The sequence below is a fragment of the Podarcis liolepis genome (assembly GCF_965112155.1).
Source record: "Podarcis liolepis genome assembly, chromosome: 1".
NCBI lineage: Eukaryota > Metazoa > Chordata > Lepidosauria > Squamata > Lacertidae > Podarcis > Podarcis liolepis.
Genome location: NC_139554.1, coordinates 85,226,341 through 85,344,537, shown reverse-complemented (window position 1 = coordinate 85,344,537; position 118,197 = coordinate 85,226,341). Strand labels below are relative to the sequence as shown.

General features: G+C 47.4%; 7 protein-coding genes across 17 annotated transcripts; 3 read left to right on the top strand and 4 right to left on the bottom strand.

Annotated features, from left to right (window-relative positions):
* The first annotated feature begins 3,007 nt into the window (after positions 1–3,007).
* LOC310705924 (uncharacterized protein) lies at positions 3,008–15,409 on the top strand. Its single transcript, XM_083500917.1, has 7 exons — positions 3,008–3,572; positions 7,159–7,365; positions 8,330–8,500; positions 9,490–9,621; positions 11,049–11,221; positions 13,153–13,419; positions 14,638–15,409. Exons 1-7 carry the CDS (start codon positions 3,086–3,088, stop codon positions 14,833–14,835), a joined length of 1,635 nt encoding a protein of 544 aa, XP_083357043.1. The 5' UTR covers positions 3,008–3,085; the 3' UTR covers positions 14,836–15,409.
* Positions 15,410–16,136: 727 nt separating this feature from the next.
* ABCB6 (ATP binding cassette subfamily B member 6 (LAN blood group)) lies at positions 16,137–45,381 on the bottom strand. 2 transcript variants are annotated; one of them, XM_083499026.1, is made up of 20 exons: positions 44,896–45,381; positions 41,496–42,027; positions 39,616–39,753; positions 37,171–37,360; positions 31,651–31,743; positions 30,828–31,020; positions 30,544–30,665; positions 29,344–29,453; positions 29,015–29,080; positions 28,617–28,742; positions 26,414–26,490; positions 23,685–23,748; positions 23,096–23,181; positions 22,847–22,904; positions 22,570–22,674; positions 19,900–20,074; positions 18,743–18,855; positions 17,665–17,759; positions 17,337–17,405; positions 16,137–17,041 (listed from the first exon to the last, which is right to left on the bottom strand). In XM_083499026.1, the coding sequence occupies exons 2-20, from the start codon at positions 42,009–42,011 to the stop codon at positions 16,753–16,755; spliced, it is 2,685 nt and encodes an 894-aa protein (XP_083355152.1). In that variant the 5' UTR covers positions 42,012–42,027; positions 44,896–45,381; the 3' UTR covers positions 16,137–16,752. The 2 variants fall into 2 exon arrangements, with proteins under 2 accessions (XP_083355152.1, XP_083355153.1); XM_083499027.1 differs by lacking the exon at positions 44,896–45,381 and adding an exon at positions 44,182–44,204.
* Positions 45,382–47,025: 1,644 nt separating this feature from the next.
* Positions 47,026–65,403, bottom strand: ATG9A (autophagy related 9A). 4 transcript variants are annotated; one of them, XM_083499226.1, is made up of 16 exons: positions 65,123–65,403; positions 64,157–64,263; positions 60,922–61,064; positions 60,399–60,440; positions 59,888–59,959; positions 59,411–59,572; positions 58,711–58,852; positions 56,504–57,252; positions 55,222–55,375; positions 54,762–54,941; positions 54,299–54,544; positions 53,084–53,298; positions 52,422–52,539; positions 51,721–51,946; positions 50,677–50,819; positions 47,026–49,759 (listed from the first exon to the last, which is right to left on the bottom strand). In XM_083499226.1, the coding sequence occupies exons 5-16, from the start codon at positions 59,914–59,916 to the stop codon at positions 49,754–49,756; spliced, it is 2,370 nt and encodes a 789-aa protein (XP_083355352.1). In that variant the 5' UTR covers positions 59,917–59,959; positions 60,399–60,440; positions 60,922–61,064; positions 64,157–64,263; positions 65,123–65,403; the 3' UTR covers positions 47,026–49,753. The 4 variants fall into 4 exon arrangements, with proteins under 4 accessions (XP_083355352.1, XP_083355350.1, XP_083355353.1 ...); XM_083499224.1 differs by having other exon boundaries at positions 59,888–59,952; positions 60,397–60,440; positions 65,123–65,246; XM_083499227.1 differs by lacking the exon at positions 65,123–65,403 and adding an exon at positions 64,822–65,115.
* Positions 65,385–80,326, top strand: ANKZF1 (ankyrin repeat and zinc finger peptidyl tRNA hydrolase 1). Of its 2 annotated transcripts, none has more exons than XM_083499636.1 (16): positions 65,385–65,487; positions 67,418–67,535; positions 68,218–68,315; positions 70,240–70,342; positions 70,940–71,124; positions 71,859–71,974; positions 72,925–73,072; positions 73,681–73,903; positions 74,218–74,316; positions 74,716–74,877; positions 76,106–76,204; positions 76,428–76,680; positions 77,333–77,444; positions 78,108–78,275; positions 79,266–79,336; positions 79,424–80,326. In XM_083499636.1, the coding sequence occupies exons 2-16, from the start codon at positions 67,421–67,423 to the stop codon at positions 79,542–79,544; spliced, it is 2,073 nt and encodes a 690-aa protein (XP_083355762.1). In that variant the 5' UTR covers positions 65,385–65,487; positions 67,418–67,420; the 3' UTR covers positions 79,545–80,326. The 2 variants fall into 2 exon arrangements, with proteins under 2 accessions (XP_083355762.1, XP_083355761.1); XM_083499635.1 differs by having other exon boundaries at positions 76,103–76,204; positions 79,424–79,992.
* Positions 80,324–94,753, bottom strand: GLB1L (galactosidase beta 1 like). Of its 4 annotated transcripts, none has more exons than XM_083500511.1 (17): positions 94,659–94,753; positions 89,970–90,119; positions 88,881–89,053; positions 87,741–87,891; positions 87,271–87,331; positions 86,696–86,790; positions 86,020–86,200; positions 85,869–85,927; positions 85,160–85,281; positions 84,765–84,805; positions 84,536–84,654; positions 83,677–83,751; positions 83,098–83,187; positions 82,871–82,984; positions 82,543–82,674; positions 81,755–81,961; positions 80,324–80,855 (listed from the first exon to the last, which is right to left on the bottom strand). In XM_083500511.1, exons 2-17 carry the CDS (start codon positions 90,021–90,023, stop codon positions 80,637–80,639), a joined length of 1,893 nt encoding a protein of 630 aa, XP_083356637.1. In that variant the 5' UTR covers positions 90,024–90,119; positions 94,659–94,753; the 3' UTR covers positions 80,324–80,636. The 4 variants fall into 4 exon arrangements, with proteins under 4 accessions (XP_083356637.1, XP_083356635.1, XP_083356634.1 ...); XM_083500509.1 differs by having other exon boundaries at positions 93,780–94,663; XM_083500508.1 differs by lacking the exon at positions 94,659–94,753 and adding an exon at positions 92,852–92,969.
* On the top strand, positions 94,637–102,438 carry STK16 (serine/threonine kinase 16). 3 transcript variants are annotated; one of them, XM_083501921.1, is made up of 8 exons: positions 94,637–94,771; positions 96,841–96,953; positions 98,003–98,222; positions 99,439–99,572; positions 99,847–99,967; positions 101,378–101,473; positions 101,641–101,762; positions 101,839–102,438. In XM_083501921.1, the coding sequence occupies exons 2-8, from the start codon at positions 96,868–96,870 to the stop codon at positions 101,975–101,977; spliced, it is 918 nt and encodes a 305-aa protein (XP_083358047.1). In that variant the 5' UTR covers positions 94,637–94,771; positions 96,841–96,867; the 3' UTR covers positions 101,978–102,438. The 3 variants fall into 3 exon arrangements, with proteins under 3 accessions (XP_083358047.1, XP_083358048.1, XP_083358049.1); XM_083501922.1 differs by lacking the exon at positions 94,637–94,771 and adding an exon at positions 94,791–94,828; XM_083501923.1 differs by lacking the exon at positions 94,637–94,771 and adding an exon at positions 95,362–95,385.
* Positions 102,439–104,592: 2,154 nt separating this feature from the next.
* LOC310689494 (tubulin alpha-4A chain) lies at positions 104,593–112,963 on the bottom strand. Its single transcript, XM_083467279.1, has 4 exons — positions 112,761–112,963; positions 107,211–107,433; positions 106,274–106,422; positions 104,593–105,630 (listed from the first exon to the last, which is right to left on the bottom strand). The coding sequence occupies exons 1-4, from the start codon at positions 112,761–112,763 to the stop codon at positions 104,659–104,661; spliced, it is 1,347 nt and encodes a 448-aa protein (XP_083323405.1). The 5' UTR covers positions 112,764–112,963; the 3' UTR covers positions 104,593–104,658.
* Positions 112,964–118,197: the final 5,234 nt, after the last annotated feature.

Sequence of the window (118,197 nt, the reverse complement as noted above, 5' to 3'; positions counted from 1 at the left end):
TTTTTCCCAACTTCCTACCCACTTTTCCACGGTGTTTCTGTTTCTCTCCCTCTGCTGCACTGTCTTCTGTCTCTTGAACCTTAACAAAACTACTATAATCTTTAATCCCTTCTGTTGCCCGTGGTTCAAATCCTGCTTGCGTGTTCATCCTATAATAATATTTAGCCCTCCCTATGTTATTGACTACAGTTCCCACCATCCCTGACAATTGTCCACCCTGGCTCTGCTTGCTGGGACATCCAGCTCTCAGCACATTACTTCAGTACTTGTGAATGGAACATGCAGGAATTCTGTGACTGAATGCAGGGCCTCTCCTGGACTTACTGGACCGAGTCATAGGATGTTGGTGGCAACAGCAGCAGCAACCATTGTGAAAAATTGCTACTTGAACCAACAGGAAGGACAGAGATCGTCTCAATTATAGGGACTTTCAAGTTGGTTGCAGAATTGTTCTAATTTCCTAGGCCAACAACTGTCCCAGATTACTTAAATAGAGGCAGAAGGTGATAAGCTTATAAACACACACGGGTTTCTCAACATCACAAGGTGAGAATTAAAGATCAAGGGAAGACAGGGTCAACTCTGATTACTGTAACACTGGACATTTCAAATCCAATGCTTAAGTTAATGAGCAATAATTTGATTTCTGTTGTACCAGAAACAACGGCCGCTAATCTTTATTTTAAATACTGAGAAATCAGTTATCAGTGGTAATCTCTTGCTGTGAAAAGAAAGAAATGGGGGGGGGGCACACACACTTCAACTCACTTTAGAGGCTAAGTGGTTTATTGCATTTGTGGTAGGAAAGTTCATTGCACTTTGCAATAGACCAATTAACTTCAGAGGCATTGCTGCACTTGTTATTTTCTAAACAACAAAAAACCAGAGTTTGATACTTTAAAAAAATCCAGCCCTGTTGCATCCTAATTGCCCTTTGTGCTGTGATGTTCTGTCAAGCTGAAATGCTCTTGGTCTATTGATTTCTGGAGGTGACCTTCAATTTCTGAAAGCGAGGTTCTACTTTTGGTAATGCCCCCCCCCCAGCAGCCAGCAGTGCTGCAACAAAGTGTTAATGTACTCCTCACAACAGAAATAAACATTTCTCCCCCTCTCTTGCACACTGCTCTTAATTCCATGCTTTACAATGGCTACATTCCTGGATGCCCTACGCGAGAGAGTTTGATAACTCCAATTTTTTTATTAAAAAATTCACATTTTAAACTCAAATCATAGCACTATCATGACTACAAGTATAAAATAGGTGTCGCTTCTGTTTCTCAGGTGGTAAGCACATTCCTGCATGAATAAGTAGCATTTTGTTGAAGAAAGGGATAATGTGTTTTTAAAGAATAATAATAATAATGAGCCAAGCATCTGTAACCATGTGCACGCCCAGCCTGCAGTCCCTTATCTTTCTGTATGAAGAACAAAAGGATCCTGTCTTTCTTTGGCGATCACTCATAGCTGAGTAAGATTGTCTTCCATAAACATGGTTTTACCAATGAGTCCGTGACTGTGGAGGCCAATTCTGGATCCACACGTCCTTCCACAGTGGGGACATTGGTTTCCCGGCGGGAGTTGATCAGGTGTGGATTTGCCAAGCTTCTTAGCACGTTTCTCCCTTGCGTTCTGAGTTCGAGAGTATAACCAGCATGAGTCCTGTTGGGCTCCATCGTGCTCCTTTCCGTCCAAGATGCTGATGCCAGGCCTATTTGACGCTCCCCCATCTGCCACTCTTGGGATGGTCATTTGTCCTCCCTCCCCTCAAGCTTCAGAGCATTGGACTCTGGCCCCACGGCCGGCCCTATCTGCCACACTGATGTTCTTTGGGACACAGTGGGACTTACTTCCGAGTAAACACGCGTGGGTTTGCACTCGGGTCAGAAGGCGTCCAACGTGGGGCCTGCAACCGAGGGGAGGGCTCTATTGCTGCCATCGTAGGGAGTCCAGGTCGGCGCATGACGCTCTTAGGCAGCCGCAGCAGCAGCTCCCAATTAAGCCTGCAGATAACAAAAACACGAGTGCGCACGCGCACTCTGGGGCAGCCGCCTTCTTCCCGCCCCGTCGGGCCACGGGCTGCAATAACAGCGAGAGAGGGACCGGGCAATGTACGGAACAGTTCAGCGTCGGGGGATGAAGTCGGGAGAGCTCTTTCGGCAACCCAAATAATTCGGTTTTCCCCAGCACAGGGCGCGCCTCCGTCCAAGTCATGCTCACCTTCATTCATTCATGAAAGAGGCCGTTGTTGCCTTCAGAAGCGCAGTGTTCAATATATACCGGCTGTGAACGTGGATTATTTCAATTCAGGTTTAATATGAGGGAAGTTAGTAACACGGGTCTCGCCCCTCCGGGTGTGAGCTGGAGACAGTCTTCGCACTGAGCTTATGCTCAAGAGTTCTGTGCCCCTTGGAACGATGTTTCCATTAATTGGAACGGGAAACAGGAAAGCCACACTAACAGCCCAAGCCTTACCACTTCTACTCAGATATAAACCCTCGAAAATTCAACGGGCCAGGTGCGAATTGTTGCGTAAGACATCGACTCTCCTTTTTGTGTGGGGAGAGGTCGACCTGGATAACTCTCCTGGGTGTCCATCCATGTCCTACCGATGGTTAATGATGACAAACACACTCTCCACATGTTTGGAGGTCCTTTTCTTCATTGTTGCTGTACATTTTTCAGGGCTGGGCAGTTTAGAAATCTGAAAAATAACTATGCCTTTCCTCGCGTTGCCTCCTTCCTCTTGACCCGCAGGCGCCCAACTGGGGGGGGGGGTCTAAATCTGTCCTGGTGGATTCTTGTCGTTCTCCGTGTGGACAGCAGACGAGGGCGCCGGGAGAGGAACGAGCCGCCCCGTCGGAGAGAAGCAGCAGGGGCAGCAGGGTGGGGCAATAGGAGCTGCCCAGGAAGCAGCAAAAGGGGACGCGGGGCTGGGAGGGACGCAGTCCTTGGCTCCCCCCCACCCGCAGCCACCTCCGTCTCTCCTCCTCCTCCTGTCGGGGCAGGGCGGGGACTCGGAGCCCCGCTGGCCGGGCAGAGCGCGCGGAGCTGCTGCGGGGCGCACGGCGAGGGCTCCAGCCGCCCCATGGCCCCGCTGCTGTTGGCGCTGGCCGCTGCCTCCCTCGCTTGGCCGTGCGCGGCCGCCCCGTCGGGGAACCGCTTCTCCGAGGCGCGGGTGGCGCGCTGGGCGGCGGCGGCGCTTCGGCACGTGGCGGCGGCGCAGTGTCCCGAGCGCGGCGGGCTCTTGCCGCGGCCGCAGTGCCAGCGCCTGGCGCGCCTTTCCCAGGGGCCCGGGCCCGCCGTCTATGTCTCCGAGCCCGCCCGCCCGGGCCACAAGGTGCGGGCGCTGCTGCCCGACGGCTGGGGAGACAGGCCCGGCGCTCCGCCCTTCGTGGCCGGCCGCAACCAGAGCGGCAGCCCGCTGCGCCCCACCGGCGCGCCCTCCGCGCAAGACGCCATCCTCGTGCTGGACCCCACCCCGGGCGCCAACTTCGGCCACCCGCTCCTGCTCTTCTATGTCGACTTCAACGTCAGCCCGCGCCGGTGCCGGAGTCGCGACAGCCTCTACGTGGGTGAGTGAATGCCGCATCCTCAGGCCACGCGCGCCCCGTGGGCGACCACTCCCAGCAGAGAACATATTGGCTTGCGCCCATCCCACCCCAGGCTTCCTATTTCCTCCTGTTCCATGGTGCCAGGACCCAGATCAGATCTGGCATTTGTGCTCAAATCTGCCCGCATTTCAACCCTAAACTACAAGGAGCAATCTACAGAGGAGCCTGATCCTAAGCATATGCAGAACGCATATGCAGAACCGCCCCCAGCATCTGATCTGCGCTGTAAAGGCGTCCACATCAGATGATCCGGCATAAAATAAGGTGGTTTAAATAAACGTTGTACAGCGGTTAGATATCTAGTCATATCTGAGGCCCAGTGCCGCTCTGGTTTACAAAACAGGCACTTGCACCTACCCTTCCCCAAGATTCAGTATCCCAACTGCTGCACCCTGTGACCCGCCTTATCCTCGGGACATGCTTTTCTCACGAAAATTACTGACTGTGTTTATGCACCTTAATCCTCCTCCTGGTGTTCTTCCTCACGCACTGGATCACCTCTTCAGATATTTTGTAGCTTCTTTTTCAGCATCGCTTGGGGCAGAGTGCCCTTTGCCCCAGTATCTTAAAAGACAGGGAAGAGAATGTTGGGGCTGGAGATAAACTGTCCAATAAATTTTCCACTGAGGATGGGCTAATCTGGAATTAATTAAAAGCAGTTTTTATATTTGATTGATTGATTGATTGATTGATTAAAAGCATTTCTAGGCTGCTTAATATTTAAAAACCTCTAAACAGTGTACAGAAATCCACAAAATAGAAAATTAGACAGTGTCCTAAAAACAGATAGAACATTAAAAAAACAGCAACCCAGGAAAACAGTTATTATAGAATCAGGGATTCAGGAAAAGCTTGAGCCAATAGATATGTCTTTTCAAGAAAATCAGCTGATGGATGATACTTCAGGTATGGCAGAGGGAGAGACGTTACGCAATGTTTGGGGTTGCAAGATGATGTCCTCCCAGATAAGACTGAGGAGTGATTTGGGGTCTCCACCTTGTGACTTGTCTCGGTTGCTCGAGGGATCTAGTTGCCTGCTCTGCAGTAATCCTGGCTCTTCCTCTTTGCCAGACACTGATTTCCATGGTAGGAGCTAAAAGCAGGGTAGAGGGTTTGGTGTGAGATGTGAGTAGCACCTGCTTACTATGGACTGGTCTTTGGGTTCCCTCTGATCCTATGAGCCAGTGAAATCTGGAAGGAAGGCTGCCTGGCTTCTCCAGCGTCCTCCTTTCACATATGCTCCTGTTCTCATCTCCTCTGCCTTCCACACACATGCTTTTATAACTGCAATTGGCAAGTGCAGTTGGGACTGTCGGGGCCCCAACAGTGTCTGCTTTCCATCAATGAGTTGTATGTGACGCTGTCCCTAGCTCAGTGTTTGTGTCAGTCCTGTATGCAGTGGCATCCTGAGACCAGCCGGCAGGGGTTACTTGGAGAATTTGGGATAGCCAAGAGAGAGGATCTACTGCTGGAGGGGCATCTCCAGTTCCCTCCTGATCCTGGGACGCGCTGGGGAAAACTCCATCCCTACAGCCTTACACCCCTACATCAGAGGAAGAGTTTGGTACAGGAAAGTTAGAAGGTGCTGCAGTGCAAAGGGTGACAGGTGGGAGGCTCAGTTGGGTGGAATCTCTCTCGGCATGACTGTCATTGATGGGCTAATACTCAGGGTGTCTTTCAGGGCTTAGTATGAATCAGGGTTTAGCCCTTTGAACACAGGAATCCCCGAATCTGTGATATAAGATATGTGACAGGCAGAAATCAGCCAAATACTTGTGCTAGTGCAATAGGATTCCCGCCCCGCTGTGCCATCCCCAAATCTGATCCAGAGGGTTGAGGGGAACACCCAGAACAGATTTAGGGGGTGTGCAAAGGGGAGGAGAGGGAGAAAGCATTACATTGTGCAAGAATTCCTTGCTCTTTGGCGCTGAAAACCACAGTTTATCTGAGCCCAGGGAGCGTTTCCTTCACATCAGTCTTTCTTGCCGACGTTGAAAAGTAGGATTGTTGTTCTAATCCAAAACCGTCTCACCTGGGAGTAAACTCCATTGAATTCCATATGATTTGCTTCCGAGTAGACATAGTAGTTTAGTTAGACATGCTTAGTTAATTAATTGATTTGTTCTATGTAAATGAGGAAATAAAAAAATTCTGAAAGCAGGGAAAGCATCCTTAAAAAGAAATATATTTATGTGCATTATTGTATATTGCAAGTCCCATATTAGAAGATATTTTCACTCATGTGGCTGAGACAACAGAGGAGAAATGCATCTTCTTTCTTTTAAAAATAATTAACCTTCATTATTTTAAAATGATTAACTTTTTTTTAGTGTGATTAATCATGGAGTCCTTTTTTTAGCCTATCAGAAATGTGTTTTAATCCATCAGCCTTGTGAATTAATTGGCCAAGCACTGCAGCCTAACTGGCAACCGACTCCTTTCTTATCCTCTCCATTTTTGGAGGGAGTTTTATACCCCATACTTTACACCTCTAGGAGGAAATCCTCTTTTATTCTGCTTGGGGAGACAAGATTCTGACTTGGTTCTGCAGAGTTTTCAGTAGAGATGTAGTATGCACAGGTGATTATGGCTTGTTGTTTTAATATTTTTATTGAAGTTTTAGATAATATATACAAACAAGAATGCAAAAAATATTGTGAACCCCCAGCAAAACAGGAGGCAAGTGGTCATAAACAGTATATAATGAGACAAAATAAAGAAAAACAAGATGTATATTTTCTCTGGTCTTTCCACAGGGTTGAGGGTGTTGCACATGAATGCTCTATAAACTGCTCATCAATCACAACTGAAGCAAAGATTCATTCCCATCACCTGTTCCACAGAATCTACTAATTTGTTGGAACCTTTCTAAACTCTGCTTGTCCCATGGAGAAATTAAGAAAATTAAACCATGCACTAAAATAAAATAATATTAATGTATATATAACAATATATTATTCTGTGTCCAGGGTAGCTTTCTACCAGCTCCATCTGGTATGCCAGCTGAGACCCTGCCTGCCTGTGCACTGTCTCGCCAGAGTGGTACATGCTCTGGTTATCTCCCACTTGGACTACGGCAATGCACTCTGCGCAGGGCTACCTTTGAAGGTGACTGGGAAACTACAACTAATCCAGAATGCGGCTGTCAGATTAGTGACTGGGAGTGGCCACCAGGCCATTTAACACTGGTTCTGAAAGACCTCCATTGGCTCCTGGTACATTTCTGAGCACAATTCGAAGTCTTGATGCTGACCTTTAAAGCCCTAAACACCCTTGGTCCAGTATACCTGAAGGAGCGTCTCCGCCCCCATCATTCAACCCAGACACTGAGGTCCGGCTCCGAGGGCCTTCTGGCGGTTCCCTCATTGCAAGAAGTGAAGCTACAGGGAACCATGCAGAGGGCCTTCTCGGTAGTTGCACCTGCCCTGTGGAACGATGTCAAGGAAATAAACAACAATCTGACTTTTAGAAGACACCTGAAGGCAGCCCTGTATAGGGAACTTTCTCAGTAGGTTTTATTCTGGACATGTTTGTTCTTTGCCTGCAGGCGGCTACGAATGCTTGATTCCAGCCCAGAGGAGCCGCTGTGAGAACCAGCTGAAGCGCCGACCGGGCCGTGGCAAGGGAAGGAGCCAGCGGTCTGTGGGACGTATCCGCCGCGAGGAGCCCCCCGTCGGTCTCTGTGAGATCCATTTCTTGCCCATGGTAGTGGTGGCACAGGACCCCAAGCACCTGCAAAGGCTGAACTGCGTGGGTAAGTCCCTGGATTGGATGGGCAGTGGGGTGGAGGGGGGCGGGGTTACAGGATCAGGATTGTAAACCACAAAGGAGACTCCCCCACTTTCAGGATTTAGGAAGTCCAAAGCTTGGTAAGTGGGCAGTGGAGGAAGAGGGGATGCAGCAGGTAGATGACAGTCTTGTGCAGTGGTTAGATTGCGTGGTTAGGACCTGGGAGACTGAGGTTCAAATCCCCACTCAGCCTTGAAGCTCATAGGGTGACCTTGGGCCAGTCACTGTCTCTCAGCCTAACCTACCTGGTTGTGAAGACAAAATGGGAAGGGGGAGAACAATGTGACCACCTTTTTATTTATTTATTTATTTCAACAGTTTATATACCGCTTAACACCTTAGTCCATAAGCAGTGTACAGTAAGGTTAAAAAGATACACTAATCAGTTAAAACTGTAAAAAAGCAGAAAACTTTCTTAAAGTGCCTGCTGAAACAGAAAAGGTCTTCAATAGGTGTTGGAATCTCAGCTGGAAGGGAGCACCATAGAACTGGAACTTCATTGTCCCAAGTTTGCCCTTGGCCTAGGGCACCTCGACTCACCAATCATTTTCTTATTTCCTGTGTCCAGAGGTGGATCTACTTTGAAACAAATGAAGTTTGAGCTTCAGGGCCCCGAATCCTGGCAGCGCCCCAGAAGTAACTTCCGTCCCCATCGCTTAAAAAAATAATGGGTCTCTTAGACCCCATATGAGTGGATTCATTTTTTGTTGTCTATATTTCAATAATCCCAAGGTCTGAGAGTCCGTAGCTCAGATGTTGTAAAGGTGTGGTGATCTGTTGTGGAACAACCCCTTTGAAGATGATAACAGTGGTTATCCAGACCTCGTTGCGAAGGGGCCCCCATGAGAGTTCAGGTGTCTGTCTGGGTCTGTTGGACCTGAGATTCTTTCCCCTCCTGCCGTCCTACTACACTTCCTTTTCTTTCCCAGATCTCCGTGGATACAGCCCCTGCCCGGAGCCCCTGCCCCTTGCGAGCTCCAGCTCCACGGCCGCTTACTGCGAACTCAACAAGAACACGCGGCGATGCCACCGGCAGCAGCTTCCGTTGTACAAGTCTTGCCGCATGTACCAGACGTGTGACCACGCAGTGCTGATTGCAGGTGAGAAGTGGTGCCTGGGGGCTGCAGGGAGCTGCTGGTTCTGGGAATCAGAAGCCATCAGTGGTGTGAGGTGATTTTTTTCTTAGGGTAACAGTTAGGGCCAGAGGCACAAGCTTGTGAGGGCGATTGAGGGAGGGGGCGACATTGTGTGTGAGAGAGCATCGAGCCTCCCTCCCTAAGCTGTTACACAGAACAAAAGAATTTACCATGAAAATCCTTGAAACGAGAAGTAATCGACTATAGAATAACAAAAATCAAAAAATAAACTGGAATTGAACAAGAACTTAACGAGATGCCGGCTACAAAACTCGAGTTCTTGTTTAATTGAGGGATTTTCACGGTAATTTCTTGGTTCCATGACTGTCTTTTTTTTCACTGGTCCCTCCCTAAGCTGGGCTGAAGCTTCCCAGGCCAGGTGGGCTTTGGGAAGGTGGTGGAAGGACTCTTGGGCCTGGTCGGAGCATCGCGCCTCCATCCCTAAGCTGGCAGAAGCTTCCTGGGCTTTGGGAAGGAGGCACCAGGCTTTAATACTTCAATATTCTAATTTAGCGGGGACATTTAGGGGACTAGCCTAGTGCCCCAGTCCACTGACCACACACCACTGCAAGCCAGTGAATTTGGCTTGCAGTGCTTGCACTGCATTTGGCCAGCGGATGGATGAGGGTGAATCTGAGTGAAGGCTCAGCCTTGTGGTGCGTCAGCTCATTGGTCCACCTAGCTGAGTATTGGCCACTCTGATTGGCAGTGGCTCTCCAAGGCTTCAGACAGTGGACATGCCCAACCTTATCTGGAGATGCCGGGGATTGAACCCGGCTCTTTCTGTGTGCAAGTATATGCTCTGCTACTGAGCTACAGCTTTGTTCTACTGGGCATGAGCCCCTTGTCTCCTTGAGGGGCAGTGTTAGTGCTCCTATGCCCCTTGCAACCAGCTTCAGCCTCTCTTCCACCATGTTTTCCCCCCTGGATTGCTTACCGTGCTTCTCTCCCAGGTGGCTGGCAGGAGCAGGTCACCTACCCCCACCATGCGCAGAACCTGCTGCTCTTCTACCAGATGCTTCGACGGAACGGCTTCCGCCAAGAGCACATCAAGGCCTTCTTCGCGAGCGAGGGGCAGGCCTCAGGTACCAGTACAAAAGAGAGCTAGCTGTCGGCTGCAAGGGTGGGACGGGGCTCTTGGTTTCCTTAGGGGGGTGGGTGACTTTTCAGTGCCCATAGGTAGGGCTGGGCAATAATCTGGTTTTCAACATTGTGATAAAGCGCCAGCTAAATATTGTGATAGACTGATATATCATGATGTCTAAAATAAGAAGGGAGGAGGAGATAAGGAGGGGAGAAAGAAGCAGTTGATATACTTTGCCCGGCCCTACAGCTGAGCAAGTCCCCATGCCACTCCTGCTCACGTGAGCTGGAGGGACTTCCTTAAATTTCAGCATCAGCTAGCTTCACAAAACCGTGCTTTCTGCTGGCTGCTTCCAGGCGCAGGTGCGCACACACAAACACACACACACACACACACACACACACACACACACACACAGAGAGAGAGAGAGAGAGAGAGAGAGAAGAGAGGGAAGAGCATCTGCTCATTCAACTCAGGGAGACACAGAAGCACTGGGTAGTTTCCTGTTTTCCCCAAAATTGTGATTTTTGCATAATGCGCGCGCGCGCACACACACGTGATTCACGATATATTGCCGGGTCATTGATTTTGAAACATTTAGCACAATGTGGCCTAGAAACTGGTTTTGGTTGATGTATCAGTATATCCCCCCAGCCCTACTCAGGGGTGTCGGGACGCCATGAGCTGCTCTTCAGAGGCAAGACTCTGTTCCTGGCACTTCCTTCTCCCTGCCACCAAGGTTCTGCATGGGGGGGGGGTGTATTGCATTTCAGAGTGTCCCCCTACTTGTCCATCCCACTTGAGAAAATGCTGGGTGTGAATGCATCTAGCCCTGGCGAAATCTCGCCTTTGCGTTACATGTCCCTGCAAAAATTACAGGCCTGCACGGCATGGACCAAACCACCTGTGGGGCATTTTGCAGAGTGGGCTAATGAGAGAGCCTAGTAAATATTCCCATGCTGCTCCCAACTCTGGCCCCTTCCCAGATGAGCAGGATGTGGTGGCAGGGAGCAAGTGGTGGTTGGAGGAATGAGGATGCCACAGGGAAGGTGTTCCCAAACTGTGGTCAAGCTTCTTTCAGGTGGTTCGCATTAAATACTCAATTGTATTTTAATGCTTCTTCGTTTTTCTTTCCTTGCATTTTATTACATTACAGTTTGAATTGACAGAACACAATAAAATGCAACATATAAGAAGGACTCGGAATACAGCTTGAAAAATCAGGCAGCATCTAGCATGGTGTATTCCAATTGGTACAACAGGCAGAAAAAAACATTAAGTGGTGTGTCAAGACCAATGGTTTTTGGGTGGTCTGGGGGGGGGGGACTGCTGCTTTGGTGTACAAGACTAGAGTGGGTTGGAGGGAGGAGACAGGCCTTTGGGGCACGGGATTAGCAGATCCCTCTCTCCCTCTTCTTTTCCGGACAGTGACTGTGGAGATGGGCGACGTGCACCCAGCCACTGAGAAGCTGGCCATTCGCTCCCACCTGGCTCTGGTCTGCAGGAGCCTCCACTGCGCCGACTCGCTGGTGCTCTACCTCAACAGCCCAGCAGCCAGCGATGGCACCATGCTGCTGTGGGATGCCAACCGTAATGGCATTGTAAGTGGGGGGTCAGGGCTGGAAGCCAGGGAGAGGCTGTCTAGGAGGAGCAGGGCAGCACTTGCCCATGGAGCTGCCAACATTGGTTGTCCTAGTGTCTGTACTCTCTTTACGAAACATCACAAGCCATTTTTTGATTGAATGATTGATTGATTGAATTTATATACCACCCTATACCCGGAGGTCTCAGGGTGGTTCACAGAAAAGATCACAGTATATAAAATCAAAATAAGTACAATAACCTAATAACACCTCCCCCAAAAGAGCCACATTTCAAAAGGGTGTAGGAGACAAAATGAACCTGCTGCTGTTTTCTTTCTTTGAGGATTTTTTTTTAAATTGCCAAGCCAAGCTGATCTATCATCATTGTTGAGGTATGATGGGAATGGTCCAGTTTTTTTAGCCCTTTGGCCTTAGCTATGATAGGAGGAAGGTTCTATCCCATCCTCTGTCTCCACTATTGATATCAACCCTCTCCTACTGGAATTTTGCATGTGTAGCCAAAACCCTCCAGAGCTTAAGGATGGATGGGGTGTGTATTATCAGAGGATGGTGGGGTGGCATGATGGATCCAGGTATGACATCACTGTAGGAGGAGAGAAGGGTATGTGCCTCTTCCCTCTCTCCCTCCCACCCCCACCCCCTCTGGTGCACAACCTCTACATGTGAATTAATGTGTGGGGGCACAAGAAATACAGAACCGCACAAGTTACAAAGTGGTGCTGCTTATTTCACAGCCGGGATATCATCTCTTGGGGCACATCTCTTGCCAATTTATTGGGGGGAGTAACCCACCAGGTAAGTTAGGCAGAGGCAGAGAGAGATCAGAGGGAGAAATACATCGAGGAAATGGTCTAAATTAGTCCCCATGAGCAATGCTATTCAATATATTATTTTGTCAAGGAGTCTGTGGCTCTGCCCAGGAATTGTCTCCAGGTGGATTGAGACAGCCATACGCTGACCCATAGAAATCCAATAGGAAACCCGTCATGGTGTTCTTCATTGCTCCTCACTTTTAAAAAGTTAGAATTTTGAATCCGTGACAATAGCCACAGCCACAGGCCACCTACCCAGTGGTCAGCCAAGCACTGATGAATGTTGCTTGTTGGGAAAAGCTACAGGTTGGTGCAGAATGAAGCAAGCAGCAGCAGCAGCAGGTTAACTTACAAGTAAAACCGCTTGGAGGTTTTACAGCAGTCAAGCGGTATATGCACCTCGTTAAATGAATGAATCCTACTTCATCATGCTACATCCCGAAAAGGATCTTGGCTATTGATGCTAATGTAACCTGCTTAGCCGAGCAGGGAATGGGAATGCTAACGATATAAAGGAGACTTTCACTCATGCATTTATCACATGGGGGTAAGCCATGATCAATTGCTGGCAGGGAGCAGTGAAGTCGGGGTGCCAAGTGAACCCAACTGGGGCAGGGAAATGTGGGGCGGCTGCCTAAGATGCTTGTGCACACATACAAAGCGGCACCATCCCTTCTCAAAGGCCTGCATTTGGCCATTTGCCAAGTTTCCTTTGGGGTTTCCTAGGCTGGAAATGGAAAGTGAAGTGAGCCACTTTTGGCAGTTGGGTGGTGGAGGAGGAGGAGGTCATCCCACCTGTCCCAGCATGTCCTGGGAAGCCCGACTGGAGGAAGGAGAGATGTTGACAGAACTGCAGGTGGAGGCTGCAGCCCTCTCCTCTCCTCTGTTCCCTTCAAAGGGCCGTCCAGCTCTTTCATGTGTGCCTGCAGGGAGAAAACAACACCGGCCTTTGCAGTGGGTGCTCGCCCTGTCTTGCTCTTCCCCATTTAATCCGCTCCTTTTAACTCCCAGGCAGTGGAATCCCCTTGATCTCCCAACTGTGGAGCGGGGAGGGGTGTGCATGTGTGTCAGTGACCAAGGGGCAGGTGCTGATGAGCTGTCCCTTCCCTGCAACAGGCAGATCCTAAGGAGCGGTACCCCATCTCGGAGCTGCTAGCAGACTTGGAGAGCTGCAATGCTCGCCGGGTTCTCCTCTTCCTTGACCAGAGCTATCCGGGGCCACTGACGAAGAAGCTACGGGCATCACGGCGCCATCCCAATGTGGTGCTCATACGTAGCACCACCACTGCCACTGCCACCACTACCGCCAGCGGTGGGTCGGCTTTTGCCGAGTTCTGGGCCGGACTGCAGCCCGACCAGTGCCTCCTCCAGCATTTGTTGCCGGTAAGTGCCATGGAAGGAAGGTGGGCTGTGATTGTTCGGAGTCCAAGGCTTGGTGTTTGCAGAGCATAGGAACATATGGAGTCAGGCTAATTGTCCAATGTTGTCTACTCTGGCAGTGGCTCTCAGGTTTCATGTTGCCTGCTGTCAGGTCCTTTTAACTGGGGACACTGGGTTTCGAACCTGGTACCTTCTGCATGCATATGCTCTGCCATCAATTTATGGTCCCTCAAGAGATGTTAGTTCTGGACATAATACCAGGAGGCTCAAAATAGTGACTAGAAAGCCCGTCCTCAAATTGGTTTTTGGCAGGTGGCATTAGCAACAGGTGTCTCTCCAGTTCAAAGTGGCCGCTTCTAGTGGCAGCATCACTAACTGGGTGGCAGCACTCCCTGGGCTCTACTCCCAGTTCCAGGGGAGGGGAGAGGGGAGTAGGGACATTGGTGCTTGGCCAATTAACATAGATGAAAACTGGCCTGAGCTGTCCAGCAAGTTCAGGGCAGATCAAGGCTCCTGGTAAGGCCAAGTCATCTTATGCACCATCTTGCAACCAGTTTGGTTTCTCCTCTGTGTGTAGGGAAAGAGTTGGGAATCAATTGGGCAGCACGGCAGACTGAGAAATAAATGCTTAGGTGTAGAGGCAGCAATGCTGAAAACTAGAACTTGGCAAATGGCCAGAGCCAACCTTTGCTCATGTAACTGACACACAGGCCATCTGGGATGACAATTAGAGAATGACATCTGAAGTTTGTGGAAGGTAGCTTGGACTAAAGGAGTCTTTTGATGTGCAATATGGCACCTTTGGAAAGAAAAATGTGTGTTTTGTTACATCCCAATTAGTTTTACTGCTCAAAAACAGACCATTGCCATTAAAAGGAAAAAAGGTGTGTACATTCAAGGTAGTTTGAACTGATTTTTTTTAATCAAGTGCAATGGATCCAGGCTAAATTGGTTAATTCCAAGTGATGGCACAGGGTTGGATGCAACAAATAAAGGAAGTCACTGAAACTTACCATTTTTAGAGCATGTGGAAGCCAGCCAGGCAGGCTTAATTCAGTTTGCTTTCCTGGCCATCCTTACAGGCCGATTGTATAAGATACTGAGATAATGTACCTGAAACACTGATGCTTTGGAAGTGCTATATCAGCATTAATGCTGACGACGGATTGAGTTGTGGCCCAGGGCAACCTTAAGTGAAGCAATCTCTCTCGTTCCTTGCAGGTGGGTCCATGGTCTGCAGTCTTTGGCTCGGGCACCCCAGCCCAGCTGCTCAACGTCTCATTGGCAGGGGCGCCCTGCCACTCTGTGCCACCCCTGGGGGAAGAGGAGCGCCAGCGCCGCTACCAAGGCTGCCAGAACCTTCCTACCATGTTGTGGTACCAGAGTAGGCACCAGCAGCTGCAACAGGACGACGACTGAGCCTCAGCGGGGTGCTGCCTTGGGACTTTCCTCAAGACTGGAGCCCCACTGACCCTTCCCCCACCCCCCATGAGGTTCTTCTTGGCTTCGGAGGACATGGGTGGCGTTAGCGACAGCTAACAGACAGGATTGTTGCTGTGCAAACTGCCGCACAGGACCCTCAAAAGCCGCTTCCGGCAGCCAGAGCTAAAAGAAGCCAGGTACACACACACATATATAAATATATATATAGCCAAGCCTATTCTGGCATCTTCAGATATGGCCAAGCATGCGGACGGAAGCAGTAGGGTGACAATCATTGCTAGACTAGTAAGTCAGAGCACCACAGAAATATGGGAAGAGCAAGTGGGGAACAGCAGCTCCCCTAATGCAGACACTGTGCTGTACAACCCCCCCCCCCGAAATATGGCAGTTTCCTCCCCCCCCCTCTTTCACTTGGGAGCTAAAGTTGAAGAACTCTTGCATGTAAACCCTAAAGCACCCTCTGCTGAGAGAGATTGTGGGAATGGGGAATGTGCTGTAAAACAACCAGCCCCTTCAATAAAAGGGCCACTGTTCTTGGCTTCCTCCTTCAGTTGCTGTTTTAACTTGTTGTGGTGCCTTCTTGGAGTTAGAAGCAGTAAGGCAACAAACTCATGTCTGACGCTGCAAAGATAAAGCTGAAACTGATCAGAACTAGGGATTGGCTCCTTTTCCCCTCTGTGTCTGTTACTCTCTCCAGCGCTAGGCCCATGGATAGTTCTGTCTAAAGATCTAGGGGCAGAATTTCCAGAGTCTTGGCCAGGGCCACCATCACTTGCCCACACAACCCAAGACTGCCTGGAGCTGAATAGCTTTACAGTAGGAACCATTTAGGTCCTTCTGAAAGCAGCCTCCATAGAGCCACCAAACAGAAAAGCAGCTACCTGGCCTGGGTAGGCGATAGAGAGGCGTTTCTTATTATTTTTCTGTGCCCTGCTCTTCCTTTCTACCCTGTCTCCGTGACTCCAGGTCCCCTCTTGTTTTTCCATGTCCTTGTAGTCAAGGGATCCAAGTAAACCAGACCCATTTGAGAAGCACTTTCTCTCTGTGCTCTCCGTTGTGCAGAAGTGAGAAGGGTCTCCATCCCATTTGCCTGCCAGCCAAAACTCCTTTGAGATAGGGAACCTGTTGTTGTCAGCATGACTCCAAGCTCCCAGCTTGGCCCAATAAGGATGATGGGAGTTGTAGTCTGCCAACATCTGGAGGGGGGTCATGGGGTTACCCTAATCCTTTTCGAATCCTTCTCCCCCGCAGGCAAAACTAGAAACGGGATCCAGGGATCTGAAAACACTTTTTCGAGTTTATGAAAATTAAAACGGGACACCTCAAAATCAGAACTTACAAAAACACACACACAGCCATTCTGCAGGCTTCTCCCTCTGTGGTTGTATACAAAGTGCTGGCAAATGTTCACGCATGCCCCCCACCTCCACACTCCATTCATCTTTGCAAGGGAAGGCATTTTGCTGGGGAGAACAGTGAGGCAAGGCAGCCCTGGTCCCTGCCTCCCCCCACCCCCCACCCCTTTCACAATTCCCTGATAATACACCTGGATCACCAAGCAACAGCTTTCCCAGGAATGCTGGCAGTAGCTTGGAGAATATACTCTGAAGTTGCTCTAGCACTACGTGCAGGTCCTGCTCATGAAGAACTGCATGCTGGGAACCGTACGCAGCCTGAAGTCTTCCTCTAGTTTGGTCTCCATGGCTTCACTGCTAACTTGGTGGATCATCTGTGTGCTTTGGGTGCCTGAGCATTTCCCCCTTTATGCCATACAGAGGAGGTTCAGAAATCTAACAGCAGAGGTGGCAGCTGCTGCCTTTTTGGCTTCGAAGCCACATCCTTGCAGGATTTGCTGTTGTCACTGTCAGCTGCTCAGTAGTTCTCGTTGCTTGGCTATGATTCTGTGCTTGCCTCTTCTTCCTCCCCCTCTCCCTCCTCTGTCTCCCCCTCTCCCTCCTCTGTCTCCCCCTCTCCCTCCTCTGTCTCCCCCTCCTGCTCCCTCTCCTCTGTCTTTTCACTGGTTGCAGAGGCAGAGCCTTCCTCGCTTCCTGCTTTGGTCGAAGCACTGGCCTTGCTTTCTGCAGTAGACTCAGCACTGATCTTGCTCTCCACCTCCGTGTCACTTCCTTGTTGCAGCCACATGTCAGAGTAGATGCCACCTTTGTCCACTAGCTGGTCGTGCCTGTTAAAGGGGCAGAGAGAGTTAATTTCACAAGGCTCCATACCAGGTATGCCCCCTTCGTCCCTCAGAAGCATCCACAGACCCACAATTTGCTCGCCTTCATTGTGGATCCTTTTGAAGATACACAGCCAAACTCTGTGGCCATTCTGCTTGTAAAACTCTGATGGCCTTAAAGTGCTTGCGATCCGCCTAACTTATACAGATTGCAAACATAAAAATAAAAAATCCTTGGCTGGATTGCTGGTTATAAATCTTACTTTATAATTTTTAGCACTTGGCATGGCTAAGAGCTTACCTTCCTCGCTCCATCACTCGGCCATCCTTGATAACTAGGATTTGATCGGCCTTGATCACCGTGGAAAGCCTGCAGAGAGAGCACAACCACCAAAGCTGTTATCAAGAGGGAAGAATGCAGTAGTGATCCCTCCCCAGCTCAGGACTCTCAGTATAACACACCCCGTTTGAGCTCCCCAGAGAGGGAAAAGGAGTCTGCCTGGAGAAATTGATGCAAGTGAGGAACTAGTATTTAGGCTCTCCTCTTCTGAAGGCTGCAGCATCCCTCTAGCTGCTATTATGCTGAAGCCCTGAACAGAAAGCTCCTGTGGTAGGATGCTTGCCCATACCTGTGAGCTACGATGATGGTGGTGCGGTTCGCACACACTTTAGCCAGGGATGCCTGGATATTCCTCTCAGTCTTGGTGTCCAGCGCTGATGTGGCCTGAAAGTGATCCCAGAGTGCATTACAACAATAGAATTATACAGTTCTAAAACTGCTGCAATTATGAAACAGGTTCAAAATGTACCAGAACATCAGTTGCAAACTCAAGGCAAAGCAATGGGCGGATGAAGGTCGGGGACTCTTGACACTGATTGCCAAGAATGGCAGAGAAGATCCCTTGGGTCAGGTGAAATGGTAAAGAAGGTCTCCAAGTAGCTGAATAGCATCGTGGCGGTGAATGGAGGCTCCCAGATTCAGGAAGGCTGAGTGCTACCCATTCTCCCAACCATTTCCAGGGTTTCAACTCCAAGAAAGGAGAGCATATGCGGAAGGGGGCAAAGGGCAGATGAAGGCTAGCTTTAGGAACAAGGAAACAAGTGTGACCCACAACAAAATGTTGCAGCATGAAATGGATACTTCAGTCCATCTCTCCTCACCCAAACAGTCAGCCAGCATTTATTGCCACTGAGCATGTTTTGAGGTGTTTTGTTTTTGTTCCCTTATGGTTATCCCCCCCAGAAAAACCTACTTGGTCTCCTCCAGGTAAGCTGATACCTCCCCTCCTGTGCACGGGTGGCATAGTTCTGGCTACATAAGGAGAGCCACACGTCCATGAATTTCAGAAATAGATGGAAGAAACTGGACCAGCAACGTTGTACTGGGAAGGCTTCTATCCAAGGCTCCCGTCACTTAATTCCAGTTCCCTTCCTCACCCACACCCCATTTTTCCAATCCCCCAACGGTTAGTCAGCATTCTGTGCCGACTTTGCATGCTCAGTCCTTAATTCAGTTATTTCTGGCATGCTCTCTCCCCCTTCAGATTGTGTTTGCTTATTCCTAAATGCTTTCTGTATTAATGCAAACTTTGGTGGTTCTCCTGAGCATGCCAAGTCCTCCCCCCTCTTTTGTGTGGGTGATAGCGTTTTGGCAACGTGAGGACCAGCAATCAGAAAACCGAGATTGCTCTTATTTGCCTTCTTCACCTCATCAAAGAAGAGGATCTGGGGGTTCTTCAAGATGGTGCGGGCAATAGCGACTCGCTGCTTCTCCCCTCCACTCAGCTTCAGACCTCGCTCGCCAACCTGTGTATCATAACCTGCCAGGTACAAGTGGACAAAGCAAAATCAAATGCTGTGTAATAGAGAGGGACTACCTGTGACTTCTGCTGTTCAGGCACTGGGAGTGCCTTGGTTCTACAGCATCTTGCTACACCTCCCAGGTCTACTGCCAAGGGAGATTTGATATAGACACTTTTAGCAAACCCAAAGTCTACTGGCCAGGGCGCTTTAAAACAGGAAGGGATGGGACAAACTCTGAATATCTAGTTTCAGAAGCCAATCCTGATTGCTCTCATTGCCCAAAGGTCCTTCTATCAACTGCTCTTACAGGGTTTCTGGGTGGGAATCTGGACTGTCATAGACCTTGCTCATGTTAACTGAAGAGCTGAAAAAGCTTTTAGAAAACATTGAATAGGATTCCACTAAGTTGTGTGTGTTGGATGACGTCCACTCACACAACAGAATTTCCTCCCCTCTCCTCATGCTGCCTGCCCCCAAAATATGCTCTGGAGAGTTGGGGGAACCCCTGTGATGGGTTCAGTGTGTGTGTGAAGAACCAGGAGTGTATGGGGCTGGGGGAGAAGGAAAACTCCCATTGTGGGAAGTGAACTCATTCCCTATGCATGTATCCCACTGAATTCGACCCATTGAGATGAGCAGAGTCTGTAAGGGAGACCCTGAGAGGGAGAGGGTAAGAGCCAGGGGCAGGTCCTTTCGGTTCAGATAAGAACCCAGGAAGCTGCCGAACGAGGAAGCCCTCTAGCTCAGCACTGCCCACACCTGCCTTCCCCAGTCTGGTGCCTCTTGCCCTCCCTGGCCATTGGTCAAGTGAGAGAAGGCACTCACTGGCTGCTGCTCTCCTGGGTCTCAGGTAGGAGCCTCTCTGTCTCAGCCCTGCCTGGAGAGGCCACGTGATGAAACCCGGGGCCTTTCGCATGCAAGGCATGTGCTCCACCAGTGAGCTGCAGCAGAAGAGGAGGCATCCCGACAGAAGCATCCTGGGTTTCACAGCATCCTGCAGAGTATATTATGAGCTTGATGGCACAGCAAGCATAAGCCAAAGGTGGCAAGCAGCCCCTTACCATCGGGGAAAGTGAGGATGCGTTCATGGATATTAGCCGCGATCGCCGCCTCAATCACCTCCTCATTGGTGGCATCGATGCGTCCATACCGGATGTTGTTGCGAATGGTATCGTTGAAGAGGACAGTGTCCTGAGGCACCACACCAATGTGGGAGCGCAGCGAAGCCTGCTTGGCCTGTGGGGAAAGGGAAATGGGTGGGTTGAAGTGGGGGCAGAGAGAAGGGAAAGGAAGACATTGCCCAGCTAGGAATAGCGTACAAACACACACACACACCCTCCCCAAAGCAGTGTGGTGTTATCACAGCCTTATGGAGAGTTTAGCTTGAGGCATCTGCAAGGTGGGTCTTGTCACTATGAACAACCATGATGTCACACCTTGAAGTGGGGGCAATTTCCCAATTAGACAGCAGCCACCACCCAACCCAATGCCCTCTTTTATTGTCCATTTTTGATGAGATGACTTCTGCTCATACACACTGGCGGAGGAAGAGTAGTGCGGGGGGAGCGCACCGCCCCTGGTAGTGTGATCCCGGTGGGGTGCCATCTTGGCTGCTCCCCCACCCCCGCTGGGTGCCACACCCCCGCAGGCAGCATGCCACGCCCCCGGGACGTGCACCAGGCCCCTGTGGGCAGCACGCCACATCCCCGGGATGCGCGCCAGCCCTGCCCCCGCCTGCTCTCCACCCCCCCGGGTGCCGGAGCATGAAGCTCCGCCACTGCTCATACATGATCTTGTTCTCCATAACACCTGCAAACATTTCAGGGCTTCAGTTCCCATTGGTCCATGCCCTGTAGTTTCCTGCTGAAATCATGTAACTTTTCAAACTCTTCATGTTCTGGGTTGTTGTCCTTTGTCCTGCTTTCATTGCACCGTAGCGCAAGAATTGCCCATCCTGAAGGCAACGCGTGAAGCATTGCAGAACGACAAATAAATGATGTGTGTACAGTCCAGAGTAAATCTACTGCCAATACGCTATAGCAACACGCTGCAGAATACACCCGCAAAAGGAGTCACCAGTCTAGAGGGCACAGTAACACAAATCCCAGGGTAGAACTTAGAGAAGGTAGATGATGGCAAATGAGAGTTACACAGTCATTTTTTTAATCCAAAGAGCTGAAGGCACTTTGAATGAGCAAATCACCACTTGTGATGTGGACACTTGCTCTTCTGTTGCTTTTGATAAACATGTTTTGCTATTTTTGGGAAATTAGGTAGAGGTTTGTGGGGGGAGAATGGTTTGATCAGAGGGGAAAAAAGAAGTGTGAGCGCACACACAACATGGGAAGGGATGTATCTTTCAAGCTTCCCTCCACACTCTTACACACTTGTTTCCTGTGCCATCTACCCTGCATATCAGCATTCATTGCTTCCTAGAGATATTTTGCTCCAATGACCAGTGAAAATAAGAACCCTGCAGGATAGGTTTTTTAAAAAAATTAAAAACCCTAGTGGGGGAGACATGGGGAACCACACATTTCAAAAGAGCAGACAGCAAGCAGCTGGAGCAGACATGAAAAGAGCAGCTGCCCTTCAATCCTCTCCCCCCCCCCCCCGCCCGCCAACCTCAGACCCTCATGAAATCCTGGCACCCAGATGGGGCACCTAGGACTCTCCCCAGATATCCTGTAGCAGTTCCCCCAGTGAGCCTGGGTGGCCAGAGGAGAGGTGGAGGCAGTTTGCAGCTGTGCCTTCCCCAGCACAGCTCTTTCATCCGTCCCTAAATGGAATCACACGTCTCTGCTTTGCTGGGGGCAACCAGCAGAAACCAGGAATTAAGCATCTGGGCTGGGGCAGGAAAAGTCCTGAGGAGCAGAAGGAGAAATGTATGTGCCTGTGTGTGTGTGTGTGTGTGTGTGTGTGTGTGTGTGCAAGTGGAAGGTGGCAGAGCCATTCAAGGGCTACTTTAGCCCTTTAGAACAATGTGTGGGAACCTTTTAAGCCTGGGGGCCAAATGGCAATGGCGGGCAGGGCCAGAGATGCAAGTGGGCCGAGCAACACATTTAAATGTTATCTTTCCACAATACTCTAGTTTCTTCACACACTCCCACACTCCCCTCTGTGTCGTCCATTCAGGCAACCAAGAAATATCTTCTCAGCAGTCGAAGGACATATTCCAGCCAGGCAAAAACACTCATGGAGGGTGCAAAGTGAAAGACAATGGAGGATATGGCCTGAGGAGAAGAGTTGTTGCCTGGGGAGACTTTTGAGGGCCAAACAGAGAAGTGCACAGGGCCAGATTTGGCCGCCCTGGGACTGAGGTTCCCCTTCCTTATTTTAAGCAGAATAACATGATTCCAAGGATGCCAGCTGCTTGTTCCTTTGGGTGACACCTCCTTCCTCCCACTCATCATGCCAAGAGCCTTGTCTCCATTCCGTGCTGGAAGACTCTGGCACCTCACTAATGAAGCCTTCATGAGGATTTCACCATTGTGCTCCTCCATTCATTTCATCTGTGCAAGCATTGCTACTTGCCAGATGGAACTATTCTCCCCCTCCTCACTGCCCACTGTACTAGGGGTGCTCCTGAGCACCCTCCAAAGCTAATTCCAGGGGGCAGGGTGGGGTGGGGTGGAGGAGAGGGAAAGAAGTCTTTGTGCAGGTCTTTCACTGAGGGGGCTGGTTAGGTGAATCCCACCTCTCCTATCGCCACAACATAATTGCCTCGTTACCTTGGAGATATCCTGCCCATCAATTCGGATGCAGCCTCCCCACACATCGTAGAAGCGGAAGAGCAGGCGAATGATGGTGCTCTTTCCTGAGCCAGAGGGTCCCACCTGGGCAAAGAGAGGGGGGCGAGGAAGGGTCAATATGGGTATAGCCAGCAGGAGGAACGAGTAAGCAGGGGAAAGCACTGGGGGGCCCCTTCCGTGGGACCTGCCACTGCTCCCATTGTAGCAGAATCAAAAGAGGGAACACCGTTCATTCTAGGCAGAACTCTCTCCTTACCAGTGCAAGGGTCTGCCCAGGCATCACTGTGAAGGAAACATCACGCAGGACTTCCCTCCTGTGAGGAAAGTGAACAAAAAGCATCTCCAACATTCCGCTGAGGCCCACCACATTTGCCTTCATCCTTTGAGCATCCGCTCTGCCCGTTACCTACCACAATCTCTTTACTGTCTTCTCCATCCTCTGCTTTCCTGACTCACTACCCACCCACCCACCCAGCCAGCCAGCTCTCTGGACCTTCCCCCTTACCCTTCCACATAGCCAAAATGGACATTTTCAAATTCCACACGTCCTGCCAGAAACCGAAGGTCTGCAGCACCTGGTTCGTCCTTCACCTGCAGGTAAACAAAACTGTGACATCATGCATGGTCTTGGGCCTAACTAGTGTGTGCAGAAGCAAAGGAGCTCCTGGAAGGGGGGGGGGAGTGTAGGGTCAGTGGGTAGAGGGTGTGGTTTGCATGCAGGACGTTATGCCAAAAATTCCCCTCCCCGCAAATATTACGAGCAGTCAGAGAAACACACTCCCTGAGAGGACATGGCCATCATAGCAACACTCTGAAGGCATGAGCCCCATAGAGTAATTGCAAGCTGTGTGAAGAGCAATGGCCTTTTGTTTTCCAAGCACACAGTGGCCTTTGAATTTCGGTGCTTGAGCACAACAGGGATTCAGCATCATTATTCCCATTTCTGTCTTATCACCCAGTCCAGACAGTGAACAATCAGAGAGAAGCCACTTCCAAAAAAAAACCCCTTAAGTTGCTGGAGGGAAGGGAAGAGGTATCTAAGAGAGCATAAGCTAGCAGCTATTCACAGCAGCATAGATGTGGCCTGAACTCACTTCTTGCTCCTCACTGAAGAGGTCAAACATGTTCTCCATGTCAACAAATGAGCTTTGGATCATTCTGAAAAAGAAAGAGACTCCATTGGACCACCCAGGGCCAGGTAGTGTGGGCACTACTTAAGCTACTAAAAAGCACTCGGAGGCACGAGTGCATGGCACAAATGTGAATAATATTTGCATATGCTAATGCATGAGTAGGCAAACTAAGGCCCAGGACCGGATCTGGCCCAATCGCCTTCTAAATCCAGCCCACGGATGTTCTGGAATCAGCATGTTTTTACATGAGTAGAATGTGTGCTTTTATTTAAAATGCATCTCTGGGTTATTTGTGGGGCATAGGAATTCGTTCAATTCCCCCCCCCCAAAAAAAAATATAGTCCAGCCCCCCACAAGGTCTGAGGGACAGTGGACCGGCCCCCTGCTGAAAAAGTTTGCTGACCCCTGTGCTAATGTATATGTATTTAAGCTGCCTCTGAGCAAATTTAAATGACTGGGCATTTCACCAGGACTGCACTTTGTAAGTGCCCCCAGCTGTGGTGCTGTAAGCAAAGTTTTTGAAGATCTCACTTTTGTTTAGTTTATTATTTTATTATGTTAGTTTATTCATATTGTTTTATTCAGTGTTGCTCAGCTCACGTTATTAAATTAGGTTAGGTTAATGCATCGTTTTTATACAATGTTACATATGGATTGAGGTTTTGTACTTACTGATATTTTATCTGTCATCTATCTATCTATCTATCTATCTATCATCTATCTATCATCTATCTATCCTAATGCATTTTGAAATGTTAGCCTTATTGTTCATTTGATAATGTTCTGAGCTACTTTGGGTGCAGTTTTGTGTGAAAGCAGCATACAAATAAACTGATAATGATGAGATCTGGGGTGCATGGGACAAAAGACTTGAGGCTTGGGCCCTTTGGGCACCCCCTGCTAGGTGTCACTGATGTGGGTGTGGGTCTAGTTCTCTTCTCTGGTAAGGAAAGAGAAGGGACTGGGGAAGCCATGTATTTGCACTCCAAATATGGCAATCAATTAGACCCCAAGCATGAAAGCAAACCCCATCTGTCACACCTCCCCCACCAGCAAATGTTCCCAAACCTTTAACACATGTTCACACTAAATGATATCACACCTCCTTTGTAACCATCTCTCATACTTCAGAGGACGGAGAGGCTAAGGGGCAACCCAAACTCTTTGGAGGTGGGGGAACGTCTCATGACACAGTTACTAAACACAGGCCTCATTTTCAAGTCTTATTTCAACTTCCTAGGACTGTGTTAGTCTTTATGGTGTTCTATCTTTGTTGCTAGGGCTGTAAAGAGATTATGCAAAAGGGATCACCTTTGCACCAATGAGAGAAACTTTTGAGTTTGGCTCAATATAGTGGTATGAGGGAAATGTGGCTCATTACTGACTTGGCTTTTGAGAAATCAATTTAGTATTGAATTTAATATTCTATTCATTATTTTGCACTTGGCATAGGCAGAGGGCCTTCTTGGTAGTGGCGCCCACCCTGTGGAATGCCTTCCCATCAGATGTTAAGGAGATGAGCAATAACATTTATGAAACATCTGAAGGCAGCTCTGATAGGGAAGCTTTTTATGGTTTAATGTTTTTATATATGGTGGAAGCTGCTCAGAGTGGCTGGAGAAAGCCAGTCACATGATGATGATGATGATGATGATGATGATTTTAATATATTTAATACATGCTGGATACAGGCCACATTTGCATGTCACAGCAAGACTTTCTGTGCACAAGCAAAACGGCACCATATTTTCTCCTCCTAAACAAACCATAATCCTTGGCTTACCATTATGAACAAACCAGGGACGATTATTTGTTTCATTCCCATGATCTGTAGCCAAAGTTTCTTCTTGGCTTACTGACAGTAGAGCAAAATGAACTGCAATCTCTTATTTGTTCAAAATGTAAGCCAAGAATCAAGCCAGGAAGAGCAAAGGAGTCCTCTTAGGTGCATTTACAGTGAACCATTTTACTGTAATGTGCAAACAGCCATACCGTATAATTTTCATCTTACATAGCCCTTCTCTTCTGGTATTGAGTTTCTATTCAGAAATATATCTGTCCCACTTAAAAAAAGGGGGGGGCTCGTTGCTCTCACCATATTCAGAAATCCTCCTTATAGTTTTCAAGCAAAATATTAAGGGGCAATGGACATTTGCTTGTTCTCTGCCTATGATGCCCTAACTCAAACAGGGCTCTGCCCTGCATTTGATGCATCTGTAAAGAGTTAATACATTCCCTGGGAGTTTTCTGTCTTATGGGATAGCAGGCCTGGTTGATTTAATCTGCTGTTTAAAGTCAAGTCTCAATTCCAGAAACCAGTCTACGTGCTCCTTTTTCCTTCTGGTTAAGGCTTCTCACATCTTGTCTCCATATCTGTTTGCTTCACATTACCTCGTCAGCCTCAGTACAACAATAAATTGACAAGTGGTTTTCTCTATGGATTATGGTTTCCTTCAGACACAGATTTTGTAGCCCTCTATGTGGTGGCACTTTACTGTTAGGCAAACCTCAGTCTGGGAGGTAGCAGCATAGAGATGCTGCACTGAACAGGCTTTCATGTAACACTGTCCAATTTTGCAATCTCTCTGTGTGTGGACAAAGTCCCTCAAATTTCATCAACACACTCCTCTCTGCATTCTCAAAATGCCTAACCAACACTACAGAACAAAATAGCCTATGGAGTAGGTTACCTGTAATAGGTGCCAAACCAGTTCAGTGGGGTGTACAGTTGGATGATGTATGTGCCAAAGAGAACATAATCGCCCACCTGGAGGGAACAGAGATGCAAGTCAGAGCCAAAATGATGATGTCTCCCTGTGGCAGAGTGTGGTGTTTATCGTCTTGTTTTTAACAGTCCAGCAGCTCTTCAAGTCTTTGTACAAAACTGCATTAGAGATCCCTGACCCCTTACTAGGGAAAGCAAAACAGTAGCTGGACCTCCACCCCCCACAATCTCTCTCCTCCAGTGCCCAATTTTCCCTCTCAGATATAAGGTATGTTTCTGAGAGAGAGTATTGCGATAGATTTGCACTACACTTCTCAAGTCCAACAGCCCACCATTAGAGCCCAGTCAGCCGTAACTCTACATGCATCCGAGAGGGAGCTGGTTGTTGGGTGATTCTGGTGAAGCAGAATGATAAAGGCTGATAAAGGTCAAAGACTCGTGCAGCACATAAATTCTTGCTCCCTGACCAACGAAAGCCCCATTAAGCCCCTCTTTGGTTTATAAGCCTACTACAAACTCTGACACACACATTCCTCCCATGGCCCAACGAATCATGAGAGCTAGGAACAAACCGGCTAAGGAAGATAGGATGTTTGTTGTTGTGCTGCCAGGGAGATTGTGTTCAACTCGCTCGTGCAAGGCGGGGCCAGTTACAGATCAGGTTTGAGCTGGCTGTTTGTGGAACCTCTGAGTAATTCAGACCTAAACCTAGTTTTCAGAGCCAACGTGCACCTGACAGAGTACTGCATCTGCAGGACTTCATGAAACCACAAATACAGTGGGCAAACAAGCCAGATTGCAGGCTAAAGCCCAGTACTGTGGCCAAGGCAAAGTCTATTATTCAAATTGATTTCTTTTATACTTAACCAAGCTCTGTTTTCCTGTCATTCATATTCAACTTGCCTTAGATCTAAGAGTGAAAGGGCTCCCTCATCTTATGTGTTAATACTGCATCCCTTCCATTACCTCCTCCCCACTTTAATATACAGTATATACATCCTTGTTCTCTCACCATCATTAGGAGTGCACTCCATGTGGGAATGTGTGTTTTCACATCTGGAGTACAAACCCAAAACATGCTGGTCTCTTTCTTCTGATGTTGGTGGAAACTAGCTCCCATTTGGTGAGGTTCCCCCCCCCCACTCCCCTTTAGATCTCTTAATTGGTGACAAACCTTTTCCAGCCTTGCCTCTTGCTTGTGATTGCTTTTGTTCTCAAAGAGAGGTCTAGCTCTCCAATCTGGTTTCATTTTAAGCTTGTGCACCCTCGGCTGCCCATTTTTCTCAGCATGGGTTGAGCGCTGCGACCCTTCGGTCTCCACACAACTTTGAAATTCAGCAAAGGCTAATTAGCCCTTCACAAAGACTTTTGAGAAACTGCCAAGCTCTTATGCCCTCCCCCCCCCCAGCCTTCCCTTCCCACAACTTAACCAGACCACGTCCTGCAACCTCCACTCTTGGGTTCTTAGGTGGCGCAAGCTTGTCCGCCTCCACAGCTCTCCTTGCATCCTCTCTCCTGCTCACTTGCCTTTGTTGCATTTCACAGAACCGAAAAGCAGACTGCAAATATCCCCCCAAAATGTGTTGAGAAACATGTGCCCCTGTGTTTGTTTCTGTCTGTCTGTCTGTCTGTCTGTCTGTCTGTCTCTAGTTCAAGCTGCGTCAGAACACTCCACAAAGAGATTCAGGGCCTCTGCAGAGGCTTCCCTTGCCTTAGGGAGGCCAGCGGACTCTGCCTGGCAGCTGTAACAACGGGGAGAGTGGCTCTCCATTTCTCCAAGCAGAGTGATCCCAATTTGTAGAGGAGGCCCAAGCCACTCCTAGATTTGTGGGGCTGGCTGGCAACAGAATGGAAACTCTTCCTGTAGTGAGGGAAGCCCCATGTAGTCAGCTGCTCCACATGCTGTTGCCTCCACATAGAAAGAGTGACATGTGGCCTGGCTCTTAGTTACAGGTTCCATGTATTATTATTCATAATAGTAATTAGATTTATTACCCACCATACCCCCTAATGTCCCACGGCAGGTTACAATACAAAGCATTACAATTTAAAACCAAATAGAAAGCACACGCATACGATAAAAATCACACAAATATACAGAGATGTGTGTACTCAGAGATGCCCATACCATCTATGCCCCTCTGGCACTGCAATGGGCAAGGACTTACATGGAGCCTCTTCTTGGTCACATAGTAAGCACACAGTAGGGATCCGGCCAGCAGCCCCACCCCGATCACTAGATTCTGGGTCTGGTTCAACAGTGCCAGTGATGCATTGACTTTCCATTCGGAGACCTGCCAGGAGGAGAGAAGAAAGTGGGCCACTGCAGAACCACCCTGCGGCCCACAGAGACCACCCAGCAGATCCCTGAACCCTCCTACCTCCACAAAGCAGGGCGTTGTTGCACCCAGTTGCCTTCCCCTGTCCCACTGCAAGACAGCCAGCAGTACAAACACATACACCATGTACATGGAGGAGCAGAAATAGGGAAGAGGAGGAGCAGACAGTGTACCCCAAAGATAATGGAAGATGCAAGCTCAGTTGCCACACCCTGGTCCTTCCATACCTGGTACTTGACAATGGCATCATTGAAGCGGGTAGCCTCATAGTTCTCGGCATTGTAATATTTTACCTACAACAAAATCATGACACGGATGAGGCAGTGCCAGGCCAGGCCCCCTCCACTTGAAGCTAGAGCCTTCTAGCTTCCCTCCACAAACTAGAGACATTCACCCAACCTGGGGATTCAGCTTCAGATCAGCCGGCAGATGTCCTGCTCTACTCAACTAAAACCTGGAGGCTAAGCTGTTTTAGGCAGTAAACCATCCAGAAAGGCTTGCTGCTACTCCTCATTCTCCCCTCACACTAGGCTCACTAGGGCGGGGGTTTAAGTACCGTCTCAAAGTTCAGAAGCGAGTCAACAGCTCGGGAACGGGCTTCATTGTCACGGGTATTCATTTCACGGCGGTACTTTGTTCGCCACTCAGTCATTATAATAGTCAAAGCTATGGAAAAAAAGAGAGGCCTGGAATCACTGAGACGTACTCAGACAAAAACTATTCCTCAAATACAAGCAAAATTATGATCCATTTCAAGCATTTATTATCACCACAAATGTCAATACAAACTTACAGGATTACACATTGAATATTCCCACACAGAATGAACGGAAACCATTTTTCAGTCACATCCACAGAAACACCTAAGCTGTTTCTTCAAAGGAACTTTATCTGTCAATTTAGTTACATCAGAGAGACCCCAAACTAATCATGCCACAATGAGCTTGCCAATGATGAGTTGGCATGATTTTTAGCAGCACCTAGGCTATTTTGCAGCAATAATTCAATAGCCCCTTGAAAATAACCTCGAAAATGATTCAAAAGTAAGGTTAAAACATAAAATCTAAGCTTTACACCAGATATTTTGTAGATTTTTTTTAATGATGACTAGTAAACTGGAGAGCACTAAGGTGAATCCATCATGCAGGACAAAAATCTGCTTGATTGTAACACAACTTTTAACACCCAAAAGTATATGCTTAACCTTGCAGGAGCAATACTATCAGTACACTAATTTGTATTTGAGATAAAACTTATGAATTGTCTTCAGCTGTATGAACTGCTGCTTTTTATGATAAAGCACCAGAGCAGAAGCCGCTTTTGTGCATGCTGCTATTGTCAAAAGATCTTTTTCATTACCTGATCACATTGCTCATAAATGATGATGCAATTCACCTATACTATATCAGTCTTGGGAATATGTTTCTGGGCACAAATGTAACAAATGAAGACCACTCCACTCACACTTACAGTCTCCCCCATCAGATCCCATCTCTCGCTTTCTCACAAGCTTACTCACAGCTGCCCAGAACTCCACAAATTCACCTCCAACCAGGACCACACTTTAGCCCACCTCAAGATGCCACCAGTCCAAGCCACTCTCACCTCCCTTATCTTCCTGGCTCGCTCTTCTCCCTACAATCCCCAATACCTGTCAAGTGAAAGGCATGCTAACGGGCTTCTAGAGTAGCTGCAGTGGTGGAAACCTTCTCCCCGGCCACCTTACCTCCTGGGGTCCCCCGCTGCAAGCACTCACCAAGATAAAAGCTCATGCAGAGGAAGATGATAAGGCCGAACCAGGCACTGAAGGTTGTGGTGAAATACACAATCGCAATTATGATGTCGGCTATCGTGGGGAAGATGCTGAAGACAATGTAGCTGCCGAATAGAAAGGGGGGGGGAGCAAGTCAGGTCACATGATAGACAAGGTCACACGGCATGCAAGGGCCACCAACATCGCCAGGAGAAAACACGTGAGTGCAGGCACCCCTGAACCAGGAGTGATGGAGAGCCCCCCACTAGCCAGACCCACAAGCACACCTGAGCAAGTTGTTGATGCTGCTAGTGCCTCTGTCGACACTGCGCAGCACCTCGCCCGTCTTGCGACCCAGGTGCCACCGAAGGGAGAGGCTGTGGAGGTGCCTGAGGAGCTGGACCTGGATTTCGCGGCTGGTGAACTGCTGCACGCGGATCCACAGGAAAGTGCGCATGTTGCTAATGAAGCCAGTGGAGCCTAGAGAGAGAAGAGCGGGGGTTGGCTCCTGTGGTTGTCTTCTGCTTCCAGTTGAAAACCTGCCTCCTACTGTAACCCAGAAGGATCTGGCAAATGGCTTCTATTGCCTTGGAACTACCTTGGAGCCTTCAAGCATCCCTGAGCGCAGGCAAAGTTCACTCTGAATGTCACTGTTCTAGGAACTGAGGACGGTTGGTTCTCCACTGCCAACTATACCTTCCTGGGAGCAGGCAGGGGACTCCCGGGTATGTAGAAGTATTTTTGTTTGCAAATTAAAACAAAAAACGGCCCAAGGGTCTATGCTTAGGGGCCTATGGGATTTACTGAACGCTGGGGGCTCATGAGGGTGTCAAGATTGGGACAGGTGGGGGACCTGTAGCCCTTCAGTTGCTGTTGGACCCAGTCAGCATGGCCTGTGACCAGGAACAGTGGGAGTTCTGGTCCAACGTCATCCAAAAGGCCACACGCTCCTCACAACAGATTAACGGAACCACCTGCTTTCTCAGTATGCAGGAAGGCTAAAAATGGAGAGAAAGCACAAACGGATGGCGAAGGTGGACGCAGGTAATCCCAAAGCAGCCTCAGCCAAAGCGCACATGTGCGGGTGTGTACGCACAACAACTGACTCACCAGCACCTCCTCCCTGGAGGAACTTGAGGGCCGCATAGATGCAGACGGTTTGAAGAAGGATACGCCAACTAGCCCCTGTCGTCAGATCGTTCACTGGAGGACAGGAAACAATAGTCACTTTGAAGGCCATAACCAAAGGGGTAGCACAGACAGTGGCGTAGCGTGGGGGGTGCAGGGGGGGCCGCCCGCACCGGGCGCAACATCTGGGGGTTAGGGTTAGGGGACGCAAATCCACGGGTTAGGGGGCGCAAATCCACGGGTTAGGGGGCACAAATTACTTGCCATGCCCCGGGTGCTGACAACCCACGCTACGCCACTGAGCGCAGAGCCCAAATGAAGTCCCACAAGCCTCTCTACGTGGCTCTCAGGCACTCTCGGTATCACACACATACTGGATCCGCTTTGCACCCTCCTTGGATGTTTTTGCCTGGCTGGAATGTGCCCTTAAGCTCTGATAATGCTTTGGCTGCCCAGATGGAGGACAGAAAGGGGGGGGGGGTGTTTGTAGAAGCTAGACTATTGTACAAAGGTACGATCTGCACTGCTCCACCCACTTTTGCCCCTGGCACCACCCACCACCGAGATGTGGCCCTTAGAAGGTTGCCCAGAAGGGAAAGTGGCCCTCGGTCTGGAAAACATTCCCCACCATTGCCTTAATTCTGTTGGTGACTCTGCTTCATACAAAATAGTCTCGAGACAAGTTACAGCACAAAATGTCTAAACATGATCACTATTAAAATTAACTAGCCAGGAAAAGTCCACAAAAATAGCAGAATGAAATGTCTGGGGAAAGATAAAAGTTTTGCCAGGCAATGAAAAGGCATTCATGTGGCCAAGTCTGTTTGGGGAGAGCGTTCCATGAAGGGAGGGAATGAAGGGTTGTGAGGAGAGGAGTCACCACTGAAAAGGCCTTGTCTCTTGTTGACACGCTCCAGACTTCTGCTGGAAGGAACACTCAGAAGAAGAATTCTGAGTCTAGGCTCTGACACTGCTTCCAGCAAGATGCTGCCCACAGAAACTGATCCCCAAAGACATCATGGGAGCCCTGTGTTATACATGCAGTAAATGCATGGAAGTTCTCACCCTACCTCAAAACTTGGGGGGGGGGGGCAGAGAGAAGGCATTATCTGTGGCAGCCCCTAAGTTGTGCGCCTCCCTCCCCACAGAGGTGAGTCTGGTATCTTCATTACACAGCTTTGGGTGAATGCTGAAGGCACACCTCTTTACGCCAGCTTTTGTCTCAAGCCATGCACAGTCATACAGTGGGGCACTGACCCCAGGCAATAGGTCCCAAATACTGAAATACTGCTATTTTTTCGGGAAAAGCACCATGAAACTTGATCTTTGTGCCCAGGCAACAAAGATCTCAAAGCTGGCCTGGATGGAGAAGGACAGAGCTACCTCAGCAGATCAAGAAAGAAAATGCCTACAATTAGCCCCCCTGCGTTCCTGCCTGAGAATGGTGGCTGTATCTATGAGTGCCAAGGAAATGCCTAACACCTACCTGTTGTAGTCTCATCCCCTGAATCTCATAGGCTGCCCAGGCCTATAGGGCACTGCTGCCTTAGGAGGAGGCAGGGCTGCCACAGAACAGGCAGGGGTGGGGAAGAGGTATTATTGCAGGCAAAAGCCTGAGCAAAACTGTCTGGATCAGGCTAGGGTGGGTGGGGGATTTCATCATCAGTTTTGGACTGTGATGGACAGGCAGCACACAGCTTGATGAGTGGAAAGTAGCCATCTCCCACTCCTGTATCCTCGTGATTTCAAAGCACCAGCTTTGGGGTTTCCTCACGCCCCCACCCCCCGCCAAACCCTACCAGGCATTATAGCCTGAAAGCTTTCCACTTTGGGTCGGATCCTGCTCTCCTGACACAGAGCTCCCCTCTGATAGTCCCCCTCCTTGTTTTGCATACCTCGTACTCATCCTGCCCCATCCTTTGCTGGGAAAGACACCACCGGTGGAGTCTCCTGGCTTCCTTTATTCTCTTTCAAGGCACCACACAGCCACAAAGATCCCACCCCTCCCACCCCACTGCTGGGCTGCTGGGAGACCAGGCAGAGGACACAAAGGCTCCTTGTTTGCTCCCCGCCAGCGGCACTTTGCTGGGTAATCCTAACTGGCAGGGTGGGTGACCCCATCTGGGAGTGCCCCTCCTTTGCCTTTCATTCTCTCTACATGGGGGGGGGGAGGATCCCCTTCCCCACAACCCAACTTGCTTTACCCAGCACATGGTGGAGAGTGTTAATCCACCCTGTTCCCAAGCACAGGTAGAAATGATACTCTCACACGTGGAGAGAGGTTGGCATCCTTGCGGAGGGGGGGGGGGAGGCAATGAGGACGGGCAACCTGGAACAGAGACCTCGCTGCTGTTATTACATATCACCCACAGGCTGCTTTTCATTTTAAAATAACTCTTTTGCAATATTTTGTTCTACGCAACTACCACGAGGTAGGCTGTTCCCATTCCGCAACACAGCGAACTGAGGACGAACAACAAGGAGGCGGCTAAAGCCACACAACGGGCCCGTGGCAAAGGTAGGATTTCAACCCAGATCTCCCAGACTGAATCCCAGACTTGGAGGTGTGTCATCTCTCCACCCACTTCTGCTTCATTGCACCTCCTTCCATGCCTTGGCAATAATGGCAAGAAGGAAAGCGCAGCAAAGCTACCTAGGGTTCGGTGGCCATATGTAGCAGCCTGACAGAGGCCTAGTTCGCCCATCACAGAGCTAGATGGAGCACTGCTCTGCCCCTGTTCTTAAGTCCATGCTGCAGGTAAGAGCATTTGGGCCCAGGACTGGCAGAAACAGCAGCTCGATGTGCCGAGGTTGCTGGCAGGCTAGGCGATCTGGCTGAGATCTGGAGGGTGCACCCATCTCCCCCAGGTGGGACGAAGAAGAATATATCTGCTCAGCAGCTGCTTAGCATGTAGGGCAGAGAGCTTCCCCCACTCCCGAATCCATTCCCATCGAGCGATTTGGTATGCAGTTTGCAATTCCATGCCTCCCGCCTGCAATGACTCCTTTGTAAAGTCTAAAAGTCAGGGCTGAAAGGCAGGTCCGGAGTCCATCCTCCCCTATTCAGACACCTCTCAATAGCTGCCCTGAGCTGGCACTTGCACCGCCCACCGGGGCATGGGAACCTGGCACACACCAACGGCTTCTGCTAACAAAGGCAGCGCCCCTCCTCCACGGCCTGCCCACCTCTTCCCCACCCCCCCACCCCTGAAGCTCAATGCAGAGTTAGTCTGGGAGTAAGCAAGATAGGAGGTCAGGGCTCAGGACAGAAGCCTCAGGGAGATCCAAGAGCGTCACTAAATTCCCCGAGTCTTCCTGTACCAAAGTCTTCTCCCAATCCCCCAAACTAATGCCATATGACTGTGCAGATTCAGTTGGAAATGCAAGTCTCCCTCTACTCTTATTAAACACGTTCCTAAACAGGAAAGTTGCATCCTGCCCCACAAAGTTCAAAATGTAAGTTTGATGAAGAAGGTTGGCCTGGGAGGGAAGGAGGGAAGCCACAGGAGAGCAGGGATGAGATCCTGGAGGTGTGTAGGGAGAGTCAAGCTTGGTAGAGGAAGGGAAACAAGAAGGCTTTGATGAAGAATGGGGCCGAATGGAGGAATGTAAACACAGGGGCGGAAGCAATTCCTGCTCTACCTAGTTTGCAAAAATGAGATGGCAGCATTCTAGAGACTGCGAGCAGGAAGGGGTGCCAGATTTTTTAAACTGGCATATTGGGGAGAGGCAATACAACTCCCTTCGCCTTCTTCTATCATCAGCTATTTTTATATGAGAAACCATTCAGAAGTAAGACCAGGCAGAAGGCCTTCTTGGTAGTGGCGCCCTCCCTGTGGAACGCCATCCCTTCAGATGTCAAGGAGATAAGGAACTACATAACTTTTAGAAGACATCTGAAGACAACCCTGTATCGAGAAGTTTTTCATATTTGATGTTTTGCTATGTTTTAGATATGCTGTAAGCCACCCAGAGTGGCTGGGGAAACCCAGCCAGATGGGCAGGGTATAAATAATAATAATAATAATAATAATAATAATAATAATAATAATAATAACAACAACAACAACTTCCACCCCTGCAGTCCCAAGTGGTACAGCAAAGAACTCCCCCCACCCTCAGCCTCAGTGCACTGCCTCTTTCTTCTTCACAGGGCTTGAGGTGCCTCTATGGCCCGAGGGCTGCATTCCTTCCTGGATAACCTTCCCTGGACCACATGCTAGTGCTGGGCGGAGCCAGAGGCAAAAGTGGGCTGGGCAACAAATGTAAATTTTAGCTTTGTACAGCAGCCCGCTCTCTTCACACACACTTCTCTGTCCTCCATCCAGGTAAGCAAGAGGCATTCCCAGAGTTCAAGGACACATTCCAGACAGGCAACAACGCTTTGGGACATGATGCAGGGCCGGTGAGGGGCTTGGCTAGGGGAAAGTTCTGAGGGCCAAGTAGAGAGGTCTGGGGGCCACACTGGCTGTCCACCCTAGTTCTAAGGGGCAAGAGCAATCGGGAGCAACGTGGTCAGTCAGTGCAACGGGGACTCAACAGCCCTGTTTACTTCTTATGACTGGCTCCACCTCAAGAGATCATGTTCTGAGCACACTGTCCCAGTATTTAAAACAATAATAACAACCAGAGCTTATTCTCATGTGGGTAGTCGGCCTCCAATACCAGGCAAGGAATCTATTTAAAAACTGCTTCTCCTCATGCCACAACAAGGAGAGTGGCTGGGGCAACCCAGCACAATATGAGGGGTATAAATAATAAAATTATTATCTATATAAGCTGCTCCGCACCACCTCAGGCCCTGGGGCATTCTCTCGCCCCTGATGGTGCATGCTTTGGAAGCCCTGAGCCCTCATGCTGTGCTGGACATGCCAAGCCTGTCCCTTAAACGTGTCAAGGGCTCTGCAGGCCTCAAGGAACCAGGCTGCTTAAGGGCCTCTTCAAACATTACACATTGAGCGAGTGCCTCCAAAACTAGTGTTTAGAAACAAGTGTTTGATAAGGACCCGCTCCCTGAAGAGCTTCCAGTTGGCTGCAATATCTGTATCCAGCCAAAGGTCTACCTGGCTTTTGGCGGAAAGGTAAACGACGTTTCCGTGCGCTGCTCTGGTTCGCCAGAAGCCGCTTTGTCATGCTGGCTACATGACCCGGAGGCTGTACACCAGCTCCTTCAGCCAATAAAGTGAGATGAGCGCTGCAACCCCAGAGTCGTCTGTGACTGGACCTAACGGTCAGGGGTCCCTTTACCTTTAAGCAGCCCCAAAGGTTGCCCTTGGCCCCTTCTCTTCCCTGTAAGTCCTCTGCACATTTGCCAATGCCTATATCAGGGCGCCCTCTCTTGGTCAATTCAGAATACTTGTCCAAACAGAGGTTCTGTCCTCTCCCCAAACCCCATTCTAAGAGAAACCCCTGACATTAATGCCAGGCCCTCTCCCATTGCACATCCGCCTCTGCTAGGGGCGGCAGCACCATGCCTCTCTGGAAGCAGCCCTTTCCGCTTACCAATGTACTTGTAGTAGAGGGGCACGAAGACGTTGATGCCACGCTCCAGCCCCATCAGCATCAGGCAGACGATCACCAGCCCCTGCAGTGGGTAGCTCCCCTTGGGCCACATGTACTGTATGAGGAGACTTATCTTCCGGCCCAGATCCCTCCAGGTGGAGCGATTCTGTCTGGCATCTGGAAGCAGGGGCTGAGACACAGAAAGGACAGTGAGTAGGGGAAGGGGACTCTGCTTTTTGGCAGGGAATATTTGGGGAAGGGGACCACAACAACCTATTCAAATGGCATCTGGGCAACGATGAGAGCCAACACCTGGGAGGGGGCAACTGAGCAAGATGGGGGGGCTATGGTCACTTCTCAGCAAAGGGCACAGAGAGCATTTCAAGTAAACACAACTGGAAAGGGAAGGAAAACCATGAGAGTCACAGAACTTGAGGGTTCGGTGCAGAAAATGTTCAGGAAAAAATAGGACTAGAAAGGCGCAGTGTTGCAAAATCTTTTTTTAAATGTTTGAATAGGACTCCTATACAAGAAAGAGCAGGATATAAATTTAAGAAATGAAATATATATTCAGAGGGTCCACGGTGTCCAGATTTTACTGTATGAAGCAGTACCACCCCAGCGCTAGGACTACAGTGACCTCCAATCTGGCCCAGTATTCTCAAGCAGTTATAGTGGTATAGGAATACAGTACTTGAGCCACATAATGACACTCACCAGTAAATGCCGCTATTCCAGCAAAAGAAGTGAAATTACAGATTACTCCAAGGCTCATTAAGGTCCTTCTAGTATAACATTCTGTGGTCAACTAGATGTTCCAGGAGATTCACAAGATTTGGTGTCATGGCAAACAGCTGTTGGTTTTGCCCTCCTCCATCAATTTATTATGGCAGGAGTGGGGAACCTGTGGTCCTCCATATGTTGCTGGACTACAACTCCCATCATCCTTGACCATTGGCCATGTTGGCTGGGGCTGAGGGGTGCTGGAGTCTATGAACACCCAGAGGGCCAACGGTTCCCCTTCCTTAATTAATCACATTTTCTCCCCAAACCAAAATACATTGCAGAAGCTAATTTTTAATATTGCAGAATTAATACAAGACATTGTGAACATCTGTTTAAATTGCATAATTGATACAGGTCACAGAGATCAGATTTTCTGGTTGCAGAAACGGCATTGATGGCATGGGCAGCAAATTCTAATTTTTTACTGATTAGTGCAGAGATCATATACAAGAAATATCCACAGTGCCACCTGCTGGAGCCTATTCACATTCACCTTCAGTTCCCCCCTTTTTTTTAAACCAACAAAAGTGATTCTCCAACGATGAACATTTAAAATATATATTAGATAGAACTCAAAGCTCTTTTGCACAGTTGCAAAATTTCCTTCATTAGCCACCAGTGTAAAAGGGAGCAATGAACATTCAGCTCCTTAACTCACTCACCCTGTGGTGGGGAATCTTTTAGGACCACCCAGCAGGCCAGATCACTATCTGTCTGTACCCCAGAGGCCAACTTGGACATCAGATGATTGGCATTCATTTTGATTTAAAAAAATCAGATCTCACCCTACTATACTGACACATCCATATCTAACTTGCCTCTCTGTAACCTTTACAACAGCCCTAAATGTACACAAGTACTCAATCTCTCACTAGCCCAACAGTCCATGGCAAAAGGGCCACTGGTAAGGTTAGTCAACAGTTTTGCCTCAGGGCACTCTTGAGTGCTCCACCTCACAGGGAAGTTTCGTGCCACTGAACCAGCTAGGCACACTTGTTTCCAAACCTCTTCAAACCACACCTTTGGTGAACTTTTCCCTACAGCCTGCAATCTACTCTGAAGGTGCATTCTAGCATTGCCAGTTCTCTCCATCCAGAGCTTAGCCACTGAGGCTCCTGTGATTTTAACATCTTTAAAATTCGGATAAATTCAACAGGTGCTGCTCCCACCCACCCACCCCACTGCAGCTCCAGGACCACAAAAGCAGCATCCACCTGTTTATTTTTTTCAGTGTCATATCATTGGTTAAAAGCTCCTGATCTGTATGCAGGGATTAACTGTAAAACCACTCTGGAAACTGTAGTTCTGGGAAGAGAATAGAGGTCTCCCAACAACTCTCAGAACCCTTAACAAACTACAGCTCCCATAATTCTTTGGGGGGAGTCATGACTGCTTAGAGTCACAGTGCTTTAAATATACGGTGTGAATGTGGCCCCTGTGTGGAACTGTAATACTGTTTCAAAATGGCAGCTATTTTAAAGAGAGAAACCGCAGCTACAGGCTCTTCTTAACAGAGTAGTGCTTCTGGCACCAATAATGTTATTCTAGTTCCCTCCCCGCACACCCTGCAACTGGTTCACGGGGGTGGAATTAACAGGATAGACAGAGACAGGCAGACGTAGAAGAAGAATTGGGCTGTTTAGGAGAAGAGAAACCTACCTGACTATGCTCCACGTCGCGTTCATCTTCATTGATCAGCAGCATGTAGGGTTTTCGAGGCAGCCCTGGGGCCTTTATCCCCAGGGCAAAGAGGGCGAAGGTGCAGAAGTAGCGCAGTAACCACAGGCTGAATTGTACCTGGAGGAGGTTGATCTCATGTCAGATGTGTGTCTCGCAGCGACCCACCTGCCCCGCTTTGCTCCCCACTGAAAGCTACAAACCAAGCAGTGCTTCCTTTCTAAGATCTAAACCAAGAGTCAAATGGCTTGGAGTGGAGAGAGGGAAACACCCATCAAGGGCGGTATTTTTAAACTTGATTTATTATTTAAAATCTTTTTAGGCATTTCATTGGCCAAAAGCATGATTTGAGCCAATTGACCAAAGACTTGCCAAGTACATAAAAACATTGGATCTAGAACACACATAATTATCCTATATCACATAATCTAATTCCTTGCAGAAAACCCCAGGATACAATCCCTCCCAGAAGCTTTAAGGAACATTTGGTGATAGATGGTCCTGACCCCTAGAGAATTGTGAAGATGGCTTGGCTGAATTTGCTTCCTGTTGCTTCCTGAAGCCTGTTCCTGTTTGAAGATGCCTGCAGTTAGGGCAGATGGCCAGCAGGGGAAGTTAGGTCATGTGACTGAGGTAGAAAGGAAGAAGCCTGAAGCTGTCTGGAATGGCAAGACAGGAGGATATTTGCTCCTAAATGTGAGTTCTTGGTTCCTCTGTGGATGAAGAGTGAGGGGCCTTCGCAAGGAGATGACATCTTGACTCGAAAAATGGTAGGCTGCCACTTGCAAAATGGCTTCACATTGTTTGTTGGCCAAAAACAAACCAACCACCCAAAAAGAACAAATCTTGGCTAGTCTGCTACGCTGGATTCACATCTTTAAACAAACCATAGTTAAGCTAGGCTTAACTAGCTTCTTTATATCCCACCCATCTGGGAATCTCCAGGTAGGGCTGGGGGGAGAGCTGTTGCCAGCCTTCCCCAGCCAGGTGCTCTCCAGATGTGCTTGGGCTACAACTCGCATGAACCTCAGCCACATTTTGAAAACCCTGGAATATGAGGAGTCCCATAAGGAGGTGTGTAGACAGTGGGCAATTCAGCTGTACAGTTGGGGTGGGGGAATAGTGGTCAGGCCCTAATCGTTACATGGAATCTGTGCCATGGAATAAGTTCTCTACTTTCCAGTCTCTTGCTAAAGGGTATTGCCAGAGGGCAAGGATGTTAGTTAACGATGTAAAGAAATGTGAAATCTCAACTTGTGGCTGGAAAGCCTTTTTGGTAGGACTTTGTGCTGAGTCACTGGGCAAAGTCCCCTGCAAATTATTCAGCAATCTCCTGTGTGTGTGTGCGTGTGTGTGCGCGCGCGTGCATGTGTGGTTGTGTGGAAAGGGGGAGGAGCACACACCACTCATGTCTAAAGCTTTCTGTAGCTCAAACAACAGTGACTCAGCAAAAATGGGCTGGGAAGAAGGCGCCAAGCAGTGGCTGGCACTTAAGAGCAACAACTAGCAAGTGTTGAAATCAGCAGGTTTATTTGGTTCTAATCTTCTCCCATCTCCAAATATTCTACCACCCTGCCAAAAAAATCCAGGATACAGTGGTACCTCTAGTTACGAACTTCATTTGTTCTGGAGGTCTATTCTTAACCAGAAACTGTTCTTAACCTGAAACTGTGCTTTTGCTAATGGGGCCTCTTGCTGCCGCTGCACTGCCAGCACACAATTTCCGTTCTCATCCTAGGGCAAAGTTCTCACCTCAGGGTAATTCTTCCAGGTTAGCGGAGTTTGTAACCTGAGGCGTTTGTAACTCAAGGTACCACTGTATATATATGCTCCTACCTGTTGCCAAACCCTCATTGACCTACCTTCTGGTTGGCGTTTTCCAAGCCCCACCACCAGAGTGGGCTGTTCCAGGAGATGAAGGCCAGGTTCTCGGCTGCAAAAGCCAGAGCCCAAAAAAGGAGGAGGATGGCACCATGGCCTCTGATCCGGTCCTGCGCCAGAACTCTGGTGCGTTCCAGGTGGAGCAGCCCAACCGAGCTGATCCAGCTCGCGGCAGAGAGGCAGGCGTACAGCACCATGTACCCATAAAGCTGTTGCATGCCCAACACCTGCCACAGAAAGGTGACAAAGGGCAGCAGTGCAAGGAGCAGAGAGAGGAGGACTTGGATGTGGTACAGGCGGGAACGTGGGATATACTTTGGCTCCATGGTGCGGCTGAACCGGGCATAGCAAGCGTACTGCAGGGCCCCCAAGAGGATGCAGACGCTGAGCTGCACGGAGGGCACCAGCGTGAAGTAGAAACAGGGGTACAGCCCCTGCTGAGCCCATGCACGTGCCAGGGAATCGTTCCCCTCACAGTAGCTCTGTAGCACCACCATCCTGTCGGCTGGGGAGCTGCAGAAACACAGATGAAAGGAACAAGGAAATTAGAACATATGCTTGGGCTACTATTTATTTATTTATATCCCACCTTTCCTTCAAGGAGCTCAGGGTGGAATACATAATTCTCCTCCTCCTCCACAACAAGCCTGTGAGATAGGTTAGGCTAAGAATGAGTGACTGGTCTAAGGTCCCCCAGTGAGCTTCATGGCTAAGTGGGGATTCAAACCATGGTCTCACAGGTCTCACTCCAACACACTGCTTTGCCACACTGGCTTTATATTTCAACGCTGTCTGCAAATATGTTATATATAATATATGCAAACCCACAGGCATATGATGTTCTCACAGGCTTAAATTCAAGTGCAGAAGTAAACATGCCACATGATGCTACACACACACACACACACACACACACACACACTATGCAGGCATGAAAGCAGTCACCCATCTTGGACAATTTTTTTAATCCTTCTTGCTCAATATGCCACCCCATCAAAAGAGACAGGGTGAGACACTTCATAGGGAAATGCAAAAGCCCTTTGTGGCTTAGGGCCCTTGTATCTATGGGACCGCCTCTCCTGGTATGCCCTGCAGAGGGCCTTAAAGTCCATGAATAACCATAGTTTAGAGGTCCCAGGCCCTAACGAAGTCAGACTATCCTCCACCAGGGCCAGGGCCTTTTCAGTGATGGCTCCGACCTGGTGGAATGCTCTGTTCCATGAGACTAGGGCCCTTCAGGATTTGACCTCCTTCTGTCGGGCCTGTAAGACAGACCTATTCCACCTGGCTTTTAATTTGAATTCAGCCTGATCTTTTATTTCCATTTTTTCCCTCCCCCTCCCCTTTAATGAAGATCACCCGCTCTGAGACCCCACAGCTAATTCAACCCTGGCCTCTTCACTGGCCCAAGTAGGACCAATTCAGCCAGCTAGCCCTGGGGATTATCTAATTGATTTTTTATTTTTGAATTTTATTGTTATTCATGTTTTTTATACTGTATTTTATGCTGCTTTTATAATTAAGTGTTTTAAAGTGCTTTTAAATTTGTTGTTAGCCATCCTGAGTCCGGTTTTTGAACCGGGAAGGGCGAGGTATAAATAAAAAAATATTATTATTATTATTATTAGAAACCACACAGTATCTGGGGCAGAGATCTCACCTTGTTGTTCACCCCACCTCCTAGTTTAAGGAATTGCTTAGCACAAGGCATCAAGAACTGCCACACTTAAAATCAGAGTGATAGCTGCGTGGGGAGGAGCTGTATCTTGGTAACATTTTTCTTTTGAGAATAGTGGATAGATTTTGCTCATATTTAGGGCCTATCTGTTTACTCATGTTTAGGTCAGGTAGGATTTTTTTCACAATTTTAGATTTTCCAGTAGCCATGGGGAAGGTTGCCCCCCACTCCTCTTTTCCTTCTAACATGGCTTGCTTTCCTAAGTCTTCTGCAACAATTTTTGTGCAGACACTTTCTGTGGTGCAGATGTTCTGTGCTTATGGCACAGTGCTCTGGAATATTTGGGATAATCTGCCATCGGCTGGCAAGTAGATAGCCTTCCTTTATGGGAAGGATTTACATATCTCAAGGGCATATGTCAAGGGCTGCTTTGGGGGAAGAGGGATCTATTTCAGGCAGTAGGTGGCTTCATCCCCATTCCCTCTCCTGCAATCCCAACGCCCCCTTCCCCTTGTCACCCACATGAAACTGGGGGCAGGGTCACGTGTGGCACTAGTGCTGTGGGTTGCCACAAAGACATTTGGCCCTTCACAAGTCTATTCTAGGATGGCAGTTCCGTAGATGTTGATAGACTCTTCTGATGAAATTGATCCTTTAAAAACAGAACAAAACCTCTAAGCCTGTTGTGTGCGTACAATAGCGTGATCCCAGATCATTGAGTTTCACAGGTCAACTATGGTAGCAAGTATGCACATTAACCGGGGAATTAACCCCATTGAGCCCAGTGGGGCTTACTTCTGAGAACACATGCACTGTGTGACTCCTTGTTGCCACTCTCCATAACCTTTTGCACCTAACTGCTTTCTCCTCGGTTTGAGTTCCATTAATGTTTAACGTCCTCTGAACCCAACCCATATGACTTTGGTAGCTGAGACTTCGATAAAATAAACAAATTAAACATATTTGCATCAGTTTGCTGGCTGGCATACCGTAATTTACAGTGCTGGTGCTACTAGAATGGATGCAATGCACTGAAGTTTTTGCTCAGCTATCTTCCCTCTGCCCCACAGCTTTTAATACACAAATAAACCCTGAGCTACTTTCCCAAATGCTAGAAACTTGTCTTCTTTTTTTAAGGGCCACTGATATAGCCTTTTCCTCCATGAATATCCTCAACGGGTATTTCTGATGCCTTCCTCCACACCTCTCCGTGGGTTTTAATCCGTTCTTTCTGATGCACGATATCAAAATAGCACATCATCACCGTGTTGTTATGACTACACTCCGCGCCCTCGAGTGGCGCTTTGGATTCCTGCCCTCCCCGGGTCCAGCTGCTGTGTGTTCCCACTTTCCAAGCGGTGAACTTTCCCAGGCAGAAGCCGCCAGCTTCCTGACTCAAGGGCACCCCGGGGAGCACAGCGAGGAGACGACGGTGCTGAGCACCCACCCTCGCCGCCTACCCCTGTTACCCCACACACTTTGGGCAACAGGCCTGGCTGCTGGGCAATGGGCTCGGGCATAGGAGGAAGAGGAGGCGGCGGTGGAGATCAAGCCATGGGGCTGTGTTATCCCCCGCCCCCTGCCGCCTCTCTGTGCTGCCAGCCGGCGAGGACGCAGCAAAGGGGCCGCCGCCGCCGCCGCCGCCCGCTTCCCCTCAATCCCCCCCCCCCGCCTGCCCCCTTCTCCCACCAACGTCTACTTGCCTGCTCGGGTCTCGTCAGTCCAGCCCACCCACTCTCCCCACCGCCCGGTTGGCTCGGCCAATGTGCAGCGGCGCGTCCGCAGCCGAGTTTCGGGAGCCGCGGCAGGCCCGATCGGCGCCCCCGGGGTCCTAGCGCCGCCTTTGTCAACACTTGTTAGGCAGGTTCCGCCTGGGTCCTAGCGCCCGCGTGTTCCAACACAGGCGCTCAAGCTCCGGGCCGTTGCTCTTATTTATTTCCCGCCGAGCAAGAGCGCACGACGCAGGTTGCGAAGGTGGGACGATCGAGGGCAGGTGCTGCCCTCAAATTTATCATGGGCCAGCGCTTCACCCCGATCCCGCTCCTCCGCATTTGTACGTCCGCAGTCTAAAACAAGGATACCGAACTGGAATGAGTCAGCACAATCCTAAGCATGTGTGTACACATCGCAAACGAGCGTGCGTCCGAGTGTGGCTTTGAATCCGGGTTCAGTTTGCTAACGCTGCTGTGAAAGGTGCTGCGGCGGCAGCAAAAAAAAAAAAAAGCCTTGGAGGAAAGTGTGCGAACTTGAGCCTATCACTTTTTCTCTGCCTCACAAGGTTGTTGTGAGGATATCATGCAGAGCTGTTTAAAGAAGGATAGGGGCACCGCTGTGACTCTAAATGTCTCATTCCATTCAAAGCTTAATTGAGCCAAGGCTCATAAAGTCTCTGCTCTGAAATATCTAAGACGTGAAAGGAACAGAGTGCACGTGAGAGCCTTAGGAGTGCCTTTTGCCGCTGTCACTACCCAGTATGTGTCCATCATTATGAATTTCATCTTGGACAAGTTAACTACCCGACTGTTATGAAACCAGTAATTTTAAGCTGTCAGCTGCAGAGTGGTGCCCTGGCACCAGTATACAGTAGGATATAAATGTTGTAATAAATAAATAAGCAAACCCAATTTTGTCAGTAACTTTCACTGAAATAATTAGTTAATTATTATTATTATTTAAATTTGAATAGATATTCATAGTATTGGGTTATACCTCTTTTTAGATCCTGATGCAACCCTGATACAAGGATTTCCTAGGACTATTTTTAAGCAGTAAAAATGACTAGTTTGTTTTGTTTTAATTTGCTAGTTATGTATTAAAATCAGCTTGTCTTACAGTTCCATTGTATGCAGATATTATGGGCTTTTTATTTAACAAAGTATATATACTGCTTGGAGTGAAAACTCTCAGCAATTTACAACAAATGTTAAAACTATAAATAAAGACAGTTTCCTTAAGATTATCAACAAGAAGGGGCATCCCAGAGCCAGAAGTCAGAACTTTAAATCTTAATAATGACACAAAGTATATGTACTCCCACGCACAGCTCTTTCCTTATATTGGCAGGCCTTCTTGTGGCTTGCCTCAGAAAAGACAGTCTAATCCTTCAGATTAAGGATGGAGATGGGGATAAGGGAAGTTGTCTAGGTCAAGAGCATCACCACAGGTCATGGCCACAATTCTTAAACATTTAGCATAGATGCCCTCTGATCCTCCCTGTCCCCTCACGTCCTGACTTTTTTTTACAAATTGGAAATACATTTTAAAATTGCATTCACACACAAAATCAGTATTGCTACATATGAGTTCTTAGCAGTATTTGGCTATAGAATTATAAACCCAAAAGTACCAGAATGCATTTAGCATGCCCCTTTAAATGTACCCAAACTGGTGCTATGTTCCCTATAAAAAAAATAACAACAGCTCCTAAGCACATGGTAAATGCTAAATATATTTTTGCTCCTAGACGTGACACACTCATTTCACAGCATTCATTTGGGCCAGAAAAGATGTGCCTCTTTGGATATTATAGCAGTCTGGGGCTTTTTTTTCTGAGGCAACTGGTTGGAACGCAGTTCTGGCACCTCTCAGGTGGGTGCCATTGCCATTCTAAGAGAACCCGAGTGTTCATGATGAGTTGCATTATTTCTTTTGAAAAATAGCACTGTAGCAGTGCATGTACAAAAATCCAGTAGATAGTAACTACCCCATTAGTGCCACAAGCATTGTGATGATGGCCAACTATCCTGTGATCCACCTGGATTCATCTTGTAGGTAGCAGGCTGTTATCCTACCAGACACAATGAAAGACAATTCCACAGGCACGGCCACAGCGATCAAAGAATGGAACACCCCTCTTTATTCAGTAGATACAGTACTGTACAGGATGTCAGACATAAGCTCTGTTTTACAAACCACTTGCAGTGCTCCACATAACTCACAGGTCAGCCTCTAGTGTCACAAACGAAGCAGGAGGCCACAGGTGGCTGTACCATGCACAAAAAGATGGGGGCAAAATCAAGACAAGCATAATACATGACAGCTAGAATTCCCACCCACCCCATGTTTTAGCTGAGAACGCTCCTTTTATTCACTGCTAGACCAGGGGTACAGTAACATTTCCACTAGGATGCAGCAGGCTCATCTCTGCCAATGGGGCTGCTCTGCAGCTGATCGTTGTAGTGCAGGGACTGTGACCCTGTAGTTTTCCAGATGCTGTTGGACTCCAAATCCCATCAGCTCCAGCCACCATGCTCCAGGGTCAGGGATGATAGGAGTTGTAATATAGTAAAGTTTCACAAACTACAGGTTCCCCATCCCAACAGTACATAACCAGCACTGATCAAAGTTGCAGTCTATGAAGCTATTCTTTCTACACTCCAGGGGGTGTGTATTTTGCAGGAAAGACAGCAAATTAATATTTTACCATCAGTTGTTTTGAATTCCTTAAAATGCACCAGTAATCTGAAGAACGGGGGGAAATCCCAGCACCAGCCATACATCTAAACTACTGACAGCTTGAAACTGCTGCTCACCAACTTCCCTTTTAGCATGTACCCCACAACACCAATTACCACTCTTTTGTTAAACTAGGTTAGGGAGTGGGGAAGTACAGTATACTTTTTGGGCATAATCTCCTTTCTAGAGCAGGTGAACTACCAGCTGTAATCAATTCATTGCTGAGTGCAAATAATCTCTTCAATTCTGAAAGAGGGCAAAGAAGAAAAGAAATCCCAAGAGTCCTGGCTCCCAAGACCTACAATGTCAGTTCCAAGGCCATATAGGGATCTCCATGCAACCCGGCCTGTGCCCACAGAGAGGAAGGATGCATATTTTATCTGTGACAGTAATGGCAAGCTGCTTTTCCTATGTACAACAGGAGCTTTGACAAACAGCTACTGGAGGTTGCAGCAGCCACTGTAAAAAAATAAAAATAAAATGGCCCCACAGAGAAGACAAAGGAGTCAAAACCACAGGGTTAACCAAGCCATATTGGGACCTGTAGCTCTGATGACAGCACTAGCATTACCCTAAGCAATAATTGGCTGGATTGTACCACACCCTCTTGGGATGCAATGTTTTCACTGGGCAGTCTGGAAAGTATTATTTGTGATGTTTGCTATGCAAACTATAAAAGTATTTTGCTGTGGTGCTAAGACCACATAGCCCATAAGAATTAGAGGACGACAGTGGAGCCGATGGCATGGTGTTCTTTAGTAATAAAGTGGGGGAACCAGTAGAACCAGCAGAACTTCTGTAGACTGTTCAAGAGAACGCCTTGTCTAGCCAGGCGAGAGGTTCAGCCCTTTCAACAAGAACCTGAAGCCCACCCCAGTTCTTAAGATTGTGACAGGTAATATATTTGGCAGATAGGAACTCTTCTCTTGCTGGCACTTCCACAAGATCTGGATGTTTGCCATTAAGGCATCCATAGGAAAGAGACATCACAAGGAGGGCAGCACTAGCTTGGAGAAGAACCCAAACATTTGTGCCCACAGGAAGTGTATGGGGAATCTGGGAAATATTTAAATAGAGCGATGGGGGCGGGGACAGACAAGTATTGCCTTCCTCCACCCATCCCTCATACCCACAAGCACAGCACCCGGGGCAGAGCCTCATACTTGAGTCTAAATCCTAGCAGGATGAACAAGGTGAGAGCAAGGGGCATCCTCAGAATGGAGCCATCGGTCTGGAGCTGGGTGCCATTTGGTAAGTTTGAAGGAGACTTTGGTCATTTCAGATATTGCCTCAAGCAAAACCTGGTACGGGCTGTGAAGCAATACCCTGCGAAGCCTGTGCTTTGATACTACAAGAGGGATGCGAAATAAACGTGGCCCCAAACAGTAGAATCATTTGTGCCCACAGGAAGACAAAATCCTGCGGCATGAGTGGCGATGGCACTGCAAGAGTGCCTCTTTTGGCTTGGCTTCAAAGTTTGTGAGTGAATGGTAAAGCAGGGAGGAAGATACGCACCCTTCTTGTGTGTGAAAAGCTTCTATCCAAGTTAGGCTCTGCCACTGGAGGAAGCCTGTGCCCCATTCCCATTACAAAAATAATCTCTTGCAGCCCTTCTTTTCCTGAGTCCAAATCTATCGCCTGATTGCATCTTTAATTCCACGCTGTAGTCTGGACAGTGTTACAGCTCTTCCTGCCTCTGAACGGGGGTCCACAAAGCAGGTCCTCCTCCTGCTACAACAGGACATTTCAGGCAGGGCAAGCATGGATGCCAGTCTCCTGCACTGTAGTGTGCTCCGTGGCGTACTGTGCAAGTCTCGGATGGTTCTCCAACATGGACGACACGGATGCAGACACGGACAAATATATGTAATCACACACACATCCAGCCCATGCCCAGCTAGCGTGCCACCGGCATGAGGCATGTCTGGCTAGAGTTCCGGCCACGATGAAGGCACTGCTGTCTTCACACCTTCCTCACTCTGGCACTGACGCCCAGGACATGGAGACTTGAGCCAACCCATACTTTGTAGGGCAGGGTAACCCAATGTCCCACCAGCTGAGGCGGGCCCACCATGTGGAGCCACACAAGATCTTCAGCCTTCACAGCTACACCTGAAGGAATTGGGAAGGCAAAGGAAGTTATTTGGGAAGGGGGACAGTGAGGAGAAAGACTGGGTCAAAGCAAAGCTCTGAATACACCAGATTTTGTGCCAAACAAAGATCCCACCTCCTGAAACTTTCAGTATTTATTTTTAAGCAAGCTGTAGGCTATTTAGCAATATCAGCTGGCTACATGCAAAGGAGAATAAGGATCCTCCACCTCTAAAACCCATATGGAAGAGAACATTTTGACAGCTACAGCTGATGGAGGGGAAGAAATGCTGCATATACTGAAATTCCCCTTTCCAAGGCAGAAAATGCCCCCAGCCTTCTTTTGTGTGTGGCTAGAATACTGAAGCTAGAGATCTTTCACAGAATGCCTGCCATTGCTATCTGTCCCTCCATAGCTTACTCCAGGCTTCCTCAACCTCGGCCCTCCAGATGTTTTGAGACTACAATTCCCATCATCCCTGACCACTGGTCCTGCTAGCTAGGGATCATGGGAGTTGTAGGCCAAAAACATCTGGAGGGCCAAGGTTGAGGAAGCCTGGCTTACTCTCTCAACTTCTCATATTACTCTCTTCCCTCTTACTCTGAGATGACACTTGGGGGGGGTCTACCCAAACATGGCTTTAATTTATAAATTTAAATTTCTCCCTTCAACCAAGGAACACGGGGCAGTTTACAGAATAGCATTGCCTGATTTATTTGGTCTGCTTTGTGTATGAGTTCCTGAAAGCCCGACTAGTTCGTATCAGTAGAGCCTTCCAAAACACAAAATCAAATTATTTTTGTACTAACTAGTCTTTGGCCAGGTAGCTTCTGGTGATAATAGTGCAGTAATACATATAGCTGCATTAAGAGGCTGCAGATTCCTCTGGTTTCATGACACAGCCATTGCCAATGCCCAAGTATCAACCAGGCTGTACCTTGTGTATCTGAGGTGGCAACTCATCTTCCAAGCTCTCCTCTGGCACAGGCTCTGGGTGCCGAGCAGTCTGGCCATCTTCAGCCCACCCCCCAAGTGGCAGCCGAGCGAAGTGTGATGGGGCTCTGTGCACCATGCCAGGGTCTGTGGGAAAACAAAGAGGAAAAGATAACCACCGGATGGGGTAGCCAAAGTTAAATGAGATCAGTTTGCTGCAAAATCTGTTTGGGGCTTCCAGTCTGCTCTGTTCCTCATTACCACCCAACACAGATACAGTAGCTGGGAAGCAGTGGCGTAAGTGGAAATATAATATCTTGCAAGTACTCTTGGTCTTTTTGTTTCCACCTGCTCCTCTAACCAAGTCTATTAAGCAACACCCTACCCTGCCAGCTTTGGCCACACCCCTTGTTGAAAGAAATAAGTATATTGATAGCTTTGTGACCAGAACAATGAAGACTCTTGTGGCACCATTTAAGACTAATAAATTTATTATGAACCATAGTCTACTCCATCTGATGAGGTATGAATATGTCATAAATTAGTCTTTAAGGTGCCACATGCTTTCATGGACTGGCATGGTTACCCTTCTGGAAATTCATAACCAAAGAAAATTGAGCCTTCTGAAAATCAAAACCAAAGAAAATGAGAGCCCAAATCACAGAGAAAATGGTGCCATCTGAAACGGCAGCAACGAAAGCAAAATGGATTTTTGAACTTCCCAAACTCATAATGCCACTCTTGCAGCACTGCTAGCCAGTGCTCCAAACCTGCTGATCAGCAAGGAGTGAAGGCTTGAGGCAATCTGAGAGTGTAGGCAGCACAGGTAAAGGCTTGCCTCTTATATATGATGCACTGGCCATGTCATCAAAAGGGTTCACCAAAACTGCCAAGCAGCATGTCAGACTGATATCTAATCTTTTTCTCTTGTTGCCCTGTAGTTAACAAGAAATGCCAGCATGTGTATGTGCAGGGTTTGGCAGGAAATAAAGCCTTTTCTGGCTAAGGAATATGGAAGTGCTGTGAGTTTGGTGTTCTTGAAACATACCTGAGACACCACCATATCGGCGCTGGAAGCCGGCTTGCAGAGCAGCTGTCTCATCACCAGCCTGGCGAGGCGAGGCGAAAGGATAGCTGGCTGAACGGGGAATGGCACTGCTTGGGGTGCCCTGATGAGCATCGGGCTCCTCCTGGGCACTTTCACCACTCTCATCACTCTCTCGCCGGTGCCACAAGTGCCGCTCAGGCTCCAACTGGGCATGCTGCTTGTGTAACTGAGAATGGCAGGGAGTATTAATGGGCAGCCAACTAGAACACTATGGTGACATTGACGTGTGTCCCAAGCAAGCCCAGTTTGGGACCTGATACAATCCAAGTATCACAGGCCTCCACATAAATATCACATTTACAGCCTTAATTTCACATGCTTCTACACAGGTCTATGCAAGTCATCACCTGCATCCATGAAAGTCTTGCTCACATCCTGCAAGCCTATAGACTCTCTACTCATCTTCAGTTGTGCACAAATTGTCATAAATCATGGCCCAGTGAAGGGAGCCTTTGCTCCCAGCCTGATTTCTGTATAATGAAGGGCCTATCTCTTAGGTTAGGAGCTATATCACAGTACAGAGGCTTATTCGGTCCTCCTTTGCTGTGCTCATTCAGGTACACATGTCTCAAGATGCAGGTCTACACAGAACCTTCAGGGCCCATTGCAAAGGCTTGCATGATTCTTGATGTTCAGCTCACCTCATGCATGTAGAGTGCATGCAGACTCATCTCAGTAGAGGCATATTCTGAAAGGATCAGGCTCTGAAGCTGGCCCTCCCAGGCACTACTGCCAGAACTAGCTGTCCTGGCATCAACCCTGCAAGCCAGAAGGGAGAGAAGAGTCAAGTCAAGATGTGTTAGAAAGAGTAACTTGGAGTCCAGAAGGCACCTTCTTGCCACTCCACACTTTCGCCCCTCCGAGTCTGAGCCTAGAGAGGGTGACATCAACCATACCACCGCTGTAGCCTGATAACTAAAAGGATTCCAAAGTGTGTGTTTAGACACACAGCAATCTTTTGGGGAGCCTTGCAGAACTGGATAGCTTTCTGCTGTCCCTCATAACCTCAGCTCCAAACATAAGGAAACCCTAAGCCATGGGTGGGGAGCTTGTGACCAGTCTTTGCCACTGGCCATGCTAGTTGGCACTGATGGGAACTGGGAGTCCAATAGGAGGGAGGTAATAAAAGGCATAAAAAGCTCTTGCTGCTGCTTCAAAGGCACATCTGGGAGGCTGCCTCCTGCTCTAACACACAGTAATGTATAGCTGTGCTGGGGAAAGCCTCATGAAATAGTCCTCCGAGCACTCTGGGTAAAGTGCTGGTGAGGTGCTCAATAGCCCTTTACAACATGCAGCTTCTTACCCTGAGCCTGCCATTGTGCCAGGACCCCGATGTTGGGAACCTTCTGTGTGGGAACTCCTGTGGGCCGCCTGCGTTGACTGAAGAGGAGAGAAAGAACGCAGGGCAGATGCCACCTCAGACACAGCCGAGAGATGCCGTGAGGCCTGCCCATCACGGACTGCCTGGTAGCCCAGGACTGAGGAGCCTGCAATCACATTGGCAATCAGGCTGTGTGGCTGCAGGGAGAGAACAGAGGAGGGAGGTGTGACCCAGGCAGGAAGATCCAAAGCCTGCCCCATCTATCTACATTCAACGCTTCACCACCACAACTGAACTTTGCAAACCACCCTGTGATTCTTGGATGAAGGGTGGTTTTATTTTAATAAAAATAAAAATAAATAACTTCACCTTTACCTTTGCAATGGGGATCCTGAATTCTCTCCACATTTTGAAAAATTAGCCCACCCATCTCCAGCCCCCAGCAATTCAAATGCTTTCTAAATGGTGACACTTGGAAGAGAAGATGCTACAGGTGTTGGGGGACTTTCTTATAGGAAAATGATTCAGTGAGAAGGGGATTGTTAATCACATTAAGAGATCCTAAACACAAAAGGACCTTAGGTTTTTGATTGTATGCAGTTGGATGAGTGAAATTGCAATAATGTAACCACAAGACACCAAGGACCTTCTGGGGGGGGGTGGGAGGGATGTTGCTTATTTATGTCTGACTTTATTTACATTTGAGTGTTATTTGTGCATCTTATTGAACAATATTTATTCCAATATCAATTCATATCAACAGGAATCTCATTGATTCATCACAATTCCATTTTGCAACCTTTGAGTCTTCTGTAAGCTTAAAACTTTCACAATAAAAATATACAGAAGCAATAAGATATCCTAGGGAAAGGAACTGGGAAATAAAGGAGTGGGGAGAGAGGATGGGTAACGTGGAGACTCTGAAGGTGCCAACTTTTAGGAGAGTATGGCTAACTTTTGCTGAAGAGATAACAGGAGACAGAATTAGCATGCTTGCAAGAGGAAGGTAGTCTAATTAGGTCACAATGAGACAGTGGCAGCCATACTACCATGGCACTCAAATGACTCCACACTGAGCCCAGAAGCCCACATAGAAACAGTATTCCCATCCCACCAAAAAGAAACAGTTCACTCCAAATCTCTCCCTATGATAAACCAGGATTATGTCCTGTTCTACCACACACTAGTTCCCAATACCTCTGATTCTGACTGCAAGGACTGAATGGAGGTGAAGAGGGCATTGTCAGGCAGGACAGCCTGCTGGGCCAGAGCCAGGCTGCTGTCGCGGTGCACACGTTCCTTAAGCAAGCCGATGAAAGCCGTGCTCTCCCGAGGAGGTTGCCAGTGTGGGTTGGTGATAGCAAAGTGCATGAGGGACAGCTCCGTCTTGCCATCCTCGGCTTGTTGGTAAACGGAAGCCTCCGTCTTCCCGGCTGACATCCACTGCAAAACAAGAGAGGGACAGGGTGTTTTGTTCACACCATGCAGCTGCCTCAATGGGACTAGGAGCAGCCAGCAGACACAAGGGCACTGCAGACCTGACCTGCGAGCAGCATCACAGCTGCATACTGGGGTAGGACAGGGGCACTGCAGGGTGTTTGTGACCCAGGACGAGGCACGGCATGTCGGGTCCATGATGCTGCCCCTCACTGGGACCTACCGCAGGGTGTCCATGCCACCGCACATCCATCTGGGCAAAGGAACAGGTATCTCCCACGCCCACCACCTCCACAGTGAAGTTGCGGAAGAAATCAATTATCTCCAGAGCTTTGGGCCTCAGACAGAAGATGAGGATCAAGGGAGTCACAATGGGGCTGAGCAGCTCTTCCAGGATGAACACCTTAAGTAAAGGAGACAAAGGCATTAAGTTCAACAACTGCACGGGTGTGTATCACTTGTGAAACCATAGCACAGCCTCAAGACATGACTGCATGCATTGGGGAGAAAAACTGGGGGAAATACCAGTGATTCTTTCCTCCCACATGCCCTGGGGTCAGAGAACCTCCCCCATCAGGGGGGGGACGGGACTCCATGGACAATACATGCTTGGATCTAGTCAGGGTTTATGCAAAGGGCAGCTCTTATATGATTTCCTCCCACCCTACCCTGCCCCACCTCACCGCCTTGTACTGGAAGAGCTGGGAGAATTCATCTCGGGTTTCATAGCGGTGGGCGTTGCCCTGCCAGTGGTCAGGCATGTAGTGGATGTGCGCCAGAATCACCCGAAGCAACTGCTCTGGGCAGAAGACCAGGTGCTGGTCTGGGATGAAGGATCTGCAAGACAGATGGGACAGGTGTCAAGGAGAGCTACTTTCCTTCATAAAAGCAAGCAGACAGGCACCTTATGTTCTAGGGGTCCCCAGCCCCATGTTCCCTCTTCATGAAAAGATGAACACAGAGGAGTGTAGTGAGATAAACTATTTATGGGTCAGATCTAGCAGGTTCAGCTTTAACAAACTGGTTCACTGTGGAGGGAGATGATAATTTCACACATTTATGTACTTATTTATATCCTTATTTGCAGTACAGAACTGTTCAGACTGCCTTTGATAAAAGGGTAATACAGACTCAGTGATCAGCCAAATTCCTAGATTCTGGATTTCTGACTCCTAATTCAACATTAAGTCAGTGGCAGGTTACATCAATCTAAAATGTCAGAAGCTGATCAACTATCAATTACAACATAGGAATTTTCAGGTTGATTTTTACTGCACATCAATATACAGCACAGCTAACTCTTTTTAACCAGCAGCTATACCTGCTATACCACTCCCACCATTGTTTCATCTCTCAGATATCAAGCTGAGCTGATGTTTCCAATGCCTTTTTCCCCCATTTCTGTCCGCTTACCCTAGTTTGTGACTCACCCCAGAGTATTACCTTCAAGCAGTGCCTGTCACATTCTTCAGGGACAGATATAAGCTCTGCCCTCGCTTGATCTAGGCAAAAGCTGAAAGGTAAGTCTAAGGTTGCACTATTCTAGAAAAACCAGGCTTTGCCTCGAACCATCCCAGGGGCCCTCTCATTGCAGATGTCACAGTTTAAACAACTCCAAGGCACCACCATCACTGAGATCACTAAACCAGGGAAGCAACCTGTTTTGCAGAGCTGAAAGACATGGGTTGTTAAGCTTAATCAATTTCCTCAAGTGTCCTAGCTACCATTGCCACGGAAGGAAAAGGCAACACAGGCAATTCATCTCCCGTTAACTTTCTCAGTGGGAGACCCAGCAGAAAAACTTTTGTAGCTTAATGCAATTTTTGGTCAGCAGAATGCCTTTAATTATTCACCTGTCAATTCTCTGATTGGGTGCTCCTCATAATAATGGCAACCACCCCATTAATGCCAAGACTCAGAGAACAAAAACAAAAACCCTTCTGTTCGCAGCCAATTTCAACTCACCTGCAGACAGTGACAGCCACACCCAGAATGGTGACTGTGGTGAGCACATGCTCCACAGCAAGCACGTCTTCATCATAAATTGTGAGGGCAATGAGGACAGCGAGGATGGAGCCAGCAAAGAAGGCCACATTCTTAGCCACGACAGTGAACAGAGGTGAAATGAAGCAGTTCATGTACTTGGAGGCTGGCTTGTAGCCCTTGCTGAGGCGTGAGTGCAACTCATGGTCCAGCTCATTGAAGTGCCGCAGGTAGCAGCGGCCGTAGAGAGACCAGCAACGAGCCCCCAAGCTTCCGGGCTCTCGCTTCAGAATCTCTGTGTAGCTGAAGAAGGCGTAGAGGATCTGCCAGATGAGGATGAGCGGACAGAGCAGAAAATTAGCAATGCCAATCCAGAGGATGCGGGTGCCCAGCTTTTCAGCCAGCTCCAGGCGGTTGCTGCCTCGCTTGTACTCGGCCTTGAGACTCCACTCATTCTCAAAGAGTGAGCCAGGGCCCCAGAAGAAGATGAGCTCAAAGTTGTACTTGAGGCCACGCGTATAGAAGATTGTATCGCCCAGTAGGGGGAGGTGGAAGCGCATAGGCAATAGCGACTTGTTCACCATGGCCACCATGTAGTTCTTGAAACGCAGGATGCGGTGGTAGATGTCCAGTTCTGTCAGCTCCTTCTTATGGATGCAGATCTGGTGTTCCTTCTGGATTTGGACAATCCGTGCCTGCACCTCCTGCCATGTGTAGTAGGGCAAATTGGACTGCAGGCAAAGAGAGGGATGGTGAGGTTAGTGCTGTGACTAAGCTAATCCTCTTGATGGGTATACACTCCCTTCTGAAGGAGCAGGTACACAACTTGGGGATAATTCTGGATCCATTGGTGTCACTTGAGGCTCAGGTGGCCTCAGTGGCATGGAGTGCTTTCCATCAGCTTTGGCTGGTGGCTCAGGTGACCCCAACTGGACAGGGATAGCCTAACTTCTCTTGCTCTGGCAACCTCTAGGTTAGATTACTGCAATGCACATGGGACTGTCTCTGAGACATTTCGGAAACTTCAGCTGTTGCGGAATTCAGTGGCCAGGTTGCTCAACAAGGCAGGACAGTTCGAGCATGTAACACAAATCTTGGCCTGACTGCACTGGTTGCCAATTAGTTTCTGGGCCCAATTTTGACATATAAAGCCTCAAACATCTCAGGACCGCAACACCTCAAGGACCATCTCTTCCCATATGAACTAACCTGGATCCTGCAGTCATCATCTAAAGTGCTTCTTCATGCCCCCCCTCCACAAGAGGTCCAGGGGTAGCAACATGAAGATGAGCCTTTTCTTTGGTGGCTCCCCATTTGTGGAATGCTCTCCACACAGTGGTTCACCTGGTGCCATCATTATATATCTTTATGTGCCAGGCAAAAACTTTCCTTGATATCCAGGCCTTTGGCCTTTAACTATCTGTGGCCTTTTAGAAGTGGGTAGGTTTTTAATGTATTTCTCCCCCCACCCCACAATGGTTTTGATGTATCTGGGGATGGGGTTTTTTTGTCCATTTGGTTGTTTGTTTGTTGCTTTGAGTTGTCTTGGGAAAGATAAAGTGACTGACAGATTTAACAAACAAAAACTTTCCCCACTCCTGAAAAAGGGGAAGGGAATTGGTTATGCAGAGACTCAACTTCTAACACTCTTGGGCAAGGACCAAATAACAAACACTGGCAAACCAGACAATGACAGCTGCAGAACATACTAGCCCTGCCACTCAACCAAGCAAGTCAGATTGAGCAACCATGGGATTAGCAGCAGACCAGAAAGATCAGCAGCAGTGTACAACTCTGGAGGAAGGTCACTAAGGGACAGAGGAAGATTCAGGAGTGGAAGATTTTCCCCTTAAAGGAGAAGAAGCAACAGGTCTTATCTGCAGGCTTCTCACTGCTTGGAAAAGAACACGAGACACTAAGAACTGAATTGCAGGATCAACCCAAATGTTATTCTGGGTCAAACCAAAAGTCATGTTGGTTCAGCATTCTGCCTCCAGTAACAGTCAGTCAAATGCTCCTGGGAAGCTTGCAAAAAAAAAAAAAAAGCGGGGGAAGGATATGGCAGTACTGATTTGCTTGTAATCAGGTAATCAGAACTATATTGCTAAGGTGTCAACATTCCCTATCAACAGCACATTGTGTAAATTTGTGTATGCATGTCTAACAGTTCCCAGAGCACAGCATCTTACCATGGGAATCTTGAGAGCGTTGATGTAAAAAGAGTGGATTTCCCAATAGCAGCAAATGTTGTAGATGAATTTAATCAGCCGATGGATCCAGAAGACCCCCGCAATCACCAGGATAGAGATGAGAAAGCCATTGGCCTGGATCCTATGAGAAAGATGGATTCACAGAAAGGAAGAAGCAGCTACCTCCCTTCTGGTCGTCACAGTTATTTCCAAAGCATGTGCCAACCCCTCCTTCTTAGATTGCTAGAATTCAGGCACTTCAGGTGGGTGCAAGGCTATGCAGTGCTGAGATGCATTAAACTGTACTAATGGGCATCTGGGCTGGAAAATCTGAGAGAAGATGGGTACAGCTACAAATGTGAATACAAAGCTTTCTCTCACAAGACACTGAGGGGCCAAAGATTGTCTAGTATATTAAAAGTCCAGCTGGCTCGTCAGGGGCCCGACTTTATCACTGACATTAGTTTAACACTGGAGACCCCAGATTTGGCAGATATAGAAGCAAACATCTGAAAGCAGTTTTGACAGCAATGCTCACCTTGCAAGAACTAAATTTCCAAGCCTACAGCTACGATTGAGTGTGACTTAAAATACAAAGTAGAGGATCTTCCACTTCAAGAGGCCTTTTGAATTTTAGACCCGACCAAGATGGGCTAGGATGTGGTCAAATTTAGGAAAGGATAGTCCTTGCTAACTTTACCTGGCACTGCACTCATTGGGAGGCAGGAAGGCATCTGGCAGGGTCACCTTGACAGGGTCACTGGAATGCTGGCTGTGATTCACCAGCTTGTTAGCAAACAGGATATCGTAGTCAACACAGCTCACAAGGAATGTGGTGAAGGCCACAACAAAGATGAACTGCCTGTGAGAAGAGAAGATGTGTCACACTAGGAGGCACTCAGCCTTCCCCGCTCCCATCTTCAAATTATCTGGGCCAGCAGAAGGCACCAGCTGTCTAAATCCTTCATACCAGAGACATCTTGCATAAAGAGAATCAGGAGTAGGATTTGTTTTCCTATCAACCTGAATGACAGGGAATTGGGGCCAGGGATGGATCACTAGCTCCAGCAGGAAACCAGAACTCTTTTTTTCACCTCTGACAAGGTGCCCATGGAAATACAATGAATGTCCACTTCCAATCCTGTTTTACTGAAAGAGACATGGAGTTCATACTCACATTAATTCAAAGATCTCACTGATGAGCATACAGGTGAAGCCATTCTTCTGGTGCAGGTTATAGACGTGAGGGCTACAGTCAAAGAGAATTGCTCAGAATATTGGTTGCAGTACCCACCCTTAGTTTCACCAGAGACTAGTCTCCCATTAGCAGGAAGCATCTCCTTTTCCAGTTCAACCTGCCATGCTATTAAGTCACGATTAGCCACCATCAGGAGGAAAGAGTCAGTAACTTTCTGCCATAAAGAATTCCATTTGAGGGGGTGATTGCAAATCTCCTTGTATTGCTATGTTGCTGTCTGGCCTGTAAACCTGTATGGGTTCCAGAGGCTGGTTCTTGATTATGCTATCCTTTGTTCCTGAACTGATACTGAAAGGTCCTTTGCCTCTTGGAGTGTTTAATGGGCCACAAGGAACCTTGTAAAGGGTTCCCAGCTCTGCTGCAACCGAGCCCCACCACCAATCCCGACAGCTGGGATACAACCATCCCTGCCCTTCAGGTAAGGATATACGAGAGAAAAAGAGGTCCAGATTCTCAATGTGGTGCCAGGGAGCTGCAAGACAGACAAAGTGAAAAAAGAACCCTAAAATTCTACACAGCAGAAAGAAGCCAGAGGGAGAGGGAGCTGCGACACAGCATCCCATGGCCCCATCCAAGCCCAATATTTTAAGAACAAAAGTTCAAAGCTGAACCCTAAAGACACTTTCTAGAGAGAAAGCCTTGCTCAATTTTGTGGGAACTTACTAAGAACATAAGACCAAAGGCCCGTCTAGTCCCACAGTGGCCAGTCACATGCCTCTGGGAAATCCACAAGCAATACAAGAATGCAACTGCCTTCTCCTATTATTGCTCCTTCCCAGGAACCGGCATGCTTGAAAACATGCTGCACAGCAAATGCAGTTTCTCCAGAAACAGAGTCAGAATCCCACAATTCCACTTCCTGTTCAGATTAGTCTTTCACTAATCCCAGGCACCATCACCACTGATTTGTGGGGTGCCTGGCGCCAAGGCTGGCCACTCACAGCTGTACTCACATTTGCTGCCCTCGGCAACATGAACCATCAGGTCCTCTTCTCCTGGGGGAGAGTCATTGTAGGACGCCTCCAGCCGCTGATACTCTGTATCAAAGTGAGCCATGTTGTCACTGAGCTGGGCCTCATCCAACGTCACACAGGCTCTGAGGGAGGGAAAGACAGGGTAAAAAAAAAGTAACATTTAAGACATAACTAGAAGGCATCAGTTGGGTTGGAAGACACATTTCATTTTAGTTTTACCCTTAAAAGGAACTGGAAGCTTCTGGTGGGGACCAAATAGCAGAGGGCAAGGAAGGAAAAGAGTGGAGAGAGGAAAGCAGGAGACAAAACAGCACAAATTAAGAAGTAGGAAATAATTATTGGTGGTGAGAGCAGGAAACACTGCCTGATCATGAAACATCCTGTCCAAACCTATTCTGGGTTTTGAATCTTTGCTTTACATCATATTTACAAACTGTTGTCTGCAACAAAGTTGTTGTTGTTGTTATACATTTAATTTCATGAACAGGCAGAGCAAGGACTTGATACATACCGTTGCAAGTATATCAATCTCTTCCCACACACAAAGGAAAGTACAATGTTTCAACTAAAGGAAACCTATCTAGCTGGGGTTTAGAAGAACTTCAGCTTCACTTTCATTTTAGCCTACTGTTCTAGCTTTCTTTCTATACCAGAAGTAAAAAATGCAATATAATTAAAAATAAATAAATAAAAAAACTTTATCTAGTCTAGTATCCTGTACCCACGGTGCCAAATCACATGCTCTTGTGTATCTGAGAACCTGTGTATGCATGCATTCACATGCATATTTTCAAAACAGATTCATAGTAAAGCACAACATATATGCAAACTCAAAGGTGCATTTTATAGCCAATATTCTAACACATTCAAACTTCTAGTCTAGAGAAAAGCAAGAGTTCCTATGCTACAAGGTGTGAAATTAAGTGGTGGAGCTATGGGACCCTGGGAAGATAGAGAGAATTTGCCAAAGGTGATCTACTGAGGCTCAGATGAGATATTCCTGCAGCTCTGTGGATGCAAGTATGCAAAAGACCAAGACCATAACTAGGGCCAGGAATTCTATGCCCTTGTGACTTCAGCTCTTTGGGGAACCAAATTTCATGCTACTGGGTGACAGAACCCTTATCAGGCTTCTTGATCTGGCACCCAGCACTGCGTTAAAGGTGTACCTTGAGAGTGACATGGAGTTGCATGGACAGTTGTTGGAGGGGTGGCTGAAAGACACAGACTGATGCTCAAACTACCCTAAAGTAAGGTCTGGAGATCTCTAGTATGGTACGTACAAGGAAAGGGTCCAGTGATATAATGAGGAGGATTTTAGTGACATCTAGGTGGAATGAAAGGCAATTATCTGTGGGAGAACCTACCCTTCTGGGAGGTGTGTGTGTACATGAGGGAGTGTAATCAAGAGAGATTCTCTCTCAGGTTGACTCTCCTTCTGTCTCAAGGGATCAAGAAAAGGATCTAAGTTTTTGAGGTTTGCATTCAGTGATCTTTTCATTGCCACTGTCTTTTAGTCTCATCATCATTGCTACTCAGCATTTTCAGTTATTTAATCGTTAAGGTTCCTGCCGCACAGCAACTTGCTAGAGAGGGTCAGAAAAGGTAGGCAAAGGGGGCAATTACTCAGGGTTGTTCTTCTGCTGCTGTTCCCCCTACAACTGGTATTCTGTGGCCTGCTCCCTCTGATCCAGGTGGTAGTATATAGACATTGTGAATAGTAGCCTTATCCCCATGAATTTGTCAAATCTTTTTTTAAAGCTCTCTAAGTTTATGGCTTTCACTATATCCTATGGTATCAAATTTCAATTTTCCAGGTGTGTTTATCAGTTCCCTTTATCAGTCCTGAATCTCCCACTTCGCTGAATGGCCTCAGGCTCCAGCACTATGGCAGAGCAAGAGGAAAGTTCTCTCTATCCACTTGCTTCACATCATGTATAATTTTATTTCCCTCTGACATGCTCCCCATTTAAAAAAAAACTAAAAAAGTTACCCAATGTTTTTGGTTTACCTTTTCCACACTTTCCAGCTCTATAGTATCCTATTTTGGGATGTGACAGACAGAATCATTGGCACGTAATTTTCCCTTTTCACTTCTGTCACACACACTTTAAATAATATTTTTTATTGTTGATCTTAATGTTTTTAGCTATATGCGCCTCAAACCTTACTTTCTTTTTTGAATTTGTTTTGCAAGCATGTGTTCCATTTTGTTCTCCTTAATTGAGCAAGACCTCCCATTTTGTGAAAGGAAGAAGCCTTATTGCCTCTAACAGCTTCCTTGCTTCTATTACACTAGCATCTTCCCTGACTTGCAGTATACATTTGAGCTATGCTTCTATTCTTGTAATTCTGAAACAACACCAATATGCTTTGGAGAGATTTGACCCTCTAGTCTTTCACTTTCAACCAATCATTTCATTTTTGAGATTTCATTTTTTGAAGTCAAATGTGACTGTGGACATCCTTAGCCATTCTCTACTCTGCTTACATATATGTTGAATTTGATAACTCTTTGGTTACTGTTTCCAACTAGTTGAAAACACTTAAATATTGCACAAAGTACTGGCACCACTTACGAGTAAGTTCAGGGTCGCGTCTCAGATAAGTTCCATGACCAAATGTTCTACAGCACAATCATTTAGGATATTTAGAACTTTTAACTGTCTGTCATGACTAGAACATGGGCGGACTACAGTCATGTGTGACCTCTTCTCTCTTTCTTTTCAATTAGCGATCAAACGTCTCCATTCTTGCCTTAGTAGATAAGACATGTATTGTTGGATAAGACCAGAGTTAGCCTACTCCCACATTCTTGGCAAGAATTCTACCAACCAGCAGGCCAACCAGAAATCAGTGATTCACCCATGGACTACTACAAAGTTTCAACCCACACTTGGATTAAAGGATCCTTGGGATACTGTAACAGCATGTCAAATGATTTTTCTTCATTCAGAGCATGTACATATATTCTTGCCACTTTTGCAAATAAAAACAACCACACCCATTCTTAAATATTTCTCCTTATTTACCCTGTACTTTGACTCATGTAGATGCAGTGCCTACAGCTACAGGAAGGGCACACCCATCTTACTTGATGTAAGCTACTACAATTCAGACAGACAAAAACAAATGGCAAAATAAATCCCTCTTGAAGCAACACCTATGCACATGGTACACACACACACACACACACACACACCGAGAGACTCACCTGCTCCATCTACCCCTAGTGCTGCAGGAACCCCCTGCTTGTGCTGTGCTCTGGGCATCTGACTGGCATCTCTAGCCTTGGATCCCCAATGTGCTTTTCCCCCCTGCCTGAAAAGAAAAAAGACAGGATATACACTGGAGATGGAGACTTTCCAGGGGCATGTGGCCGTTCGGCTGGCAGGATGACCATTGGAGGCTTCTGGTTCCACTCAGGGCTGGATTTAGGTTTGCTGAGGCCCTAAGCTACTGAAGGTAATAGGGCCCTTTATATGTCCAGCTGTCAGCAACAAATTGTTCCTGTTTTTTGTGTTGAATATATGCTATATGGTAATTTATGGACCTAATAGGTCCATACACAACACAAAACACTGTTGCTGTATGTGGGTTTTAATTTATTTACTTTTATCTTATATTTTGGGTTTTTTCCTTTTAAATTTTTTTGGGGGCCCCAAAATTTATACGTAAATCCAGCACTGGTTCCACTCAACACTCTCCAACCGGAAACAGGACCAGCTCCAGGCCCCTTTTGTAGGGTTGATTGGCGAAGAAGGGGCTGGTTCTGCTCCCCCGGCGCCCGCGAATCAAAATAGTGGGAATCCAGGGCGAGACGGCCTGCTTCGCCAGGTGAGGAAGGGCCCCCTTTGGTTTGCACCTTAACCCTCTCACCCCCTGGGATGGGCAGAGCCGGAGGGGAGCCAGCTCACCCGCCAGATCCCTCCTCCCAAGTTGGAAAGGCACCGCTGCAGAGAGAGGGACCGGGGGGGGGGCTTTTCCTTGGGCGGCCCCAGGCAGCTCCTCCGAGGCTGTTTTGTTTTGGCTGAGCCGGGCCGGGAGGGGCCTTCCTCGGAGGTTGTTTACTTGGGAAGCGGGAGGGAGGCGGCGCGGCGGGGATTCCAAGGCGAGGCCCACGTCCCCGTCCTCCCCCCCCCCCGGCCATCCCTTTCCCGGCGGCGGCTGCGCGGCTCACCTCCAGGACAGTCGCCCCTAGTGACCGGACCCGGGGCTCAGCCTCCTCCGCCGCCGCGACTTCCCAGGCTCTGTCTGTCACTCTCTCTCTCTCTCTCCGCCCCACTCGCCTCCTCCCTCGTCCCGACCGGCGGGCGCTTTCCGCTGCCAATGGAAGGCCGGGAAAGGACGAGGAGGTGGGCTCGGGGAGGGCCAATGGGAAAGCTGTGGTGGGGGGGAGGAAGAGGAGGAGGCGGGGCGGGGAAAGGATTGTCTTCGACGGGAGAGGGCGGGGTCCGTGACAAACGGAAGTGACGTGCGCCAGAGGGCGAAGGTCCGCAGCCAGACAAGCAGGGGCGCCTCGTGTGCTTTCCAGCCCGGAGAGTGGTAAGCGCCCCCTGTTCCGACAGCATCCCCGGGGCCTCCTGAAACGCTCGGGGTGGCGTGGCTTACCTCTCTTGGCCCCTTCCCCACTGCATTTCTCCACCAGCCCTGCTGAACGTGGCAGCTGACACGGCGCCTGAACAATGGTTCACCCCGTCATATGAACCCCTGGCAGTGAATGGTGGCTCTGCTCTCAGGACTAATACTTATCTCAAAGAATTCTTGGGATACTTTAATAGCATGTCAAAGGATATTGTTGGTTTTTCCCCCGGGGGGGAAATACCCTGACAAATACCCTGATTGATTTTCTTGACACTTGTCGGCCCCCACCCGCACTGGCCTTTTCTTCCTTTGCTGTAACTTCTTGTGCATGTGTAATGCTTATGACTCAATAGCTAGCCTTAAGTAATTAAAATAATAATAGCTAGCCTGTTTTGTCCTGTGGTTTCTGTGTCTCGATTATGACTCTCTTGCTCTGTTGTTATGTTGCTGCTTGCAGTGTAGGCAAATGATGTGATCTTCTTATACTTGACTCTGGGACTGTGTATGTAGCCTGCACAACTGGTTGGGTGACCTTTCTGCCCCACCTTCACCTTTGGTGGGGTGAATGACTTACTTATCAGTCAGTCTGAAACAGCTAACGTATCCTTCATTTTCTGACCTTCCTTGACCTGGTCATTATTTTTAGTGCACAGTTGCACCTCAGTACAGTTGTGAGTGAACTACTGCACAATTCTCCAAGACACACAGCTTTTCAGACTAACTCTTTCCAGCTCTTGACTAACCATTAAAGACTTTTAATACTGTAATAATATCTGTTGCAAGCACCACTAGGAAATTGAGACATATCATAGAGGCACCAAGAGATTTTGGATCTTTTGGGCACTAGTTGGGACACAGAAAGTTTGAGAGCAACTGTGTGCTGGTCATCTGATCCCAGAGCTTAGTATCTTATGCTGTTGTAAAATAGAATTGATTATTTCTGCCCCAGCAACTTCTTATTTCAGTGTTGTACCAGGGCCAAAAGATATTAAAATATGAAAGGAGTAGGGCCTCAATACAGTAATAGAATTTAGCACTGATTTAGAAGGGACTTCAGTGACAATATCCACAAAATGTTCTTCACAGGTAACCATGTATGCAGGTGCACTTTCATGAACCTGAGGGGAAAAGGTGTCTCCAAGAATAATTGACTTGACCTAAAACAGGCAGATTTAGGGTTGTGCTTGTTTTGTTTTATTTATTTATTTCATAAAATGTATTCATTGCTTGGTTGCTAAAACAGACACACACACACCCTCAAAGCTGTTTACAAAACAACCCGCTTGCTGCCCTACCATGTATTTATAATAAGAAATAGAAGCCTTTAGCCTATACAGTGGTACCTCGGGTTACATACACTTCAGGTTACATACGCTTCAGGTTACAGACTCCGCTAACCCAGAAATAGTACCTTGGGTTAAGAACTTTGCTTCAGGATGAGAACAGAAATCGTGCTCTGGCAGCGTGGCAGCAGCGGGAGGCACCATTAGCTAAAGTGGTGCTTCAGGTTAAGAATGGACCTCTGGAACGAATTAAGTACTTAACCCAAGGTACCACTGTTTGTCATATCTGGTATAGGCTTGGAATAATATGTCCCCCTAAGAATTGCTGCCCGTGGAAAGGAGAATGAAGGGTGCAACTTCATTGTCAATAGGAGAAATAGGAGAAAGCTGCACCTATTGTAAAAATTATACTTTCTGTGTGTTACAGACACAGAAATCCAGCCCTGGGGGGTGGGGGCTGTTTTTTGCATTTGTCCCTTGAGGACAAAGGAGATTTTTCATAACTCCTTATTGGTTATAGAGATATAACAGCTGGATGTGTTGTTAACCATAGGAGTGAAGGGTCCCTTTCCAAAAAAGCTTGCTGATTTTCTCTCTTTCTCCCTCAGATCATGCAGCCTGCTGAGACCTTGTCTGTGTTTGATGCAGCTCAGAATGCAGCTTTAATGAATGGACTTTGCCTTGTAACGGAATCATCAGGAGATGTCACATCGGTGGCCATTCCAGGTACTGCTTTTAAAGGGCCATATATCTGGGAAAGGGTTCTGGCCAAGGGTTCACCAGGTTTGCAGAGTTCATGACTCATGAGTTTAAAACTACAGTTGGTGAAAACACATAAGGATTTGAAACCACAGTTTGATCTTGGCTTGTTCTTGGTAACCAAGCAACAATTCCCGAAGCTCAAACATCTTGGAAAACTTTTAGTTTAAAATGGGAATCAAATGCTTCTGATTTTATCCTCATGACCACAAAAAGAGGAAGCTGTAGGCTTTCTGTGGCTTATTCATGTAATGAGAAACCATGGTTTCCTTTTGTGTTTGTTAGTGTGTCACTTTATGACATCATCAGTGTGCCACTTTAGTAATTTTGCATCTTTGTCAATTAGTTAAAACCAGTTATGTTTAAACTAAATACTGGGGCTGTTTGTGTATTCCATCCAGGATTCTTCCTATTGAGGTGTTAGTGATACTCTCTCACACACAATATTTCTCAATTCCTTTTTTTTTTGGTTTTCATTCTAATGTTTAAGATATGCAGCCTTCTGTATCAGGATTTTCACATTCTTAAGCCCCTCAGAATTCGCTGAGGTGTTATACATTTGAGTTGTGTTAAATAAAGATTTACATTCCTTCATACATAACTGTATTTGTGCCAGTAACTGTGTTCATTTTCATTCTGTTCACTACAGTGACTAAGGGAGCAGATCGACCTAGTAGGATCTTAGAGGTGTCAGACAGGATGTACTGCTCTGCCTGCTCAAAAGCCTTTGACAATAGAGAGGAGCAGGTGGGTGTTGCTGAATGTTTTTGAACAGTGCTTTCTATGGAAACAGGATGGTGCAAAAATCCATTTGTCTCTTGTCCTCAGATGAAATGCAGTATCCAGTAGATCAACGGCATGAATCTGGATATGGCCAGTGGGCCAGATCCTTATCCTTATTACTACTACTGCTGCTGCTGCTGCTACTACTACTACTACTACTACTACTACTAATATTATTATTATTTATTACATTTGTATACTGCCCTATACCTGCAGGTCTCAGGACAGTTCACAGGATAAAATCACAATATAAAAACACAACATACATAATTAAAACAAAAACAACCCAATACCCCCCCAATTAACCTACCTACCCTCTGCACTGGTGAAATTTGACAGGTGGGTGGAGCCACCTCTCCTTTCAATCACCTCACAATGACTGGTGATCTAGTGCTTTAAAGTTCCAACAATCAGTCGATCATCAGGGCTTCAAAGTGTTGTGTAGTTTGATCCCATGCGCTGCACTCGGAAGTCCAATTTGTCAGCTGGTTGTTGGGACTTCAAAGCTGAAATGTTTGCACTGACAGAACAACCAGTGTTGAATTACTCCCACAGTTAATATATAAAAGGGAAGCTATAAGTAACAGCTTGCAACATTGTTTTATCAAGAGATGGCCCTTGTTTATTCAGTACTGAATGAAAATGGGATAGATAATTTTGTACATAAAATTGTTTCTCATTGATATAACACATTCTTTCTCCCCTCTCTTTTGGCATTTTTGCTTTTTTGAACATCAAAGTATAAAAATATAAATTAAAAAAGTAATATTAGAACTCTGAGTCATCTAATAAAGCTGATTGATGGAAGATTTAGGGCAGGCAAAAGGAAGGACTTTTTCATATAGTTAAAACTATGCTATTTTTTCTCCTGGGATGTAGTGAGGGCCACAAACTTGGTTGGCCTTAAAGAGGATTAGACAAACTCAGGGGTGGGGAACTGGATCCAGTCTGCAGGCCAGATCCTTAATTCCTCCATCCTCCCCAGGCCAATTTCTTTAACCAAGCTGTAACTGCTAGGCAGCTAATCTGTGGTAGCAAGCTTCTTTGTTGTCTGTTTGCAGGTGCAGTTTGGATTCAAATTGCACCCGCAAAGGACTTCAAAGGGACTTGCTGCAAGGCTTTTTTAAGGTTCGCTGTCAGTCAAAGTATGCCTTCAAAGATGCTCATTAACAGTGCTGCTCAGGACTGTCAGCAAGCCTTGCTTGCATAGGGACAATCAAGCACTCACTTTAAGCTCCCAATTGTTCTTTTGTAAGCATCTGCTTACCTGCCCCAAATCTCATGTCACATATGAAGTGAGGTTTGGAAGTGGGCATGTTGAAGAAAACAGCCTCGTGGATCCAATTAGACCCATGGTTTGAAGAATCCCCACCCCTGTAATAGAGAATAAGGCTATCAATGGCACCCAGTCTTAATGGCTATGTTCTGCCTCTACTATTGGAGGCAATATGTCTGAATACCAATTGCTGAGAATCACAAGTGGGGAGAGTGTTGTTGTGCTCAGGTCCTGTTTGCAGGCTTCCCATAGGTATCTAATTAGCCACTATGAGAGCAGAATGCTGAACTAAGATGAACCTTTGGTCCAGTTTATCAGGACTGCTCTTATGTTCCTAAGACTTCAAGTCCCCCAAATCACAACAAAAATAGGATTTTTTATGATGGGAATTGTAGTCCCTAGATTCATAGCAATAACAGATATGCAACTTCCATATTGGACTGACCCAGATACTGTTTTATGTCCTTAACTAAGCACTCAGTATTTCAGGATCATTGCCAAGAGGTGCTTTTGCCTGCCCTATGTAGTCTGAGATATAGATGCCGAACACTGAACCAGTTACTACTGTGGCCTTTGTTGGCTCTCCCACTGTCCCTTTCTTTTCCTGTTCAGACTGAGCATTATCGACTAGATTGGCATCGTTTCAACCTAAAGCAGCGGCTCCTAGGTCACCGCATGCTCACAGCTGAAGAATTTGAGGCAAAGACTCAAGCAGGTGAGAGGCACACAATATGGGTTCAATAGCTGAGAGTGCTCCATTGAGGCGGGTTGGACTAGATGACCCTTGGTGTCCCTTTCAACTCTAAAATTTATTATTCTATGAATACTACTCAAGAGCTTTGATGGTCCTAATGAGCTCCATTTTGCCTTAACAAAGATTCCAAGCATCCAGCTTCAAAGCCATTCATTAACAGACTGGGTAGAATAAGTCTCAGATGGGTGCCTTAGACTCAATCTCATCCAGCATGGGATGCTAGTTCATTTCCCAGTTCATTACTATAATGACCCCTTTGGTTTGACTCTAGCTATGACAACATACTCCATTAGTCAAATGTATGTCCAAAGGAGCTCAGTTGTCTAGATCCACACATATATTTCCTCCCTGCTGTGGTCCTGAGCTGTCTTAAGTAGAGAATTTTCCAGCTTTACCAGTCCAAACTGTCTTCTTTGCATGAGAATGCTCTGTCTTTTTGCCTTGTGGGCAGGAGTTTCAGATATAAAATTCCAGAAATAGGATTTCTGGAATCCGTTACATGATGCACTTCCTTCTTGACTGTGTGATTTTCTTTTCTGTTACTACCTTGGTCCACAGGTGATGTCTCCAGCATCTCTGGGTCGGATTCCAGTGACTCTGACTTGGACAATGAATCTGAACCACCCAACAGTGAAGGCAGTCATCGGAGCCCCTCTCCATGTCGACGCTCCCAGCGGGTTCTGTTCAGAAATGCCCAAGGCCAGCTCATCTCAGTCTATCGCTGTGTGCTAAACATTATGAAGGCATGTCACAAAGAGCCTACTGGACCTCATTCCTTTTCTGGCTTTTGGTCCCTTCCTGTTTTAGTTACCAGCTGTCTCTCACCAAATGATAAATGCCTATCATGAACACACACACACCAAGAGGATAATGCTGTGGCCAGGTTTTAAAGGAAGTCTAGTGTCTGTTGCAATAAGCATAAAAGTGGTTGGTCTTAATTTTCCCACCTCCTATCTTGCTTTAATTGCAAACTCTTCCTCCCAAGCAGGTATTATAATTTCAGCCAGTTGGGCCTGTGTTGGCTTGTTGCCACAAATGTGTGGGTTTCTCTTGAGTCCTGCACAGTTCCTCTAGTCACCTGACTGACTTTTCCTTGCCCATTAATTTTTAACATCAAACTGGCCCATTTTGCTTTCCTGATATTATTCTTTCTCATAGCTGTCAACTTTTCCCTTTTCTTGCGAGGAATCCTATTTGGAATAAGGGAATTTCCCTTTAAAAAAGGGAAACATTGAAAGCTATGCTTTCTGTTTGTACCTGATGCTTTCCTAGAAGAAACCTGAATTTCTGCAGGATGAAAGAAGCATTTCCCCCACTTCCAAAACTTCTGTGGGAAGGGAACATCCCTTGAAATCCTTTTGTCTGTTTGGGACCAGCTAACACCCTGCCCATCCCTATTTAACAGCCAGGCTGAAAGCTGCTCTCATTGCTCAGTCAGTAACCTCTCGCTAACTGAAGGGGTCTTTTGTCCATCCAGGGCAGTGTGGAGGAGCCTGAAGAGCTAGTGACGTCCCTTCAGAAACAGAGCTCAGGAACCTCCTGGGTGATCCTAATGGCTGGCGGGGGACACTTTGCAGGAGCTGTCTTTAAGGGGTAAGAACACAGAGGGGGGTGTCTGTCATGCGGGTCAACTTGCGAGCTGTAACAGCTGCCTTAAGAGTGTGACTGTGTCAGAAGGCTGATAAACCACGATCCCACATGTGCTTCCAGGCCAGTGTTAATGCTCATCTCATGGTCTCCACTAAGCAGTTTCCTGGAAGTTCATGAAGAGAGAGATTGGGTGGGTGGGGAATGTAGAGTGCTTTATATCTGTAATCTGCTGGACCCCATTCAAGGTGCAAATCAGATGAGGAACCTTTGGCCTTCCTGATGTTGGATTCCAACTCCCATCATCTCCAGCCAACATGACCAATGCCCAGGTGGATGTTGGAGATGTAGTCCAACATCATATTCAGAGCCACAGGTTCTCCATCCCCTGGATTCAAGGAGTTTATCAGTAGGCAGGAAGGCTAGAAGTGGACGCAAAGCATAATCATGATGAGGCAAAGCAAATTCAGCCAAGAACAACCACATAATGTGTGTGTGCAAAAACAGTCTCCACTCAATACTGACTCACCAGCACTTCCTCCCTGGAGAAACTTGAGGTCTTCATGGATGCATGCAATATCAAGCAGCCCATTTTGTGAGCTTGAGGATGTGAGATAAAAGGTCTTCATCCTTTCCTAAGCCACTTCAGCCTAACACGAATGAAGACATCTGATCCATCCATCTCAATATTGCCTACAAAAGAGTGGGGAACCTGTGGCCCTCCGGATAGTGTCAGACTACAGAGCCCCATCATCCCTGACCATTGGCCATTCTAGTTGGGACCAGTGGTGGTTGGAGTCCAGCAACATCTAGAAGGCCTCAGGTTCCATATTCCTGGTATGGATAAAACCTGAGTCCATTTTGGCTAGACTTGGTTCCTAGTGAAGACATTCATGCTAAGATGATTATTCTGGATGTCGGTCTTTGCTGTAGGCTTACCGTCACTTTCTTCCCAGAAATGAGGTGCTGGAGCATAAGACGTTCCATCGGTATACAGTGCGAGCTCGCCGAGGGACAGCCCAAGGAGTGAGAGATGCTCAAGGGTCTATGCCAAAATCAGCTGGGGCCACACTGCGGCGCTACAATGAGGCTGCCTTGCTCAAGGTGAGTGCGGACCCTAGTAGAACCAAGGGTGAACACACAAAATGAAAAGGTGACAGCTATTTGAGAGCTTTGCTGTTTGAGTAAGATTGTCCCAGCTGTTCTGCCTTCACAAAGGAAAGATGCAGTTGACTTTTACTGCAAGTCTATGCCAGTTCTTGTCAGTAGTCTGTGCATTAAAACAGTGACAGAAGAGGAGGATAGACCACTCTAGTCCCAATGATGTAGACCAGGGCAGGCAATGTGGTGTCTTCCAGATGCAGTCCATCAATGAGTCCCATCATCCTTGACCATTGGCCCTGTTGGCTGGGGCTGATGGGAGTTGGAGTCCAACCACATCTGGAAGGCATTGCACTGGGTATCTCTAAGTAATCCCTTCTTGCTGCAGATTCCATATTGAAATGAAGCTCTTCCATACCATTCAGACTGTTTCTGCATTCTCTCTTTTGAAATGATATATTTTATGTATAAATGGCACTGGGGATCTCTTGGAAATAGGTGACCAATGGTTACATTCAGACCCTATGCAACTCAGCCTTCATTGTGGTTACTTCGGCTGCACTAAAGGCAACAACGATGGGCCTACCTGTTATACTTGTCTTTTCCTGCAGGATATTCAGGAGTTGTTGGCCAGCTGGACAGGGCATTTGCAAGGAGCAGAGTGTATCTTCCTTCGTGCCCCTCGCACCAACCGAGCTCGTTTTTTTGGCAGCAAAAATAGCCCTCTTCAGCGAGATGATCCCCGTATCCGGGGCATTCCTTTCAGCACCCGGAGAGCCACCTTCCACGAGGTGCAGCGGGTGCATGGGGTTCTGAGCAGTCTGCAAGTGTATGGTGAGCACAGCTTTTAGTCCCCAAGTACTTGAAATGATGCTCCAAAGTCTTTGTGTATACTGTTTCTGACTATAATCTTGGTTCTCGCCTAGAGATGTGGAGGCCCAGGGATGGGGTGGAGTATTGGAGTGTGTGTCATTTCCCTCCCATATCTCTATTCTGACCTTGTTTGTTTCTTTTAGCTTTTTTGCTCTTGCTGGAATTGGGCCACTGTGAATTGTCTATCTAGAAATCTGCCATTAGGTGTGGGAGTGGAGGGTATGAAACCAAGAGGATTTCCATCCTAGAAAACACAATTCTGATTCTTTTGGCAGGCAAAGACACAGCAGTGGCAGATTTGATTTCCTCCCCTCGGAAGAGCTGGAAAAAGGTCCTTCCTTTGGATGAAGCATCTTCACAGAGTCAAGACACTAGTGAGTTGGAGAGCCTTGCCATCCTTACCCTTGTAGCAATCCTTCATCCACTGCAGATGCTATGTTCACTTTTTACCATCATAATTACCTAGGCTATTGGGTGGAAAGACCACTATGGGCTGCTGAAAGCAGTAAAGCAGGGGATTCTGCCTCCACTGGGAAATGGCTTTATGGAGAGCCCTGAAAGAGGGCTGCAGGCAGGAAAATGCTGAAATCACGATGGTGGCTGCTAATGTGTAGGATGTGATCTAACAGTGGCTGCAGTTCAGCTGACGGAGGACTGATAGGCTGATTTGGATCACCTTCCATACCCCAATCCTCAAGTTCATTGAATGATCCCTACTTTGTTCATCAGAAGCTGAGAAGGAAAGGCTTAACCGCGATCCCGTTTTCTTACAGTCTCTGCAGCAAAGCCAGAGGAGGAGAAGGAGGAGGAAGAGAAAAGTCTACAGCAGCTGGAGTTGGTAGAGCAGACACTGAGTACACTGGAACTCCGAGAATTTGAAGTGGAACCAAAATTAAATCGCAAGAAGAGAAGGAAGAAACAAAAAACACTGATGGGTAGGTGGCTGAGGTAATGGACCTATTATTAGGTACAGATAGTGGGTGCATTCTCTTTCTAGAATGGCTAAATTATTTGCCTGCCTTGAGAGACACCGACCAGAGCCCCCCAGTTTGGTGTCCTTGGCAGCTGCTTCCTATCAAGATGCAGGCTCCCAGGATAAGAAAGGCATGATGGGCCCTGGGCCATAATCTAGAGGGACCTTAGTTCACAGAAAGCCAGAAGCTACAACCCAGAAACTGAAATACAGTCCGTTTGGGAAGAAAGTTGTGCAAGCATTGGACTTTCCATTAAAGCAAACCCCTGGGACAAACTGCATTCAGCATTTGCAGAAATGGCAACATCTTACCTGATCAAAGCACCGCCGTCTCTGTTAGGTAATCTGTTCTAGGTTAAAAATGTGCAATAGAAGAATGGCAACCGACATGATAAAATAGAACACATAGGATTCCTGTAGACAGATGCGGGGTGGAGGGGACATTGCATTATGGGGAAATCAGTTTTGTACTTGCCGCAAGAGAGTCCACCCTCTTCTACTTTCTGGCAGGCAGTGCTTTCACATCTTTGTTCTGCTTTCTTTACTCATGAGGACTGGGGCTTTAAAGTGAAATCTGATAGGTGTGCTGGATTTCATTATACTACCTGCCTTTCATGGGGTGACTTGTGTGGCTGAAGAGGAGCCACCGCAGACCCAGAGAAGTCAGTGTCAGCTGAGATGGTTCCAAAGATTTAAGAGAGCGCAAATGAAGGCTGTCTTAAACCACCCTTCTAAATTACCCCTTCTGAATCTGCATCATCTCAGTGTTATAGGTTGGACTGCATCCATCTCTAGTCTTAAGGTTAAAAGCAGGAGCTGCTGCTGCAGCTTTGGAGTCAGAGCAGTGCCGTTGATGATCAGCTGTTCCCAAGCAGAAAAAGGGAACCGCAGTTCTCCTGTCTTTCTGTTTGTGTGGAACAGTATCAGCATCACAAAACTGATGGTTCTCTGGGACTGCTCTCCTCATGCTGCATCCTATTAGCCATGATGTTAGTGACACTTGGAGCAAGTTGGGAGAGAGGGGTGGGCTTTTAGAACATGGGTCCTGCATGCTGGTTAGTTCATCTGAATCCATCATTCATGCATTTCTGGGTCATTCCAGACAAAGTTACGGGGATCAGAATGGTACTGATAGACTAAAATGAACTGGAGAGGAAACAACACCTTGCATGTTCTTTCTTTTGAAGCAGAGTCCTCCACTGAGACTTCAGGAGGTGTGAAAGAGCCCAAGGCTTTGTTGCCCAGAACAGAGGAGTCACCCAAGACCCAGAATTGTCTGAAATATGATGGTGAGTTTGGGGGTGGTTGTGTGAGCATCAGCAAGATCTGCACTTCCCCACTCCGTTTTATAATAAGGGGTTCTACAACAACTTGCCATTTGGGCCATTATTGTAGGTTGGAAGCCTGTGCTGGTTAAGGGAGTGGCAGATCCAAGACTTGACATTCTGTTTACCCTTATAGGTAACATGGATATTTCATGGTTAATGTGAGACTCTTCCTTCCTTCCTCTAGGTCTTAGCACATCGTTACAAGATGCCTTGTTCACAGCTTGTAAGATGGGAGACCTGAAGGCACTACAGCATCTTCTGGGGAGAGATAATAGCACAGCAGATAAAGCAGATGACTGCAATGGTATCACCCCACAGCAATTGCTCAACTCACCCCTGGATGAGAGTGGCTGGACCCTTTTGCATGTGGCGGCAGCAGCTGGAAGGAGTACAGTTGTGCGGCTGCTGTTGGAGATAGGGGCTGACCCATCCCTTAGGTAATGCCCAGCTTGAGAAGACTATATTGATGCCTAGAGTCCTAAGACTTGGTTCTTGAGTTGCACTTCTGCTCTGAGTCAAACTGCTGACCCCATGAAATTCAAGCTGCTCCTCTTGAGTGTCAGCTGTCCTTGACTCAGTTACACATTAAGTCTGAGCCCAGGTCTTTCAGAGGTATTGAGAATTAGTTGTTCTCAAAGGGCCAGAGCACTTGAGGGCCACTTTGTCCAAGTACCTATGCAAGCATAGGAAGCTGGAGGACATTCCACTCTCTGGGACAAATTTCAAATCTGTTCATAGTCTGGGATGGTTTGGGCTTCTCTCTCACTTCCAGTACCCAGTCGTAGAAGCAGCAAAAGTGATGTGGCACATGCTGCTTCCATTTCCCAGCAGTGTCATCTTCTACAGTGGTTAGGGTTGCCATATTTCCAAAAATAACAACCAGAGCACCCCAAAAGCCCCCCAAAAAGTGAATTTTTGATTGACTTTCCTAAGATCCAGGACAAAGCGCTGCCTTCTGGAAATTCCCCCCGGAGGTCAATTCCCCCTTTGAAATCCCAGTAATGTCTGGGGAAATCTGGACGTACGGCAGCCTAACTGTGGTGTAGGTCACAGATCTGGACCTAAAGTTACATTGTGTTTCCTCCCCAGGGACAGACAGGAACAGCCTCCATACTGTGTTTCTGCCAATAAACAAACTCGTAATGAATTCCGAAGGTTCAGGGGTGAACAGCCTGAGAAATATGATTACGACCGGGCCCAGGTGGGTGGATGCATGTATGTAGAATTGGAAAGTGTCTAATGTGGACGCTTACACTTGTGAATAAATAGAAGGCAAGTGCAAGTTGATAATCCTGGGCCAAGCCAGCTGCCCACAGAAGACTCCTTATCTGTTCTTGTATGTTGCTGACCTTGGACAGTTTTTGAGTTGCACAGCTTGCAGTTTAAGAAGGGAAGGCTTGATAAGAAGAATTCCAGAGTCCTTTTTGTCTTCCTTCCACTAATTCCCACGTAACTTAACTATTTGGGGTGGGGGGCTCTTTTAGACCCTGCCACCCGTACCCATCCTTTGCATATCTCTCTGGAATCTCACACTCAGTGCAAAAGGCACCCTGGATTTCTCTTAATCAAATGCTCGCTCAAGCAGGCATTGATTTAATTGGAAGATACCTTTGGGTATGTGTATGAAGGATTTTTGTGTGTGTTTGTTTAAATCTCCCAGCTCTAAATATGCTATTGGAGTGAGCAGAGATGGGAAGGAAATGAATTTTGATGGTGTCTAGGGATTTTGCATCCAGAGATGTAGTAGAGCAGCAACATACACAGAACAAAGGGAGACTCGAGCCCCTTTCAGGATCTCTTCTGGCTACTTGCTGCCAGGCCCGGGCCCTTTTCTGCTGGATCCACATCTACTGTGTAATTGCAGGTGCCTGGACCCCTGACGGCAGAAATGGAAGCCAGACAGGCAGAACGCCGCCAAGCACAAAAGGCCCAGCGGAAGCAGCGTGAGAAAGAGAAACGAGAGGCACAACAGCTGCTTGAGCAAGAAGAGGATGAGAAACGGTGCTTTGCCCTGCTGAGTGATCGTGAGAAGGTGAGAGCCTAAGACTCAGGTGACTAAAAGGAAGAAAAGGCGACTTAACAGATGATGGCATCACTTCTGGTGCTACAAGTTTCCTGATATGATACATGGCATCATCTGCTGTGCTGATCACAAAGAGCTCGCTTGACCAATGTTGTCTGAGAGAAGCTGTGGTTTCATGTAAAGAAAAGATTTTGCCGTTTCCTTTCCTTATCCTGACAGTTGGTTATATTGGGTCATCCCTGTTGGTGTGGATATCCTTCTAGTTCTAGCATCTCCTGAGAAAGACACTTGATAAGACGTATTATACTGTTTTTCCTGAACCAGGCAACATCGGCCACTTTGGAGTGTTTTTGTTGCCATTTCTGAACCCATCTGTGCAAGACAAGCAGAATGGGTTTTTTGTTTTAGAATGTAATGAGGATCTTGAAGATATACTTAATGTTGTCATGCTGGGATATGTCCTGAATCTAGGTAGGCATCTCTGTCTTTTCCATGGACATGACCTATATTTAAGAAAGGCCTCCTGAGATAGAGAATAACTCACAGATCTGTCCTACTTCCTGAGTCTTTGCTATACAGCCAAAGTTACCTTGAGGAAGGAATTTGGAACCTGCTACTCTGAACCAGTCTGTTCCTGCTCTGTAAACCGTGTGTGTTATTCTGATGGACTTAAATATCATAGGGCATTTCTGCTGCATTTTACTAAAATACTTACGCCCTCCTGTTAGGAAGATCTCTGGTGAAATCTGTTTAGTTTTTAGTTTCCACAAGCTCCCTTGAACAAAAGGAACATGGCTAACTCTGGACTTGGTATGTGACATACAAGCAGATTGCTTTTATAGTTTGACCCAGCTCTGGAACATCCTTGCACATCCTCCTAAGTGAACTGCTTGTTTCACATAAGATTTTGTACAATGGGATGAAGACACTTCTCCCTATAGACCCTGGGGGACAGTTCTTTGATGTTATTCCTAATAGTATGTGTGTATTGCTTCTTAGCGTGCATTGGCAGCTGAGAGGAGACTTGCTTCCCAACTAAAAGACTCCAGTGCAACTCTTACCAATACCAGGTAAGGTGGGTGAGTGGTGTGTTCCTTTTTGGCATGACCTCCAACTACAATGATCCCAAGCTCATGCTGTCTCTTTGGTATCTATAGGCGCTGTTGGCTATGTGGAGAGTCGCTACTGGGCCGCATTCCCTTCCATTACCTTGACTTCTCCTTCTGCTCCACGAACTGTCTGAGAACTCATCGACAAGCAAATGCTGCCCTGTCCTAGCTAGGGTTTTTAAAATTTGGACCTTAATGATCTACTTCCTAGAATCTGAATGGAAATAAAAAATCTAGTCTATGACTGCTGTCACTTAGATGAGGAAGTGCAGCAAAAACATATTAGCTGCTTCTGTGTACTCCAGAGGAGGCTAACCTGGGCAGCTGGTACCTTACTGGCTGAGAAATGACACCTCTAAAAGGTTTTTTTCTTCCATTTTACACTAGAAGCAGGATTTTATGTATGGGAAATGGGGTTGGAGGAGGCATTGGAAGACTGCTTTCCATGAGGAAAGGAGTACAGGTTCCTTTTAGAGACTGGGGAGAAGAGGGTGAGACACTGGTTTCTTTGCTAGCTCCAAGTATACCAATGTTAACAGAATCCTCATGAGAATTTTTTTCCAGGAAAAGAACTATTTGATCAGTTATTTCCTCAAATAAAATAATAGCTACAGTAACATGGACCAGCTGCTTTCTCTAGCCCTGACTATGTCTCTAAAAGTTACTGCAAAACAAGTTATAGAAGAAGGCTTATTAGTCAAGATACAACAAATGTCCTTTTTAAGGTGGTGCAGAGAATTTCTCCCTTCTAATGTTGCATAGAGGTTGGGGGTATTGTGCCATGTCATCAATCTCTGCCACCCCTTGGATGGCCACCACCACTATTTTCATTGCATTGTTTGGGCAGCTTCCAACTGGAGCCATTCTTATTTGCCTTTCTACATACCTTTCTCTTCCCCTGCCCCAGCCTCTCAAAGTATTGTGAATGAATAAACTACAATGCACAACTGTGGTAGGTGTATGAATATTTAATCCAAGATCCAGTACCTAAAACACCATATTAAGGCACCAAGAGTCTGTCCATGGTACTGTGCCCTATACAGCAGCAGCTGTGAAGGATACTCCGCTGAACGGTTTTTTATACTTACAATCTGTTTCTAGTTTTGTTTTGTTTTTTGCCTGGGCTACTCTTTAAAAGCACAGGACCTTCATCTGACAGTGCTCTCTATTCATTTGCCTGCTACATTGTGATGGTTTCAGTCTTCCCCTTGGAGTAACACGTGCAGATCTCAGCAACGTCGTAGCTGGACAGTAATTCCTCTCACTTCCTGTCTTTGCGGGTGTAGTTGTAGGTAACATTGAGAAGGGGGCGGGAAACAAAAAGCACTTTGGGATTATCTGGGGCTTCCTGCAGTTCAAGAACGACGAGAGTGTTGATGGCTGAGCCACTGAGGAATGAGCCAGGCACATAGAGAGTTTGCTGCGGTCCACGAACTGGCCAGAACCGGCCCAGATTGAAACCATTGATCCAGACCTGACCCTGGGTGAAAACGTGAGAGGGGCTTTTTATAAAACAATGCATTTTTTGGAGCACCCTGAAACACTACTCTTCTTGGTTCCAACAGCCACTTTTATCTACTGTTATTTATGCCTAGATCTTTTGAAACAAACACAGCCTGATGGGTGCAGTGGGAAACATGTTTCCTTCAAAACACGTTGCACTGATTTTAAGCACAATTTCTTAGGGAGTAGGTGGGCATAGACTGACTTTATTTCCATGGTCTTAACATTTAATGTACCATTAGTTTGATACTATTACACTTTTTCCAGCCACTGTTTTAAGATTATCAATGTGTAAGAGTGGCAACTAGCTGTTTGGGTGGCAGGAGCCCATTTTCCCATAACGAGACACAGCAGAAAAGCTGGGGGAAAGAACATAGCTGTCTCAATGAAGGTTGGTCTATTCATTATGATGCCATAGGAGGAAGGGTGGGTATTAGTGTTAGAAACAGAGATGAAAGCTAGGAGCTAAATGGCACCTTAAACTTAGGTTATGGGTGCTACAACGGAATGTCTAGGCACCCTTTTTTATAACAAGAATACAAAGCTTAAAATGAATGAGCTGCAGCTAAAATATGTTCATTTTTTAACATGGTCTACTCCTTCCCAGCCCCCTGCCCCCGCCCCCAATATTCTTAAGAGGGTCTCTTTGCCAGTCTTCAGAGAATAGCTGGAAGTGGGGAGGCAGAAAATGGTCCCCCTTTCCTTCCACTCTGCAGTTCTAATCTGAAATTTTAGGTGCAGTACTACGCCCAGAGCGCAGAAACTGCTTGCGCTAATGAAATTCCCTGTCACAAAAGGAACAATGGGAGTTTTGAATACTGGCAGGTATCAGTTTAATAATTGAATAAATTGGAGTTAATCTGAGGATTGCAGTACCTTGGTCCAACCTGGGAGCTTCAAGTAGGAGTCCTCACTGATGCCCGGTGTTGTGAATGTTCCTGTATAGAAAGCAGGTCCTGTGTGCCCACTGCTTGGCTGGGCAGTTGGCGGCCATGCATGGGCTACAGCTGTGTCTATGTCTAGGGGGTAGATGATCCAGTCACTGAGTATGGAGGTACCCAGTGTGATATTGTGGATCAGACCCTGGGCACAAAGATAAGTTAGAGGCAGGTTAGGTGCAGTCGAGAATAAAGTTAGAAAAGCACCCACAAGAGGAAATGTTGGAGTAGATAGCTGGCAAATAACCAGCACAGCAGTGCACCCCAACACCCCTGAGTGTTCATTCTTAGATCTATTTTGCCATTCACATTATTGACTTAAGTCACATCAGATCTTGCAGCGGCTAAAAAGTGGGACTGCCCCACTTCAGCTCTACTGTAGCCCATTTCCTAAGGCAGCACAATACAACATTCCAAAACGCAGAGAAGGCCCTCACTTATTTCATTAGACTCTAGTCCAGTGGTTCCCCACAGACCACTTGAAAATTGCCGAGTGCCTTGGTGGACCACTTAATGACTTTTCTTCCTGTGGTTGCCATAGTAATGTGATGATTGTGATTGTACAGTATTACAGCTTGAATTCCATAGTTATTCCCGTATGCGTATGAGACAGCAGCCTTTAAGTCCATGCCAACCACGCATGCCTCCAATGGACAATAGTGGAAGTGTTATCCTTCAGCCAACTATTCTGGCAGTAGTAGCCCCAGGCTCCCTTTTCAAATGCACCTTAAAGTCACTGTCATTGGCCCCAAAGTTGATGCGACCCATGCTCTCCACCACCAAGTCCAATGTGTCCCCAAGCTGGCCCGATATATTGATCCCATTCACTCTGTCTCTTTCCAGTGTCCCCTGGTACTCCTGAAGCAGGAAAGAAATAAGGTTAGCTGGTGCTCCAAGACAGAGCTGAAGCAAAGCTCCTGTGTGCTCCAGGCTCTGACCCATCCTATGAAAATGCAGTGAACCAGAGTGTGGGCCTAGGACTTGTTATACCCTTCCGTTTACCTAAGTAATAATCTTCCCTACCCACTAGGAAGGTCCCCACTCTCCACCTTACTCCATTGAGCAGAACGTAGGCAAGATCATGGACCCCATTCCCAGAGGCACTGAGCAAGGCAGACTCCACGATTTCCTGTGGTAGAAGGGTCCGGTAGAGCATGAAGCCATGGGCCTGGAATGCAGAACAGAATCCGCAAGAGGTGTCAACTGCAATCCCACTGGGGACTCTTAAGCAGAAATAGCCATGGGCCTTTGCTGACCCAGACCCTTAATCTACTTTCTTACCTGCTTCAGAGCTTCAAAGGTAATAGGATAGGAGGAATAGGACGGCAAGGAAGGCGAGAGAATGGCAAGAACATCCAGCAAGGCCACACGCTACAGAAAAGATGATGGGTTCATTTATTGCCTTTAAATTGTTCAATTATTCAAGTATGCTTCCCCCAACCCACCCAAATGGCTATTGTTAATTTTCTTATCACCCCAAAGCTAAGGATACAGCAACACTAAAACCAGGAGAAAACAAATAAAGATTGTAGAGTCAATCATAAAATGCTTTCAGAAATAAAAACCACTTTAAGCACAATCTAAAAATGAGTCTGTTGTGCCACCACCAAGAAGGCCCTGTACCTATCTTTACATGTGCAGTCTCTCATATACAATCATCACAGAGGCTCCTCTGCTTTCCACCAGCTCCCATTTCACTTCCTTCAGACTTCTCCCCAGTTTGCTTTTCTGCCTTACCAACTTGCACCTCAGCTGAAACACACTGAATGTTCAGGAAGGTGCCCACAAGAGAGCAAAGTCACTCCACCATCCAACCAAAGACATGCACTTGTAAGGGAATGGCTTCCAGCTCTCACTCACCTGGGGTACGGAGACATAGCCATATGCAAACTTCGGGGTAGGGGGTGGCATTGGTCCTGCGGGCAGCTCCTGAAACTGAAGTTTTAAAAAAGAAAACACCATATCAAGGGAGTTGGGCTGGTAGTTGGGGAAGCAAGCCAGCTCAAAACATTTTGCTGTCAGAAGCAGTACACCAGCAGACCAATCACTCAGGCTAACTCATTTCACCAGTATCTTGTGAGGATAAAGGGGGTAGGAGAACCTTGCAAAGCTACCCAGAGCTTAGAGAAAGGGTAGGATTAAATAATGAAAACTAAAAGCACCTTGTATTTCTGTGCCTGTGTTAAAGTACATCATCTACAACTTCCAAACCATGTATGGCATGGATGCAACAGGGAACAAGCCCCACTGAGTAGGACTTCCTTTTGTGTAAAGATGCTATACTGTTAGAACCTCTTACATGCACATGTGTGTGTGTGTGCGCGCGCACACACACACACACACACACACAGTCTCTCAAACACTTGTTCCCTCTTCCTCCTCAAATCTGCTGCTTGGCTGGTGGCTGCTTATTTTATTTATTGCATTGATTCATCACTTTCTACAAAAATGTCTCAAAACAATATACAAAATATTTCAAAATACCAAACAACTTGCCAACCATTTAAAAACACAGAATAAATATGCATAAAAATGTATTAAGATATTTTTCCAAAAGCAATAATAAAAAGGATTCCACCTCATTAAAAGATTAGCACCAAAAATAGGTCATAAATCATACCCATAGAAATATATATGTTAAGAACCAAAAACCTGGGCAATCGAAAATGTCTTCAGTAACTGCATTCCACCCACTGATAGAAGAGGGCTGTATTGTTACCTTGCTAATGACTGAGCGGATGATATACAGCTTGTCAGTAGGGTCTCCAGCCTCTGAGAGTGGTGCATCATAGTCATAGCTAGTAGTTATGGGTTTGTAACCATCCTTGTAATCAGCACCTGGATAGAGAAGGTGTGAGAAGAAAGCACCTCTTATGTGCCCCCCAACACCTCCATCACCTGGCCAGAAGCTAAGTCTCCCTAGTTGCCCTAAGAAGCCAGAAACTCACCACTCCAGTAACCAAAGTTGGTGCCACCTTGGAACATATACCTGGAAGAAAGTCAGATATCATGGGAAGAGTTAATGACAGGCAGTGGAATATGAAACAAATAGATGTGAACTAATGTGGTGCAGCAGTTGGGGAATGCTTTGGAATAGGTGTGCTAGTCTTTGGCCTAGGGCACTGTCTAAGACCATGCACCTGACTCTTGTTCTGCGAGGGATTTTTTGTCCGCTAGGGAAATGGCCAAAAAGACGTGAAAATGTGGTGCGCACACACCTCTAAGGCAAAATGAGAGGTTCACAGTTAACAAGATGAAGCAAGGAGCTACGCATTGGCATCTTGGTGCTAGCTCTTGTTTCTTGTGCCCCACTGCCCACTCTCCCCTATGGCCTCACGGTTACATGTTGACGTTGGCTCCCATTTCTAGAATCTTCTGTAGGCTGTTAGCCACTTTCTTAGCACTTTTTGTGGAGTGTGCCTCACCCCAGTAATCCAGCCAGCCAGTGTAGAACTCAGAATTCACCTAGGAGGAAGGCAGAATTAAAACATTTATGGAGCAGTAGCAGTCAGGTCAATACCATCACTTCTGCCAAAGTACTGGGAATAGGAAATACCAAGTTTGCTCCCTCCTCTGTGTTGGAATCTCATTGTACCAGACCTCACACCTATAATGCCCAGGACAGTCTATGTGGTGTGACTGTAGCTTACACTGCAACACTGGGCAATATGCAACTTCCAACCAATTTTTGTGTGATAAGGTCCACAGCAATGGGATTATGGCTCTGGAATAATTTGCTTTCATGCAAAGAAGACAGGCTAGCTCATAGCCTATCAAGAGGCTCCTGAAAGCATTGGACTACAAGCTCTTTGGTCTCATAGCTCAGTAACTGCTGGGGCAAGTGAGGATTTCACATGCATGACTCTCTGGCTGCCTTGGAAACTGCTACAGAAGGATCATGGCAGTCAAGTATAAGGGGTGGAAATAAAACAGAAGATGGCTCAGTTAAGATGCAGCCAGATTATTTTTGGAGATGGGTGCCAAGGAAGGAGTAAGCATAATTTGAGGCATAAGATGCCATTCTTCTACATGGAAAGGCCATATGTTCTCACCAGTGGTCCCTTTGGCTCATACAGTCGCTGTAGCATAAATGCCTCCGTCACGTTTTCTTCTGTCAAAGGGCAAAGAAAGGAGCAGAAGTCAAAGCAAGATTCCTTCCTACCTCCTTCCAATCTCATCAGAGCTCACCCAACATCACTCTACCTGGTCCAAAGTCCACCGTAGCATATAAGCCCTGCAGTGTCCCGCACTTGAGCTCAGATGCTGAGGTGCCATCCGTGGTGAAGAGCACAACTTCCTCACCCAGGGAAGCACGAAAGACACCCAGTAGGTGGCGCATGTAGTTATAGTCGCAGGCATAGTAGCTCCCATATTCATTCTCCACCTGCCTGGGGAACAGCTGGCATTAAAGAAAGGTGACTCAGAGCCCACACCCTGCCTAAAGAAAAAGGTGTGTGGTAAGTCTTTGTATAGAGCCTCTCTTGTCAAGCACTAGATCTGCAGGATGATGCCCAACCCAATTTGCACGGGAGGCTGGTCACCCAAATAGGTGCACCTCCGCTCTTTGTAAAGGAGGAAAAAATACTGTTCTTGAAAGTTCCAAGGGTGCCTGAAGGGCTTTATTGTTTACAAATCCCTCCTACTGGACAGGGGGAGGCAGGCACAAAGCAGTGGTTTAAGGCAGGGGTGAGCAGTCTTCTGTCTTTGTTTTTAACTGAAATATTGAGATCCACCAAGTAGAGCCTGGTGTAAAAGCTATATACTTGCACTCCGATAGTAAGTTACTTAGGGCTCAGTAAGGTACATGTTTCACATCAGGGAACCTCTGAAGGTGCAACCAGAGGCCCAGGGACACACAATGCGCCTATGCTGCACGCACCTGGACACTGATGATGTTGCCTCCATTGTGGTAGAGATGAGGCTTGATCTTGGGCAGCAGGACTCCCAACCATCTGTCCACAGCTTGCAGGTAATCTAGGAGCATGAATCATCTTGCTCAGCCAACAACTGGGGCTCCTTTTCCCTATTTCCAACACCTTGCTAAGACAAGAATTGGTAATTGTGGTACTGTGTACAGAGAAAAGGTCTGAAAGTGCCCTTTGGCCATTATATACCACTCACATGGGCTGCTTTAATTCTGTGGAAGAGACATGGAAGTTGGAAGGCCCAGATGACTGGTCCTCTAACCACACAAAGACACCAACCATTTAGGACTTACAACCCTCCAGATCTTGTGGATTATAATTCCGATCATTCCTGAACAATGATGGCTGGGGTGGATGGGAAATGGAATCTAAAAGCATCTGGAGAGCCACAGGTTCCCCACCCCTGATCTTTTTGCATTCTGAGGTTTTCTACAGTCAAGCGGTATATAAATTTTAATGAAATAAATAAATCTACAGAATTGAACATGAGATCCAGAGGGTCTGACCCCTCCCTCTAGTTCTATCTTACCTGAGTCAGTTGTGCGCAGGGCAATATCTGGCTTTGTCAACAGCCAGGATGGAAGGCCACCCTAGGAAAGAAGGTCAAGAGGTAAACAGTTCAAATAATGTCAGGGTCCATAGTTGCTCCTCTCCTGCTCCAAATCAATAAGAAATGGTGGAAAGGTCAGAAGGCAAGAATCCAGGGTGGAAAAAGTAGGTTTCAGATTTGTTATCATAAAAAAGTTGCTGAAGCCATAAGAGCAAGAAAATGTGTAGAGATCAAGAACTGGGAAAGATAATGTAGAGAAAAAGTAGAAGATTAAAAATCTATAAAGGTAAGACAAAGCTGAAAACTCAGAGAGATAAGGCAAGGTAAGGAGTTAAAGAGGATAAAATGATCAATGACTAGCAACCCTGTGTATGAGAGAGGTGAATTGTGCAGCATTCAGGTACTGCAAGTGAGTCTTAGCCCATCTGAATCTTTTGCCCAGCACTCACCATCTCCCATTCAGCACAGATGTAGGGTCCGGGTCGCAAGATCACCAAAAGGTCTAACTCAGCTACCAAGTTCAGAAATTTTTCCAAGTCTCTGTCACCAGAAAAGTTGTAGACACCAGGCTGTGGCTCATGGTAGTTCCAGGGCACATAGCTGAAGGGTGAAAATACATATTTCAGTTTGAAATAAGAAGGTGAGACAAGGAGGATACACCCCAGGAGATTCTTGAGGATTAACAGGGCAAGAATTTGTTACTCTTTTTATATTGTAATTTTATGTTGTGAATTGCTCTGAGATATACAAACGAAGGCTGGTATACAAATTAAATACATTACACACACACACACACACACACACACACACACAAACACAGTGGCGGAGCTTCATGCTCTGGCACCGAGGGACAGAGAGCAGGCGGGGGCGGGGCTGGAACGCATCCTGGGGGCGTGGTATGCCACCTCTGGGGGTGTGGCACCCAGCGGAGGCAGGGGAGCAGCCATGATGGCACCCCACCGAGATCACGCTGCCGGGGGCAGTGCGCTCCCCCCACAATCCTCTTCCTCCGCCAGGGCACACACATATGGCCTAGGCTGACCAGATCTAAAAGAGGACACAGCTCTTGAACCTTTAATAGTTGTGCAGAAGAGGGAATTTCAGTTGGTAGAGTTTGCATAATAAGCTACCCCCACTGACATTTCCTCTGTGATGTAATTATTATAGGTGCCACAAATACTACCCATCTTCCTTCTTTGCAGTTCATCTACAACTGGTTCTCAGTCTAGTATGGCCAAACATTTAAATATAACGAGGAGAAGAGGGGGCATGAACAGAAATATTTCTCCCTTAGCTTTCAGGTTGGGATGAAAGTGGAGGTGATTCCATTTTAAAAGAAAGCTGTACTGGACCAGGCTCATGTATCATGTCATCTTGGCTGCACGTTTTCAATGCAAGGAACCTTCAGTACTTGGGCCAGCTCCACCTTCAGACTGCATAAGCTTCTCTGCTCTAAATGTTGACCAGAGTCTGCAGTGAGGACTGTACAGTGAGAAAAATGGAGCACCTGTGCACAGTCATTAGCCTTTGTCCTTCACTGTGGCACAGAATAAGTCCCAAGAGCCACACTTCCCCTTCTGGTCACTTACATTTGCACAGCATTGAGGCCACTCATGTACATCTTGAGGAGCCGATCTTTCCAATAGGCAGGTGGGACCCGGAAGTAATGGATGCTGCCTGAGATATAGCGAAATCTAGCACCATCTTTGAGGAAGCAGTTATTCACATAATCAATGCGGAAGGAACGGTCTGTTGAGGAGGCCTGGCATTCAGGACAGGAGGAGAAAGAGAGTATTATTATTTTTTGTATAAAATTGAAACTTCATCCCATCTCCTGCTGGGAGGATCAAATAGAGAATGCCATCCTCTTCCCCTCTGCCATAGCAAGAGATATTTACGTCATCTCCCTGACTATGGAACCAGGGTAGTAAGCTTGACACGGACTGTTTTGTGGGTAAGTCTGCAATGTGATTGCTTTGAAAATAATCCTCCTAGATTTATGAGACATTATCCCTCTCCAGCTCCTGGAAGATCAATTCTAAGATCCCAGTCAAGATTTGCACCTGAGGTTCAAGTCTGAGCCACTCCCTCCAGGACTCCAACTCTCTCTCTCTCTCTCTCTCTCTCTCTCTCTCTAATCACTGGTTCACATGTGGCCCATTTACTAAATCATAATTTGAAGCCACTCAAATCTCTGCTTCCAATGCTATGCTTTACCCTCTGCAAATATTCACACACAAAAAAAAAGTTTTTGTCATTTGGTTTGCCTTACCTTGTCCTGCCCCTGAAATTGTTTCCACTAGTACAGACTGTTCATCGTTACTGGCCAATTCACCGAGAATCTGACAGTTGGGAATGTAGCCAGTTTCTCTCTCCCTTGCGGCCATTTTCTTGGCTGAATGGGATTTTTTTTAAAGCAGCATGGCTTGATTACGTATTGGGGAACTCCCAATATGAACCCATTCCTATACAACAGGCAAAATAATAGATGGGGGAAAGGAACCAAGAAGAGGTAAGGAAAAGCTTGAGCTCAGTTTGACTGGGGGGAGAGAAAGTGGGGAATCTAAAGCAACAGAAAAGGAAATCCTTGAAATTCCCCTAGGCAGTCTAAGATGGTTCCATCTCAGCTGTTTCTTCCATAGAAACACCCTCTTGCAGTTCTCTTTCTTGTTGCTTACCTGGAGTTGCAGGCCTCCCAACACCACCATCAAAACACACAGCAGCAGCTCCATCTCTTTGGTTACAGCTTCAGCCCGGGACAAGAGAGTCACAAGGAGTCATCACATGACAAGCTAGTGGGCAGGCCTGGTGCTTCCTCCCGTTGGTCCCTGTGAGGAGGGAAGTAAGTAAAGACAAGCCTTATTTGAACAGAGAGGCGGAAACGAGGAGGCAATGTTCCAGCAACTATATACAGAGTCAGTGACTATAAATCAGAGGAGGAAATTATGAGGCACAAAACTCCCTCCAAATCCCGGGGAGAGAATTATGAAGCAGCACAGAGGAACTGGAACACAGAGTTGGTTTCCCGTACTCAAATTTACAGAAGTATGAGAAACATAAACTTCTTCAAATCATCAGAAACGGTAGTTTGTGCTGCTCAAGGTTATATAGTGGATAGAAGGAGAGAGACAGCAGAGTTGGCACTGCACTGCACAGCTGTCTACCACTGGATCAAAAGCATCAATCTTGTTGTTTTGGTAATGGCACAAAGGATGCAGGTTTCTACGGCTCTGTACACACCATGCATTGAAAGTATGTTACTTTTCCCGAAGAATCTTGAGAACTGTAGTTTGTTAAGGGTGCTGGGAATTGTAACTACACAAGGGACAAACTACAGTTCCCATAATTCTTTGGGGAAAGTCAGATGCTTTTAATATATGGTATGTATGCAGCCTCAGGGGACTTTAATTCTCCTTTATACATATAGACAAAATGTGGACATTTTTTGTAAGTTAAATTAAGTATCCAAATGAGCTACACCAAATGCAGTGATTAGTCAAGGACCTGACATGCCTATCTAGTCTACAACAGCAAAAGAATAAGTGAGAACATCTAGTCTGACCTCCCTCAGATAATTTAAGGAATGTTGTAATCTATGGTAATACTGGGGGGCTATTACATTACAAATAATCAAATAATCTGTTTGGTCTGAAGGCTATGAGTAATGGAAAATTTACATTCTTCCCTTCCACCAGCAGCTTGTTGCAATGATTAATCTGCACAGTCTGCTAAATCCTGGGATCTGTCTTCTAATATGGATGTATCCGGTTTTAACTTCCAGCTGTTCAATTAAATTGCACTTTGACATTTAATCCACTATCATTAATCAGTGCTTATTTTTCTTTCTGAGAGAAGCTGCAAGATGGTGCTCCATTAGTCTCCTTTACTTTTTGGTTTGTTTGTTATAATCATTGCTTCCTTGGTGCCTTCCTGCTCCCACATTTAATACTGTTGCACACCACCCTAGTTTCTGAGCAGTGCAAGATTCCAGGGGTTCTAGGGGTTCATTTACCCTGGGTTTGTGTTTCCTTTGGGAATGAGGCACAGTGGAGACTGCAGTGTCTTTAGGATATATGGTTTATCTACACATATATACAACCTGAGCCTACAATGGAAGGGTTCACAGCATTAACACCCCTAGAAGGCCTTGCTTGTCTCATAGCCACAGCCTTAGATTCCAGCAGAAATCAGGCCTGGCGCTCTCTCGCTCTCTCTGGCTTTCCAACCCACTGTTTTTGGCTCCAGCTTCTAGTTCACATAACTCAACCCTCAACTCTGTCCTTTTGTCTTTCCAACCAGGGAAGGAAGGCCCACCCATTTGCCCTCTGGCACAGAGCCACTCCCTTTGCTCCCTGAAGGACTCTTACTTAGAAGGCCATTACCATGCTGGCCTGGCTATTTCAGCAACTGAATCCATGCATACAGCCTACCCACTTCCAAACTCATAACGAAACTAAAACAGATTGCAATTTCTCCTAACTACAATTAATGTTAGAGGCCTCTCTTCCTTGCTCTGTGTACCCCACTGGCATAAATTGATCCCTTTCTATAGGAATGAGATGCTCAGCCATATAGTATCTTATAATACAAAGTCAGACCACTGGTCATCCAGTCCAGAAATTGTTTACTCTATAGCATCTTTATAGTCTTGGAAAGACAGTAGTCTTTCTCAGCCCTGCTTCTTGAAACCCATTTAAGTGAAGTCACAAGGAACTAAACCTGGGAGATTCTGTGGGCAAAGCTAGCTCTGTCAGTGAACTCCCCAAAACAGAATCCTAAGAGAAACTCAAGTAACCGATGATAAAATTATAGAGGTCAAGAGGACTGAAAAGCCTGCCAGTCTGCACCTTCCCCAGTGTAAAACTATTCAACCACCAACCCCTCACAGTTCCAGACTATATTATATAATTTGCCAAGAAAAAGGGAGCAAGTGCACTGCAGAAAGGTGCATGCAGGGATAACAGTTTGAAAAGACTTACACAAATGGGTTGAGCTACACACTACAAGGGAAATCCCAAATCTCCTAGGGTCCTTACCAACCTGACTGGCATGAGGAGGATTCTTGCCCAGTCCCAAATACGGGCACAAACAAAACCTTGGCTACTAACTGAATGCTTTTCTGTTCTATCCAACACATCACATATTTAGGCAGCAGGCAATGCAGTTAAGGAATGCTGTCAATGGGTTTGACTCCTTATCACTTGACTGTGGTTAATTTTGGGTTTGTGGCATGTTTGTGGTTTAAAAGCTGTGTTTAAATTTGGCATGATGTACAATACTTATTAACATAGTAGAGCATGAATATCAGAGTCCAGTGAATGCATAAAAAGCACAGTCCCAGAATTAAACCTGAAGAAAACATACAAGAGTAAGTGTCATCTATGATTTAATATTATTTTGGATATATTCTACTGAAAAATAAAGATAGTATTACCTGTTTGTTACACTACTCTATGAACAACTGTGGTACATTTTATATGATTAATATTATAGATTTGTTTTGTGTATGACATTTTAATATGTATTTTAAATAGAATACATCCAACTTACAAGAACTCACCTATCATCTAAAGAACCTTTTACTTACTGGGCCTTTGCATTACTGTGTCCAGTCAGCAGCAGGAGTCATTTGTATACCCGCAGGATGGTGCATATCTTTGCCACACCAGAGCTATATCACCTTTGATGTCACCACATTCTGTGCCACCTCACAAAGGGATAGGATGTTCTAGGAATATGGGTCTCATCAAGAGTCACAGACTGGTACAAGTTATGAGAAACACATCAGGTTCCAGAAATACCACCTTAGTTTTATTCTAAGCCAGAGGGATTACTTGGACATTATATGGAGTGCCCCCCTTCTCATATTCATATTTGAGAACTGAGGAAATGAAATTATTTTTATCATCATTATCATCATCATCCATAGTGGTAGTAAAATTAATTCTCCTTCATGTCTTGTGGGTGGCTGGTGTAGTGAACTTAGTGGGAGAAAATATGCATTCAAATCCAAACTCTTATGGTACCGGGAAATTGGAAGGGGGGTGAGAGATCTTTCCCACCACCACCACAAGCCTTGCCTCTCCATACTAGGAGCCAAAGGCAAAGAGACTCTGCTACCAAATGTAGCAATTCACTGATAAATGTATCTATGTATTAGGTCAATGGAAAACTTTAGAAATTCATATAAAATCATTGCAATGACAGATTTACACCATTCCAACATTGTTCTACTCAGAAGGAAAATGGCTAGCAGAGGAGGAACTTCGGAAATGGGTAGGGGCAGCCATAATCCCTGAAGGGTGAGACCCCCTACTCAGTGTGTCCCACTGCTTGGGTGATAATCTCTAGCATCCTGGCACCTGAGTACCAGAACAGGTAGTCATTCTAAGAACAATCCCAAACACAACCTTAGTGGATTGGGGTCTTGGTCAAGACAAAGGGTGTGCTTAACTTGTCTGGGAAAACAGGAAAATGTAAATACTTACCTTTGTTTCGCCTAAAGATTGGAAGGTGGGGGTCATGTGAGGACAGGGTAAGCCTGGTGCTCAGGCTTCTGACAGAAGACCCCTCCCAATTTATGACACAGTGATGACAAATGTATGATGCTTTACTAAGGGTGTTATGGGTAAGTTGGGAAACTTCTAAAAACAGGGAGCCACCTTTGTTTGGGACTTCTCTCTGCTTCTTCCATGTGGCAGTCTTGTTGCAACAATAAAGATCAGGCCTACTGGCTGCTGCTTTCCTTCGATCTCCTGGCTAAAGCCTCTTGCTTGTGACCCCCAACCTGAATCTATAGAAGCCAAAGTTAGGCAATTGTGGGGTGCTCCAATGACTCCCTTATACTCAAACACCAAGTTAGCTGAACAATCTTGGGCTAGCCACCACCGGCCTACCCTACCTCACAGGGTTGTTGAGCATAAAGAGGGGCGGCGGCATATAGCGCACTTTAGAGGAGTACTAGGTTAAAAACGTAACAAAAAAATAAAATGTTGAAGCCTTACATAGGATTCAGAAGGGGAGGGGTTAAAGAAACAAGAGGCATGCAAATTTTATGAAAAAGGGAATAACAAATCTTCACAGCAACCCTGTGAGGTAAACCAGTGTTTATGACGGTGTGCATTTACTTGGGAATAAGCCTCACTAAATTCAACACATTTACTCCTCAGTAAACACGCATGGGGGTCCAGAATCCACTAACCACGTCCAACCACAACACTCTGTCCCCTAAACTGGGACATTCTGCTCTTGTAGCTCTTTTTTTTTCTCCCCCTCCCCCATTCCCTGTTCAGTTTCCTCCCTTCCACGCTCCCTGCCCTCCGCTCCCGCAGCTCCTGCTCCGCCCCCTTGAACGGTTGCTAGGCTACCTTCTGCGGGCGGCAGTGCGGATGGCGCGGAATAATGACGTCGAGAGGCGGAGTGCGCGGCTTCTGTCGCGTTGCAGCTCCCTCGGAAGCGTCCGTGCGCCGGACAGAGACGGGTGAGTCCTTAGCCCACTCCTCTCCGCCCCCGCCCCGGCCCCGCCCCATCTCCGCAGGTAGGCGGGGCCTTAGGAAAAGTGACAGGGTCGTGGGCTTCCACTATTCCTGGCTCCAGCCTGCTGGGGCCAGAAAGAGAGCTTCGCGTGGGCTCCTCAAGGCAATGCTTCAGCTCCCTTCCCCCTCATTTTGAGCCCGGGCTCAACTCCGGGAACCTAGTCCGAATGTCCGGGCTCAGCACTGGAACAAAATGACATAACAACGAAAGCGAACGTGCCTCTAGCCATGTACAGAGTGTAACCCCCCCCCGCTCGTGGCGGAGTCAGCTTAGGCACCGCACTGCGGAGGAAGGGAGATGTTGGTGACAAAGCCTTCATCCCAGGAGCGCCCACGCGTGGTTTTCTCCTGGGTGGTGGGGAAGCTGATCTCTGCTGTTTCTGCCCCTCCTCCACCTACTCCGGAATGCAGCCTCTCGTTCAAATCGGAATGATTCAATTGGAGGTCACTTGAGTAGGAAGCTGGTGTCATGTGTTTGTAAAGTGAGCTGTCGTTGCCAGCTGTCACCTGGAGAGAGAGGAAAAACTAGGTCTCCTTCGGACCCCAGATACCAACCAGTGTGAGAAACTGTTTAATTTCCAAAGGCATGTACAGTACTGTGTTATAGGGAGCTTGCCATGGGTGTTTCCAAAATGTTTCATTTATTACTTGCACTTTAAAAATTGTAAACTGTAACACACTTCTAGTAGCCATTCACGGAAACATTTTCACTTCCTCTCCTTGCCTGAGTGGAGTTCTCTGTGTATATAATTCAGCTGGTGCCACGATTTAGACTGCAAACCTAACTCCATTTACCTTGGACTAAGCCACATTGGATTCAGTAGGACTTACTTGTGCCTAAGGTGATACCAGTTATGGGCCACCATAGGCATGTTGCTGCATGGTATGCATTCTTTTCCTGCTCAGATGAAAAATTGGGTTTTCCCTTTCTCTGGGGATGGAGAGGGGAGAGACTGCTGTAACTAGACACAGAATCCTGAATGAATGAAGTTGATATCTCATTTCCACATAAGTAGGCCATTTGCTTTTGGAAGATCCAGTGAATATATTTTTCTCAATCTTGAGTTGTGACTGATCATCACATTTGAAGTGGGAAATTAACTAGTTAATCCGTCAGCAGATTCAATGATGAGAGGGTGGAGAATTTGTTTCCCCCCAGCACCTGTTTGCTTGAGGCACCTAGGATCATTTGCTTTCTTGGTGCCAGTTTTGTGGATGCTGCCGTTAAATTGCACATGTTAATTAGGGAACAGGAGACTGGTAAGTGAACACTCCTATCTTTAGGCAAGAGAAAGGTCTTAGATTGTCTTGTACTACCTTTTAACTCTAGAAGTTAGGTTGAAGGATTGTCTGTTCCACTATGAAAGTACTCATGTATTAAGATCTTTGTGAGAAAGGCCTTTCCACGTTCCACCAATATCTGAGGTGCATTACTTGTGCAACAGGGCCTTCTCAGTGGCTGCACTCAGTCTCTGGAGTTCCATCCTTAGACCCATCTTGACTTGTCTCTGATGCACTGTCACTGACTGACCAATTTTATTTTATTTTTATTTTTGGCAGGACTTCAGATGAATGCGTTTTTGGGGTTTTACCCTGCTACACTTTCATACAGTACAAGTTTTTAGCTTTCAGCTGGCTGCTGGCTTTAATTCCTTTCATATTTATTCATTGGCGTTTCCATTTTATTTGTTATATTATGAGTTGTATCCAATGAAGCTTTCCCATTCTTGCAAGAACTTCAGCTTGTGCAATGGAACTTGCCCTCTTTCTGCATCCCCCACACGTATCCTCTGGGTTTCTCCCCCAATCCTCAGGAGCGGTTTGTGGGGTGGAGCATGGGAAGAGGAGGGGAAATTCTAATGCACAAGCAGAAGTCCTTGCAGGAACGCAAAGATTTTGTTGGATGCAGCCCCTTCAAATTGTTAATGCTGTTAGCCATCTTGAGCATCATGTATGAAAAGGCAAGAGACAAAATATTATAAATGAATAAATATTGCTTTCTTTCCCTCTGTAGGACCTGAAGGATGTTGGAGCAACCATCATGGGCCAAGCCCTATGTATCTGCTCAAGGGGAACCATCACCATCAATAACAAACGTTACCTTTTAATCCATAGACTTGGGGAGGGGTGAGTATATGACAACTGAGGACTAAGTTTTCACACCTCTCATCTACACATTGAGTACTATGTTAGCAAGAAATAAAGCTGGAAGGTACATCATCTAGGGTCCGTGTACTCCAGTGGTAGGGATTCTGCAGCACTCGAGATGCTGTTGGATTTCAGCTTCCATAATCTTTGACCATTGTCCATATTGGTTGTGACTGGAGGACACATATTCCCCACCCCACCCCATCTACCAAATCCACTGCAGAGGCAATATTCATCCTGTATAACTCACCCCTCAAATATTTTATTAATGCTTTGGTGTAAGCTCCTTTGAACTTATTTCTAAGTAAATGTGCTTAGGATTAAGCAGCAAATATTTCTGCGGACAGCTACAACTACTCTGAACAACTTGTTCCGTTGCTTACTCATTCATTACAGTTGGAAAGTTTATTCCTGATATGTAACCAAAGTCTTCTTTGCTGCAATTTGAACCTGCTGGTCTTCCCTCAGTAGTCTTGGTAAACAGACATCCTCCCTCCTCTGTGTCATCTTTTAGATAACTAAAACACACTTAACTGCTAGGCCGTCAGACCAGCTCAGTGGTGTTGTTTTTTTCTGATGACTGCAAATGTCTGATGTTTCAGATGAAACTACAGGAAGCGTCAGGATATAGGGTGATCTATCCTCCAACCTTCATTCCTAATGGGTTAGGCACACTTTCAGTGTATGGTTGAAACCCTCATTGTTATTGATAAGCCTGTTAAATTGCTGTGTATTTTTGCACTGTTTGCCAGCTGTGATGATGGATAGAGAGGAGCACAAATACTTTTCTGTGCCACAGCATGAAATTAATGCCTTATTCCTCAATTGATCGTTGGAGAGGAAGAAGGTTGCATAATTTCCTCTTTTTAAAAATATCCTATTCCAAGTTGTAACAGCACTACTTTGTTAGCTTAGAAGCAGGCAGGAGCAGAGGACTGTGCATACAGACAGCAGGAGAGGAGAAGAAGAATCCTTTCTTTTCCCTACCCTTCCCTGCTCTGTTCCTGACATACCTTCTCCCCACACAGAGGTTTTAGCTACGTGGACCTAGTAGAGGGGCTGCATGATGGGCGCTTCTATGCACTGAAACGCATCATATGCCATGACAAGGATGATCGCCAGGAGGCCATGCATGAGGTAGAGATGCACCTTCTCTTTGAGCATCCCAACATCCTGACCCTGTGTGCACATGCCATGGTGGAGAGGGGATCCAAACACGAGGCCTGGCTCCTGTTGCCTTTCCTGAAGGTGAGTGTGGGTGTAAGGTGCAGGTGGATACAGCAGTGCATGCTGGGAAATGTAGTATTTGTGGCTACATCATGCAAGGCTGAGAGGTGTTGTATACTGGGAAAATAGCTGCAGAGGTTGGTCTCTTCCAGCAGCCGCCTGGTTCCCACCAAGGATGGATACATGAGGCCATTTTCAGGATGGAGCCACTTGATGTAACCCTGCTTCTACACCAGTTGCAATCGGTCCCATAGCATTTATTTATAAAATTGTTTTCATCTTGCCCTTTGGATTTCCACCCCAGGTGGCCTGCAATCACAAGTTAAAAAAATAAACCAATAGAGGTTTCCCAGGGTGTCATCAGCATATAGATGGTACCCAGTCCCAAATCCTTGGATAATCTTTCCCAGTAGTTTTCATGTTGCTACTAGACAGCATAAGGGGCAAGCGGAACCCTGAGATTCATCTCCTTTTTGGCTGCCAGAGCCTCAGAGCGCATGTTATTCTCTTTGACTTCTACTGGACCAGATTCCAGAGCTGTCCTCTGTGGTAAAGGGCCTCCGTCTGCTTTTACAGACTCTGCTGCATCAGTTTGAAAGGATTTAGTAACCTGGCAGCACATGAGATTTTGTGGCAGCTGCCACAGTACTCAGGGGATCAGATAATCTGATCTGGTTTTTCTCTAGGCATCCCTTAATGGGACCCATGGCAGCAACCTGTGAAGTCAGCTTGGAACTTTTGGCATCCATTCCTTTCCTAAAGTCAACCCAGATCAGTAAGCTGAAAGCAAAGGTTGTCTTTATTGTAGTTTTACTCCGCTGTGCTGTGCTCAACTGTGCTCCTGCATTTCTGCTATGCTTGCATTTTGGCCCTGGCAGAGAGTTCTACAACAATAGTCACCTAAAAACAGCAGACCCCAGCAGAGTGATAGGGCAAGTTCAGAGCTGGAAGCATGGTGACCCATAGTCAAGCAGGAATAAGTGCCTCTTGGAATGGTTAGTCAATCAGGCTGGCTCCAAAGCCGCTGTCCCCAAAAGCTTTTTTTGCATCTTCTCGGTCATATTGGAGTGGGGATGGTGCCATCCTCTAGGAAATCACTTCCTTCAGCCCTGTGCAGGTGGAGGGTTTGTGCCTAATACATTAAATGCACTAATAGAGGATCTCTTCCTCGTCTGGTATTTTTTGAGGAGAATATGTGTGATCCCCATCACCAGCGTGCCTGGGCTTCTCTTTGCAGAGAGGGACCCTTTGGCAGGAAGTTGAAACTCTGAGAGATAAAGACGCCTTCATGCCAGAGGAGAGGATCCTGGCCATCCTTCACGGCATCTGCCGGGGCCTGCAGGCCATTCATAACAAGGGCTATGCACACAGGTGAGAAGCTGGGTCTAGAAAGCATGGGGCATTCTCACCGTTGGAACAGAGCCCATGTGTGGGGAGGGTGGAGGAAGTGGGTGACGTAGCTGATCAGTTGTAGATCAGTATTGACAGCACCGACACAGGAGTTTGCAAAGGTAAAGAACCACATTTTGACATGGAGCAGTATTTGCAATAGGGGAAGCCAGAGCCTGGGGACGTAAGAGGTTCAAAGCCAACTTCAGAGCTCTGATGGTTCTGTGGCTGGGCAAATCAAGGATATTTTTTTCAGGGACCTGAAGCCTACAAATGTGCTCCTGGATGATGAGGACCAGCCGCTGCTGATGGACCTGGGCTCTATGAATCAGGCCCGCATTGAGGTGCAAAGTTTGCGGGAGGCCATGACTATTCAGGTAGGAGGGCAGCCTGGTGAAAAGGAAATGGGAGAATAGCTGCTTCCAGCAAAGATGAAGAACCCTCTAAATTAGATTAATTGTAAAAGGAGCTCAGGCAGGCACCAGTCCCCTCAACACCTGCAATTAAACAGAAGAGTGGAAGGGAATGTTAGCAAGTTGTGATCTTGTTTGCCCATGCAAAACAATCAATGTGATACTATGCAATCTTTGCTTCTGTAACATGGAAAATTTCCACAGAGGAAAGAGCAGTTTAAAAAAACTTCACGAAGTTCTCTGAAGCTACCTATTCCTTAACTAAAGTCACCATAAGTTGTGTCTCCAAAAGATTAACAGCCTTCCCCCTTCCATCCCACATAGCGTGGTTAGGGCTGCAACAAGAGGCAAATAAACTAGCATATAAACTGTGATGGGTCATTAATTTAGAAAGTTATCATCTTTCTCATAATTAAATAATAATGTCAATCACTTCAAAGTACCGTATTTTTCGCCCTATAGGACGCACTTTTTCCCCTCCAAAAATGAAGGGGAAATGTGTGTGCATCCTATGGGGCGAATGCAGGCTTCAGGAAGCTATCCGCAAGCCTTGCAAGCCCGGTGGGAGTTCCCGCGGGCTCGCAAGGCTTGTGGGCAGCAGCCTGCAGCCCGAAGCTCGGGGCGTGCTGCACAGCGCGCCCCGGGCTTCGGTTCCCCGACCTGGTTTGGAGGCTGGCGGTGGGGAGAAGCGTGCTTCTCCCCGCCGCCAGCCCCACAAGCTCTGGGGACAGTGGGGAGGCGGAGCGCACCTTCCCGCTGTCCCGTGATCTGGTCTGAAGGCTGGTGGCGGGGAGGAGCACGCTTCTTCCTGCCGCCAGCCCCACAAGCTCCAGGGACAGCGGGGAGGTGGAGCGCTGCTATCCCGCTGTTCCCCGACCTGGTTTGGGCTTCAGGCAGACATCCGCAAGGCGTGGGAGCCCGGCGGGAAGTCGCGCCGGTCTCCCAAGGCTTGCGGAGAGCTGCCTGTTCTGGGGTTGGGGGAAGCTCGGGCGTCTGGGGGGGAAATAATTTTTTTTCTTTATCCCCCCCCCCCCCCAAAAAAACTAGGTGCGTCCTATGGGCCGGTGCGTCCTATGGGGCGAAAAATACGGTATATGTAGAATTGAGAGACCTGTGGGGCAGGCAGAGCCCCAGGTTTCCTTTTCTCTGGTAAGCTGCAATCATTCACTTTAACACTACTGCCACTACATTAAATTATAGGCATTGCAGGAATGTTCCTGAGGAAAAAGGTTGAGACGAAGGCCTTCTGTTTACTTTCTCTTTCACTCTCCCTCTCTCACATACTGTATTTGAGATTAAGTTCTTGTCTTATTTATTAAATTTGTCAGTTGCTTTATATTGCCCAAAGCGACTTCCCTCTAATTTATTTTGCAGGACTGGGCTGCCCAACGTTGCACCATCTCATACAGAGCACCAGAGCTGTTCACTGTGGAGCGTGAATGCGTCATCGATGAACGTACTGACATCTGGGTAAGGATCCTCCATTTCCATTTAGAAAAAAAAATCCTCTTGGTCACCGAAGTTAAAAGATGCAATACCCCAATTTGTCCCTGTGCAAGGGAGGGAGATCCTGTCCTTGAGGTGCCTTTCCATTCAAGAGCCAGCTTTCTCTCTACTCTCACCTTGCCTCTGCTTAGTCCTTAGGCTGCGTTCTGTACTGTATGATGTTTGGAGAGGGGCCTTACGACATGATCTTCCAAAAGGGGGACAGTGTGGCCTTGGCGGTGCAGAACCAACTCACCGTGCCCCAGAACACCAGGTAAGGAATGGCTGTGTGAAAGGAAGGTTGTCCTTGATCCAAGACAGACCAGGTACAAAGCGCCTCTGAATTTCAGGTACTCGCCTGCTTTGGAACGCCTCCTCTCCTCCATGATGGTGGTGAATCCCCAGGAGCGCCCATTCATCGCTGACATCATAGGCCAGCTTGAAGCGATACAGCCACCTCCCACCGGGCAGGACATGACACGCATCTGAGCCCAGAGTGTGTGGGGTAAGCATGGAGGCAGCAAAGGAACTGAAGCCCATGTGGGGGACCTCCAGTGGTTCAAAGCTTGCAGGAAAGACTGGACAAGGCTTCATTGCATTCCAGTTCTGTGCCTGCCTCCTTCCTTCAGAAACTCTTCCGCAGTGGGGCCATCGCCTGCCTTGGAACTCGCTTGAAGGTCCTCCTGCCATTCTCACTGGTGGCCTAGCATGCACCTTACTGGACTTCACCTGCGTTGTAGGCCATGGTCAGCCACCTCCCCAAAGCAGCAGGATGCTGCTCTTACAAGGGACCAAGATACCTCATCACCGGCTGGGAAAGAGAACCCAGCATTCTGTACTCAAGTACAGCTTCTAGCTGAATGATTTAAGAAGCTGGTGTCTTATTTGTTTTGGTACAGGCATGTCTTCCGGGCCTGTCATGACAAATAAAGTCTTCATACTCAGCTGTATCAACATATTTAGTATGTGATTTGCAAATCTGGGGGGGGGGGGAGAGGGAGGTGGGGCAACCATAGTGTAGTTCTCTTACTCCTTATACTTTTGTCTACTTCTTGTTGTACTCCTGGTAGCTTTACCATCTTTTCTGGCTAGAAAAACTGCATCATGTAAACATTTGTGAGTTTTATATACTTTATGCTACAGCTGCTAACTATTCAGAGCTGAAAAGATCTGTATGGGGTAGGAAATCATGTCTACATTGGCCAAGGTGTGAGTCAATTTTCAGAACAAGAGTTGTTGCAAGTCTGTTGGAGCAAACTCACAAGAGTCTTAAAAGACCTTGAAAGCTCATGTTATTGTTGCATCAGCCTTCATGGGTGCAGGCAGGGGGATACATACACACACACCCAAGTCTAGGAATGTTTCTTATCGATGAAAGTCAAATACAGTATGATGTATTTGGTCTCAGTACTAAACTTCTGTGTATGTGAAACAGAACACACATCAGGCACTGCACTTTAGCCGTGTGTTAAACAGCAGGGATGGCAACTGCTGTTAGTGCAGTTAAGGCATTCAGACTGAAGAGTGTGTCAGCAATGTGAGATTCTTTGGCCCTTCATAAAGTAGGGGTTGCACAGAAAGGGGTTCACATACCCTCCACTACCCATTGTGAGAGTAGGTAAAGAGGGGAGCTTCTAGTTTGAGATTCCTATGCTATATAGCCCATGTATAGTCAAAGCAGCCACGGGGCAGGCAAGGAGAGAGAGGACTGGCTGTCTGCCTGGTATGGAGGGCAAAGCAGTTTACAGAGGCCTTGCCAAACCTGACTTGCAGCCAGCACATTTTCAGGTTGGGTGTAACCACTCCTCCTCTTCCACTCAGTGCCCCCCCCCCTTGCTCCTGGAAGAATGAATAAGTGCTTTGTCCGGAGAAGCAGCAGCCAATAGAGGAAAAGCAAACATTTTTCATCTGGAGTACATAAACCCTTCCCCTAATTTCACAGTTAAGGTGAGGCCCACTTCCATCTGTCTCGCTGATCTCACTGGTCTTTATCTTTAAAACTTTGTATGACTCCTCGCTGTTCTTGGCAAGGTATGCCTACAAGCAGCTTAACATTTGAAAGTGGGGCTAGGAGAGGATACAAGAGAGAGCAACATCTTCAGCAGAACATGCACCAGTCTTTGATTTTATGGTTAAGCCTAGAAAAGTACAACTCAGCATTTCTCCAAACTCTTCAGGGGATGTGTCTATCCTACGCAGTGTAGTATGCAGAGGGGTCAGTGGTGGCAGACTGGAATACAGGGAAGAATATGTCCCCGTTCAAGGCAGGGGTGGTGTTAACTTTAATGAGATTTCAGCCTGGATAGGAGATTGCAGGGGATCTTCCAAATGAAGTATTGTGATGAGATGCAGAATTAAATCCCTACCTATGCATAAAGTTTTACCCTTGTTTGGGGCAAAGTCACATCCAATCCACTTTGCAAGGTCGTCGTGCAATTAAAATTCTACTCAGTGTTTTAGGGAAAGGGTGGGAGAGAGATGTTTTGTAATAGCTCAATATCCTACTTCTGCTATCTTCAGGACTTTTTTGTGTGGGGAAAAAAGCTAGTTATTGTCAGAATATGAGAGGCAAAACAGAATCTCCAGTGCCAAAAAAAGAGGCCAATAGAGCTGCCTACAGTCAGTGAGATTTCTCACTTTTATTTGTCCCGTTTCTTGTTTGTTAACCTCATTTCACTTTCCTACTTCTGGTTTAAAGTTTTGTACCAAATCGGGGTGGTTGTGGTGGAGCTTGGAGAAAAGAATATGCTAGTATGCATGATTTGACTACATCACTTTTATTGGGCACATAATTTGTTTTAACTTGGTGAATAGGTATACGACCTGTCTAAAGATTATGGGGAAGGGCAGGATATAAATTTAATAAAAATAAATAAATCCAGGCTCATGCCCCCTTTGCCCATGTAGTCTCCATGGTGCAATGTTGTGCCACCAATTTGCTCAGCTTTAGCTGTTATGGCATCCACCTTCTCTTTTCTACATCCTTCAAGGTGTAGGGTGTGTGGAAGGAAATGGCCATTATGTAGCAATGAACAGCACTTGAAGCTGTTCTATCAGCAAGGTGAAGCTGTAACCCTATTCAAGAAAGAGGCATACCACAGAAATTCAGATAAAACCAAACATACTTTATTGAAAACGAAGGTCTGTCAGACAATGTGCAGCATCTAGAGCTACTCTTCCCCCTCCTCTTCATCCTCATATGAATCAATGCCCACTTCTTCATAATCCTTCTCCAGGGCGGCCATGTCTTCTCGTGCCTCGGAGAACTCCCCTTCTTCCATGCCTTCCCCTACGTACCAGTGGACAAAAGCCCTCTTGGCGTACATCAGGTCAAACTTGTGGTCCAGGCGGGCCCAGGCCTCAGCAATGGCGGTGGTGTTGCTCAGCATGCACACTGCCCGCTGCACCTTGGCTAGGTCTCCGCCTGGGACCGCAGTGGGAGGCTGGTAGTTGATGCCCACCTTGAAGCCTGTGGGGCACCAGTCCACAAACTGGATGCTGCGCTTGGTCTTTATGGCGGCAATAGCAGCGTTGACATCCTTGGGCACCACATCGCCTCGATACAAAAGGCAGCAGGCCATGTATTTGCCATGGCGGGGGTCACATTTCACCATCTGGTTAGCTGGCTCAAAGCAAGAATTGGTGATCTCTGCTACGGAAAGCTGCTCGTGATAGGCCTTCTCTGCAGAGATGACCGGGGCGTAAGTGGCTAGAGGGAAGTGGATGCGAGGGTAGGGCACCAGGTTGGTCTGGAACTCTGTCAGGTCCACATTGAGCGCCCCATCAAAGCGAAGCGAGGCTGTGATGGAGGACACAATCTGGCTGATAAGGCGGTTGAGGTTTGTGTAAGTTGGGCGCTCGATGTCCAGGTTCCTGCGGCAGATATCATAGATGGCTTCATTGTCCACCATGAAGGCACAGTCTGAGTGCTCAAGGGTGGTGTGTGTGGTGAGGATGGAGTTGTAGGGCTCAACCACAGCTGTTGATATCTGAGGAGCTGGGTAAATAGCAAATTCCAGCTTGGACTTCTTGCCATAGTCAACCGAGAGCCGTTCCATCAGCAGGGAGGTGAATCCTGAGCCGGTGCCTCCCCCAAAGCTGTGGAAGACGAGGAATCCCTGGAGTCCTGTGCATTGGTCAGCCTGTTGGGAGAACGCAAAAGAAATTGTTGCTAAATATTAGCTTCTCTGAGACTGCAGTGCACTGTACTATTATGACGTGAGACACAGCAGAGGAATCTATTCCTAGATCCATAAAGTTCAGACTTCACTAACAGAAGCTTGCAATTAGCCACTTAATTGCCTAATGATAGTATTTCCTTGCCTCCGGAAACTCACAACTCTGCATGGACCTACACATGCCCGGTAACCTCCCTCTCTCTCAGATACACAATCTAGAAGAGCTGGTAGCTCTTAATTAGGAGGTGCTGTTGCTGTTATTATACTTGTAGCAATGAGCAGTGTACCCACTGCCTCTTCTGGTTGGGGAAGGGATGGGGAAAGTATCCTAGCAGCACAAGTGTGATCCTTTCACTTCATGCAAAGTGCCCAAGAAGTGGAAAAACTCTCCCCTGTATGAGTGAAAGGCAGTGAGCAGTGGAGGCAAAGAGAAAGTAGAAAGCAGAACACAGATAGTGTCTAAACCAGGGTGAGGAACATTTTCAGCTCAAGGGTGTCATTCCCTCAGAGGGAATCTTCCCTGGGCCACATGCTAGTGGCGCATTTAACCAAGTAACAAAAGTGAGCGGATCTGAATTTCTATTCCCACCCCACACCATGACTATACCAGTTTCCGGATCCTGTCCAGCACCAAGTCAATGATCTCTTTGCCAATGGTGTAGTGCCCGCGGGCGTAGTTGTTGGCAGCATCTTCCTTGCCAGTGATCATCTGCTCTGGATGGAAGAGCTGACGGTACGTGCCAGTACGAATTTCATCTGCATCAAAAAAGGGTTGGAATGCAAAAGAAATTATCAGTATGGTGGATATTTCAGACTCTTTAATTGGGCAAGCAAACTGAGGAACCCTGACACACCTACCCAAAATGGGAAGTGTGATCACCTGCAGCCCAAATTCCTCAAAAGTTTACAGGACCCAGAATGCTCCTTGCCCAAATCACTTTACTAGCAGGTTAAGTTAATACAGTCTGCCTCTCTGGTCAGTTACTAGTTTTGATGAAATCCCACTATGAGAATCGAGTGGGAGCTGGTAAGTTGAACTCCTCCATTGCATGCTGCCAGATCCCATTGTCACAGTTGCCACTCACCCAGAGTCCTATAGATGGGGAACTGCAGACCTAGTTTGCACCCCTCAGACTCAAATTTGGCCGAAAGTCTGCCAGCTACTGACCTAGTGCCAGAATCAATGTAAAGGTTGTGCAAGCAGCAGCCAGAGCAATTAAGTCTGGCTGCTGCAACTGGGGCTTGTACCCCCCCCCAAATGACTTGGGGACTTAGGTAGAGTCCCAGAATAGCGTATGGAGCATGCTCTTCCATCTGACAAATAGAAAGGCTTGCACTGGCAGGATGGGTGTGACAGTGTGGCATTGAATTCCACCCTCAGTGTTCAAGGATTCCTTAGCCGCTAAATGGATCAAGTATTTGCCCTGACCTTCCAGAAGTGGGCCCAGATCCCTGCCCAAGCCAGGCCCAGGGCCAATGAGAGGATTAACCGCTGGTGCCCACGGGAGAGCTTTTGAGGCTCAGATTCCTGCACATGCACTCACCAATCACGGTGGGTTCCAAGTCCACAAAGATAGCCCGGGGCACATGCTTCCCAGCTCCAGTTTCACAGAAGAAGGTAGTGAAGGAGTCATCCCCACCGCCAATGGTCTTCTCACTTGGCATCTGTCCATCTGGCTGAATCCCATGTTCCAAGCAATACAGCTCCCAGCAGGTGTTGCCCATCTGCACGCCAGCCTGGCCGACATGGACTGAGATACACTCACGCTATGGAGAGAGAAAGAGTTGTGAGCCTATGGCAGAAAGAAGGAAGGGGGTAGAACCATCAAGACAACTCCTAGCCAGAAGCCCCAGTGGCAGCTCATGCACACTTGTTGGCAAAGGCTACTGTTTTAGCTGAATGCCCTTCCCTTGCTAAAGGGTTGCCAACATTTTTGTTCCACTGGGCACATTTTGAATTCTGAGCCAGTGCAACCACATGGTTGACATGGGATGTTGCCTATGTCCTGCTGGTCCTGATTGTGGAGATCTCACAATATTTATTCCACACACATACACTGAAGCTGTTGCTGGCTAACTACAGGGAACATTCTCCAAGACAGTCGTACCTTGGAAGTTGAACAGAATCTGTTTCAGAAGTCTGTTCAACTTCCAAAATGTTCAAAAACCAAATTGCGGCTTCTGATTGGCTGCAGGAAGTGCCTGCAGCCAATCATAAGCCACGGAAGCCCCGTCGGACATTCGGGTTCCAAAAGAACGTTCGCAAGCTGGAACAATCACTTATGGGTTTGAGGTGTTTGGGAGCCAAAACGTCCAAGTCCCAGGGCGTTCGATAACCAATATAGACTGTACCAGTAAAAATATAAAAGGGGTCCCCATCACTGCCCAAGTGCATTTCTCTCAATCACACACATACAAAGCATACTTGAGTGCACACACACACACACACACACACGTGAAGGAAGTGCTTGCCATTAAAAAATAATCCATAAATACATGGTGGCCTATGGGTGCCCATGGGCACCACAGCATCTACAGACCCCCAGGTTGGCAATTTCTGCCCTTGCAATTCACCTGTTAGGAGTAGCCACCCCTTGGGGCGAGTGATCTAGACAATTTCAGAGTGGCAGTTTAAATGAACACTAGATGCAAAGTAACTCCATGTCTTGGTGTGGTTTTGCCTCTAGTCAACCAAACCAGGCGGCAGCAACGTTGTAGCATGAGAGTCAGGAATACAGCCATCCAGAGGCCACTGAATTAAAACTGCCATTATCCTGGACCACTAGTCATGCTGGCTGGGTCCAAATCTCTAGCATCCAGACTGCTAGAGGTTCCCCACCCCAGAGTTACAGGACATGGGGCAGAATCACAATCCACTTCCAAAAATGTAGTGCCAAAGCAAATTGGGTAGATTGGAGGGAATGCACCTGAGCTGTGCATTACACTGAAGAGTGCCAATCTATCCCTAATTTAGTTACGTTGTGGTGCTTTTAGAATTTGGTGCAGCAGTGACTGGAGTGAACAAAACATTTAGCAGCTTTGTTAAGCTGCCTATTGCACGCGGAAGCCACAGGGGAATGAGCAGAAGCAGTCACTCGGTCGGCACTTCCAGCCTCTTACGCCCACACTCCAGGGTTTATTAAAAATGCATAGAGGTTTCTTCAGCACTCTCCTCTCTCCTGCTTCACACGGCACACATATTTATTCTATGCATTTCATAAACCGCATTCTAGCACCACCCAACCTAGGGAACCACATCAGGGCAAAACATGAGAATTCATTCTCATTCCCTCTCCCTGTCGCCAGGGCAAAGGCGCCTGGATCCCCACACAGGTGACATCTAGTCACCTCCCGCCTGGCAGCCAAGACAGTGATGATAGGCCTGCATAGGGCTCACTTATTCAAAATTAGATCTGAATGCTCAGAATGACTTTTCTGTCAGGCTTTCCCAGCGGGATGAATAGGCCATTTGTGTCTGCTTTGTATCATTTGTAAAGCTCCTCTGTTATGTTTTGTAACTGGCTTTTAGTTATATTTTGCACATCACCTTGGGATGCATGTGGGAGGCAATTCATAACACAAAAAACAGCAGCATGTTGATGAAGGCTTGCACAGACCCACTGAATGGGAAGCAGAATTGGGCTGTGTGAGAGGAAATTGGAAGGGCAGGGAATAGCCAGATCAGGGGACACGAAGCCAACACACTCAGGTTGCTGACTCAAGGCAGCCCTGACTCTAACTGCAAGTCATCATCATGTCATACTGTAGTGGCCAAGCAGGCAACAGCCCAAGGGAAAATTCCTAAGGCGCTCCTGTGACCGGTGAGTTTATGCCAGCCGGTGCAGTGTGGGTCTTGCCATCATAATTTAGGTCAGGGTCAGGGAGGGTAGCTGTTTACAGAGCCACCCAGCCTGTTGGGCAACCCAGCCTATGGAGTTAGCAATCTTCTTGCTGTGATAGTTTTGGCCCATCTCCAGCACTCAAGCTGAATGGGCCTAGGCACATAGATCACTCTGCTTTCAGTCACCTCCCACTTCCGCCATTGAGAGAGAGTCCATACGCATTCGAGGGGAGAAAGAACCTGTTGGCCGCTCAGAGCAAGTAATATTGGCAGAGCTAGAGGAGCCAGACTGACAGGCAGGGAAATGGGAAAGCTACATACCAGGAATGGTGTGGGGAGGAAAATCCACACTTGGGAGTGGGGCTCCCTGCCTATAATAACTAGCTACAGTTGTAACATTGCTGCCATGGTAAACCCATTTTCAGATTACATTGGTTTAGACTGTTATACCTAACATATGAATCTAGCACAGATTCCCCTTTGTCAGGTCTTCTCTTCACCCGTTTATGGTAGGAAGAGTCTGGCTTCACTCACTGTGGGGGTTGCTGCCATGGTGAATAGAGAAAGGGGGCACATTTCCCCTCAAAGAGAATAGGTATGTAGCCCATGGCTTCATTTCAGAAGGGGCACAAGTGGAACCAGATCAGTGCACACATTAGAAGGACAAACCATCCAACCACTGCCAAAGCGGAACATCCACGCTGGGACAAAAATAACCTGCCACCATACCACAGAGGTGACATTCCATTCTATAAAATCATGCCTGTTTTGCTGCTCCTTTTACGTGCCTTTCCCCCACAAGTCTCACCAGGGAACCAACTCATTCAAGGTACACTTGAACTCCCAAGAGTTTTTGTCAGACACCTGCACTGTATTTACACACGGCTAGGGAAAGTGGTGCATTGCAGGGAGTATCATCACCAGAGGCAATGCCATTCACACTGCACACAGCTAAGGTCTGGCCATATTCCCAATTATGCTCCACAACAAAAAAAAGATTCCAGGCACAAAGTTTGGAATTCCATAGAGATTCCCTTTTGAGCAAGATGAAGCTGAACATCTTAAGTATCTCTCCCCCCCCCCCCCCAGTAACAGCAATTGACTAACACTTTGCTTGGGTTTCTTTTGAGGCTATTTTGCTTCAGGGTATGTTTCTATAAGGATGAAGGTTTAATTTGTGTACTTTTATGTGTCAAAAGTGTGCTTTTCTATGCAAGTTCTTATACTTCAAGAATAGGCATCTATTGGAGTTCACCAGACACAATAGCTTTCAATTCCTTTTTTTAAAAAATAACCCCAACAGCATCCATAAGTGACAGCACTTTAAAAAACCGAAACCTTAAATATCAATAACAAAAAAAAAAAAGGGGGGGGGGCAAAAAGAACATGCAACTCCAAATTTCCTCAGGCAAACTGAGAACAATGTAATAGCTATCTTTTGTAATGGCCAGAGGCTTGACAAAAACTGACTGAGCTTAACGGCTAAGACCAAGCTGCAAGCCACTGAGCCCCAGGTTCAAGTTTTCCTATGCACTTGGTGGCCTTCAGCAAGCTGTTTTCTCGGCCTCAATTCCAGATATAGGAATTCTGAACTTCCTTACAGGGTGGTAAGAGGATTAAGGAGAAAGCTCTCTAACCACTTTCAAGTGCTAGGCTGACCAAAATAAAAACTGACTAGTGAACTAAGCCCCCCCCCCTTTTTCAAGGGTTCCCTGGCTTTACAACAGAGAGAGGGGCAGAAGAGAGGTGCACCTCATTCCCCTACTGCCGGGTCTCTTCGGCTACTGCTCTGCTATAGGCTTCCCAGCACCAGAGTCCCTGATACAGACCAAGTTAGCGAGGAGAGGAACTGTCTGGCTGAGAGCGCAGCGTTTTGTGGTCACGGAGGGCGAACAGTTTTCAGCCCCTCCCAGGGGAGGGGGATTCTCAGAACCCACACTTATACATCGGCTCCTTGCACTTCTCCTTTCGAAATTCGAATTAAACCCTCCGACTATTGGCTAGCTAGAATTAACACCGGATTTTTAAAATGGCTCTCTTCCGCTTTCCGCTCAAACGCATTTTTAAAAAACGCATATTCAAAAGTGACGCAGTCCAAAGTCTTTTTTTTTTTTTAAAGACATTGCGTCACTCGTGAAAACGCCCCGACGGCCTCCAGGGAAGCGGCTCCCAGAGGTGGGAGAACGAGTCTAGCCGCTAGGAAGCGCCGGGGCCCCGCCAGGCAAAGCTCCTCGCCCGGGTGGGATCGGGGCTGGCGGGAAAAGGCGGCTTCCTTCCTCGCTCATTCGCGCGTCTATCCCGGGACGGCTAAATATAGGAACCCCTCCCGCAAAGTGCGAAGATTCCCTCGAGATGAGACGGGAGATGCGATTACCTACTTTGGACGCGAGCCCAGCCGCCTGCCCAGCTATTTGCAGCCCTGGGATTTAGCTGGAAGCGGGGCGCCCGGGCCCAACTCTCCCTTCCTGCGCAACCTGCCTATTAATAACTTTCCCAGCCCCCGCAGTCTGTGGGCGACGATCGGTAACGGGGGGGGGGGCGAGAGGCACGGGAACATTTGCCGCACGACTCTCCAGAGCGCGGCGCCCCGCGCCCTCGGGGGCTGACCCCAACTTCCTTAGCCCTCTCCTCGACCTCCGCGCGAGTTGGCCGCCCGTGCGCCTCCGAGACAGCTGTCCCTGCTCATTACACCAACGTGGCTGTAAGCGAAGCGCCCAGGCACCGAGCGCGCAAGCGAGTCTTTCCGGGCACGCGGCCAACTGCGATCAAGAAGCTCAGGCCGGGCCTGCCGGATCCTGTTCTGCGGCTGCTCCGCGCGCACCACCACCACCACCACCACCCCACCGCCATTTGCACGTGCGTCGAGGGCAGCTGCCGCGCTCTGCAGTGCGCACTTCCACGGAAGCCCCCAACTAGCGCCCCTGACTTTTCCCATGGGCCTGGAGACACCCGCGCCATGTTTGTGGGCGAAAGGGCGCACCTAATTCCCGCCCTAAGATCAGGCGGCAACCTGGCACCATCCTCTGCGTTTGCCCCGCAGGATGGCGGGAGCGCTTCCCACCCGCCCCGACGGACCCCAACGGGCACCTGCCGCGGAACATGCCAGCAGCTTGCGCGGACGCGCAGCTTGGAGACCGCAAGCCGAGAGGCGGGCGACGCGCTCCCACAGCCAGGGGGAGACGTCGAAGCTCGCTAAGGAAGCAGCCCCCAAGCGCTCGGTGCGCTTCCCTCGCGCAGCCCCCTTCCCGCTCACCATGATGAAGAACGGCGGGGCTGAGAGCTCACGCTGAGTCGATGCGACGAAGTCTCTGTGAGAAGCAGCTACGCCTGCTGTAGCCCGCCCTGCCGCAGTGGGTTTATAAAGGAGGGGGCGGGCCTAGAAGGTGGCCCCGCCCCAGCTCCTCGTTGGTGTTTACCGGGAGGCAAGACGCCTAGAGAGGAGAATTAATCATTTCCAAGGTGGCTGCTTCGTCTCCAAATCGAAAGTCACCGTGCAGACTCTTTCATCACCAGACGCAGCAGGAGGAAGCGAAGAGAAACGGCTAAATGGGGTGGGACTCCTTCCGTAGAGGCAGAAGATGGTGCAAAAGAGGGGATTTAAGGGAGATGCAGCTTTAGAGAAAAGCGCCTGCAAAAATATCTTCGAAAAGGATGGGGCCTGCTGCACCCAGGGGGGCTGCCCCTCCTCCATTGCACGTTGGTCACTTTAGTGACACGGAAGTCCAATGTTTTAGCAGCTTCTTCACAGGCAGAAATTAAAAGCTGGATTGATTTATTTCTTAACTGTGGCACCCCCGTGTTAGCAAAACCTTCCTATACCACATAGTTCTAAAAGGTACAATACCAATGCTGATTTCAAACTGGTGTGGAAAAATGTTGCTGAACTACAACTCCCAGCAGCCCCAGCAAGCATAGCCAGCGGCCATGTTCAGCAACATCTGGCAGGCTGTAGGTTCCCCGCAGGCAGCAATCCAAGGTGTGGCCTCACCAATTTCTTAGTGTATTCTAATAGGTCTGGCCCTGCCTTCCGTATCTGTCTGGAAAATTAACAAGGCAGCCATGGAAACACACACACAATCATGGGAAACTGTTGCACCATGTAGCCATTTTTCATAAGAGAGCCGTATGCACCACATGAGTATGTCTCTAGGTTAGAAATGTCATTGTTAAACTATGCTAAACCCCTGGTTTCTTTGGGAGGGTTTGTCAATGGTCCATGGCATTGATTTACGGCAGGAATATCCAATGTGATGCCCTCCAGGTGGTTTGGACTGTAACATCAGCTCCAGCCAGCGTGGCTAATGGTCAGGAAGGATGAGAGCTGTAGTCCACGACATCTTGTGGGCACACTGTTGGCTGCACTGGGTTGGGAAATGTGTTGTGTGGCTGCCCCCACATTGATGGGGAGACAGGCAGGTGCAAATTCACATTTAGATCTAGTGTGGAGAAGCCTAGTGGGACTCGCTTCTGAATAAGCTACTTGTTTGCTTATTCAAAACATCCATGCCCTTTCCTCAACAAGCCCAAGATGGTTCACCATGTATGGAAGGTGACTCCAGCAGGTGTAGCTTGTCATGCAGGCTATACCTGCTGAAATTTCCTCTTTTGCAAAACTGTCAAAAGATGAAGAAGCCCTGCCCTCTTTTTCATCAGGTCACCCTAAGTTGAAACAATAACTATGGCTGCTGCAATCACATACCCATTTAGCTGAGAGAGGGCCCCACTGAAATCGTTGGGGCATACTTTTGAATAGACACGGATAAGATAATGCTGTTAACCATTTTGACATTAACAATATATAAAGTGATCATAAAACACTAAAACAGGAACAACAGTGAGAAAGGATTTAAAATATCAGTAACCAACCAAAAACAATTTAACCACAGCAATCTGATCCATCTCAAAAAAAAGGAGTAACCATTTTACGGCCCAAAAGCCTTCGTTAAAAAAGGAAGGCTTTGCTCCTTCTAGAGGATGCCATTAGAGAGGGGCCAATGTGAGTTTTGGGGGGAGGGGGCGAGTTCCAGAGCCTGGGTGCAGCTACTGAAAAGGCTGACTGCCTGCTTTCAACTAAGCGTATTTCTGTGGATGCTGGGACAAACAAAGGCTTCTGATAGTGATCTCACTAGTTTCATGTTGGAGAAGACAGAAGTCTTTCAGATATCCCAAACCTATAGGGTTTTGAAGGTGACCACCACCAGTATTTTAATATGGGCTCAGAAATAAATGAAGCCAGTGGTAGTGGTTTCAGTAAGGGAGTTATGCACTGCTTACACGCAGTCCCTGTTAACAGACTGGCTGAGGTATTCTGGGCCCAATATTGCTGAGCACCCTTCAAAGGCAGCCCTATGCAGAGTGCATTGCAGCAATCAAGCTGTGACGTAACTCAAGTATATGCTACCTGGGCCAAGTCAGCAGTTTCTCCAGAAGCAGATGCAGTTGTGCGACAGCCTAAGTTGCAAACCTTTTAGGAGTTTCCTTACAATCAAGTGCCACATCCATTTTGTTAAATAAATAAAACAAAACAAAAGCTGGGCAAAGGCACTCCTGGCCACATCCAAGATCCTGAGCTGCTAAGGACTGGGCTGCTTAAATTGGGTTATGCCTAGAGTCGCATTTGTCAATTGTGCCCAGAAGGCAGCCAACTCTGAGGTGGGATCAGGATGCTGGAAGTCCTGGCTCAGTGCCAGCAACATGACACTAGCTGGAACAGCGGTAGAGCATATGCCCGCACTGCCCAGGGCGGGTGCGCTCCCGAGGGGCACGGAGGGGTGCCCTCCCAGGTGCAGGATAGCTGCTCGGGTGCACACCCTGCAGCTGGGGGCAGAGCAAGCTGCCCATGGGGGCTGAGTGAGCCACCAATGGCAGACACTCGGTGCACCGCCCACCTGCGACTCCCAAGCCTCCCCCGAGCATTCAAAACAAAGGGAGAAGGGGGGAATGTCACTGGCAGAGCAGCACAGTTCCCCGCTTTCCCCAATGGCTCAGGGTATGCTTGGGAGTCACGGGTGGGCGGAGCGCCGAATGTCACCCCCCTCAGTGAAGACACCCGGGGCGGCCTGCCCCCACCACACACCCCTTCCTCTGCCCTTGGCTGGAAGGTCGGAGAAGATGCAAATAAATGAGAACTGCACAAGGTGCAGATTCCCCCCCCCCCCCGACAGAGCTGCAATAATGGTAAAAGCCACACCTGGGATATTATTATCATTATTATGGTTATTATTCTCCTCCTCTGCACAAAATGCAAGAGCTGTCCAAAATACAGAAGATGCTAACATCATCACCACTCCCCTGTTCTGCCTCTGCACAAAATATAGGAGATGACTTGAAAACCCTAAAAGCCAGGATGGGGGCAGGTGTCTTCTGCCCATGATCCCTTGTTCCCTGAGGTTCGCCCTTGCCCCTGGGGCTGTAGAGGCCTCTCCCTTCTCTCTGCTCAGGAACGCTGCCTGTGGAGGTGACAGGCCTAGGCACGTGAGGCAGCTCTCTTGTGCATTTCCAGCTGCGCCTGCCTGGACAGGCAACCCTTCCTCAGGGCTCTGTCTCTGCGGGAAATACTCCCTGCCAAAAGCAGGAAGACTCTGACTTGGGAGCTGATTTCACTTCTCACAAGAAAGTCAGGTTAGTGGTAGTTGTCAGAAATTCCACTCTGTCATTTATTTGTTGAAGAACTCATAGCACTGGCATTGGGAGCCCAACAAGAAAGGGAAAGGAGAAAGGGAAATGGCAGGAGGAGATATACAGCAGCCCACAAGTTTGGGGGAATCTGCCAAAGGGTGCCAGCCAAGCTGGTATGCAGGTTTGTTGAATTACGCCCCTGCCTAGGAATGCCCAGCAGAAGAGTGACCAGTCAGGGACATGTTTGCAGGCCTCCATCTGGGTATCAAGGATGATACCACAACCTCATATTTCCACCCTTTGGAGTAATCAGCTGACACACGTCCAACATATAACAGCCTTAAACCTTCGCTGCACGGACAACTAAGACATCATGCACATACCTTTCCTCCAGTCCATGAGGCAGATTTTCAGATAAGCCATGTGACCAATGAAACCTGAACAGAAGGGGGGGGGGAGTTTATTAATTACACAGAAGTCAACTAAGTAGAAAGGGAGGTTCTCCCCAAAATGTTCCCCCACCATTCACAGAGCAACTGACATGAGGCAAATGTGTAGCGTGAAGGCACCCCTGACTTGCATGGTTTGGGCCTACATGGGCTGTGCTCAGCTCGCCTTGGGCTTGACAGCTGCTTTTCTGCTTTCCCTGACTGTAACAAAAATCCTGCTTTTCACAGACTCTGAAATATTGCTTGGGGGCAGTATATGGATTTTGATGGCAGGTAAAAGGAACATGATTTGGGGGGTGCTCTGTAGGAACCTGCAGATTTTCCTTGCAGCTCACCTTGGGGTTTTTTTGTCCCTGGCCTCAGGAAACTGTTAATCCACACACACCCTGTCACACACACTAAGAAGGGTAGTCTTACTCAGAGTAGACCCATTTAAATTAATGGTGCTAACCTGGTCATGTTAACTCTCAGTAAAACCTAGTTGCATAATACCACCCTCACGGTTCTACAACCATCATGCCACTTCCCCTTTCTGTTGGTGTTGCACCATGGCAGGCTCAGGAACTTGCCCTGTCGCCACTCTTTCTGAAATATTTCACTTTAACGAATTGCAAACAGATCATGGAGAGAAGAAGGAACAAGTTTATTTAATGGGCCGGTTTCCCCTTTTCTCCAGCAGGTCAGTCCTTATGGCAGGAGCTGCCAACACGGTGCCCTCCAGATGTTGTGAACTGCAACTCCAGTCAGCCCTGGCCAGAATAGACAACAGCCAGGGATGTGGGAGTTGTTGTTCAAGACATTTGGAGGGAAGCTTGTAGCTATTCTTGCTTTATGAGGTTCAGTGGGACTTTGTTACTCCCAGGTAACCATGCACAGGATTGCATGCAGCCTAAACCCTAAACAGTTGCCCTTAAGGCAACAAAAGAGAACAGGCTCCCTTCCTCTGCTCCATGTGAACATTTATTAGGAATTCTATGTGCGCAGCATAACTCCAAGTCTAAATCCCCCTCTTGGAAGGATGCAGTTTATGTCCTAATGCCACATACTTCATTACTCAGAAGAGAGTCCCACTGAGCACAAGCATACACATTTAGGGCCCTACAACATTTAAACCACAGAGTCCCTGCTGTACAACTAAATTGCAAGAATGCTCTGTTAGTCCTTTAAATAAACAAACAAACTGATGAAAACCAGCAGGGCTGCCTCCTCCCTCTTGCAGCAATGACACACCATTTTGTGTGCCCTTCCTCTGATTTTCCCCCTTTCCTTTTTTTAAAAAAAGCTTGTCTACATCCAACTCTGCAGTGCAGCAGTGCACATTTCTTCTACAGCTGCAAACCTATGCACATTTACCTGGGAGAAGGTCCCACTGAACGCTTAAGAGTAGATAGCCATAGGATTGGGCTAGAATTTATTTCTTTTTTAAAGGCAAGGAGCACAAGTATAGCTATTCTGCTGCAGCCAGAGGGCAGCTGGCACCCCCAATATATCTGGTGAAAACCACACACACACACACACACTGCTGTAGCTTAGTTACAACACATTTTACAACACATAATGAAAGCAAAATAAATACAAAAAAATAAAATGCAATACTAATGGGGGTGGGAAATGAAACCGCTG

Excerpts from the sequence above, each read along its gene's own strand:
- LOC310705924 (XM_083500917.1), top strand. The coding sequence starts at position 3,086 with ATGGCCCCGCTGCTGTTGGCGCTGGCCGCTGCCTCCCTCGCTTGGCCG. Across the intron at positions 3,573-7,158 it reads TCGCGACAGCCTCTACGTGG|GCGGCTACGAATGCTTGATT; the intron begins GTGAGTGAATGC and ends CTTTGCCTGCAG. Across the intron at positions 8,501-9,489 it reads CCACGCAGTGCTGATTGCAG|GTGGCTGGCAGGAGCAGGTC; the intron begins GTGAGAAGTGGT and ends CTTCTCTCCCAG.
- ABCB6 (XM_083499026.1), bottom strand. The coding sequence starts at position 42,011 with ATGGTGGTGCTACAGAGCTACTGTGAGGGGAACGATTCCCTGGCACGT. Across the intron at positions 31,021-31,650 it reads CCTCCAGGGAGGAGGTGCTG|GCTCCACTGGCTTCATTAGC; the intron begins GTGAGTCAGTTG and ends TTCTCTCTCTAG. Across the intron at positions 23,749-26,413 it reads TGGTTTGGCACCTATTACAG|AATGATCCAAAGCTCATTTG; the intron begins GTAACCTACTCC and ends TTTCTTTTTCAG.
- ATG9A (XM_083499224.1), bottom strand. The coding sequence starts at position 61,024 with ATGGCTCACTTTGATACAGAGTATCAGCGGCTGGAGGCGTCCTACAAT. Across the intron at positions 60,441-60,921 it reads TGTTGCCGAGGGCAGCAAAT|CTCCCTGGCACCACATTGAG; the intron begins GTGAGTACAGCT and ends TCTGTCTTGCAG. Across the intron at positions 50,820-51,720 it reads CCGATATGGTGGTGTCTCAG|ACCCTGGCATGGTGCACAGA; the intron begins GTATGTTTCAAG and ends GTTTTCCCACAG.
- ANKZF1 (XM_083499635.1), top strand. The coding sequence starts at position 67,421 with ATGCAGCCTGCTGAGACCTTGTCTGTGTTTGATGCAGCTCAGAATGCA. Across the intron at positions 74,878-76,102 it reads GAAACAAAAAACACTGATGG|CAGAGTCCTCCACTGAGACT; the intron begins GTAGGTGGCTGA and ends TTTCTTTTGAAG. Across the intron at positions 76,205-76,427 it reads GAATTGTCTGAAATATGATG|GTCTTAGCACATCGTTACAA; the intron begins GTGAGTTTGGGG and ends TCCTTCCTCTAG.
- GLB1L (XM_083500511.1), bottom strand. The coding sequence starts at position 90,023 with ATGGAGCTGCTGCTGTGTGTTTTGATGGTGGTGTTGGGAGGCCTGCAA. Across the intron at positions 86,791-87,270 it reads CCTGCGCACAACTGACTCAG|ATTACCTGCAAGCTGTGGAC; the intron begins GTAAGATAGAAC and ends TCATGCTCCTAG. Across the intron at positions 85,282-85,868 it reads ATGAGCCAAAGGGACCACTG|GTGAATTCTGAGTTCTACAC; the intron begins GTGAGAACATAT and ends CCTTCCTCCTAG.
- STK16 (XM_083501921.1), top strand. The coding sequence starts at position 96,868 with ATGGGCCAAGCCCTATGTATCTGCTCAAGGGGAACCATCACCATCAAT. Across the intron at positions 101,474-101,640 it reads ATGAACGTACTGACATCTGG|TCCTTAGGCTGCGTTCTGTA; the intron begins GTAAGGATCCTC and ends GCCTCTGCTTAG. Across the intron at positions 101,763-101,838 it reads ACCGTGCCCCAGAACACCAG|GTACTCGCCTGCTTTGGAAC; the intron begins GTAAGGAATGGC and ends TCTGAATTTCAG.
- LOC310689494 (XM_083467279.1), bottom strand. Across the intron at positions 106,423-107,210 it reads CTTGGAACCCACCGTGATTG|ATGAAATTCGTACTGGCACG; the intron begins GTGAGTGCATGT and ends TTTTTGATGCAG. Across the intron at positions 105,631-106,273 it reads TGGACAGGATCCGGAAACTG|GCTGACCAATGCACAGGACT; the intron begins GTATAGTCATGG and ends TTCTCCCAACAG.